The following is a 124085-nucleotide window of genomic DNA, read 5'->3' as shown; positions in this document are numbered from 1 at the left end:
CTCTTTCTCTCTCTCTCTCTCTCTCTCTCTCTCTCAAAAATTAAACATTAAAAAAAATTTTTTTTTTTTAAGAAAATAGCTGATTTGCACCTGCACACGATACTGGGGTGAATCTCACAAACAAAATGTTGAACAAAGGGACTAGGCACAGAGGCTGCCTGTTACACGGTGCTGTTTCCCTGAAGTACAAAAACCGGCCCAATTAATCTTTGCCGTTTGAAGTCAGGGCAGTGATTACCCTCGGTTTTGGGGGCGGGTTTGCATCTGGAAGGGAGCCTGAGGGAACTCTGTAGGCGCTTGTAATGTTCTGTTTCTCGGCTCTGGGTCATGGTTACATGGATTTGTTTGGTTTGTGGCGTTTTATCAAGCCCTTCCCTGGGACACACACCTTTCCGTGAGCACCTTATGCTTCCAGAAAAGTTTCTAAGATGATGGTGTAAACTCACAAGGAAGCCCCTGGCAGACACACGAACGTTTAGTTTTCCTTTTAAAAGCAGGTCACAACACAGTGTGCTGTACCTTATGGCCCCATACAGCATATTTTGTAGGAAAGAAATGCATGCATTTGCAACATTAATGGTGGACAATGCTGGGTGGGGTTGAATCACTTGAAAGTTTTTGCTTACCTCTAAGTAACCTGCAAGGGACACGCATTAATTCGTACACTTGGGCCAAAAGGAAATGGGATTGTGGATTTAATTTTAAAACCTGTGCCCTTCCCTTGGAGAAACTCCACAGGCCTGGGACTGGGGAGTGGCAGTGTATGGTCAGTGTTGTCGGAAGATTGAAAGCCCCTAGGGGACCAGCCGTCCCAAAGCCTATCACAACAGCTCGATAACACTTATCACGCTTAAGTGCTCTGTTTCAGTCTTGCCATGATTGGGTTCTTTAGATTTCGTTCCATTGCTTGATTTGATACGTTCGCGGAACATTTGTGAACACCTGTGCCCTTGGCAGGGGCTGCCCCGCGTTGGTGATGGATTTCCCGGTGGCCCTCAAAGCCAAGTGCCAGGCCGGGCTAATGGCAAAGTAAACAGCATTGTCTAATCTTTCTGCCAGGCCAATCTGGCACGCTGAGATTACCCAACATCTCCCCTGGCAGCCACGGAGGGGCCCTGGCAGATGATCAGACCTCATGGAGAACACAAGGTTCTGGAGTCGGGGGGGGGTCCACTTTCCCTCCAGGGAGTTCCCGTCGGGACTGGGCAGAGTGGCTTTTCTGAGTACCCCGGGGATTGGAGGCTGCGGCCATCACAGAATGTCCACCTTACGCTCTAACCAATGGGCAGGAACCACGTGTGTGTGTGTGTGTGTGTGTGTGTGTGTGTGCACAGAGCGCAACCCAGAGCAACGGTCTCCCAAGACAAGAGCCTTCTGTGACTCAGGTCCCAGGCTCTAAATAGTGTCACTATTTGGTTATATGAACCTGTGTTGACCACTTAAACCTTCAGAACTGTGTCAGTAGGGACAATGCAAGGGAGGATAATAATTTTTAAAAGCTCGTGTATCTCAAAGAATGAGAAAAGCATGGAGAACCTTGGAAACACAGGCCTTATTGCATGGATGGAGGTTCGTAGGTAGTCAACTTCCTCCGGTTCAGGGTCTCTCACAAAGCCGCAGCCAGGGTGTCAGCCAGGGACGTGGTCTCATCTGAGTTTCGACAGGAGAAGGGTCCGCTTCCCAGCTCACATGGTTGTTGGCAGGATTCAGTTCCTTGTGGGTTTGGGTGTCAGACTGGGGGGGGGGGGCGGGGGGGCTCTGTTCCTTGCTGGCTAATGACTGGAGACCACCCCCTGTTCTTCAATGTTTGGGCTTCTCTGCAGGGCAGCTCGCCTCATCAGAGTGAGCAAGGGAGAAAGTCTATACAAACAATCTACTGGAAAGACAGAATGATGATCTCACCTAATGTCATCATACAAGTGACATCCCATCGGCTTTGCCGTATCCTGGCTTCTCCCCACCACCCCTGGCAGCCACAGAGTGGCCCTGGCTGATGATCAGACTAGAATCAAGTCACAGGTCCTGCACACATTCAAGGGAGGGGTTTACGAGGGGCACAGATACCAGAGGGCAAGGATAACTGGGGGTCATCATAGACTCTGCCATGAACTGGGAATTGGTGCCATCCATTTCAGCCCCCCCCCCCGGGGTGTTAAAATCTATAATATAGGAAGACTCAAGGGCACCTGGGTGGCTCAGTCGGTTAAGCGTCCGACTTCAGCTCAGGTCATGATCTCAAGGTTTGTGAGTTCGAGCCCCGCGTCGGGCTCTGTGCTGACAGCTTGGAGCCCAGAGCCTCCTTCAGATTCTGTGTCTCCCTCTCTCTCTCTGCCTCTCCCCTGCTCATGCTCTGTGTTTCTTTCTCTCAAAAATAAACATTTTTTAAAAAGAAAGAAAGAAAGACTCCATTATCTTCCCCAATCCACGAGCTTCCCATTAGTGCAATCCAAAGACCTATCCAGGTGGGAAACGGAGAGCAGCCCTCCTGGACCCCTGGCCTCTCTTGACTTGACCACAAACCCGTTGAAGGCTTGGCATGTTTCCATTTGGGGCACAGATGTACCCCCAGCCGCTGGAACATGCCAACCCAGCATGTAGCAGGTGCATAATAAAAATGAGCTGAATGAATACGTAAATGGCTCCTGCAGGTTCCCTCCTAAAAAGCCTTCCTTCTGCTTCGCAAACACATTTCTCCTCTGTCTGAAGTTCCCATGGGGGGGCCCCCAGTCCAGCTGTGCCCCCCAAATTGTTGCCCATCCTCAGACTCTAAACCCTACAACCCTCTCATATGCCCACGGGCGGAGAGCCTGAACACTGTCTACCCCTCCTAGATGGACCCTGGCCACCCCACCCTCACCCCCAGGATGGCGTGAAAGAGCCTGCCAGCCAGGGGCTCTGGAGGAGTGTTTGTGGGTCCTCACTCGGCGCTCCTCAAAGCTTTGCCACAGCGGCCCAGCTTTGTCACTGCCACCATTCGATGTGGAGGAGAAAAGCAAATTGTGACAGATTTTACTCACGGTGCCAAAGGACCAAACTGAAATTAGGGATGAGGAAGGGGTCATTCTTCTCTTTTGCATTTCCTTTAGTAGTATTACGATATCTTTTTTTTTTTTTAAATAGAATCTATTTTGTTTTTAAATTTGTTTAATCTTTATTTATTCTTGAGAGAGAGAGGGAGACCCAGCATCCGAAGCAGGCTCCAGGCTCCGAGCTGTCAGCGCAGAGGCCGACGCGGGGCTTGAACTCGGGAACCGCGAGATCGTGACTGGAGCCGAAGTTGGACGCTTCACCGACTGAGCCACCCAGGCGCCCCTTACAACATCTTATTTGAAATGAATGCCATGTGTCGCCCCCCTCCAGGGCCCACGTGGGCAGAACCTAGGCACCCAATTTCCCTTCACCCCCCTCCCTCGTGTGGCTGTCACTGGCTGCACACGCCACCTGCTGTAAGGTCAGGTGCATTACGTCTGTGGCCGTGGAGAGAAACGTACCTTTTCAAGTGTACCATCTAGAGAGAGGGTATTTCCATCTCCCCCAAGTCAACCTCTTCCCTGGCCTCTGCCCTGTTTCCTATTCCCATTATTTTGCCTTTTCCAGAACGTCGTATACATAGAATCGCACGGATGTGGGCTTTTGAGTCTGGCCTCCTTCACTCGGCCTAATGCTCGTAAGATTTGTCCGGCAGCTCGTTTGTTTCTCTTGCTGAACGCTCTCCCGTCGTGTGGCTACACCACCGTTTGCGCATCCAGCGCCCAGCTGAGGGACTTCTGGGTCGTTGCCAGTTTTCGACAGTTACGAAAAAAAGCTGTTATAAACATCTGTGTGCAGGTCTTTGTGAGGACACATGGTTCTCATTTCTTTTCAGTAAATACCCAGGAGGGGGATTGCTGGGTCAAATGGTAAGTGCGTGTTTACTCTGTACGGAACTGCTAAGCCATTTTCCAAAGGGGCCACACATTTTGCGTAGCCACCTGCAAGGGGGGCCAAGCACTGGGGGTTGACCGTGGCTTTGGCCTTAGCCCCTGGAAGGGTGTGGCTGGTTAGCACCCTGCATTCAGTCGTCACTACAGTCCCCTGGAAGTGGCAGTACCATTATCCCCATTTTACAGATGAGGAAACTGAGTCTCAGAGAGACCCAATCACTAGCCCCGGGTCTCACAGACGTTCAGAGGCAGGGCTGGGATTCAAACCCGGACTCTGGACCCAGGAGTCTTCGGAAGATTCCTCCATGGCCTGCAGTAAACCCCAGTCAGGCGATGGGGGCAGAAGGCAGAGGGAACAAGAAGGAGAGGCCTGGGTTCAAACCCCTGCTCTCTCACTGTGTCCCTCAGGCAAGCGGCACAACTCCTCTGAGCCTCGGTTTCCTCATCCATAAAATGTGGGTAATAATATTACTTAACAGAGTGAGCTAAGGGTAAGAGGCCGATAGACCTAAGCTCCCGTCTCCTCTAACGGCCAAGGGAGAGAAACACTTGGGATGATCCCACTCCGGGCAAGTCACCAGAATGAACAGGCAAAAACGGCTAATTATGGAATCGTGCCCCTGCTCTGAGCCGCATCCCCGAGCTGCTCTTAACCAAGCCCAGCTTGCTTGGGGTCAGTCAGGACGCCGTCTTGAACACTTCTGTGCACCATATAATTCATTGAGAAAAGTGAAAGATGAATAAAACACACATCATGATCTTTATGGTCCGCTCCCCACATCTCAATCCCGAGGGTTCCCTGACTCTCCCCGCTACGACCCACCCACCCACATTTCCAACTTGAAAAGTAGGCACAAATGATTCGGTTCTTTAAAAAAAAGAAAAAAAAAAGACTCGGTCCTTGTTTCTTTCTTTTTAATTTTTGAATGTTTATTTATTTTTGAGAGAGAGAGAGAAAGACACAGAGCATGAGCGGGGAAGGGGCAGAGAGAGAGGGAGACCCAGAATCCACAGCAGGCTCCAGGCTCCGAGCAGTCAGCACAGAGCCCGACGCAGGGCTCGAACTCACAAGCCGTGAGATTGTGACCTGAGCCGAAGTCGGACGCTCAACCCACTGAGCCACCCAGGCGCCCCTTGTTTCCTTCTTTTTTCAGAAACTATTTATGAACGGTTTCAGATACACATAACATATACATAAAGTAGAAAGAATAATGATGAGCACCCCCACCCCTGCACACTCCCCCTCCCACCCTCCCCCCTGCCCAATGGCAGCTTTGAGCCAGGGGTTCTGGTGCTCCCAGAACTTAGACAACCATCCGGAGGACCATCAGCTGCCCCGTAGATGTGCTGAGATCATCCCAAAGGTGAGAGTGAGAAAAGCTGGAGGGGAATTAAAGAGAGAGGAGAGGACGCAGGTACCAAAAGATGGGACCGTGGAAAACACCGGGCAACGATCCACGTTTGGGCCACCAAGATGTCTTCACGGGTCTTCGCGGGTTAAGTGTGAAACGCAAGTGTGCTTTGTATTTAACCACCACCGGTCCCAACCTTGATCCACACCGCCCACCCCTCCACAGTCACCCAGAGGCACTGGGGGGGAACTTGGAGCTTTCCTAGAATCTGTGTCTCCTGATGCTGGAAAAACCAAGGGTGGCCCAGGGGATCTGATTTCAAAACAAGACCCACAGATAGGGCTGGCAACCTCTCTCTCACTTATATCCCTCCCCGACAATTTCTGAATCAAAGTTTTCACTCCACTGTGGCCCCTGAACACCCCCTACAAGGTAGAGAATCTGGTGGGCTGGTAATCCTGTTCTTTCTTTCTTTCTTTTTTAATTTTTTTTTTTTTTTACTTTAGAGAGAGGGAGTGAGAGTGGGGAGGGGCTGAGGGAGAGAAAGAGACAGACAGACGGACAGACAGAATCTTAAGCAGGCTACACACTCAGCCCGGAGCCCAATGTGAGGCTTGATCCCACGACCCTGGGATCATGACCTGAGCCAAAATCAAGAGCCGGTCGCTTAACCAACTGAGCCACCCAGGCGTCCCAGTAGGCATCTTCTAAGAAGAGAATTCTCTTTGAAGCCATTCACATGCTAGTATGAATTTTCCCCGATAGCCTTGCTCTACTGTAGCTGATCTGGCCACGTTTTACGCATGAAGCACCTGGGAGCAGCAGGCCCCGGTGGGATCTCCAAGGCGGAGGCTTCCAGCAACCTGAGAAGGTCAGAGAGGAGCAGTAGGGAGAGAAGGAATGCAGAAAGCGAAGGGCACAGACTCCCGTGACAAACCCAGCCTGTTTCAAGTTTGCTTCCTCCAGGAAAGACAGGCCTTGTTCTTCCACGTGCTCCACCCCTCCTCTTCCTCTCTGCTGCATGAAAAACAAGAACGTAAGAGGGCCTGGAGGCTAGTTCGAAGCCCGATAAACCCTTATGAGGACATTTCTGGGCAGAAATGTGTCCTGAGGGGCGCCCGGCTGGCTCAGTCAGTTAAGCGTCTGACTTCCGCTCAGGTCATGATCTCACGGCTTGTGGGTTCGAGCCCTGCGTCGGGCTGGGCTGACAGCTCGGAGCCTGGAGCCTGCTTCAGATTCTGGGTCTCCCTCTCTCTCTCTGCCCCTCCCCACTCACGCTCTGTCTCTGTCTCTCTCTCTCTCTCTCTCTCTGTCTCTCTCTCTCTCAAAAACTAAATAAACATTAAAAAAATAAAATAAAAAGAAAGAAATGTGTCCTGAGTCCCAAGCCACCAACCTAGGAATGTGTTTTGGGCTAGCAGCTACAGGAACGTGGCCCATCGCCGGGTGGGGAACCGTCCCCTGAGAACCCCAGCCCCCTGTGCCACGGGGGCAAAGCAGGGGGCGACGAGCTTCCTCCGCATCCGTTCCAGGTTAAGTGCACTTTAGACCCATTCTGTCAAAATATTCAAGTTGTCACATTTTAATGGATTCCATGTAAGAAATAGGCCACCCCTCCATAGCTTGCCGCTCCCCCCGCCCCCCAGGTCCATCCCAACTGCGGGCTCTGGTTACAATGGAAATCTACTTCATTGGAAACTTCTCAGAACAGAGCTTGGGGGCGGGGACCGTCTTATCGGGAACTTTTCTGTTTGGGGTTATGATAAGGGGTGACATTGGGAGGCCGATAAGGCTGATCCCCAAGGACCTGGGCTGTATATAAGCAGCAGCTCCCGTGGACTGCGGTACACTTTCCACCCATCTACCCTTCTCCGGAGATCGGGACCGACGCGAACCATGAAGTGGCTGCTGCTGCTCAGCTTGGTGGCACTCTCTGAGTGTACCATCATCAAGTGAGTCCGGGGCCACGCTGCCCGAGGAGCAGCCGTCTCCTCCTGCTGTCTTCCTCCCCGTCTCACGATTTCCTTCCTCCCCTCTCCCCCCATCCGATTCCACTCTGTTCCACTGGCTCCAGTCTCCCTTCTTGTCTCTCTCTCTCTCTCTCTCTCTCTCTGCCTTCTTGGGGACGCAGCCCCGCCGACGTGGGGCTCCAGCCTGGCCACAGCTGGGTGCCCGGCGACTTGGGGCAACCGCTTAACCTCTTTGCCTTAGCGTGCCAAAAAGAAAAGCGTCTCTCACCCCCCCGCCTCGGCCTCCCTTCTTCGTCCTCTCCCGGGCTGGCCTTCTGAGGCTTCCGCGGCACCGCACGGGCTGACTCCTCGCCCGATTCCTCGCCCGATTCCTCTTCCTCCTGCCAACCACCCCCCCCTTTGCCACTGCTCTGCCACAGGGTTCCCCTCACCAAGAAGAAGACCTTGAGGGAGAACCTGATCGAGCACGGCCTCCTGGATGACTTCCTGAAGAAGTACAGCTTCAACCCAGCCAACAAGTACTTCCACGATGAGTCCGCCACCTTGATAGCCGCCCAGCCCCTGGAAAACTACATGGATGTGAGTGCACGGGCCGGCAACCGGGCAGCTCGGAGTATGGGCCAGCGCTCTGGACCCCCAGGCAGTGACCGCGGGGTCTGCGTCCGGGATCCCAGAGGCCCAGGGAGGGCAGGAAGTCACCGTCAGAGCTGTTGCCATTCGTTCACTCTTTCCTCCGGTGTTTATGCATACGGAGCACCTCTTTACGTGTCAGGGACCGTGCTGGGCCCAGGGGCACAGCCCCTGCGCTCAAGGAGCTCACAGTCTTAGGAGGGACACACAGACGGTCCCCAGTGAGCCTCACAACCCCGGCTCAGTGACGGTCTCACACTGTGAGGGTGTGGCCGGGGCAAGCAGGGAAGGAACAACGGGGGGTTTCCAGGGGACAGGAGAGCGTCCCAGAGGGCTGACGGCGTGTGCCAGATCTTGGGACAGCGGGGGACAGAGCGCATGCGAGGAAAGGAGGCCGGTGTTCAGGGAGAGCAGAGAGCTAGAGAGAGAGGCATGATGGAGGACTGAGGGGTCGGTGAGCGTAGCCAAATCAGAGTCTGTCTTCTCAACCGCCACTCAGTTGTCTTCACCGGGAGGGTTGACACGATCGGACTGGAGTTTCAGGAAGATCACTCTGACTCTTCCATCTGGGACCCAATGGCAACACCCTGCCCCTTAGGAGATGTCGTGTCCCCAGTGTACATGGCACTGGGCCACGGCTATGAAGCAAGCTTGCCGGTCGTTAAGAGCGTAGCCTGTGAAATCTGCCAGACCTGGTGAAAGTTAGGCCGTAGGGCTGAGGGGCCGTGTGACCTTGGGCGAGTCATTTAAATTCTGAGTGAGCCTCAACTGTCCTTGTCTGTAACACAGAACCACTAATATCTACCTTCAGGGGGTTGCTGTAAGTAATTAATGCAATAATGTTCTTTGGTTTTGTCTGCTTTTGGGGGGGGACGGGAGTTTGTTTTTGTTTTTGTTTTTTGTTTCTCGTGGGGTTTTGGAGTGCTTGGCACAGGGCCTGGCCTTTGGCAAGAGCTTGGTAAAATTAGCCCACCTATTCACGTAACAAATATTTATGAAGCACCTACTATGTGCCAGAGGCTCGGCGCAAGGAGCTAAGGAAACAATGGTGGATAAACAAAGAGCGTAGGTTCTAGAGGGAAAGGCAAGTAAGAGACAAGTATCTAAGATAATTTCAGGTAATGACTGGGGTCACAAAGAAGAACTAATCAGAGTAAGGGGAAGGAGAACCATGAGGGAAGGGCAAATTTAGATAAAGCGGTTAGGGAGGGCCTCCTGGCAGAGGTGACAGTCGACTGGAGCACCGAATGAGTGGTGAGAGGGAGCCAGTCGAGGAAAGATCTAGAATAAACATTTGCCCGGCATAAGAAATAGCAAGTGCAAAGGCCCTGGGAGGGGAATGAGCTTGACATCATCATCAAAGAACGGCAAGCCTCACGGGGCTGGAACAGAGCTGGGAAGGGAGAAGGCGCTGCCATTGAGAATAACAATCCTGACTCTGTGCTTTCTTGAACCTGCTACACACACCGAGATTTAGGAATCAGACGCCTTGAGGGGTGCCCCACCGTGAGGGGATTTATATACCTCCCCGTCGGCAGTTTAATGACAAAGCAGTTGAGCCTAGACTCTGATGGGTGCTGTAAGTTTCTACCCCCTGTCCAAGAACGTGCGAACGTTCTCTAGGACTACGAGACTAAGATATACCAGACAAGAGCTGAATGAAGCGGGGACAGCCGATAATCATCAGGTGTTCATGGTGCTTAGAAGAGAACAGTCAGAGGGTAACAGAGAAGCAATCAGGGAAGACTTCCAGGTGGAGGGGGAGGCCAGGCTGGGCCTTGAAGGATGGATGCATTGGACAGGGAGAGAAAGGCCGGGAGAACGGTGAAGGGAAAGGTGGGAGGTGGGCTGAAGAGCCCACCCCGACATAGTCCCCGGGGAGGCCAGGCTGGGGAGCGGTCACTGAGCTGTGCTGTCCCACCCTGGCAGATGGAGTACTTCGGCACCATCGGCATCGGCACCCCCCCTCAGCAGTTCACCGTCATCTTCGACACCGGCTCCTCCAACCTGTGGGTGCCTTCTGTCTACTGCAAGAGTCCTGCCTGCAGTGAGTGCCTGGCCCTGCCCTGCCCGGGTTCTCGGGGACCAACCGACCTGGAGCCCTGAACACCCAGGGGCTTCCACTAGGGTTGAAGCCTGGGGGGAGTCACTCAGGGATTCACTCGGCAGGCATTTCCTGAGCAGCTACTAGGTGCCAAGCCCTGGACTCGGGGGCCCAGGGAGAACGGCGTGAATCACACGCGGTCCCTGCCCTCACGGAGCCCGTTCCACCGGCAGAAAGGATTTGAAAGGGCTCGGCACCACGGACAGCCATGAGCCTGCTCTGTTCAGTGTTAGCCTGGGCGACCTTGGGAGGACCGTTAGGTCTGCTGGGGACCTGCCCTCAGTGACAGGGTCCCTACTGGCCCAACCAGACACAAGTGGAACCTGGGTATGCTTAGGCTCCGAAACCTGGGGTGAGGGTTACATTTCTCCTGCAAAGCCCCACCCAGAACCAAGGCACCCCCTGCCCCCAAGGAACACGCTCTCAGCCCGTGACTCTCGCTCAGCTTTTCGAACTTGACATTGTGACTTCTTGCCCCGGCAGCCAACCACAAGCGCTTCAACCCTCAGGAGTCCTCCACCTACCAGGCCACCAACAACCCAGTCTCCATCGCCTATGGCACCGGCAGCATGACAGGCATCCTGGGATACGACACCGTCCAGGTGAGCACCTGCCAGCCGGCCGCCTCACCCTGCCCAGCCCTGGAGCCATCTTCCGAGGACCCTGGGGACCACGGTGCACCCCCTCCCCCAGAGCCAGCTTATTCAAGCGACGGGGGGGCTCAGTGATCACAAAAGTAACCTGAGATGGGATGCAGGGGGGGGAAGTGGCAGAGATGTCACAGACATTTCTGGGGGGGTGGTAGTAGCGGGTAAGGGAGTGGATTCCCAGAGCCACAGGCCAACCTCAAGCACCCCCAAGTTGAATGGCGGGTAGGGCCAAGAGCGGAAGGCACAAAGGCTCAGTTCTCTTTCAGCACCTCCTTCCCCTCCTCACCCCCCACTTGCAGCCCCCCTGAGTCACGAGAGCTTCACAAGCACCCCACCCCACCCCAGCCCCTGCAGGTGCAGCAGGGGTCAGGGGCTGTGACTTGTCTGGGGTCTCCTTTGCATCCAATCATCAGAAGCTAGAGCGTGCACGCGTGCGTGTGCACACACACACACACACACACACACACGGTGGCCATCTGCTCTGCAGCAAATTCTCACTCCACAGACTGTGGCCATCTGGAGATCAGTCGCAATGGTTACTTCCACAGGAATAACAAGCCTTCCCGGGGACAGCCCTCCTCCCTTCCTTCCCGCCTGCCACCCCGGAAACCAAGTCCTACTCTAAATGAACCAGGGACCCTCTGGGCCCAGGGCTGGTGCCCACAGTGCCCAGCCAACCCGCGCTGACCGCAAACATCGTGGTTTCCCCCGATCCAGGTCGGAGGCGTCTCAGACACCAACCAGATCTTCGGCCTGAGTGAGACTGAGCCCGGCTCCTTCCTGTACTACGCTCCCTTCGATGGCATCCTGGGCCTGGCCTACCCCCAGATCTCCGCCTCCGGGGCCACACCCGTCTTTGACAACATGTGGAATGAGGGGCTTGTTTCTCAGGATCTCTTCTCAGTCTACCTGAGTGGGTAAGTTGGGCAGGGGCGGGGGGGGCCCTGCAGGGGCACAGCCCCACAGGGGGCTGTCCAAGGCTGGAAAATAGGGCTTGTGTCTTCAATAAGGGAACTTTTAAATGATGAAAGCAAGTTTCCTCTGTTAGTTAAGCAAATCTAGGTTCCGGTGTGGCTATGAGTTAATTCCAAGAATGAATACAGAATACGCCAAGGGTTGGTTCGATTGAGCAGAGGTTTATGCAAGAATATCAGAGAGTGTCATCAATTTTCCTGAGACACTCGGCTTTCTTGTGACACATCCTTCTCTCTCGAAGCGATTGGTCGTGGTCGATGTTTTTCTTGAGCTGTTAACTGTCCCCCTATAACCTCCCTGAGTTGCATTGCACGGTCAGAGGTTTGCAGGGAGCTGGGGTGGGGTCAGGTGAGTGGGGACCATTATATCTGGGGCCAGTTCTTTCGTGGTTAATTTCTTGCAGTCACCCACCTTCTCTTCCCTATCTAACCCAAAACTGCAGAGATTTAGAAAGAGAATGTCCCGGTCACAAGGACCCCTGCAATTTACAACAGGAGGAACCGTTCATCTGTTTTTCCTCTGGGACCCTTAATATTCAAGTCAGCTCTTAAACACAGCCTGCCTTTATGTGTGCTACCCATAAGAGAGGTCAGGGTTTCTCAATCACAGCACTATGGACATTTTAGACCGGATAACTCCTTCTGTTGGGGCTCTCCTGGGCATTGTAAGATGTTTAGTGGCTTCCCTGGCCTCTCTCTACTAGCTCTCAGTGGCACACCCTTACGGCCACTGGATCATGACAATCAAAGCATCCCAGACAGGAGCAAATTAGAAACTGCCCCTGTCTGATAACCTGTGAACTACACTGTCAAATCCTTACGAGCAGACACGCATCTGCTTCTTTTCTTTCTTTCTTTTTTTTTTAATTTTTTAAGCTTATTTATTTATTTTGGGAGCAAGACAGCGCGAGTGGCCGAGAGAGAGAGGGAGAGACAGACCCCCAAGCAGGCCCCGCACTGCCGGCACAGAGCCCAATGCGGGGCTCGATCTCACAGACCGTGAGGTCATGACCTGAGCCGAAAAACCGAGAGTCTGGACGCTTAACCGACTGAGCCGCCCAGGCGCCCCTGCATGCACGGCAGTGAGGGCGAATATGCGGCAGAAACCACACGCGTTGGAACCAGAAAGACCTGGGCTCCGATCTTGGTCTCGGTTCGGGCACTCGCTGGCTGTGTGGCCTCGGGCAAGTTGCCTCACTTCTTTGAGCCTCGGTTTCCTCGCTGTGAAGTGGAAGTAACAGTAGTGACCACTCAGGGGCCTTGGTGTAAGGATCCCAGCTCCTGGGACTGGCAAGAGCTCAGTCGCGGGGGTGGCTCTTAGGACACACACAGCAGATGTTCAGGTCAATGAATGAATGGATGAATCGCTATCTCGCCCCCCCCCCCCCCAGCAATGACCAGAGTGGCAGCGTGGTGATGTTCGGTGGCATTGATTCTTCTTACTACACTGGACATCTGAACTGGATCCCTGTTTCTGTCGAGGGTTATTGGCAGATCTCCGTGGACAGGTGAGAACACTGGATGGCGCAACATCCTGGCAGGGGCCCTGGATCTCCATTGCATACAGATTCCTAGTTAACGGAGCCTTCTAGAATCCCCCTGGAACAGCCAAACAGCCAGCCCAGGGAGATGTACCCCAGCGGGAAAAAGCAGAAGCTGGCCAAACCAGAGAGATCCCAAGAAAGACACCTCACTGGAGGAGGCGAGCTATTGGGGACCCTCCCCACCCGCCTCAAGATGTTCTGCAAGGATGACACAGCCACTTTCCTTCCCGTCGAACAGACAGGACAATCTATCAGTATCCTTGTCCACACACCCCAGCACTGAGGAGACCCTGACCTGGCAGTCACTCCTCCCACCCTAGGGCGAGGGGGCTCATTCCAGGGCATTCATTCCCCCCCACCACTGCCCCCTTTGGAGCCTGCCCCTCCCCCAAGCAGCCTCATTCCCCAGCTGTTTGTCACCCCGCTGGCCTCTTAGGGTGACCACCTACACAGGTTTGCCCAAGAATGAGCAGTTCCCTGGGACGCCAGACTTGCAGTACTAAAACCGGGACTGTCCTGGGCAAACGGGCACGTAGGGTTACCTTGCACCTGCCGCAGCCATGGCTAAAAGTCCCTCACTTCCTCTACCTCCTGCCCCTGCTCCGTATCTCTGTCACTCCCTGCCTGTGATGTCCTCCTCCCGCTCTGTACCTCCCTAGCAACCGCTGGGTGTCCGCTTCCCTGAGAAGCCCTCCCTGATTGCTCGGCACCACCCCCTTTGCCCCCTGGATCATGCTTCTGTTCCCCTGCCACATGTCCTGCTCCTCCTCTACCGTGAGCTCCCCGCAGCCTGGAACCGTGTGGCTGTCTGGTTTTGCATCCCCCATGCCTAGCACAGAGCAGGCACTCGGTCAATATTTGTTGAGTAACTGAATGCACGATGGAGAAGCTGGAATTTTATGTGTTGGCCTGTGGAGGGAAGGAGGGGACCCTCTGGGGCCACCTGGCTCCTCCTTGGGGAGATCTACCCCCTGGGGACTCAGGGGACCCTTCCTTGTATCTCATCCATGTGTAGCATCACCATGAACGGACAGTCCATCGCTTGTAACGGGGGCTGCCAGGCCATCGTGGACACAGGCACCTCTCTGCTGACCGGCCCAAGCAACGCCATTGCCAACATCCAGAGCGACATTGGAGCCAGCCAGAACTCATACGGCCAGGTGAGCCCGGCCCTGACTGCCCTGTTCTGGACCCAAGTGGTGGGTCTGTCCGCCACGCAGAAGAAACCCAAGTCCTCCTAACCCTCAACTCTTTCCAGATGGGGATCAGCTGCTCAGCCATCAGCAACCTGCCCGACATCGTCTTCACCATCAACGGCAATGAGTACCCACTGCCTCCCAGTGCCTACATCCTGCAGGTAAGGGGGCTCTGGGCCAGCCGCCTAGGTGTGCCTGCAGGGAATGCGGCCACATACCACACCACACCCCACACCCCGCCCCCGGCTTTTGCACAAGGGAAAGGGCGCTTCCACAAGAGGAAGCTGAAGGCTGCTCTGGACAGCCTCCAGAGAAAATAGGATACATTGTAAACAGCTGCCTGCATGAAACTGTGGGTGCAGCGCCGCTCCCCCAACAGGGCAAAAGTGAGGCAAAGGCCAGTGGCAGGAAGAGAGGGTTTCTAGCCGCACACCTGAGTCCAAGCTGGGTGCCAATTACTGGCTCGCGGAGTCTGAGCAAGCGGCAGCCACTCCCAGCCTCGGTTTCCTGGTCTGAAAACTAGAGACGCCAGCTGCCCCCATCCTCCGAGGGTGGTGAGGGTGATCAGGTCAGAGCGACCACATCAAAGGCGCGAAAAGGGTTGAGCAAATGGAAATCGCACCTTCCGCAGGGCGGGGGCTTGTGAAGTAACAAATCTTTACTTGGTAGATTACGAGCCACGGGGGGGGGGGGGTAGTTTTGCCCAGTGACTTGAGGCTATTCTGCAAGAAGTGCTGAGGTCCGGGGGGGCGGTCCCCCAGGCATGCTGATTCATTAGTAGGGGGCGGGGCCTAAACAGTGGGGTTTTCCTAAGCCCCCCAGGTGATTCTAGCGCGCAGCCAAGGTTGTGGCCCGGTGCCCCAGTACATGAAAAGGACTAACAGCCGATCCCCTTTGCCACTGGAGGGGGTCAGAATAATGAGAGAAGGCTGTGTCACCCCAGCTTCCAAAATCCTTCACGGCGGCTGAGTTTTCCCCAAACCCCTCAGCCCCGATGCTGATGTCAGGGTCTGTACAGCTGCCAGAAACACTGGATAATGTCTAGTAATCCCTGGAAACCACTAGTAGAATGAGCAGTTTATACAGGCCGACCCCCGGCCGAGAAGAGCCACGTCCCCGGACGCCAGCCAGGACGCCGCTCCTTGCGCGTGCCTTGCGGCGGCCCGCGCTGCCTGCGGCTTAGTCCCCAGTGCCTTGTCACTGCCGAGCCTGTGTCCCATCTCCAGCTTCCTTCTCCTCTTCTCCAGAGCCAGCAGGGCTGTATCAGCGGCCTCCAGGGCATGAACCTCCCCACCGCCTCCGGAGAGCTCTGGATCCTGGGTGACGTCTTCATCCGCCAGTACTTTGCCGTCTTCGACAGGGCAAACAACCAGGTCGGCCTGGCCCCCGTGGCCTAAGCCTGCGTCTTTCCCGCCACGTCCCCAGGAAGATCCCGCCTTAGTTGTCCACTCTAGATGTATATAATTCTCCTGATTGTTCTTCCTATGGGATCGTGGAGGCGGAATCTTGGCCCTGTTCCCTATCATACCAATAACGTAGAATAAAAACCCAACCTCCTGAAACACGCTCCGTGCAGTCTCTTCTCTTCGTATTTCTCGCCGCACCATCGGGGTTAGAACGCCAGGCCAGGGGGATAAGATGACCACATCCGCTTGGACCGCACCAAGCAGTGACAGTGGTTCACACCCCATAATCGAGTCAGGAAGATGAACAGCCCTCCGCGGGTTTGGCTGGGAGCGTCGTGTAAAGACAGGCACCAGAAATGCCAGGCCTGTTGCCTCCTGGTGGAACAGGGCACCAAGGTTCTTGGTGAGGGAGTCAACTTCTTTCTCCCAAAGGCAGTAAGAGATAGTGAGAAAAAGAAAGAGATCGAGGGCAGGTAGCTTTCCACCGACATTCCTAAGCAGGCCAAGCCAGGCAAGGGTCGGAGGGGTGACCAAAGCTGACACCCCCAAATCTACTGGGCTGCTCTCTGTTGGTCAGCTGCTTGATCCAGACCAACGCCTGAAAACCCCTCGAGCCTCTCACTCTGGGTACAGATCACTGAACGGGTCCATTTTCCCATCAATGAGTTAAACTTATTTTTTATTTATTTTTTTAATGCTTATTTATTTTTGAAAGACGGAGAGGCAGAGCGTGAGTAGGGGAGGGGCAGAGTGACAGAGAGAGGGAGACGCAGAATCCGAAGGAGACTCCAGGCTCCGAGCTGTCAGCACAGAGCCCGATGCGGGGCTCAAACTCACGGACCGTGGGATCATGACCTGAACCGAACGAAGCCGGACGCTTAACCGACTGAGTCACCCAGGCGCCCCGCCCTGTCAGTCATTTAAAGAGGACGGTGTTGGGGCGCCTGGGTGGTGCAGTCGGTTGAGCGTCCGACTTCAGCCAGGTCACGATCTCGCGGTCCGTGAGTTCGAGCCCCGCGTCAGGCTCTGGGCTGATGGCTCGGAGCCTGGAGCCTGTTTCCGATTCTGTGTCTCCCTCTCTCTCTGCCCCTCCCCCGTTCATGCTCTGTCTCTCTCTGTCCCAAAAATAAATAAACGTTGAAAAAAAAAATTAAAAATAATAAATAAAGAGGACGGTGTTCCAGGCCCCTGAGCAGAGGGTGTGAGAAGGAAGTGAGCAGGCTCATTAGCAGATATCGCCCTAGCCATGAAAACAGGAAATCCTTAGAGCATTTCTGCCCATGGGTTTGGAAGCACAATGTCCAATGAGGAACAAAGTTACAAAAGAAGGAGGCAACACCTAGCTTTCTAGGTCGTGCTTCCCGGAGGTGCCCAAGACATGTTTCCCAAAGGCTTGGCGAAGTGCTCCCGCAAAGTGATCTCTTTCACCTTGACTCAGCTCAGCGTGATGCCGCTTCCTCCCGGGTTCCTCTCTCGCTGGGGAACCCACTGCAGACCCCAGCTTCTCAGCCGCACCGTGGGGAAAAACCCCCACAGCCGGGGGGGCCGCTGGATTCCAGGCTGAGGGCCGGCACTAGGCCTCCCTGCAGAGAGGGAGTGACTTTGGGGTGCGCAGGACAGCATGGCTTTGGAAACTCTCTTGTTGCCATCCTCCCCCGATTTGTCATTTGTCACCCATGCAAATCTAAGATGTGGGGCTCTAGGATGTCCCGGTCTCCCTACTGTCACTAATCCCCTCCCTACCCCATCTTCCACAGCCGAAAGATCTTTTTGAAACATAAATCTGATCACATCACTCCCTTGCTTAAAGCCTTCTTTTTTTTTTTTTTTTTTTTAATGTTTATTTTTGAGAGACAGAGAGAGAGCACGCTTGCCAGCGGGGTAGGGGCAGAGAGAGAGGGACAGAGGATCCGAGGCACATTCCACGCTGACAGCAGCGAGCCCAAAATGTGGGGCTCGAACTCACGAACCTCGAGATCACGACCTGAGCCAAATCGGACGCTCTGTCAACTGAGCCCCCCAGGCACCCCCATGAAGACCTTTAATTAATGCCTTGGAATTGCACAGTTGAATAAGACAATAAGCCCTCCAACCGTTGCATGCTCTGGTCCCCAGCTACCTTCCCTGCCTCACTTTGACCCCTCTCACCCTGAGCTCCTGCCACCCTGGCCCTTTGCCACCTCCACAGATGCCCAAACTTCTTCCCTACCTCCGGACCTCTGCACACCCCGTCCCTTTTACCTGGCTTGCTGCTCCTTTTCTCCTGACCTGCTAACACCAAGCGTCCTGCAGACCTCAGCTTAAACAGCGCTTCCCTGCGAAGCCCTCCCTGACTACCGTCGCTCGGCTCGGAGCCTGGCTCTCCCATCCGTGAGGGCATTCAGCACAACCCGCCATCGTGCATTTATGGGACAGCTTGTTTTCGATCCACTGGGGCAGGGACGGCTGAAGCCTCAGCGTCAGGAGCAGGGCCCGGCACACTGTAGGTGCTCAATAAATATGTGTTGACTGAGCAATGAATTCAAGATGACTTTTTGGAAGGAAACAACAAGGAAGTGGATCTGACTTCACCGAGGGCACGCGTAAGACCCAGATGGGTCCGCTCCCACCCCCACCAGCATTCTGTTCCAGTCGTTCGCGGTCCCGAGGCAAACAGGTGGACTTCTTGGGTTTCTGGGGAGGAATTTCACACTGTCCTGTCTCCTCTGCTGTGTTTCCGTTTCTGGCATTTCCAGAGCACCTCCCACGAGCCAGGCGGTGTGCTCGGCTCTGGGGATGCAGGCCCGGCTTCCTGGACCCTTCCCACTCTGCTCCCGGGCCCCGGCAGCTGCAGCCCAGCCCCTCCCTCCCAGCCCCTCTTCCGTTTCCTCACCCTGGGATTCCTGGATCCCGACAGAATCTAAAAAGGCTCCCCTTTAAACAGACCATTTGGACTGAGAAACCCTGAGCTGACGTATCTGATCTGTCTCTTCCCATTTCGCCCCACGAGATAAGACGGATTCACATTCCTTTTGTACAGTCTCGGGCTTCTTCGTCTTTCCTCCCCACTCCCCGCAGGCCTTGGGGGTCTGAGCGCAGCTCCCCCTTCACGCTTGTCCAGGGCTGTATTTTCATCTCCTAGGTCTCTGCTCCACTGGTGTGTGGAACCCACAGCGTCGCCGGACGCACTCTGCTGGTAAGGACGGAAACTGGTACAGCCCCCAAGGAATGCCATTTGGCAATATCTATCCAAGTTAGAAATGCGTGTACCTTCTGGCCCAGTAACGTCACTTCTGGGAATTTCTCTTAAAGATACACTTGCACACGTGCAAAATGATGTAAGTACAAGGTTATTCTTCGTAGCATCTTTTGTAAGAGCAAGATTTGAAACGACCCAAATGTCCACCCGGTGGGGGGCTGGTTTTAAACAACTCGGTGTGCGGGCCGCCAAGGTTTACAATGAGCATGCTCTCCTAGGTGCTGGGAAAGATCTTGAGAAGAGATGGTTAGGTGAAAACACACATGCAAAGGTGACAACAGGCCTGTGTTATGCTGCCTTTGGATTACAAAGGAAGAAACTAAGATTTCCTTGCATTTACATACCTACCGGACCTGAGAAAGGACACCCAGAATCAGAAACCAGAAAAGGAAGAAGAGGGGGAGCCGGGTAGAAGAGGGATGGGGGAGATGTCTCACTGAATACAGTTTTACGTGTTTGTATTTCTAATGATGTGAACGCACTGCACACTAAAATTCAGGGAAGGTACTCTTAAATGTGAGTTTATCCTAATTCGAAGCCTACTGTGGTTTGTTCTCAAGCCTGTTCATCTAAAAACCTCCAAACCCACAGGGCACCTGGGTGGCTCAGTCAGTGAAGCATCCGACTTCGGCTCAGGTCATGATCTCAGGGTTCGTGGGTTCGAGCCCCGTGTCAGGCTCTGTGCTGACAGCTCGGAGCCTGGAGCCTGCTTTGGATTCTCTCCCTCTCAAAAATAAATAAACTAAAGCAAAACAGAACCTCCAAACCCAGGTCTTTTGAACAGGGTCTCCTAATGTGGCCCTTTGGGAACTTCCCAGGTCCAGGGAAACTGACACCGCAGACCAGGCTTCCAGCATCCTCTACTGCTCCTCAGACCCCTCCTAAGGACGGAGTCCCAGGTACAGGACACTGCAGGGCTCTTGGGGAGACACCCAAGAACAACCCCCCACCCCCGCCCCTGCATGTTGGAGTCAGAGAATTCAGACCAGCTGCTGAGAATTCAGACAGGCTCATCCCATTCATTAAAAGCAGCTCTCACCCATCTGGGGTCCTGAAGGCAGCCATCCAGTCTGCTGGAGCCAGCCAGCCCTGGACAGGGGCCCATGCATCCTGGGGCTTATTTCGGGCAGAGCACGGTCTTACCAAGTTGGATTCCACTGGGGCCTCCCAACATGTCACATCAGCACTGCTTGAAGGAGGACAGCCCTGGGCCCCCCAGGGGTCCTGGGAAGGGACGGTGCTGACCACAGTGTGAGGTAATGGCAGTCCCGGCCAGCCGGGAGGCCCTCTGCAGACAGTCCCCTACCTCTTCTCCAAGCGCCTGCTTGTGCCCGGGAGACCGTATAAAGGAGGCAGGCTCCATCCTTGGCCCTGGCCAGTCGGACATGCTGGAGAGCCAACAGCCTGGGAGCAAGAGGGGGACAAGAGAGGCACGAGGATGCCTTTGTCCACAGGAGGACAGTTCAGAGGCCTGTGCCACACGGTCTCCCAGAGGGCTTGCGGAAGGGCTAGGTACCAGATGCCCATAGCCGCGACCCACTCTGTAATGCACCGCGATTGGTTTCCTTCCCGTGTCTGTCTCACCGCCCCCTTCCCTTGCCGTGCTCCCCGGGATCACTCCCCAGGTCAGTGACTCTCCCCCAGATATTTATCTCTAAGTCTGCTCTTGGGGGAACCCAAACCAAAACAGGGTAATCACAGCGCCCTACCATATACTGTCTCTAAAACTACAATGGAAGAATCCAACCAAGTGTGATGTGAAGGGACAAAACCCAGACTGGGAGTCAGAGAAACGGGGCTCTCCTCCCAGCTCAGACCTCATACTCTTGCGGAACCTTAGGACACTTCTCCGGGCCTCTGTGGTCCTAGCTGTGAATGGGGAGCGGGGGTCCAGATAAGCATCATTTATACTTGGACCACCTCGGGGAGGACGTTTACAGCTATCCTCCTGCCCTTTGCTTTTTTTTTTAAACATTCAAAATAAATACAATTTACTGGAGCTCTGTGGAGGGGGAAACTGGGACTAACACTCAAGTTGCATACTTTATTGAATAGCCATGAGAAACTTGGCACTGACTTCTAGCCATTACCGATAGCCGGGTTGTTCGAGAAGGGGCAGTTTGGAGGCAGCCAGCCTTAAACACTTTCCTCCTGAAATTAGATCATGGGGGGCGGGGGCGGGGGTGCTTCGTAAAGTGGGCGGGCCGCACCAAGTCACAAGTGCAAACCACAGAGGCCTGAGCCTGCCATTGTCACAGCTCCGAGCTGCGGGAGTGTTACGATTCCCCATTAGACAGACCCAGGAGCCGGACCTAAGGTCCCTGGGCTAGTCACAGCCGAGCAGGGCATCCCAGACCTCACTCCTCACCACACGCCTATGTCTTACTGGATGAAACAGTCTCTAAATCCTTTGCATCTCTGAGTCTCGGGTTTCCACGCTCCCAGCTAGAAATTCGCGATTCCTGCCACCACACTGGGATTAGGACCTCACTGATACACTCATGTCTAGGTGGGTACCCCAGACGGACGCTCCCCCCCCCCCCGCCCCGCCCCAGGAAGTGTGCTGGGCAGCAGGTCAGAGGGCAGCTGGGGGTGGGGGTGAGGGCTGGGCAAATGTGATGGGGGCTGCAGAATAAACAGGTTTCAGTGGTGGCAAGCTGCTGACTGGGTCCTCTCCATCTGTCGCACACACTGGGCTGCACCCGCCCAAATCCTCCCCTTCGGGACTGAAGATTTATTCTCCCAGCTGCGGGCTGCCGGGAAGGTTGTTGGCTAATAGCTCTCGGCCATCAGCCCTCCCCGGGCTGAAGGGAGCTGCCTGGCCAAGGTCGCGCCCCTTTCCTGGGTCAACACGGGGGTCACAAAGCCCTGGCCCTGGGCCCCAATTCAGGACAACTCTGAAGGGCCATCCTAGCCTCAGAGGGGGTTGGCTGAGGCCTCGGGGCTTCCCCCTCCTGGCTGCCCTCCCTGCCTCCCACCCCTCAGGTGCCATTGCTGAGAGGGTGCCCTAGGGAAACCAACCCTGCTCCTGTTTAATTCCAGAGGCTCCCACCCAGGGAAACCAACCTACGAAGGCTCCTCCTCCGTCCGTCTTTTCCCTTTCCAGTATAGGAGCCCTCCCAGCATCGAAGTCAGCAGGTGCTTACACGAGACCCCCCCCTGCCCCAGTTCAGCTCAGGTGTTTTTTTTTTCCCCAGCCGGGGCGTGGGGTGGGGTGGAGGTGGGGTGTTACTTTCCCACCGGTGGGCTCGGAGTGACATTTCCCCACGTTTCCAAAGGCGAGAAGTGAAGGAGCAGGGCAGCCGGCGGCGGAGGGGGGAAGACGGAGACAGCCTTTAATCGGGAAATCTCGGGGAGGGACGAGGGACGGCTGGAGGCACAATCCCAGGGGACTCCCAGGCCCTCTGACTCTTCTCCAGAGCAGGGAGCTCAGCAGCCCCAGCCTTCCTTCCAAGACAGGCCGCCGTGGTGTCCGAGGAGGATGTGACCCTGGAGAATGCCGTTTGCCTCCTCTCACGGCACATTCCAAATGCTTCTTGGGGACAAGGCTGCATTGGACCCCGGGGACGTTCCATCCCCCCCAGGAGCCCCGCAGCAGTGAGCCTCTGGCGTCACCAGCCTCGGTTGCCCCAGAGCCTCCCTGCCAGTGCCCAGGGCCCCTGGCAGTTTTCTGTGTCCGAAGTCTCCCAGGCAGGGCCCTGAAAGCCGAGGCCGGCTTACCCGGTGGATTCCTCCCCCTCTGAGGTCCCCGTGCGCCGGGGGCTGGGGCTGGCCACGACTGCCAGGGCCGCAGACAGTCTGGAGGCAGCGGGAGAGAGTCTGCGAGGCCGGAGGTGGGTGGCGGGGGTCTCTGAGGGGCTGGGGGCCGTCGCGGAACGGGCTGACGGTTCAGTCAGGACGATGGCAGGCGGAGAGGGCTGTCTGGTTGCTGTCTGGGCTCCAGATGAGGATTCAGGCTCTGGGGTTACAGGAGGAGGCCCAGGAGCCCTGGGAGCAGCTAGAGGTAGAGTGGAGGCTCTTGGAAGGATCAAAGGCCCCGGGGAGGGCTGGGAGGCCCCCGGCTCCCCTGGGAATGTGCCCCCGGACCCCGGATGGGGTGAGGGTGAGGCCTGGTCTCCTGAGGGGCTCGTGGGTAGAGTCTGCGTGGTGGTCACGTTCGTTCTGAAGAGGAGCTGGAGAACATGGGGCACTGGCCTCTCAGGCAACGCTGCTGGGGGGCCCGGGCACGAGCTACAGTTCACCGGGGCCTCAGTGTCCCCACGGGGGCTCCGAGCTGCCTTGCCAGACTCCACGGCTCTTCTTTCCAGGGAATCTAGAGAGAAGAGGAGGAATCAAGATGCATATTGGTTCTCCGGACGGCCGAGGCGGCTCTGGGATGAGTTGCCCTGGGGACGGAGGCCGCTCACACCTGGTAAGGAGCAGCTGGCCCCTGCCTCCAGGGAGAGACCAAAAGGGAACCTTGAATAGAGGGGGGCAATCCCCCAAAGTCACTCTGCCAGGCATTGGCTCTGTGACGTTGTATAAGGCACATAACTCCCTTGGGCCTCGGTGTCCTCATCTGTAAAATGGGCATCATCACGACGTACAGAGACACTCTGAGGACTGAATGAACGGTGCATGGGAAATCTCAGCCTAAACCCGGATGTTAAGGACGGACGGACGTTGGGTGATAACCATGTGTCCGTGGAGGTTCGTGGATTGTGGCAAACGGACCATCTGGTACAGGATGTTCGTGACAGGGGAGGCTGTACCGTCTGCTCATTTTTCTGTGAACCTAAAACTGCTCTAAAAAAAAGTCTATTGAAAAAAAAAAAAAAACCAAAACTTTTTGGAGTCTCAGCCTGGAGCCCGTCACGTCATAAGGGCTTGACTCACGGGCAGATAACAAGCAAAAGAAGAGGCTTAGGCCGAGAGAGCGAGGAGTGAAGACGCATAAGAAGGGAGAGTATTGGAGAAAGGTATGATCAGAAGGAGACAGATGCTGTCAAATCCATAAAACCTGGAATGATTACATTTTACTTTTTAGAACTTTTGTAATGTTTTTTATTTATTTTTGAGGCGGGGGGCAGAATGCAAGCAGGGGTGGGACAGAGAGAGAGGGAGACACAGAATCCGAAGCAGGCTCCAGGCTCCGATCTGTCAGCACAGAGCCCCACGCTGGGCTCGAACTCACGAGCCGTGAGATCGTGACCTGAGCGAAAGTCGGACATTTAACCGACTTCATTCCAGGTGCCCCTGGAATGATTTTAAGAATCATCTGAAAGATGGACACACAACTCTGAATATACCCGAAGGCACGGAACTATATGCTTTGAGTGTGCGAATTAAGTGGTGCGTGAATTACATCTCAAGAAAACTGTTATGTTTATTAAGTAGCAAAAGGAAACAACTCATATTCTATTTCAACAAAAAGTGGCTTCTCCCTAAAAGGAGCTATTGTTAGGAAGAGGCGCATGGCGAATGGAGCCAAAGGTGGAGTGTTCCTGGGAGAAGCGGCCAGGCTGTGCACCTTACCTCCTTGGGCCTCTGTTTCCCCTTGTGAAGGCAAGACAGCACGGGGCAAGGAATCGGAGAGACCCCGGCTTGAGCCCAACACCAGCAGCTAGAGCTTGAGTGGTGATCTTGAGGTTTGTGGGTTCGAGCCCCATGCGCCCCAAGCGCGGAGCCTGCTTGGGATTCTCTCCCTCTCTCTGCCCCTCCCTCAGTAGCGTGCGCGCTCTCTCTCTCTCTCAAAATAAATAAACATTAAAAAAAAAAACATACAATAGCCACACGTAAGGTACTTTACGGGAGTGTTAAATTGGAAAAATTAAATTCAAGGCACATGGTGTAGAGCTGGAGGACGTGTGGGGAGCCGGCTACCCCACGGCAAGTTGCCGCTTGGTCGAGGGGCCCCGTCTGGTTACGCGCTGTCATGCTGCTGGGGTCCCCGCGCCACACCTGCACCCCCCCGCCCCCGCCAGTGCCCCATGGCCCAGGATTCCACCTGCTAACCACAGGGCCCCGACACAACTCACAAAGTGTGAAAAGAACAGAGTTGTCGGACCCGAGATTTTTCACAGCAGGTCCATTATGAATAGACAGAAAAAGAAGAAGCAAGAAACTGTCCAAACGTCAGCTTAAAAGTCAGAGGGTGAGCAAACCGGAGTATCTGGGGGCTTTTTACAACGACCAGCTCTGGGCCACGTCGGTACTTTAAAGCCATGTGTTACAGCACTTTGTCTGGGTCCTATCTGTACCTCTGCAGAAAGAGCCACACGGGTGGACCCTCATGATGGAGTGGACAAAAAAATGAAAATCGTGTTCAGCAGTCAGGACAACGCAGGAGCTAAAAAGCATCAACTCTGGGCTCAAATCCCGGCTCTCCTGCCCGTCAGTTACGTGACCTTGAGCGTGCCCCTCCACCCTTCTGCGCCTCTGTTTCCTCACCAGGAAACTGGAGATGGTAACACCTAGTATTCAGGACATACTGTGGTTACTCTCCTGCCAAGTTGATTCAGTTCCTAAATTGTGGGGTGTTTTTTTTGTTGTTGTTGTTGTTGGAAAAGGGAGAAAGAGGAGAAAAGGAGATTAAGGGAGGAGGTAATGAAGGAAAAGAGACACAGGTGTCACAGATGTGGCACAAGCGACGCTGGATGAGGATGAGCGAGCCCAGGCCTGTCCTCGCCGCGTGCTGGCGGTGTGGCCTCGAGCCAGACGCGTTCCCTCGCTGAGCCTGGGTGTCTCACACCCAGCCCTTTACAAGTTCTCCGTTTCTGGCAAGAGCAAAGTGCAGGAAGACAGTGGAGAAGCCCCAGGGCCCAGAGGCCCGCTCACCTGGACAGGAGGGACAGCAGTCCCCAGGGGGCGCGGAGGGGTCCGAGCAGGCCGGCTGGCAGGGCACCTTCTCACAGCTCACCTCTCCCAGCTGGGGAAGCACAGGGACACACGTGAGGAAGCCCCATCCCGTCCCAGGACAGCACCCCACGCGCCTCTTACACCCACAGAAAGCTCCTGGGACAGAGGCTGAACAGCAGGGCCGCGTTAAGGAGACCACAAAGAGGGAGGACGCCATCAAATCTGGAGGCATGCTGGCCGGCAATTAAAGCTGGGAAGGCAGGAGGAAGGTGGGCTTATGTTGGCTGGGGGGACTTACAGTTTTGCAAAGGGACAACAGGCCAGACGCAGTCCCTGGCCGGGCAGCCCCTGCGTCCCCAGGCCCAGCTTACCTGGCACGTGCACTGGGTACAAGGCTCATCGTCCAAGGTGAACACCTGGCCATTCACCACCTTCCTTCCCTCGTAGTTGCAATCTGCGGGGGCAGAGGGGACAGGCCCATGAGGGCCAAGGCCCAGCTGGGAGCCTCGGACATAGGGGTGCTGGTCCCACTCACCTCTGCAGACCGGGCAGCATTCCCCGTCGGGGTGGAAAGGGTAGGTGCAGGTGATGGGGCAGTCCACCGGGGAGCAGGCCACCGAGCCCAGCTGCGGGACACAGAAAACACACAAGGCCTTTTGCTCCGAGCAGCTGATGGGACACTCGGGAAGGACAGCCGCATAACCACGGAGCGATCATCGGAGCCACCACGGTTGGGGGACAGGTTCATTCACTCAGTCTGTCTTCTCGACAGAACGCAAGCCCCACAGAGCCAAGGGCCTGGCCTTGACCGTGCCGCTCATCTTTCAACAGGTCCCTGCCGATCAAATCCACAAAATACCCAGGAAAGGTGAGCACCAGAAACCGAGGAGACAGAAGGACCCAGAAGCCTGAAGCTCCCGGAAGCACGTGAACAAACAGGGCCACTCAGAGGCCCGAGACGTTCACCCTGAGTTTCTCTGTTTCTGTAGACCTTGTCCCTTTCCACTCGGTGTGCTCACTCGACTGGCCTCGGACGTTTCCAGCGTGACAAGGAATAGGACTTTTTCCCCCATTTTCCAAACACTAAATGATGTTAACTATCTCGCATGCTTTTTCAGACCGAGAGGCAGCCTGGCTTAGGGGCAAAGGTTCACCTCCTGGAGCGCAGACTCAGAATACTAGGATTCGATTCTTGGCACTTGAGTGGACCAGCGTGAGAATCTTGAGGGAAGGACTTCGTCTCTCCGTGCCTCACTTTCCTCACCTAGCAGATGGACATGACCCTGGCACCTACCTCAGAGGATTCCCCCGAAGATTAACTGAGCTCATGCAGAGAGAGGGCCGAGAGCTGGAGCGGCACACAGCAAGAAGTCGATGATGGGAGTATATCACAGATTCCAGCTCAGAGTCCTGGGCTTGAGGCCTTCACCTTGCACCCTCAGCGAGCACGCACGTGTTTACTACTGGGAGCCCCCAAGACTCCCCCTGATCACCCAGAAGCGGAGGGCTTTTGCTGGGCAGGCTTAAAAAATATTTCTCCGGCCCCGAGTAAAGATTCACCCTCGGTAGGGCTGGAGGGAGCCAACTTTCACCGTGACCCAGGATGACTTTTCTCTTGGAAGGTTCTGGATTGTGCCTCCAAGGTTCATGAGCAGGGGTCAGTGTCTGTGGAGTGTCCACAGACGGGGGTCAGGTCTGGGTGGTCCTTACCAGGCAGATGCAGCTCAGACACGGGTCCAGCACGGATGGGAAGGTCTGGTTGTTGTAGAAGATTCTGCCTGTGTAGGTGCAGCCTGCCAGAGAAAGCAGGGGGTGAGCGCCAGCCAGGAAGGTGGCTGGTGACCAGGTGCCTGCCAAGGATGAAGGTCCCAAGAGTTTTCTGGGGAGCAAAGGTCAGGCCAGCCCCAGGCAGTCAGCGCGGGGTTTGGAGAAGAGACAAAACACAGGTCTGGACTGGGCGCGGACTTTTTTTTTTTTTTTTGGCACTGGATTTAGCAGAGGGGTCAGAGTGGCTCTTCTTCCAGGGAGGGAAGTGTTTCCTCCCCTGCCCCTCACCGGGCAAGATCAAGCCAGGGGGACTGGGAGACACAACCTGAGAGCCTGGCACCACAGCCATCCTCTCTGCTCCCCCGTCGACCCCCCACCTTCCAGAACATTCCCCCACACCGCCTCCCTCCACTTCCCCAAGCCCGCAGAGGCCAGATCTGAGGGTTGCCACCTCGATGCCATTTATCCCATTCTAGTAAGTATAAAAGGAGGTGACAGGACAACAGGAAACTCTTTTATCATGTATATATGTTAGATACATTATTTGTTACTTATAGATACATGTTATAGATACGTTATATATAGATAAAGATACTTATGTCTTGAAAAGAGATGAAAAAAACAAAACCATGAGGCTAAAAGTGATAAGGGGCCTTTTAAATTGTTTTTATTTTTGCTCTCTGTATGTTCTTCAATACTTTTGAAATAATAGAACAGGTGAAAATTAATATAAAAAAAATAAGTATCTGGGAGCCTGGCTGGCTCAGTTGCAAGAGCGTGTGACTGTTGAACTTGGGGTTATAAGTTCATGTCCCACGTTGGGTGTAGACATTATGTAAAAATAAATTTTTTTTTTAAATAAAATTTTAAAAAATGGAAAAAAGTATCATTTTTTTAAGTTTACTTATTTTGAGAGAGAGAGAGAGAGAGACCACTCATGCAAACAGGCAGAGAGAGACAGAGAATCCCAAGCAGGCTCCACACTGTCAGCGCAGAGCCTGATGAGGGGCTCAATCCCACAAACTGTGAGATCATGACTTGAAATCAAGAGTCGGACACTCAAGTGACTGAGCCACCCAGGCACCCCCCAAAAGTATCATTTTTATATTCTCTCACTGTTCCCTGTTTCACAGGTGTGAACCTTTGTCACCCCACCTAGGCTACAAACTCAGCATATCTTTCTCTCTGCTTCTAGACCCAGACTGGGCCTGCCTTGGGCAAACTGCTTTCCGAACCACCCCCCTCACTTTCCTCATCTGTAAAATGGGTTTCTCCCATGGGGCTGTTGTGAGGATGACCGGAGATAAAGCCTGTGTGGTCCTGTCTGGAGGAACCTGGGGCAGGGTGAGCCCAGATGTGGGGGGGAAGGGGCGCTGTGTAGCCCCACAAGCAGGAAATTACCTGCTGAACAGTCCGGACAGCACTGTCCAGGGATCCGAATTGGGTGAGGGCAGGAGTCCACGCAGTCTGTCCTCTTGCAGCTCACTGAGCCATCTGCCTGAAGGAAGGAAGAACTTCACCCAGACCCCACCTGACACAACCGGGCCCGGCCTCCTTGCCCGACCCCACCCTCCCTCCCACCAGAGAGGGCAATGCCTCAGACTGGCCAAGGCTTGCCTGGAGGGCGCCATGATGCAGCTAGGACGTGGCAGGTACCCCCACACAGAGGACCGGCTCCTTGGGAAAGGGGGTGTGAGCCTTCCGGGAAGGCTTCCCTATCTAAGGAGAAGGAAGGTCAGAGCGGGGTTTTGGTCTCCTCGGCTTCCTGTCCTTCTCTGGCAACAGCCAAAGCTCACCACCACCCCATCCAAATTCTCTCAGCTTTTCCCTGGAACCCTGGCTCACCCCAAACCTATAGAGTACAATAAAATCCTATTTTTATAGAAAACTATTCCACCGGAAATGTCTATTTCAGAAGACAAAAGCACCACATATGGTTTCTTTTCTTCCCTCCGAGAATCTGAACGTTGACAAAGCTTTCTTAGACTACGAGTGCCCTGGGTCGGTCACAAAGGGGAAAGGCAGCGGAGGTACCCTCCTCCCGACTGTAATCCCAAGGAAACATTCCCAAGTTCTGCAAGGGTCTAAGGCTTTTTAACAAATGGCGCATCCAAGGTACTTGGGGGCTGTGCCTCTCGCACGCCAGTGTGCACATGGGTCACCGGGGACTAAAATGCAGATTCTGAGCCCGGAGGTCTGAGCAGCCTAGAGATTGTGCGTGTCCAACAGGCTCCAGGTGATGCCGAGGACACCGCTGGTGCAGGGACCTCATTTTGAGAAATAAAGCTCTAAGCTCCGAGGCATGAATCAAGAACTCAAAACAAAAGCCGACGTGCATACTCAATGAGCCGAAACAATAGTGTTTCTTGGTAAGTGGCTATGCTGGCATATCGGGGTCAACCGGACTCTAAAGCTCAAGCACCCCCTCCTTATCCATTTCTGATGAACTGAGGTCACAGATTCACGTTCCCGAAGGAAACACTGCAGCTTCGCAGGAAAGGCCTGCACTACTGAGCCGCGGGCTGTTAGGCCCCTTCAGTTACCTGTGCCCAGGGAAACCTGCGCTTGGGACCCGAGTCCTCGCAAGCAGCGTGTGGCACCCCATTTAGGCAGGCTGCCAAGCTCCGCTGTTCCAAAAGAGCTACCAAGGACAGAAGAAACTGGGTCCCAGCCCCTCCTGTAAACATGGAACCTGCCAGCATGGGAGGGAGACGAGGGGCGGGCTGAGGCGGCCCGGCTTCTGGAGCAGGGGGTGCCCGGCCCGGAGGGCCCGCGCAGGGCAGAAGGGCTTGCTCGGGGCGAGGCAGGGACCGCCGGGGGAAGCAGCTGAAGGCGTGCACGCTGTCATTCACCTGGCAGATGCACAACTCACAGGGGTCACCGGGAGACCAGATCTGTCCAATAGGAAACTCAACCCCGTTGTCGTCGAGAGAGCAGCCTGGCCGGGGGACAGTGAGGGAGAAAGCTCGGGTGGGCGCGAGCGCCAAGGAGGTGCTGAGCGCCCGCCGGACCTACAGCAACACCCCACCAAGGACAGCCGCCTCTGCTCACTCACCTGCTGGGTGAGCTGTCCCACCACCTGCTGGACCCAGGGGCTGCCCGCAGCTGTCTGTGGGCTCCCTCAGTTAGTGACTCTTCCCTCCAAACGTGTGCCCAGTTCACACAGGCACCTCGCACAGACATACCGTTAACCTACAAACCCATAAACACACACATTCACACACACACGGGCACACTCGCACAATTACTGCAAACACATACACACACACACACACACACACTCATAGAGACATACACGCTTACAGAAACACACACCCTAAGTCTTTGCACGCAAAGCTCAGCCTCCCTCCTGGAGGGCATCGCCCTGGGGTGCAGGGCTGGGGGCCCTCACCTGTCATGGGTGTGGGCTCCCGGCAGGTGAAGCAGCACTGTCCAGGGCCCAGCCACCACTCCTCTCGGGGACAATCCAGTTCCGGACATGGTGTGAAGGAACATTCCACCTCCCCGTTCTGGAAGAGAACCAGGCACACGGGCCAGTGAGGGCAGCTCCCCGGCCCTGGGCCATCTGAAAGCTGAAGAGGAGGCTGCCAGGCTGCTGCTGTCATTCTCCTAAAAGTGACAAAGAATCTCCAGGGATGGGGGTGGGGGTGGCTGGGGGGAGGCCAGGAGCACGTTCTGGGACGTCCCAGCTGTTGGGCTGGGGGTCTCCGCCTGCCCGGGCCATAGCCCCAGCACCCCTTCCCTTCACTTGTGCAACAGCCTTCTGCTCTCACCCCAGTGCACCCTCACTCTGCAGCCACAGAACGTTCTCGTGCACCAATGTGATCGCACGGCTCCACCAGTTAAAACCGGTCATCAGCTCTGCCAAGTCCAGAGACCTCAGCCTGGCCAGAAAAGCCCTTCCTGAGTCTGTGGGAGAGGCTGTGAGGCCCCCTCCTCCCCGCGACCCCTTCCTCTAAGGACTGCCTTTGGTTGACAGCCGCCGAGTCCTTCAGGTGCCTGGATGGTTCCTTCACCCCCACTTCCCGGAGAGCAGAGGGAGTGCATACAACTAACTGATGCGAGCTCCCTGATCTCTGCGCACACCCGTCTCTGCCGTGCAACTCCCTCCAGAGCTCCCTGTGGAGTCAGCCTGAGACCCCGTCTTCACCTGGCTCCTTCCTCTGCCCTTGGCTGCCATTCCGAAGATGACTTACACGAGAATCCTGCCCCAGGCCCTGCTTCTCAGACCCCAACTCAAGGACCCTCCCTACGCACAGCTTCCTCTCTGGCCTAGTCTCTTGCACTCTGTGCCCCAGGCAGCAGGGACACGTTCAGGCCTTAGAACGGGCTGTGCGTTCTCGCTTCTGCCGGGCACACCTGCCTCAGGCTCCTCTCCCTCACCCCTCAGGTGTCAACTTAACATCCCTCCTCCAAGAAGCCTTCCCTTCCGGTGAGGAGCCCCGGTCACCAGCCCACAGCCCACCTAGGCTGTGGGCTCCCTGAAAGAGGGGACTGGGGCTGTCTCGTGCTTAGCTGTGTCCCCAGCATTTGGCATTGCTCTGGGTACACAGTAGGTGCTCTATAAATAGCTCTGCTGAAGGGTGAACTCCAAGGAGACTGTGGGCAGGCCTTGGTGAACGCGGGTCCTCTTAATGCCCCTGCTGCCTCAGTTTCCCTTCTGCCGTGTGGCAGCTCCTAGTCTCCTGGTCGAGGCATGCTGGGAAAGTCCTGCGCCCTGCTCCCCTCCCCCACACCCACCTACCTGGCAGACACAGGTGGTACACTCATCACCTCCCACACTGAACACAGCCCCGTCCGCGTACCACCGGCCGTGGAAATAGCATCTCACTGCAGAGGAGAAAGGGAGAGGCAGCTAAAGAGAAAGGGGAACAGTGGGGAGGGGGGGCCCTCGGGAAGCTAACACTGCCACCATGCCCCAGCATACCCCACACTCAGGGAGCCAACCGCTCCCCTCCAAACCCTTGACAAAAAAAATAAAGCTGTTGCTTAAAAACTGATGGAGAGTGAGTCACGTGCAAACTAAGGTCCTTAACCAAAAAGGGAGGGAATCCCGGAATAACTAAAGAGTAAGAAAAAAAAAAAAAGAAGAAATGAAAAGAGACTGGCCCAGACACCCAAGACAAGGTCCGGGACAAATGACATCCCCTGGAGGTAGGGAGGAGTCAGTGAGAGCCTCTCCTCTGAAGACTGCCCCCCTACAGATAAAAACAGCCTAGGGGCACCTGGGTGGTTCAGTCGGTTGAGCCTCCCCTCTGACTTTGACTCAGGTCATGATCTCGTGGTTTGTGAGTTCAAGCCCCGCGTCGGGCTCTGTGCTGACAGCTCAGAGCCTGGAGCCTGCTTTGAATTCTGTGTCTCCTTCTCTCTCTGCCCCTCCCATGCTCATGCTCTGTCTCTCTCTGTCTCTCAATAATAAATAAACGTTAAAAAAAAATTTTTTTTTTTAATAAAACAGCCTAAAAATTGGCCCAGGTCCCCCTGGCTTAGTCAGACCGCCTTCGGTTCAAATCCCAGCTACGCAACCCACTAGGGAGGGATTCGAGGGGACATACTTAATTTGTCTAAGCCACAATCTTTTCATCTGTAGAATGGGGTTGATAAGAACTGATAAAAGCTCCTACTTCATAGGCAGTATATTACCTATTCAGAAATGTCTTAGCTAAAACTAATACTTAAAAGTTAAGAAAATAATTTTTTAGGGGACGTGGGTGGCTCAGTTGGTTAGGCATCCGACTTCGGCTCAGGTCATGATTTCACGGTTCGTGGGTGTGAGCCCCACATCTGGCTCTGTGCTGTCAGCACAGAGCCTGGAGCCTGCTTGGGATTCTGTCTCTCTCTCTCTCTCTCTCTCTCTCTCTCTCTGCCCCTCCCCCACTCGCACTCAGTCTTTCTCTCTCTCAAATAAATAAATATTTTTTAAAACGTTAAACAAATTTAAAAATTAAAAAAAAAAAGAATTTTTTTAAAGAACACCAGCTTTGAAATCAGGCAGCCTTGATTTCCAGTTCTGTTCTGATATTAACTGGTCATTATGTCTCTGGGCAGCAATGACTTCCGTGAGCCTCAGTTTCATCATCTATGAAATGGGCCTCTGAATCGTACTCCCTCAAGGCTGTGCCACATGGATTCAATGAGATCAAGGGCTGGCAGGCAGCAGCACAGAGCCGTCGGGGAACATTTGTGATGATGATGAGGTCATCCCAGGAAAAGAGAACCACATTTTCAACAAAGGACCAACTCATTAGTGGGGAAGGGGAGACGCCCTTCCAGTCTCAAGACAGAGCCATGCCAAGGATAGACTCACACCCCTTCCTGGCCGTGCTGAAGGCGCCTCCTAGAGCAGGGGCAGACTGGGCTGTGAGCCCAATCTAGCATCTAAAGCACCATGCACATAGTAGGCGCTCAGTTAAGCTGGCACTTCGAAATGCTTCACTTGCTTGGAGTTTCTGAAGCAAAACTCAATCTCCTTCCCCTGCTCTGTTCACCCTGCTCCCAAAAACACACACAAAAGCCAAGTCCCCCACCCGGAACCCCAAAGACTCACTTACCTGGAATACAAGTACAACAATCTGACTTCAGGGGAGTCTGACAGGGGCCGGGAGGACACTCAGGGGACATGCAGGACACATTTCCGGCCTGAGGAGGGGAGAGATGGTGGTGGGTGGGGGCAGAGGGGAGGAGGGGAACCAGGCCCCAAGGCCCCTCAAGCTCATTCCCTATCTCACACCACCCCTCAAGCTTCCTGTCCAAGACCAAAGCCTCCAAAAGGAAGCCATCCCAAACCTTTTGAATGCCACCATGGTGACAACAAGGACAGTGTGCAGGGACTTAGTTCCTGGCATTTGCTATGGTGTGGTGAGAACATCCTCCCACGGCACATAGAAGCTTCTGGAAGGATGCCGGGAAGAGGCAAACAGAGGTTCCTCCATCAAAGACACCTTCCTGTACATCTGAGTTTTGAACCATGTGACTCTATTGGCTATTCAAAGAATTAAATTTAAAACTTACTTTTTTATTAAAAAATATTTTTAACATTTATTTATTTTGAGAGAGAGAGAGACAGAGAGAGTGTGTGTGTTTGTGTGTGAGCAGGGAAGGATGAGAGCGAGAGGGAGGGTGAGAGAGAATCCCAAGCAGGCTCTGCACTGTCAGCACAGAGCCCGACGTGGGGCTCGAACCCACGAACCGTGAGATCATGACCTGAACCAAGAGTCAGACGCTTAACGGACTGAGCCACTGGGGTGCCCGTTAAAACTTAATTTTAAATTTGAAGTTAAGGCAAAAAATAAAAAATAAAAATCCCCCGCCTCAAAAAAATAAAAAAATAAAAAATACCCCTCCCCCCCCCACCTCTGGAGCAGCAAGAGATGAGTTGCAGTGTTTGCTCCTCCACGAACGAGTCGTGCGACTCTGGACAATGTCCATCACCTCACTTAGCCTCAGTCTCCCTATCCGTGAGATGGGGTGGAAGAGGTGCCTCCATCGGGGATCACTGAGGATACATACAATGACATGATCCACGAAAGTGCTTGGCCACTGCGTGTGTGTGGCACACAGGAAGAGCCCAGGAAAGCGTGGAGGTGGCTGTCTACCTGCCTCACCCCCCCATCTCACACTGCAGCCTCTGCGGTCACTGCCAGGCCAGTGATGGTCAGAGGCTGGTAGTGAGGGTTGGCGATCAGAGCCCGGGCCTTGGATACAGACAGACCTCTTGCCACCTCCCGGTCTCGGTCTTTTCATCTGTGGAACAGGGACAGTAAAGCCGACCCAGATGAGCTGCCAGGAGCCTCGGGTAAGGCAACAGATGAAAGGCCCCAAGCCCCGTGCCTGGTGCACACTGCGTGCTCATAATCAAATCTGTGTGACGGCACCTGGCGTCACAGTAGGAACACAGTAGGTGCTTCATAACTATTCTTACAGAAGTGAATTTGCCTAAAGCGAAATAATACTCTTAACAAGCGGCGTCTGGTAATAAGCCTCTTCCCTCCCAGATGTGGATACCTTTATTGTGCTGGCAAATATTTTGCCTGGAGAGAAAAACAGCCTCCCTGGTGGGAAGTTTCCGAGGGAGTTTCATCCCCTCCCCTTCCTAGACAGATGGACCCTGTTTGCCTGTTGGCTCTTTCCTGCTCAGCAGAAGCCTCCCTGACTCCACAGACCCCCACGCCTTTAAATTCGACAGATTCCAACCAAAATCCACAACCTGGGAACTCTCCTTCCATTTGACAAGCTCACTTTTAACACCCGATCTTTCCCTCTTCCTCTAAAACCCCCAAAGGTTAGGAAAACACCCGCGAGGCTTCAGGGCTCTTGTGAGGCTCACCATGCAGACGCAGACGGTGCAGTTCTCATTGGCAGGTGAAAACACGTCCCCTTCGGCTCGGATGACGCCACTGTGAAAACAGCCTTTGAAAGACAAACAAGAGTGGAGGCATCAGACCTCTTCAAAGTGGTGGAAGCTTGAGATCTCATTAGTTTTCCAGGTATAATGTACCTGGAACATTCTCTCACTAGCCAGGATGTCCTGGGAGTGGCAGATCCAGGCACCCAGAACTGTGCAGTCCTAGGACCACCCCCCCCCCCGAGGGGTAAGCAAGAGACACCCACATCAGATGGCCCAGGAGGGCTCCATTCGTGTCTGTAAACCTAGAACTATATGCAGGACCTGGCATATTTTCCCCATAAGGCAGGAAAGGCAGCCAGACAGCCCTGGGTTCAAAACCTGGCCTGTCCATTCAGGAACCCGGGTGACCTTGGACATGTCACTTAGCCTCTCTGGACTCAGTTGTCTTTATCGTAAAATGGGAACACCACCGTGGGCAGGGACTTGGACGGATCCACAGCCATTCGCAATCAGGGCTCAGTATAGAGCAGGAACGTGGTAAGAGGCCACGAACATCCTGAAGACACCACTAAGTCTATGCTCATTCTAACCCTTAGGAAGATGTCTTCACTGCTGTTCCACTCGCAGTGGCCTCAGCATCTTATCACCGGAGCTTCAGAGAACGCAGCAGTTCTGGCCCCCCCACCCTCCCAGGTCTACTGAAGGAGAAGCTGCATTGTAACGAGATCCCAGGGATTCGTGTGCAGAGTGAGTTTTGCCAAGCTCTGTTTGAAGGACTCGTTAAGATTCAGGGTCGTTATCCTTGCAGGAACGGGAAGCCGATGAAAAACTGTAAACAGATCATGGGAGGGAATTGGAAAGAGGACAGGATTGATGAAGGATCCCTCCTCTGGCTGTGGGAGGGGAGTTGGGACAGGGAAGGGGACATCTGGAGAAGGGAGATGTGGAGGAACTCACTGAATGAATGAATGAATGAATGAATGAGGCTCAAAAAGGATCCCCAAAAGATGGCAAGTTCCCCTTGAGGGATACCACAGCGTGGACCAGTGGGTCTCAAAGTGTGGTCCTTGGACCAGCAACTTCAGCATCACCTGGGAACTTGCTGGAAACGCAAATCCACAGGCCCTACCCCATGCCTAATAAATCAGAAGCTCTGGGGGTGAGGCCCCCAGATTCTAATGATTCAGGTGATTCTAACGTACCCCAAAGTTAGAGAACAGCCTTTCAGCTGCAGAAGGGCTGGGGAAGAAGAGAAGCAGGATCATGAGGGGGACTCTTAGCCTCCCCCAGACCAGCTCCCACCTGTGCACGACGGGCAGCAGCCTCCATCTTCGGAGGGAATCGGGTGGGAACAAGCAGCTTCACACATCACCTTTTCACAGCTCACCTCCCCGTTCTGGAAGCAGAAGCAGGACTTCCAGCCATCACGAGGCCCCAGACACTGGACCAGGGTAGCCCTCGGGATCCCTCCCACCTACCTGGCACCGGCACTGGGAACACCCAGCCTCTGTCCAGCGGCTTCCGGACTCATACGTGGCTCCCAGGTGCCAACAGGCAGAGGACCCTGGTGCCAACCACGTGGCCTCTGGGCCCCTGGGCAAGTAAGGAGTCACCTCCTGTAGTTGCGAGGGAGGTCCCAGGGTTCCCAGGAGGGAGGCACTAGGCACAGGAGTGGCCACCAGGGTGGCTGGCGGCCAAGTGTGTGGTGCAGGGGTGGGAGACGGCAGGCTGGTGGTCCTGACGCCAGCTGGGGGCCCCGGGGCTCCGGAAGGAGGGCTGTGTCCAGGGGAGAGGGCAGGCCGGCCCGCCTCCGGGAGCAGCAGTAGCATTTTGGGCGGGTGCTGCAGGGGCTGCAGGATGGCAGAGGGGGCCAGCACGGCTTTGGGGAAAGCTGAAACGGAAGCACGGGGGTCTCTTGAGGGAGGCAGCAGCAGTGGCAGGAGGCGAGACTGCAGCCCACCGCCAGTCACTGAATGTCCGTGGACCAGTTTTTATTCATCAGCATAAGAGTCTAATACCCCCAGTTCACCCTAGACCAAGGGGGCTACAGTGACCATCACACAAGGCTGAGGGGAAAGCACTACAGGAGCAGGCCCAATGACAAGTTGGGAGTGGGTCCCCTGCTGCCCCGCCCAGACGTGGCTTCCCAAGAGGGGATGCTGAGGCTCGGGATGAAGGAACAGCCCGGGGAAAGCTTGCCATGGGCTAGAAAGAGCATCTTCGGCATTTAGATGATCGGAAACGCATGTTTATAGGCACACTGTCAAAGTATGGCAGAGCGAACTGACGCCACATCGTCCAAAGTGTCCCTGGGAGCCCAGGTTACTGCGACTCCTGTCACAAGCTCCTCTCCCCGCTCCCCCGCCCCCCCCAACCTTTTACCATTTGGGGGAAAACAAAAGGGTTAGGGAAACAGTAAAATGACAAGGGAGGACGAATGGGTAAAGAAGTAGAAGGAAGAAGTGAGAAAGAAAGTGAAGAGTTGGAAATAACAAAACGAATTGAAAAAGAATGGGTAGAAAAGGAAAAAGGCCCAGCGCTGGGAGGGCAGGGCCAGGGCAGGGGGCGTGGCTTGGGTGGGACGGGGGCGTGGCCTGGGGAAACAGGCCTAAGGATGGAGCTGGAGGGCGGGGCCTGGGGGGACGGGCCTAATGTTGGGGCGGCGCCTTGGAGCTGTAGGGCGGGGCCTGGAGAAAGGCTGGGGCTGGAGGGCGTGGCCTGGGCTGGGAGGGGGCGGAGCCTGCGGGCTGGAGGGAGGGGGGGCTGGGTGGGACGGAGGGGGGGCTGGGTGGGACGGAGGGGGGGCTGGGTGGGACGGGGGCGGGGCCTGGTAAAACCCGGCCCAAGGTTGGGACGGAGCTGGGGCCTAGGAGGGCAGGTATGAACAGTCGCTCACCTTCACAGGACACGCGGTCAGCTCGGAGCCTGAAACCAGGTCGGCATGTGCACAGGAAGCTGCCCACGGTGTTATGGCAGGAATGGTGACAGACTCGCCTCTCCATAGGCCTCCGACACTCGTTTACATCTGCAGGAGAGCCTCGCTGCCAACAGCCACCTTGTTGAGGCTACTTCTTCCTCCATCCCTGAGCCCAGAAGAGGCTGGGAGACTCTCCCAGCCATGTTCTGATTGGGTCCATCCCTACCTCAGAGTGTGGGAGGTGACTCAGATGTCTAGGAGTGGGGCCACAATCTACTGCTAGTCCCTTTGGAAGGTTCATACATCCAGTTGGCGTTTAACGGATGCACCGGTGACTCGTCCCCCAGCACCACGCAGCAGTGGTTACACGCTGGCTGGTGGGGATGAGCCCTGCTGGGAATGTCATCTCCAAACCTTCCACCATCCCACGGGCCAGGTTTGAGATGGTGCAGCCCCTTCTGAAAAGAGTCTCGAAAATCACGGCACTGCTTCAAGGTAGGCTTCACGACAAATACCAAACTCCGTCAGAACAAGGTCTGTTTTCAGGCCCACGGGACCCCACCTTCAACCCATGAGCCAAGCTTGAGCCAAACATGCCAATCCCTTTCTGGAAATATCTGCTAATGGGCTGAGAAAACAGGGGTCTCCTTCTAAACCAGAGGAACCAAGACTAACATGCTTTATTTACCAAGGGGAGCAAAGGCAGCCAAGAAAATGGGTGAGCAGGGAGGAATCCTTGGGGTGTATCTGGGAGAGGGGTGGAAGAGGAACATAACAGGATGAAAGTTGCATGTGGCCAGGAAAAGTCCAAGACAGGGTCTTCCGTGAGGAGCCACGCCAACCCCAGGAAAAGGCAGGCTCTGAGCAGACGCTCAAGTGCTTACGGGCTCCAGGCAGCCAGGAGGTCCAGACTGCTGGCCCGTCCCCGTCCCTGGGCTCGCCCTGTCCAGGTGACCGGTGGCTGGCAGCCTAACCATGAAGACAACAGGGTCCCCCCACCTTACCTACACAGGAGTGCCGGTTGCCATGGAGATGGAAACCCGGTCTACAGGAACACCTGTAGCTGCCGATGCTGTTTCTACACCTCTGCTGACAGGGGGTCCCGAGGCATTCGTCAGTGTCTGGAAGGGACCAGGGCAAGCCTGAAGGTCATTTCCCGCCCCCCCCCCCACGGAGTATCGGAATGGTGCGCTCCCCCGTCTTCCTCTCCTGTTTTCCATCCTCAGGGCCGTGAAGGACCATCTTAAACCCTCTCTTTCTCACCACCCACATTCAGCCTATCAGTGACATTCTCCCTGGACCAGCCCTCTTCTCTCCATCCTCACTGCCCTACCATAGCCTGGGCTGCCTTTGCGTCTAGTCTGGAGAAGAGTAATGGCCTCACGCAGCTCCCCTGTGCCCCTCCTAAGCCATCTGCTACCTGGCCTCCAGGCTGTTCTGTGCAAAGGGCACCTCTGATCAGGCCACTCTCTGCTCCCACAGGCACCACTGTGGTACCAATGCTCCACCATAGCTCTCGACCCCCCGGGCGGCCTTTCCTACCTCCTTCCCTGCCCCTCACCTTTGTTCTGCCATCGTCTAAATGCACCATGTTCTTGGGGGCCTCCCTCTTGGCCCATGTTCTTTTGTCTGCCCGGCATGCCTGTGCATCTTGACTGGGGGCAAACTCCTACTCATACCTCAAAACTCAGCTTCTATAGCACCTCCTCTGTCAAAGCTTCCCCAGACCATCGTTTGAAATCATGAAAAGCTGGAAATAATCCACATGTTCATCAATAAAAGAAGAGTTGGTAAACTAGGGGGTGTTTGCGCTGCAGAGCAGCAGGAAGCAGTTAAAAAGAACAAGGCAGTGGGGCTCCTGGGTGGCTCAGTCGGTTGAGCATCTGACTTCAGCTCAGGTCATGATCTCACAGTTCGTGGTCTTGAGCCCCGCGTCGGGCTCTGTGCTGACAGCTCAGAGCCTGGAGCCTGCTTCAGATTCTATGTCTCCCTCTCTCTCTGCTCCTCCCCCGCTCATGTTCTGTCTCTCTCTCCTTCAAAAATAAATAAAAACATTAAAAAAAAAAAAAAAAGGAACAAGGCAGGTTTGTTTGCCCGGATGTGGAGACACCTTCGCGACAGGTTGCTGAGAGGAGAAAAAGCAGGGAGAGGAACAACTGGGTTCAAATCCCAGCCCTAACATGATCTTGGGCAAGTTACTTAATTTCTTCAATTTCTCAGTGGTCCTATCAGGAAAACGGAAGTAAACAGTATCAACCTCACAGGATCAGTTTGAAATGGGAATGAAATGCCAAAAGGCACGCAAAGTGTGAGCACGGTGCCAGAATCCAGTTCTGCAACCGTCTGCTGCTCGTCTCTTGTCCTTAATTAGGTTTAGATGAGGTCTTGAGGCGGCTGGGGGGTGGGGGGGACCCTCGTGATGGGATCGTGCCCTTAGAGCTTGCTATCTCTACTTGTAAGAACCAGCAAGAAGTGACTGGCTACAAGCCAGGAAGGGCCTTCACCCGAAAGTGAATGGGCTGGCACCTTGACCTCGGACTTCCCGGCCTCCAGACCCGTGAGAACAAATTTCTGTTGTTAAAGCGGCCCACGCGGTGGGATTTTGTTACAGCAACCGGAGAGGGCTAAGACACCAGGGTTATTCCCCAGGCAGAGTAGAGAGAAGGAGGGGCAGAGAAGGTCTGGAACTAGCAACTTTTAAAACTTATTTTCCCATTTATGACCATTTCAAACAATAGAAAATAATAGCGCAGGTTCATGGGCCAGCTTTCCCCTCATCTGCCTCGTTTAAGAGAGAATGCTTCCTTCTGTAAGTCATCTTAAAGGAAAGGGTGACTATGTTCAAAGATCTCCCTCATCCTACCCACTCAGGAGCAAAGACTCCTTCCTCTCCCCAGGGCTCCCCCAGCACTGACCCCTCACCCCAACCTTGTTCTGCCTCTCCCCACCAGACTGGGGGCAGGTGGAGCTAATGAATGCAGGGGGTGAATGACTGCAGCAGGCACAGTGTCGCATGTCCCACGTCCCACGAAGCCCTCCCTCACCTCGGTGGCCTCCTCCGCCCAGCCCCTAGGCCTCTCCAGCCCCCTCCCTCCACCCTGTTGTGCCGGGTCAGAGCAAGGGCCCTAGAGTCGACATGCCAGGATTCAAGCTGACTCCAGTGTTTACTGACAGAACGGCCTTGGGTGAGCCTCAGTTTTCCCATCAGCAAAATGGGGGCGATACAGTGTCTCCCTCAGGGGACCATGGGGAAGGTAAGACGCAGTAATGCACGGACAAAGTGCACATGTTGGGCTGGGTAGGGCCGCGCCTTCAACTCGGAGCCCAGCAGTGGGGGTCACCTGTCCCCGGGCCACTCACCTCGGCAGCTGTGGCGGTCGGCAGACAGCTGCATGCCGGGCCCACACTCACACACAAATCCGCCTTCTGTGTTCACGCACTGGCCCTCGCAGGAGGAGCTTAAGCATTCGTCAATGTCTGGGAAGAGAGAAAACATCTTTGCACGGACCACTCTGAACGTGGCTGCGTGCAGGGAAAAACTCTACCCCACAGGGACCCTGTCTGCGCAAGAAGCCCGCCTTCAGCCGGGTGGAACCCCCACCCGAGACAGAAAGACCAGGCTCCAGGAAGGTCATCGGCCATGAGGGAACCTCCAGGAAGCAGAGGCCGAGAGGCCAGGCTCCTGCTCTGTGACCCACGCAGACCAGATGACAGAGAGCATGGCTGAGACAGAACGATTTTCAATGGCCCCACCGCAGGGCGACCCTAACAGGGCAGAGGAGACTGAACGGGGAGGCTGACTAAAGTCCACTAAGTGTTTATTGAGCACCACCTGTACACAGCCGATCTGGAGGGGGGGCCATTGAGGACACAAATGTGACCAAGACATGGCGCAGACTCTCCGGCTGGTTACGGTCTGATAACATTTAAGAGCCACGACACATGCCTGTGAGGCAAGCGCACGGCCGGGTGATACGTGCCCCCCCCCCCCCCGGGGGGGGCCCCCCCCCCCCCCCGCCGGGGGGGGGGGGGGGGGGGGGGGGAGTTCACGCCTGCAGGGTGAGAGGCACCAGGGCACAGAACTCCCCACCCCCGCTTCATGGCATCCCTTCCTCCTCTAAGAACTGTGGTCCATGGTGGCTCTCAAGGACCCACAGCATCTGCAACCGCCCACTGCAGTCTGCATCCGAGTCTCCCACCCCCTGGCCCCGTGCCTGCAGGACACCTGCATTCTCTCTACTTGCTCTCCCCACAGCGGGCCCCTCGGGACCACAACCACCGCCTCTAGGAAGCCCACCTTGACTAACCCCATCCCACCGGGATCCCTCGTGGTGGCGGCCAGTGCTGCCCTGCTCGGTGCTAGCTCTGACACTCTTCTCTGGCTTTTTCTTGACCCAGTCCCCTGGGCAACAAGAAGTGTAGGCAGGAAGTACTCCCCATGAAAAACATGCAGGGGAGGATGAACTGCTTCAGCCCGCCTGAAGAGGATGTTGCAATGGGCCCCGAGCACCAAAACTCCTTAGTGAGACCCTTGGCCCGATGGTAAAAATTCTGTTGTAAGGACTGTTCCCCACTCACCATATAAAGTGAGCAAAATAAGGAGCAAAAACTATGGATAAAGCATGACTGATGCCAATTTATAAAACACACAGATATGCAGCACGTGCGCACGCACGCACACGCGCGCACACACACACACACACACACACACACACACGTCCAGGGAAAAGGGAAGAAAAAACAAGTTCATTTTAGGAACAAATATCCGGGGACATCGGGGACATGTTTGTTTTCATCTTCTACCCTCCTCTTACTTTCCAAATGTTCCAAAATAAGTTGTTTTTCACTTTTATATTTGGAGAAGAGACCTTATTTTTACAAAGTCCAAATTCAAAAAAAGGCTTTCTTTCAACTCTCTGGAAAGATATGCAAGAAACTGGTCCCAGAGGCTGCCTCTGAGGAAGGCAACAGACTTGGTCTGTAAGAACTTTTTTTAAAATCATAGGGGCGCGTGGGGGGCTCAGTCGGGTAAGCTTGGGACTTTGGCTCAGGTCAGGATCTGGTGGTTCATGAGTTCGAGCCCCGCCTCAGGCTCTGTGCTGGCAGCTCGGAGCCTGGAGCCTGCTTCGGATTCTGTGTCTCCCTCTCTCTCTCTCTGCCCCTTCCCCACTTACTCTCTTGTTTCTGTCTCTCAAAAATGAATAAACATTAACAAAAACTTTTTTCATTAAAAAAAAAAAAAAAGAACTTTTTGAAATCACAAACGAATCACACTTTTACACAGTAATTATTGAGGTTTGCTTCCCTCAGTGACTCAAACATCACGTTCCCAAGGGAGCCTTCCGTGGTCAACCCTGACTTCGGTCCTGGTTATCTGTCCCCCTGTGGGTCGGCCTCCAGGCACTTCACCACTTAGGGTCCTGTCACACGGACAGGGCTGCGGTTATCCTTACTTGTCTCCCCTCCTCTGATTGCGAAGCGGGGGCCAACCCACGACTCGTCACCGCAGGCCCTCGCTCAAGTTCCTGGCCCCGAGCTGCCCAAATATCTGTCAGATGGATATTTGGGCATCTGGAGGGCCGGCACCTCCCTGCCCACTCTCAAACCAGAGCTCTCCCTGGCTCAGCCTTGCCCTGCATCTCTCTGCAGACTGTTCTGGAAGGACAGCAGAGACAGAATCCCCTCCCGCCCCGTCCCCGCCAGCTCCCAGGTCTCTCACCCGTACACCTGATGCCGACAGCCGTCTCTGTCATGGTGAAGCCCACGGGGCACACCCGGGCCACCTCCTGACAGCCGCCATGGTTACAGGCAAGGTCACAGCCATACTCTCCACAGGGTCCATGGGCTTCTGAAACAGGCAGCCCACGGGTGAGCACACACCATGCCCCACTCCCGGCCGTCCCCACCTCAATTCTGCTGGGAAGGGGCTGGGGAGGCAGAAAGGCCCGATCGTAAATCCAGCACTGCCACTTACTAGCCATGAAACCCTGGGCGAGCCACTAACTTCCGTGCCTCAGTTTCCTCATCTATAAAACGGGGATGAGAACGCCCACCTAGGTGGTTGTCGGAAGATGATACTCTAAGACCAAACCCTGTGCCTGGCACGTAGTCTCAGCCATGCCCCCCCCCCCCCCCCCCACGCCACCCCGTTACCTGGGCAGGTGGCCCCTTGCTCTCCGTCCTGGCAGGAGCAGACGTTGGGAGCAATGCAGATACCCCTCCCGCAGCCAAAGGAGCAGAGGGCTGAGAGGAGAAATGCAGGTGAGGTAGTGGGGGCTGGGGCCCCCAATCTGCCCTATTTAGGCCAGCCCAGGGAGTGAGCGCCCTGCTGTGGAGGATGTTTGGGGCACAGGGACCGGCACTTACGAAGGGTGCAGTGCCCACTGCCCATGGATGGTGCCCAGCCAGGGCAGCAGCCACTCCCGAAGCCTGAGAGGCAGACGTGGGGGCCCAGCCGGCGTCTAGAAGAGAGGAGAGAATGCTTTTCCACATTTCCGCACCGGGCAAGGGACTGGTCTACCAGGCCGTGAAAGTCTCCCGGCCAGTCAACAAATAGTTCTCGAAACCTGCCAGAGGGGCAGTGGGAAGTCCCCAAAGAAAAACGACCCCGACAGTCTCTCCCGGAGGCAGGACAAAGAAAAAGGGGTGGGAGAACAGACATCAGCCTCCTACAGATGCCTGCCACATGAACAGAGGCAGAGTGGCCGGGAGAGAGGGGCCTCAGCACTGACGGGGAAAGATGGCAATGGCTGAAGAGCCCCAGGCGTGGCTGCCGCAGGACCTTTGCACCTGCAGCTCTCTCCGTCAGGAAGGTTCTTCCTCAGAAATGCACCCAACTCTCTTCTGCCTTTACCCAGGTCTCTCGGCTCATGTACCTTCTCAGAGAGATCCTTCTTGCCCACTCTTATCTTGTTTTATTCTTCTTCATAACACGTACTTTCTGGGGCATTCGGTTACTTATCAATTTGTTGATTCGTTCATTGTCTGTCTCCCCTCTCATTCTCTGAGGACCAGGGCTTCATCTTTTTTGTTCACCTCAGTGTCAAAAGCGATGCCCGCCCGGCACATAGTATGTGCTCAATAAATGGCAGTTGAGGGAAAGGTTGAGAAAGGAAACCAGCAGAAGAGACAAAGGAGGAGGCCAGTCCCAGAGAAGCCAGAGAGAGGTCATTCCCCAGGTGACATCAATGTGGTGGTGGGGGGGGGGGGCGGTGCCAGCAAGCTGCCCAAAACAGCAAAGGGAAGCGTGTGCCTGACCCTGGGCGAGGCATAGCAGTACAGCCAGGAACAAGTCACTTTCCCCACCTTCAAGGGGCTCTGGGCAGACAAACAACCAGGCGGAAACGAAATAGTGTGACAAGTGCCACAATGGGACAGGCTTTGGAGTCCCAAGGAGGGTCAGGGGAGGCTTCCTGGAAGGACAGAATCTATCTAGGCTGAGGCAGGAAAAAGTAGAGTAGGGGCAGGCTGTGAGAGCGGAGGGGGGTGGGGGTGCTCCAGGCAGAGGGAACAGCAGGTGCACAGTCCGGGAGGGGGATGGAGGTGGTGAGGGGAACTGGTCCTGTGGTGGCTAGGCGCCGAGATGAAGCCCAGCCTACTTAGAACTGGGAATCCCGGCACCGCAGGAGAGGGACAAGAAAACCCTGCCCTACGGAGGCTGCTGGGAATAAATATGCTGCCACTCAGGCAGTCTGCGGAGCACCCAGAACACGCGCCACGTGCCAGGTGCCGCAGCAGGCACTGGCCACGTGGGAAAGGCAGACTCACTCCACGCCTGAGAGTATCTGTCAAAAGCGACAAGTGCTCCGGAAAGGGGAACTTTCGGCACACGGCGGTCCAGAAACATCTGCAGCAGACGGTCCCTGGAGCCTCAAAGACTCTCCCCTCTCTGAAGTTATCACAGAAGAAGCAAAGAAGCGCGGGGCTGGGGGGCTGGGGGGCTGGGGGTGGGAGGTGCTGGCAGTGATGTCCCACCCGCTACCCCTTGCTAGAGCGATTTTGTCGGCAGCCTGGGAAAGAGGAGCCAGCGGCTCCGGCTCCTCAGACGGGGCTCTGAAAGGGGCTGGGGTGCCACCAGAGCGGCGGACGGAAGGATGCTCGCGAGGCTGGTGGAGCCGCGCCCTCAGGTGGGCGGCGGCCGAGCGCCCCAAGGAGCCTCCTAGGGCTGGCGGCGACGGGGAAGACAGGTGGCTGGAAGGCTGTGAAACGCCGCGGGGGCCCGGCCCATCTGGGCAGGAACTGGCGGTGGCTGCGGAGCACACGTGCGAGCTGCGAGCCTGGCGGGGCCGCCCCCCTGCGCGCCCCCCGAGGCGGTGGCCGCGGGCCAGGCCGCCCGCTGACACCGTGTTCCCTCGCTCGGAGCATCACGCACACGCGGCGGCCCGGCCTCCGCCGGGAGGGGACTCGAGGGGAGGGTGGCATCAACCGGGAAAGAGCAAAGGGGCAAACACCCCACCCCCGCCCGCGCGCGCGCACAGGCGGAAACCGAAACGTGACCCAGGGAGAGCCCGGCGGTTCCAAGGTCCAGGGGCGTGCGTGCAGCCTGGACGCAGAGGAAGCCCCCAGCCCCGGCGCGGCCGGCGCGGCCGGGAGGCCCGTTCGCCAGCGACGACCAGCCGCTCCGGAGACCAGGTGGCACGTCCCGGGCTGCCCTCGCCAGGGGTCCGCGCGCCAGGGCAGACTCAGAGGGGCTCACTCAGCGCCTGGATCTCCATCCCCCCCCCCCAGGTTCTTGTCAGGACAGCCCCTCCAGGGGCGCAGAACGGGTTCCCGCCCGGAGCACAGGCTGCTGTCTCTTTGTCCGGACCCCCCCCCCCTCCCCGGGCTGCGCCCGCGCACGGACAGCGCCCGGGAGGGGAGCCCCGAGGCGCGGCTGCCGGCGGCTCCGGGGCGCCCTTCTGCCCCACGCCGGGAGCGCCCCTGCCGCGGGGCAGGGGAGGGGCTCGAGGCGCTTACCTCTCGGCCGCGAAATGCCCGGGCGGCTTCCTCCCGGTGTAGCCGCGGGCCGGGGCCCCCGGCAGCAGGAGCGCGACGCAGGCGGCCCGGAGGAGCAGTCCGGCCCACATGACCGGCGGCGGCGGCGGGTCCCCCCGGCTCGGCTGGGCTCCGGCGCCGCGCGCGGGGGAGGGGGCTGCCGGCCCTCGCCCCTCCTCCTGGCGCCGCGGGGAGCGAACCAGCGAGCCCCGAGCTGGCACGCAGAGCCGAGCAGGGGGGCTGGGGACTCCGAGAGGAGGGGCCGGGGGCCGCGAGGGGACGCGGCGGACGGCTGGGGGGGGGGGGGGGGGGGTGGGGGTGGGGGGTCTCTGGCACCTCGGAGCGAAACGCACAAAAGGCAGCGCCGCCGGCCGGCCGGTGGCCTCTAGGGGAGGCGCGGAGCCCGGGGCGGGGGCAAAGATCAGGGACCCCTGGGGGCGGGGTTTCGGCCTCGGCCCACACCCCCTGCCCGGGTTTGGGAGTCAGCTTCCTGAGAAGGGCTGTGGGCGTCAGACTGAGGCCCTGGGAGGAAAGAGACTCCCGGAGCAAGGCTGGCGCGGGAGGCTGTGCGCCGGGGCATTGCCGGTCTCCGTGGAGCGGGAGTTGCCTGTGTTGTCACGAGAAGGTGGGACGCTGGGTCACTGCGCTGCTGGGCAGTTCTAGGCCGGCTCCCAGCCTGCCAGCAGATCAGCACGCGAACCCTGAGTGCGCGGGGTCAGTGGATCCACCTGCGCCCCGGCCAGGGGGCACTAGCGGGTCTTGAACCCACAGGCTGCTCTTTGCCCATTTCTGCAGCTGCCCCAGGCCAACAATCGGAGACTGGTAGGCAGGGGGGTGGATGAAAATCGGGATCGTCCAGCTGGGAGGAAGCTGGAAGGATGACCAGATTGTGTGCCCTCTGCCCTGTGCAGGAATCTTCCCTAGCGGCCCAGTTCCGGTGAGTCAAGCTTTTGCTCAAACACTTCCAGGGATAAGGAACTCCCTGTCAATAGGCAGCCCAATTCAGTTTTGATGAACTACACTGGTTAGGAAGTGTAAAGAATCCCAGCTCCTTTGGTTCTGCCTCTACAGCTGCCCTCCTACAGGCCACCTTTAGGCTGTCACTGAGACCCATAATAACACCCACGACCACAGACGAACATGGTGTGCCACCAACGGTCTGGACTCTTGTCTCCTTCCAGACACCATCCTTTTGTCAACACAGCCCAATAGGACTTGGCTTTCCCGGCATCCACATGAACCTAAGTTTCCAGTAGAGGTGTTCTTGGCTGTCATGTTTCTATGTTGTTACCGTTGTTCATTGAACGCAAGTTACTAAGCCAATCTCCCTCCCTGAACCTGCGAGGTCGACTTTTCGAAGATCTTCAAAGATAGGCCTGTTGTCTCACCTTGTCACGCTTGATCCATCTTCCAATCTAAGCAACAAATTCTCAGCGAGTAGGTCACCAAAATTCTGTATCGTAAGAGGAGTGTGACTTTCCTATTTCTACCCATTCTGAGTCCCAAGGAACCTCAGGATCCTGTGGCATCTTTCCTTTTTGCCTCAGAACATCCACAGGTGCACCTTCTCCCTGTGCCTCATACTGCATTCCTGTTACTTTTAAAAAAGTGTTCCGGTGTCCACATAGTCGAGAACCCAGCCCTGAATTACTCAAGAGTAAGAATAAACCAAAACCCTTCCTTCACTTGAGCACCCCCCCAAATCTAGCACACCACTGCCCTTCATCATTCCTGTTTGGCCACCACTCACACAGGTGCTCCTTTTGCCTGGCCTCAGGAGCTACCCACAGGTTCTCAACACATTTACACGAGACAAAAATTCCCTTGCACACACCTGTCCCACCTCGTGCCAGCCTCTCCCACGCTCCAGCGCGACTCAGCTGCCTCCTCCCTACACTCTGCTACGCTCTGTCCCCTCCGCCACCGGCTCACCCCGGAACTGCAGCAGGGTTTGCTCCATATTGGTCACTGAGCAGCTGGACAGTTGACCTGCAGCTTCGTGCTTGAAGCAAACCCTCATTTTCCCCTCAAGAGGAGCCCAGGATGTTTAAGGCATGGTGAATTCCAAAATTTACTCATTCCTCGGTGCTTTCTCAACAGCCCCGGGCGTTTCTTTCCTTTCCCCCAGTTCCTTTTGGACCTTAGGGCATTCACCTTGCTCCTCTTCTCATCGGTTCGCTTCTTTCCTTTGGTGTTTTGCTACTTTCTTTTGTCTTTTGGTTCGTTCGATCTCGAGGCTTCTCAGAGTTTGGACTCTGAGAGCCTCGAATTTAATATTGTTCGTCTCCAAGGACTAGTTTAGGCATACCCCTTCGTCACAGCTCCTCCGTGTTTCCTCCCCACTTCTGTGGCCTGTGGCTTCTCCGTAACAAAAGGGACCCTCCACTGAGGGCGGAGGATCCAAGTTGTTGTTGGCTGCAGAAAGGCGGCCTCTGGCTTGTGACCCTTCCAAATGGTCATGTGATGAGTCAGTGTTTCTATTATTCTCCCAAAGGTCCCTTCGTGCAGAGGCCTGGGGTGAGTAGCTCATCAGCGCCTACATGGAAAGGAGCCACTCCAGCTGGCTGTAGCAAAGCTCCAAGGGCAACCTTTCACCCCTCGAGAGGTGATTAATCGTTTTTAAGAGGGGTTGTGGGAGTGTGGCGGGAGAACGTCAGTTTCCAAAGGATTGCTGGAATTCAATCCAGAGTGAATATACCCAAGATTATAGCAAACAAAACAAAACTGCAAGGACTCCACAGCTCCCAAAGTCAAGACTGAAGCCACTGACACGGAAGAACCTCCTTACTCAAGGTAGCAGGTCTCCGCGGCTGCAGGTCAGACCACGAAAAAGGACCGGATAATCCTCCCACCACAGTCTCTTTCTCACCTCCGCACCTTAGAGTCAATCCTCCATCTAGGATTAAATTTTTAAAATAATCACAATCTGGAGACCGTTGCTTGCCTGCCTCATTAAAGCTGGTCTCTGGCATGGGGGCAGGCCTTTTCAATTCAAACCATGACTTGAAGAATTCAAATCACAGTGTTGAGTTTCAAGTTCAAACTGTGGTTTTTTTTTGAGAGATGCTGATTATTTTTTCCCTTAAGACCCTTACTCCCCACCCTCAGAAATCCCAGAAGAGGAAGGGGAATAGAACAGTAAAGAAACACCCGGAATGCCTCCTAGGAAATGAGACTTACTCCCGAAGACCCCCAAAGTGGAGATGCTTCCTTGCCCTTTCTCTTTTAAGCTAGAATCTCCCGAAACCACAGTTTGAACTTGAAACCACAATTTTCCTGACACTGTATCAAAGGCTGGTCTTAAAGGAGCCTGCCAATATGCCCAGGATCAACCCTCCTCTCCACTGTTGGGACAGAGCAGCCTTTATTCCCACTGGGTCACTGGTGGAAATGTGGGCCCAAACACTGTGACCCACTGAGCCAAAAGAAGACGGGCTCTGTTTGCTGCACAGAAGGGTGAACCCCAAACGTGTCCTACTCCTGTATTCTCAAACCCAAGGCGCCAAAGGTTTACCTGATTAAACCAGAGGAAATAAAATCAGACTCCAAAGGGCATGTGGCAACAGGAAGCTGGGAGGTGCATGAGGAGCTCCTCGCCCGGGCCAAGGAGTAGCGCCTGGGGGCTGCTTGGCCGGACGCTGTACACGTGTCTGAAATGACACCAGGAAAGGGAGCCCAAGCAACCCCCAGGCCCAGCAGGTTACTAACAGAGGCGACTGGGAATCAAATGGTGACTACAGGGTCAAGAGCACTCAAGGCCACTGAGTTTTGAAGCCCTGACTCCCGTTATCCTTGGGATCCCACCAAAAACGATCACGTGGCAAAGAAGACACAGCTGTCATTTCTCTCCTTGGGAACCGCTGTTGCAGCAGCAAAGTCAAGTGACTACAGTGGCTGCCGTAAAGGAGGGAAAGGACCTTACACTGAACCGCTGCAGTGTGACCGGGTTGATGCTGGGGAGCTGGGCAGCAGGAAGGAAAGCGGAAGCAAATGGATCTTTCTTCTTAGATTCTACTTTATTTGGTAAAACTCGGAAACTAACAACCAATTCACGGCCCCCGACCTTCTTCCCTCTGAAGAAGGCCGTTCCCCAGAGACAAAAAAAGGCTGTGGCTTGGGTAACACCCACCATCTCCAGGTTTCAGACTCAGAGCAGCTCATGGCCTGGTGGTCAGGCCTCCAGACCCAAAGCTCTCAGGCAATAGAGAAAGCAAAAGGAAGCTCTCACTTCAGAGACAATGACCCGTCCCACCCCCTTCCCCCCTACCCACAGCCTCCCCACACCCCAACCTAAATAAAAAGATAGCAGAGGACAATGCATGAGTGTGATACACACACACACATACACACACACATACACACACACACACACGCACACAGAGCTTCTTTTCAGCCCAAGAGCTGCAAACTCCCTCCCTGGAAGGACAACCGGCAACACCAATCAAGGCTTGGTGGTCCAAAGCGATGGCTGGAATCATCTGAGACTGGTAAACATCCAGGGAGAAAATACTTCACCTTCACCCCGTTCCCAGGTCTCCAGTGAACTGGTTTTAGTTCAAAGAAATCCCCATTTCCACACAGGTAGACTGTGGCCTCTGGGACAGCTGGCTTAGGGGAAGGTTTCCCCTGGCCGAGAAGACAGTGGCGGGGGAGGGGAGCAGGGCAGGAGAGCAAAGCCTTCAGGGAGGGTCTGGGAAAGGGGACCCCAGCCCTTGGCTAATGGATCCGCGTCAGCTCCTCCACAACCTTGATCAGGTCGTCGGCGGTGGCCTCTCGCTTCATTCCGCTGCCATCATCATACTGCAATGAGGAAAGGGGAGGACTGTGAGGGCCACTGGGGTGCTCTCTCACCCCAGGGAGGGGCGAAAGGACAGTCACAGCGAGAAGCACCTGTCGGCAGTATTGCCGTGGCAGGGAAGGAGGTCTCATCGGAAACCCACACCTTTCCTTAAAGGTACAAGTCAGCAAGGTCTCCTGACAGCAAAGCTGGTTCGAAGGCCACCACCTGGCATACATCTCTCTCCCTTCCAGAATGTCCCCCAGAGGCACCATCTCCAGTGAACAATACCCCAAAACTCTGCACTGTGGCAAGGTCTCTTCCCTATAGGATCCTGACCCTGCCTCCCATCTGTGGGTTGCCAGAGATCTGTACATGCCCGAATATGCCCTCACTCCTGGAGGTCACACAGGTGAAGTTCCTAGTACAGTGCCGTGACGCTCAGCCACATCCCCTTGCCCTCGGACTCCACCTTCCCACGTGGGTAGGAAACTACTTAGAAAGGGCCGCTGGTACTTGGGGGTGGAGGCAGGAGACACCGGCACTCTGGTGTCTCCAGCACTCCTGGCCCTGCCATGGACTTGGGTCACAGTCCAAACACCGCACAGCTCACCTGTAGGTTTGCCACGACCTCCTGCATCTTGGGCCGGCTGATGTCTAGGAAACTCTCAATCAAGTCTCCATCAATGAAGCCTGTGGCCGGTTCTGTCTTTCGCTCAGTATGAAAGGATCTCCAGGTGGACAGGTGAGTTAAGGAACATGCAATTATCTGCAAACAGCCTTACTCTCTCTGTCATCCCCGCCTCTGCCCAACACCACAATCTAAAGCGATCACCAAAATGAGAACAAGAAATGTTTGCTCTTTAGACAGTTTTGGAACTGAAAGGCCTTAGGTAAAATTATCACCTGATCCAAATATTCTCTAGTAGAGTGATCTTCAAAATGTTTTTAAAACATATCAGGGGCACCTGGGTGGCTCAGTCAGTTAAGCATCCAACTCTTGATTTCAGCTTAGGTCATGTTCTCACAGTTCATGAGATCGAGCCCTGTGTCGGGCTCCGTGCTGACAGTGCGGACCCTGCTTGGGATTCTGTCTCTCATTCTGTCTGTCTCTCTCTCTCTCAAAATAAATGAACATTAAAAAAATACTTTAAGAAAACTACAGATCAGACCGTCTCCTTAGCACAGAGCCTGGCCACATACGGATGTTTTCCACAAGCACTCCAGGTAGTCTGACGTGCACACCCGGGAAGAACCACGCTTCTAAGTGTAACCTTGATCTACACAGATGAATAAACTGAGGCTTAGTGGGAGAAGAAGCATGCCAAAAGCCCTGGTGGGTAGCAAAAGCTGACACACCAGCCCATTGCCTCTATCGCAGGCAAGAGCTGGGCCGTCCTGCCTTGGAATGGGCCCAGAGCCCTCCCGCCCTCCTGCCTGGGGAGGACTCTTTCTATCTCCAGGAATAAGCAAATGTCCAGCAGTACTTGGATCCTGGGTGTCACAGGGGCCTGATCCCTGGGCTTCTGGAGCTTTCGGCTTCTTCACTTTTCCCTTCTTCTCCCACCAGCCTCTCTCAAGAGTTCTCAGACCCTGCTGTCCCCAACAAGATCTCTGAAAGCACATTCCTACGTGGTCATCTAAATTTCCTGTTTGACATGTAAGGTCAGAAAGACCAGAGGCATATTTCAAGGACACAAATAATACATTTCTAAAATGAACCAGGTAAGCTGGGTGATAAGTACATGGGGAGTCACTATACTATTCTCTCTGCTACCGTGTGTTTGAATTTTTCCAGAAGTATATTAAGCACACACACACACACACACACTGGGGTGCCTGGGTGGCTCAGTCTGCTAAGCATCTGACTCGATTTTGGCTCAGGTCATACTCTCACGAACATCTGAGATCAAGCCCCGCATCAGGCTCTGTGCTGACAGTGGGGAGCCTGCACAGCTCTCTCTCTGCCCCCTCCCCATGCTTGCTCGCTCAAAACAAACAGACATTCAAAACAAAACAAAACAAAACAAAACAAAACAAAACAAAACAAAACAAAACAAAACAAAACAAAACCCACAAAAGTCCATTCCCCATGGGAAGCTAGTCAAGACAGTCCTAAACAGCAGCAGTTTCCAGAAGCAGCCTAGGGTAATGCAGCTGTCTACCTGTGCTGGGACACGCCCCTGGAAAGGATATAAAGAGTGCTCGATCTTGCCCACACTTTTGATGACTTTATTGAGTCGATTCTGCATGTCCAACAGCAGGTTGTACCAGCTCTCGGACAGCGAGGTCACCAGCCCTGGAGAAGCAAAGGGAGCCGTGAGCCGCAGAGCCCGCGGCACGCTTCCTCCTCCGAGGGCAGCCCCGGAAAGCCACGCGAGGAGAGCCGAGCTCGAGGCAGCCTCTGCTAGCGGACGCCTTGGCAGCGGCCCACCGCCGTCCGCGTCCCTCCGAACGGGGGTCTATGCCGCAGCGCGCCCTGCAGGCGCCCGCCTTACCAATCATGCCATTGACTGTGCCGAAGAGCACCGAGCCCTGTGTGGGCGTGGAAGTCTCGCCCAGGTTCTGCATGACCAGAGAGCCGTGGCAGAAGACGTTGACGAACTCGCCCAGGTGGAAGAGACCGACCTCCTGGAGGTGCTGGCGCTCCTCATCGGTAGTGGCAGCGCTGAAAGGCAGTGTGAGAAACTCGCTCCCTGCACCTCCCATCCCCGCCACGGGCCACACGCACGGGACACCATGTGCTCCACGTCCCTGGTGAGCCCACGCACGCCCCAGCGGAGGAGGCGGCCTGGAGACGACGACTGCTGTGGCTCTGACTCCCTCGTGGAAGAACTCTACCTCAGTGAGGAGGCGCGCTGACACCGAGAAAGGACCCGACGTCCTCATCCACCACTCAGGGGCCCTGCCCCCCGCCCCGCCGTCCCCAAAGCTGGTCACTCACCTATCCTTCTGACACACGAACAAGTTAAAAGCATTTTCAGCCCCCAGGAAATTGTCGTCATCCAAGATTTCGACAGCACTCATCCAGTTAGGATTGAAGTCTCGAGCAATCTTCAAATAGGTAAGGTACAACAAGAAAATATAATCAGCAGTGTGTAACGGAAGCGAGTTCTCCGACTGGTCTTTTGGCCAGAGGCCAAGAGCCCGCCCCGCGGAAGAGACGGCCCTGTGTTTAACGACTGCCGCTCTACAGAGACGCTACCCCCCATCTCCGGCCAGTGCATCCCAGCTGGTTACAGCTGAATGGTGAGATTCAAGTGCCGGGGAGGGTCCTCCGAAAACACCTAACCAAAGCAGAAAGGATGCTCCGGGAAAAACCTGCCCCCGCTGGGCTTGATTACCCCTCCCCACCGCAGAAACACTCGCGGAGGCCACATCGTGAGAAGTCTGCCCCCACCCCAACTACCTCTTCAAAGTTCCCCTCCATGGGCTTGTAGGCAAGCAGCAGCACTGAGCGCATCAGGTCGCCCACCAGGATGAAGTCGCCCTTGGTCTTCAGGTAGAGGGCCATGATGTTGTTGTAGTGATTGCACTCGGTGCGAAGCTCCTTCTCTGTTGTCCACTCATAAAGCCGCACCTGGGAAGGACATCCCGTTTCTCTCAACCCGAGGGGCCCCAAACCTCTCAGAACGGCCCCCCGTCCCCCTCTTCAAGCCTCCATGTGCAGCACCATTTACCGGAGTGCAGTATGGGAGGTGAGCCGGCTTGCTGCGGAACTTGCGTGAATATTTTATTTTGGTATCACACACTTACGAGATACGAAAATAGAGTGAGCACGTCAAACTGGTAATAAAAAGTTTTCCTTTACATAAAAAAAATGAGTCCAGTGTCAAGAAAGATACCAAGTAAACAGTAACGCAAGCAATACTAAAGACACAACAAAAGATAGTCTTCTCGTGACTGACAGTTGAGAACTGACCTACAGAAGTATTTCTGGAAAAAGAAGATCCATCTTGATCAGGAAGGAACAACATCACCTCCCAAAGAACCGTCTTTTCTGAACCCTTCTCAGAACATATGTTCTTAGAACATTCTGACGTGAACCCAATGAGCAGAGAAAATGTAATAGAAAGTCCAACAGAAACATGGTCAAATAACTCAAGGACTCTTTCAAATAACTGAAGGCTCAGGTCTTTATCCCAGGGTCGTGGGATCAAGCCCCGCATTGGCCTCTACACTGAGCGTGGAGCCTGCTTAAGATTCTCTCTCCCTCTCTCCGCCCTCTTCCACTTGCATGAGTGTGTGCGCTCAAGAAAGAAAGAGAGAAAGAAGAGAGAGGAAGGAAGGAAGGGCCCAAAGAACTAGATCTGTGGCCACCCCTCCACCCAAAGAGTTTTCCCCCCTTTTTTCTTCTCCACTGCTATGTTTCTTCAGTTACAACCACACCTCCAAACTAATGAAGATGCTTTACAGTCCAGCAGACAAACAGATACATATTCGGCACAACCCAGTCAGAGGACTCCACTCCCTGGCAGACCCCCAGGATCCAGGTGGTCCCGCCCAAGGCTTCAGCACATACAGGAACTGCTGGACAGAATATACCAGGCCATGATTTCTCAGGGTACGTGTAAAGAAACCGGACTCCAAAGAGGTGCCTGCCCTCCAAGAGTCACACATGACAATTACAATGGCTACCACACCTCCATCGGCAGGGTCACGGGTACCCAGAGCCCCCTATCTTTGGGTAAGCCCACTCCAAGAGTGGAGTAAAAATGGGGCCAAACACAACATGCTCCCGGCAACACCCCCCACCCCCTTCACTCTCCATTCACAGTCTGTCTGCTGTGGAGACAGTCAAAACCAAGGTCAGACACCACCAAAAATCCAGGATGTCCACTCTTTAACCCAGCAGGTTCTGTCTAATATGGCAGCCACTAGCCACAGGTAGCTACAAAACACCTCAAATGTGGCTAGCCCAAACTGAGATGTGCTTTAAGAGTAAAAACACGAAGCAGGTTTTGAAGTCTCTGTATGAATAACTCACAAAATATCTCCCTAATAATTTTTGCATTGACTACGTGTTGAAATGATAGTTTGTACCTATTGGGTTAAATAAAATACATTCCTCAAGTCAATTTCATCTACCCTTCACTTTTACTCACATGACAACAAGAAAGTCTAAAATGACACCTGTGACTCCTATGGGAGCTCCGTTAGACAGCAATGGTCTAGCCACCTCCTCCTTAACCTCGCATCCCCCCCCCGCCCACGTCCCACGCACAGGCTCTGCACCCACTTGCTGGAGCACAGTCCCTGGGCAGCCTCCTCTCTGGCCAATCCCCTTTCTCTCAGACGTGGCTCTTTTCACAAGGACTCCAAGCTCTCTCAACTTCTCCCTGCCCCTGTCCCCTGTACTGCTGAGGCTGGAGGAAAGACAGGCTTCCGAGCACTCCCAGCCGGCCCTTTCTCACCTCCATCCTGCCTCCTCCCTGACGTGCCATCCAGAAGCCCACCCCCTCAGACTCTGCCAGCCCCAGAGCAGCCATGCACACCCCCACCCCACCACACTCCCCCACACAGCCTTCCTGGGATCCTTGGTGACTTTCACATTCATAGAAAAGGCCCAATACCGACTCCTTTCCTCTCGTCACCCCCCTCTCCTCACGTATCTTGTCCATCCAACAGTCACCCTCAGAACCTGCCACTACACAATTCCAGAATCTTGTGTCCTTGGTTTCACCGCCTCTCAGACCACTCACAGACAGCAAGCTCCTTCTACTTCCCAGTAACCGGATACTCTCCTGGTCCGCGGCCCTCCAGGTCCTGAGGCTACGAGCCATACCTCCTGAACCCTCTACTCCCTCCATTTCCACCCTTTCTCTCAGCTCCTTCGAAGGGTAGACACAACCAAGCGGACCGGTGCTTCCAACATCCGGGGCCCCCATGGGTACTGCGTCCCACCTCCCACCGGTCTACTCAAAAACACAGCTCCAGCACCTCGTGTCTCATGGACCGTTCTCGTCCACACAGAAGCGTGCAGCTGTGTTTCCAAGCTTGAAAAGCTAACAACTCTCTTGTCCTGCCACACCTGCAGTCACCCCATTACTCTTTTCTCCCTTCAACACCAACTCCCTGAAAGCGGTTCTAACGCCAGCAGCCCTCTCCTCCCAGTCCTGGTCGAACGCTCCTCTCCCAGCTTTCCACCCCACTGCCCACCCAGAGTTGCTCTGGCCGAGGGCAGCAATACCTTCCACGGTGGCAAAACCAGAGGCCAACTCGTAACCCTTACGTTACCTAACTTCTGACAGCACCTGTAATTTATCAATTCGCCCCCACCCGAAATTCTTTCTGTGGTTTCCAGAAGAGTTTTCTCTCTTGGTTCCTCTCCTACTTCATTCCTCACCCCTTCTGCGTTTGGCTCGTTCTTCCCCATCACCCCAACTTATGGGCCGGAGGATCCCAGGGCTCGGCCTTCTGGTCCCTCCTCCACCCACTCTCAGCATGTGGACGATCTTGGGTGACCTCATCCACACTGCTGGCTTATTTATTTATTTTAGTGTTCATTTATTTTTAAGACCGAGAGAGACAGAGCATGAGCGGGGGAGGGGCAGAGAGAGCGAGACACAGAATCCAAAGCAGGCTCCAGGCTCTGAGCTGTCAGCACAGAGCCCGACACAGGGCTCGAACCCACAAACCACAAGATCATGACCTGAGCGAAGTTGGACCTTAAGCGACTGAGCCACCCACGCACCCAACACGCTGCCGGCTTTAAGTGCCGTGTCATAACCGCTGCCCTGCCATCTCTAGCCCATCTGGCAACCATCGTGACATCTTCACTAACGTGACTACTGAGACCCAGGAGGTCCAAAACCAGGAAACCTCTGGTTTCCTCACTGGGACATAGAAAAATACCTTTGGTCTCTGCCCCCGGTTCCTGACCTAGCGTGCTCCTAAAACCCTTGTAACTTCCTAAATGAGAGCAGCATTTTACACTGAGCTCCTAAATCCCCCAGAATTTCCCGGGTGACAAGAGTCCTTGGTTCTAATGAGGTGCCTCTTGGTGGTTCCTGGATAGTTCAGGATGTGGGCCGGTGCCCATGATTAGAAGCCTGGACCTGTTGGCCCCCTCCCCCATCCTCTGGGGAAGGGAGAGACTGGAGATTCAGTTAATGATCGATCATGCCTGTGTGCCGGAGCCCTCTCTACCTTCTCCAGCGCCCCTGCTCCCAGAAACCAGCCACTGCTGTCTGCATCAGCACTACAGCCTGACAGATCTCACCGCTGCGGCCCTTGGGCTCCTCCGGCCTTTCCTAAGATGTGAAGTGATCTTTCCAAGACAAGTCCAACCATATCCAAGCATTTGCTCAAACCCTCTAGAAGTCTCCATCATCTCACGGTAAAACCCCAAAGTCCTTAAACAGCCTATCAGGCCCCTGGCTGCCCCTCTGACCCCCCTGCCTGCCCCAGCTCGCTCCCACGCAGACAGCAGGACCGCTCCTACCTCCTACTCCTCGCACTTGGCTTCTCCGAGACATAGGCATGGCTTCTCCGTCCCTCAGGAACCTGCCCGGATGTCAGTTTCTCAGCAAGAACCGCCCCCCACCCCCAACCACGTGATGAAATAGCAGTCCCCACCCCACGCTCCTTCTGGCACTTCCTCAGTCCCTGCCCCACTTTTATCTCTCATCGTCTCAAGAACAGATATGTGTACTAGCTGCTCGTAGGTCCCAGAACCAGCTCTTTGTCCACTGCTACATCTCACACCTACAATGGACTGTTTCACGGAACCAGTACTTCCGGGACGTACCAAGGATAATAACACGGCTTGGCTCACCTTGTTCCGTACAGGTGGAATAGTCCCCCGCCATGGCCCACTCGCAAGCACAGGGACTGCAGCCCGCACCCTGTTCTCAATACCCACAGCGCTCAGGATCTGATAGGCACGGGGGGCTCCCGTAACCAAGGCCAAGAGCTGGGCCAACCCGAGCTCCCCAGATGCCCAGCTGCGCCCTCCATCCCCCCCACCCTGTCATCCTTAGCATCTGACACATAGGCAGCCTCGGGGAACGTGAGAGAGACATGCTCTGTAGACGATGGGGTGCAACCCAGGGCGTGACACCAAGCGGCCTCACCGTGCTATTGATGCTGGCTAACAGCTTCCCGTTGAATTCCACCATGGAGTACACGGCCCCTTTCACTTCCTTCTCAGCCACAGTCTGTAGTTTTCCTGAGGGGAGAGAGAAGAGACTCTGAGTCTCCTTTAGGAGCCCACACTTTAACTCATCAAAAGAATCCTGATTCCCCCTCTGGCTCTAATTCCTGCTCCCAAACCACGCATCTGAATGCAGGAAGCAGAGTCAGTGTCTCCTGGGGTTAACCACCACCACAGCTATGAGCCCCAACAGAATGTGCAGCGACTCCACGCTGTGTCCAAGATCTGCCGCCCCCAAAATTGCAGCTCCGACTCCCAAGATGGAGACCACATTCCATCTCAGCCATCTGAGCTGAGATTTTGGGGTTGATAGTGAGTCCTGAGAACCCTCTTGGGTAGGGGAGATGAGAAGAGACAGATGTGCACACGAAGCACTAAAGCTGCAACAGGACCCACACGGCTGAGCAACCAAGTGCAAAGCAAACCTAGGATTCCTCTCCTTCTGGCCGCTCGATTCTCTTACCCGTACTTCACCTCCCCCGCCCCCACCCCCACCCGGCTTCCCTTCAAAGAGTAGAAAAGGAAGAAACGCAAGCTAGATTTTACTTGTGGGTCTGCCGCCCCCCTCTGTGAAAACTGATTCAGATCAGCAGCAGCTTGAGTGGCAGAACACAAAGTCTCGTGGCACAGCAATCGATTCAGGCTCTTCCACTGCTTCACCAAGGCCCTGAACCCAAACGGTCTCACTTTCCCGGGATGTCAGATCTCTCAAAGGCTGGTGACAGTGCCCACTTACCGTCCGAATACTGAAAGACCACGATCCGACCCTGCTTGGGCTCCGCCTCTTCGGGATACACCATGGCCGTGCCCACGATGAAGTACGTGTTGGGGTCTTTGCCCAGCTTGCAGGAGACCAGGCTGAGGGCATACTCGTTCTGCAGAAACTGGTGGGCATGAAGCACTGGAAGGAGACCGGGAGGCGTGACTGGCTGCTGAGCCCCACACACAGGTACCCCTGTGCTCCAGGGAGGCCCCCAGCCGGGCTCCAAGCACGGTGCGGGTGGTGCCGGGACGCCGCCTCCAGCTGCTCCTGTCCCCTCAGCCTGTCTCCGCCCCTCACCAGCCTGTGCTGACGGGAGGCGGCCCGGCACCCTGGACTCCTGGCCAACCCAGAGGTCCCACCCCTCCTTGCTTCTCCTCCTCCTCGGATGGTCTGCCACGAGGTTTACCCAACTTCGGAACCTATGAGAGCCCAGAATCGGCTAGCTGAGGGAGGAGGACGTGGGCAGCAAATGACAGAAAGAGCTCATCTGCACCTTCGAAGGTGTGCTGGTCGATGATGAGGAGGTTGTGCACCTCCACCTCTTCTCCAAAGGACGTCTCGTGAGGCGCTGTGCTGCTGGAGAACAGCTTGCTGGAGCTGACGCTGCTGGACAGGGCCTGAGAACACAGAACGCACACGCCCTCTCAAAGGGAGAACGGGAGGGGGCCGGCCAGGACCAGGGGACAGAAGTGGATCTGAATGAGGAAATCTCAAGGTTGGCAGCTCGAGGGGAGCCAGAAGAACAGAGAGCTTCGGAGAGGACACGGGGACTGAGGATAAGGAGCCAAATCCCGTATAAAATTGCCACAGCAGTCCAACACAGAAGAGCCTGAGGGTCGCTAACGGCCATTAAGACAGTGATGTCAAGTCACTCGAACAAAGCGAATGAAGAACTAAGGCAACCTAGCGAGGCAGGAGACTCCAGCTCTGTCGATGGGAAGCGCAGGAAGCAGGTGAAATGAAGACAGGTGTAAAGACCTTATGCTCTGGGTTAAGGAGAGATGGTTCCAGCACAGATGTCTGGGAGCAAGAAAAGCAGAGAACACGCGGAACAAAAGTGTCAGCTAACACCGCCACTGAGTCTATCACGTGGGGCCGCAGACTGGCACCCGTATTTCACAGATGAGAAATCTGCACTTTAGGCTTGCCCAAGGTCACACAGCTAGCAGTAAACCCTGAAGGCAGTTCTGCCAGACTCCAGACCCCACCTCTTACCTGTTATGCTAACGCTGCCCCCCGTTACTCATACCTACAAAGCCCTCAAATTGATGAACCAAGAGAATTACTCATCCGGCAAGGCTACGGACTAGCAAAATCACGGACTTCCACACTTATCCCAAATTCTTCTCAACCCTCTGATGAGGGTGCCAAATCCAGCTCGCTGCCTGTTTTCATAACACGGTGTTCCTGGAACCCAGCTATCCTACTTGTGTCGACGGCTGCTTCCGTAACGGCCGACTGGAGGAGTCGTTCCCACAGGGCCGACAAAGCCGCACCCACTATGTGACCTTTTACTGAAGAGTTTGCCAGCCCTGCTGTGATGCCATCTTTCTGTGTCCATGCTCTCACCTGGGTGCTGGCACTGGGCCTCAGAGCCGTGGTGCCCCCACTCGTGTCCTGGACTTCAATCCGGCTAGAAAGGACCCCGAAGCACTGGGACACTTCCTGATAGCAGATCTTCCTGGAGAACAGGTGTGGACAGTGCCTCTCAGAACAGGTCTGAAGTGCCCACACCAACGCCCAGATGGCTGAGCTCCGCGGCCCTCCTCCCCTGGCCCTCACCTGGGGGACTCGTAGAGGGGGACCGTGCGAATGTGCAGCTTCTGGATCTCGTCGATGGTGCCAATGGTGAGGGTGCTATTGTTGGCCAGTGCCAGGCTGGAAAGAAGGGTCTGGGTTTAGATTGAGTAGACCCAAGGAAGGAAAGGATTCTACGAGGCAACTCCGTAAGGGGAAGAAAAACAAGGCAGAATTACACTAGCTTACTCGTTAGTGGTTCTCAACTTTGACTCTATGCTAAAAATCATGAGGGGGTGGAGAAGGGGGCGATCTTGAAACATTCAGATCCCTGGTCTCACTGCCACCCCCCATCTCACTAATAAGTCTGGTTGGGCCTAGGCTGAGATTTTTTTTAACGTTTATTTGCTTTTGAGAGACGAGTGCAAGCAAGGGAGGGGCAGAGAGAGAGGAAGACAGAGGATCTAAAGTGGGATCAGTGCTGACAGCAGAGAGCCTGATGAAACTCACAAAACTGTGAGATCAGGACCTGAGCCACTCAACCGACTGACCCACCCACGGTTGAGATTTTTAACTGCTTTCCATTTAATGCTAAAAATGTAGCTACAGAATCTACAACTAGGATCCTCAAAATCTCATTTGCATCAGAATGAGCGAGAGTGCTGGGCCCCACCCCCAGGGTTTCTGATTCGGTGGAGTTTACTGGAGCTGCTGGGGGGGGGGGGGGGGGGGGGCGTGGGGAGGATCATACTATGAGAAACCCAGCTCTAGAAGAATACACAATCATTTCTAAATCAGGGGTTCAGAAACCAACTAACCATCTGAATCACTAGGGAGGTTTCCTGAAAATATAGATACTAGGGCTGAACCCCAGATCTACTGAATCAGAATCCGAAAAGGAGTCAAAAGATATCTGTACTTTTTATAAAGCATCCCAGGGATTTCTAATGGGCAGCCAGAGCTGAGAACCTCTGTTCTACATTTCTCATCTTAGCTATTTACACAGATTCAACTTTGGGAAAAGGCTAGAGGACAAGGGTTTGAGGAAAACATCATGACGCCCCCCATCAATGGCATCTGTTGAAGAAAGAAAAAGAGGCTCACCTGTCAGGATAGCCATCAGAGTTGAGGGGACACATGTAGTTGACTTCCTTGAGGTTGACATTGGAGAAGACCAATTTGTGGTTGCTGCTGTAGATGACAGTGGGGCGGTCAGAGCAAGCAAAGACGTTGGTGGTAGAGAGAGAACGGAAAGTCCTCAATACCGTGGGCTGGGTGCCCAGAGTCACCTTCTTCCGATCGCTCAACAGGCCTACAGAAAGAACGGCATCAGGAGAGAGAAGGACAGGACACGGGACAAACAGCTGGGCTGTGGAGGTTCAAGAGCAGTGGGCCGAGGCTAAGGCCACTAACTGCTCACTCCTGATTTCTCAAAGACTCCCCGTCCAAAGTGTTCTGCTCACCCGTCTCAATGTTGAGCCCGAAGTAGAAAAGTGCCCCGTCTCCCAAGGCACAAAGGAGGTAGTGGCTGCTCTCAAAAGTGGTCATCAGGATGGAACGAGGAATGATCTCTGTGGGAGAGGGGCACGTCAAGATCTTGCTCCACATTCTGACTTGGATCCCAACCCCTAAAGGGTCCTCAGGAGACACCTACCTCCACCCAGCATCTCTTTGTGCAGTAGCTCAAAAGAGGGCAGCTTCAAGATACGTGCAGAGATGTCTGTCCACAGGCCAATGGCACAAAGAGGGGACAGCCCGTTGCTGTCCCCCAGTGGGGTGATGTCCAAGCAGGCCACTTCGTGTTCCATCTCTGTGTGGCTGAACAAAGAGGAAGATGGCAGAGGAAGGACTCCGAAGATGAACGAAGACCCAGAGAACAGGAGGGGAAAGGCAGAGCAGACCGACCAGCACACACCTGATCTGCCGGAGCTCCTGAGGGTGGATCTGCAGGTAGTAGAGGGCCCTTCCCACGGCCACCACCACCTGGCTGCTGTTGCAGGAGGCCACGCTGATGTTCTTGCCCTGAGGCTCCTTCCACTCACTGACCAGAGCTTTGGGTTCTTGAGAGACCAACCTCACAGATGCTGAGGTGATCTAGGAAAAAAAAGAGCAGTGTCTCCAAGCACCTGCCGGGATCCATCCACAAGGGGGAAGGTGGTAAAGGCTGCCCTAGTGGAGCCCTAAAAGTAAACTAGGGAAGTCCTCTCTGCCATGTATTTTTCTTCCCCAAACACCTAAAACGATTAGTTCCGGTAGATGCCATCTGTCGCTGAAGCCCTGAAGAAGGCTGGCTTAAAACCACTTCCGGTTAGGGCGCCTGGGTGGCGCAGTCGGTTAAGCGTCCGACTTCAGCCAGGTCACGATCTCGCGGTCCGTGAGTTCGAGCCCCGCGTCAGGCTCTGGGCTGATGGCTCAGAGCCTGGAGCCTGTTTCCGATTCTGTGTCTCCCTCTCTCTCTGCCCCTCCCCTGTTCATGCTCTGTCTCTCTCTGTCCCAAAAATAAATAAACGTTGGAAAAAAAAAAAAATTAAAAAAAAAAAACAAAACAAAACACTTCCAGCTGACATACCGGGAAAAAAAGGTAACCTGATTCATTCTGATGAAGTCTTGGGAAAACTATCAACAGAGGAAGACCCTGTGACTACCGGCCTAGCAGTTTTTCTCAAACCAAAAATCAGTCTTCTAAAATAGTCAAGTTCTTTACTATACACGAACCATTAAAATGCTTTAAAATTTGGAGGCTCCGGGCTGGCTCGGTCGGTGGAAGAGTGGGACTCTTGATCTCAGGGTCATGCGTTCAAGCCCCATATTGGGTGTGGAGATTACTTAAAACTAAGATCTTAAGGGGAGGGGTGCCTGGGTGGCTCAGTCGGTTGAGCATTTGACTTCGACTCAGGTCATTAACTACTGGTTCGTGAGTTCGTGCCCCACATCAGGCTCTGTGTGGACAAGCTCAGAGCCTGGAGTTTGCTTCGGATTCTGTGTCTCCCTTTCTCTGTTCCTCCCCCACTTGCTCTCTCTCTCTCTCTCTCTCTCTCTCAAAAATAAACATTAAAAAAATAAAAATAAAAAAAAAAAAGTCTTAAGGGGAGCCTGGATGGCTCAGTTGGTTAAGCATCTGACTCTTGGTTTCGGCTCTGGTCACGATCTCACGGTTCGTGAGACTGAGCCCCACGTTGGGATCCGTGCTGACAGAACAGAGCCTGCTGACAGAACAGAGCCTGCTTAGGATTCTCTCTCTCCACCCCTCCTCCATTCTCTCAAAATTAATAAACGTTAAAAAAATAAAACCCTTTACAAAAGGCTACGAAATTATGTTAAAATAAGTTTAATGAATCTATTTTATCACCGAAATAAAATAAAAAGCAAGTTGATGACAGTGTAATGTCATTGATTCATCTCACCTATCAAAACTGAGTTCCTATTTAAAGAGTAAAGCCCTTTAATAACAGACACACGAGCTGGTGCCAGTCTTCGGGCCACTAGTTAGAAAACACTTATAAAGCAATGAATCAGTATCTGGGCATCTCCCACACTTGGTCCAGAAACCAACAGAACCTTCTCTCTGGCTTTTACCAAATCCACCACTGCCGGCTGACTAACAGGAAGACCAAGTGGATAAAAAGATGGAGACAAGTTCATTAAATCTCGGGCACACAAATGCCATGCCCGACACTGACAAACACTGACAGTTAAGGAAAGTGCAAAAGGTTGAGAGGGATGTGCAAAAAGTGAAGAGAGCCAGGGGTCACTCCAAACTGAAAACAACGAAAGCGTGGGAAGGCGCTCAGAAATCAGGCTCCCGGGGCCAACAAGCGCAAAAAGGACACCTGACCCCCGTGTCACATATATGTTTAAAACAAAATCAGAATACAGTAAGTTCTGGTTCTAACAACGTGGAGAGTGTTGCTGACAATCATATATGGACGGGAGCATTAGGACTAAATAGGTGTGTATTACTATTAGAACAAGGGAAAAAATACGTCTCATAAAATAAGCATAATTAGCGGTTTGCCCAAATATGGCACCCCAAACCATAAAAATGTTACGATCCCAGTCTATAAAAGAGAATGTGAATAAATACAATATACATACATTTTAGAAAAAAACAAAGTTAAAAGGAACAACTCCAAAATTAACCCACCACTGGGTGGTAGGTCATCGAGTAATTTTAATTTTCTTTCCCTAGGGTTCCTGTTACTTTTAGAGTCATAACAATGGACTGTCTTAAAATCCTGTGGTGCTCTAGACTGCACTGTAGGTCAAATTCAAGTAAACAGTGCCTGCCCCTTTCTCAGTTACCTGGATAAGTTGCTGATGAGCCACGTTGCCACAGAAGAAAGTCTGCTGATCATCCACGAAACCCATCAGTTCGGTTTCCTCCACCTCCTCTCCGTTCAACATGAGAACTCTGCGGCAGAAGGGAAGGCCCAGGTCAGCCGGCCTGGCTTCCCCACCTTGCACCCTTCACAGGAGCACCTGGAGCTGGCATCAGACTCACCCTTACCTTGTCTGGCCCACAAAAGAGAGCACCAGAGTGTCATCAGTCTCCCGGTTAGGATCAGACCGCAGCGGCCACAGACCTGGAACAAAGATCAAGGAGTAAGACTCAGAGCACAGCCCAACACTCGGCTCCCCACATCTAAGGAAGGGCAGCCTGGCCCCAAGGAGCGGGAACTTTGTGGAGTCCGTCCTAAAGCTGAAATACCCACTCTGTTCTTTCCTGGCTTTAAGACCCTGAAGAAGTTATTTTTAAAACTGTTTTGAGCCTAATTATTTTTAAGTTTTTCCTTTAATTTGGAAGAGGAGAATACATTTCCATGACTCAAAATCAAAATCTGTTCTTAAAATGTGTACACAGAGGTTCCATTCCTATACCTCTCCCTGAAACCTATCTGCCAAATAAGTCATCAATAGTCTCTTGTTTATTCTTCAAAAAGAAAAAGAATTTATAAGGAAATTGGCAGTATTTTACAAGCAAATACAAATACAAGAGATGTCTGGCTGTCTCAGTCCGTGGAGCATGCAGCTTCTTGATCTCAGGGTTGTGGGTTCGAGCCCCATATTGGGTGTTGAGATTACTTAAAAATAAAACCTTAAGAAATATGTACGTACATACGTATGTACATACATACACACATACGTATACACACATAAATATACATACATATACACACACATATATACACATATACACACACACATACACGTATACACATACACACACACACACACACACACACACACACACACAAAACAGCCTATCGTACACTGTTTGGCACCATACTTTTCCGCTTTGTATTAAGCCCTTATCAAAACTGAACAGTACTTTGTCTTTAACAGATGCACAGCATTATACAGACACACCAGTTTATTATTAAGTCTTATCTGATGGACACTTTTTCAGTATTTTGCACATAATGCCACAACAAATAATCTTGTATTTATGTCATTCTGTACATACGAAGGTCTATGGGGTAGATTCCTAGAAAGAAGATTGTCTATAAATCATTAAATGCATGTGTAGTTTTGGCAATATTACCAATAAGCATGCTAATTTCCTCACAGCCTCACCAACAGTGTTGTCAAACTTTTGGATTCTGGTCACCTGGTGAAGAATGGTATTGCTACTCAGTTCGGATTTGCACTTCCCTTATTACAAGTAAGATCCATTACCCGTCTATGTGTGTTCTCCTACAATTTGGGGACAGGAATTTTTGGTGATCCCCTTTACAGAAATGTTTGGATAAATTAGGGAGGTTAGGCCTTTGTCTATAAGGTGAAGTACAAACATTTTTATCTGGTGTGCCATTTCTCATGACTTAACCTTACAGAGTTTGGTTTCTGCCATGCAGAAGTGTTTTACTTTTATGTGGCTGAATTAACCAATCAATCCCTTTGCTTCTGTACTGGAGTCATATTTTAAAAGACCTTCCCCACTAAATTATAAAGGGGGGGTACCTAGGTGGCTCAGTCGGTTAAGGGTCTGACCCTTGACTTCGGCTCAGGTCACGATTTCACGGTTCCTGAATTCAAGCCCCACATCAGCTCTGCACTGACAGAGGGGAGCCTGTTTGGGATTTTGTCTCCCGCTTGCTACCTCTCTTTCAAAACAAATAAAAATTAAAAAAATAATAATAAAACAAATAAAATTATAAAAGAATTCAACTTTTTCTTTTAACTTTTCTATACCAGTTTTTAAAAATTTTTTTTTCAACGTTTATTTATTTTTGGGACAGAGAGAGACAGAGTATGAACGGGGGAGGGGCAGAGAGAGAGGGAGACACAGAATCGGAAACAGGCTCCAGGCTCTGAGCCATCAGCCCAGAGCCTGACGCGGGGCTCGAACTCCCGGACCGCGAGATCATGACCTGGCTGAAGTCGGACGCTTAACCAACTGCATCACCCAGGCGCCCCTCTATAGCCGTTTTTTAAAAAAGAAATTTTTATGTTTATTTATTTTTGTACAGTCTCCTTTTTACGTGAAGTCTGATCCATGTGGATTCTAGTAAGGGATACAAAGTATAGCACAGATCCAAACTCATCTTTCCCCAGTTGATGACTGGGAACACCATTTATTAAAAACCATTCATAAAAGAATCATCTTGGGGCATCTGGGTGGCTCAGTGGGTTGAGTGTCCGACTTGGACTCCGATCATGATCTCACAGCTCGTGGGGCTCACTGCTGTCAGCACACGGCCCACTTAGGATCCCCCGTCCTCCTCTCTCTCTGCCCCTCCCCTGCCAGTGCTATCTCCAACATAAATAAACATAAGAAATCATCTTTGGGGCCCGTGGGTGCCTCAGCTGGTTGAGTGTCCGACTCTTGATTTCGGCTCAGGTCATGGTCTTACAGGTTGTGAGATTGAGCCCCTGGTCAGGCTCTGTGCCGACAGCACAGCACCTGCTTGGGATTGTCTCCCTCTCTCTTTGTCCCTCCCCAACGCATGTGTGATCTCTCTCTCTCTCTCTCAAATAAACTTAAAAAAAAATCATCTCTAGCTCACTGAACTGAGACACCACCATTGTATACTTAATTCCCGCATGTAACTGTGTCTATTTCTGGACTTTTTTTAAATTTTTGGATGTTTGAGTTTTTTTAATTTCGGGAGTTTTGCTCAAGGAACCCTGCCTGTTAGTGCACCAAAACCACACTTTTATTCCCTGAGGTTTAATGGCACATTTTAGTATCTGGTAGGGCTAGTCCCATCTCCTGGCTTTTCTTGCTTCTCCCTTTTTCCATTTGGACCTTGGATTATCTAGGTCAAGGAAAAAAACAAAAACAAAAACAAAAACCCCTGATATTTTTATTGAGATACATGAAATATAAAAATAGGTCAAGGACTACTTTACAATTTCATTTATAGCACATTGGCATGTCTTTTTTTCATCTGACCAAGCTATCCTTTGAACCTTTAAGGAGTATTTTAATGTTTTCCCTGTAGAAGTTTCGCACACTTTTTATAAAGTTTATTCCTTGGTATTTTGCCTTTTTACTGCTATTGTAAATTGGCTCCTTCCCTCCACTATACCTTCGAATGGACTGTGTTTTCACATGAAAGCTATTAACTTTAGTACATTAATTTTATATCCTACTACCTTAACGAATTGTTGTGTAGTTTTCCAGTCAATTCTCCGGGTTTTGTAGTTTTATGATCTCTTCCTTTCTAACTCATAAACCTCTATTTCTTTATTTATCCATTTCCATCCTCTTATTTAACAGTCTAAATAACTTTTTTTCTGATGTGTCTCTCTCTCTCTGTATATATCTTTGGTTTTGCTTTATGATTCAATCCGATCGTCTTTCTCCTTTAATAGGTGAGTTTTAACCAATTCACATTTACTTAACATGACATATCAGATTTTTCAGACACCCATGCAGATGTATAGCTGTTCTGTCACATTACCCTGGGTCACTATAGGTCATCTACTACCTATATATCATAAAAGCCTTTCACTATATAGTCTTTCTTTGATCTTATTATAGTTCTCCCAGAATTTAGGTTTTTACTTTTGTTCTAGAAGTTCCCTTTACACTATATACACTTGTATGTGATATTCTCAGTCTCCTCTTTTTTCAGGGATTCTGTTAGTTCCCTTATAGAAACGTTCAATTTAACTTAGAAACTTTTCCATTTCTCTACTCCATTATCCAATTTTGGTCAATAATATATATTTTCAAGTTTACTTTGGCACTTATAAATTCTACCACTGATTTGTCTTTTCCATTTTTTTTTTTAATTCTTCATCTGACCCGCTTTCCTCTAGCTCCCACCCAAGTGCCTTCACAACTCATAATGAGACCATAGATCAAGGTCACTCAAGTAAGATATGCACCCTACATCCACCAAAAGGTTACCTTTGATGCCTGGTAAGTCAATGCTGGCATGCTCGTGGATTCCAATTCCATTTCGGATGATCCGCAAGGAACCTTCCTTGAAAGCCCCAGAGCAAGTAACCAGCTGCAAATAGAGAAAGTGTTTCTAAATACCTCCTCACAAGCCTGGGGCCATCATACTGATGCCCGGAAAGTAAACCCAATGACCCTTCCAGTGGAGCTAAGTTTGAGGATGCAGACTTGGCAGAGGCTGATGTCCAAGTCCCTCAAATTTTCCAAGCACACAGGACATTCTAGTCCAAGAAGCAAAAAGCAACTACCACTGCTCCTAGCAAGGTGGCTTCCATCATTGGAACCTAGAGTGTACTAGAAAGAACACAGGATCTAGACTCAGACACACCTGCCATTTGGGGGTTATGGGACCTTGGACAAGTTCCTTGATCTTTCTCAGTCCCAAGTCTCCTCACTTCTGAAACAGCCAAGAATTCCTATCTAATAGGGTGTCGTGTGATCACAGATAATGTAGATCTGTATCACCGACCTAGCGATGCAGTCAATAAATGGTAGTTATCCTTGCGTCGTTGTTAGTGAGCAAGGCTCTTAAAACTTATCTTCAGTGCGCACACCCCACTCGGGATAGGCAAGTCTAGAAGAGCACAGTTTGAGCGAACATATCAACCATCCATTTCTAGGATGACCCTCTTACCTGTCCCTGCCCCTGTCTCTCCAGGTCCACCACGCACATGTCCACAATGGGTCCCAAATTAGTAAAGGTTTCCATGGCCACTACATAGGAGCCTTGTTCGTTGCTGTCAACATTGAGCTAACAAGAAAAAACAAGGTTAGTCCTGGAATGCCGCTAAGAGATCCACCGTAAAGAGACGGTTATCATCCAAGAGAAACTCTGAATCCTACAAGATCTGCCCTTCTTGTACTCCACTGGATGCTTCTAGAAGGGGATTATTGACTAAGGAACATGGTTAGCTTCTAGAAGACCCACGAACCAGTGAGGGATTTCTAATCTGTGAGTCCCATGGATGGATTTCAAAGAAGCAGTTTGGAAATTAATGTAAACGTTTGCATGTATTTCTCTGCAGAGAAATCCAAAGTTTTCACACTCCAGAGGTGATCTGGCACAATACACTATGACCTCTTTGAAGGTAGGAGCTGGGTCTTGTTTCATCATTGCATCCACTCTGCCCAGCACCTTGCCTGGCACATCTGTTGAATGAACCTTTAAGACAAAGAGCTAGTCAGGGTAGGAAGGGAAATCGACCGAGGAGACAGCTGCATAGTATGGAAACAGATGAAATGAAGAAATTCAGAGGTTCCAAACACAGGAGAAACGTGACAAAGAAGCAGCGAAGATGGCGAAAAAGCCAGAAAGAAGAAAGTATCTTCTCACCTTCACAAGCTGGGAGTCACCGAGGCGAGACCCAACGAACACAACACCATTATCGAGGTATGTCAAGCATTCGGCGATAGAGGTCTAGAAGAAAGTCAGTGGCATATAAGGCATCAGAATGGACACTCCCTGGGAGCCCGACACTGTCCTACCACTGTCCTCTCACCTCTCAGAGGTCTGCTAAGAAAACAAACAGCTGCAGCCACGAGTCCCGAAACAATTCTCCATTTCAAATCCCCAGACCGCACTAAACAAATGTTCTTAAGTCTCTGAAGTTTTTGACTCCGTGTATCATATCCTCACAGTCAGAAAAACCTATTCTTTCTCTTGCAGGTGCCTCCTCCGAATGATCATCTTAATACCAATGGCTCCAGTCTGCTCCTTAACTTTTTTGGGACCCTCCCCCTGGAATGGAGTATTAGCGTTAGGTTAATCTTCCATTCTGAATGGTATCCTTTCCACTTCTCTCCCTTTGTGTGCTTGACGTAGAGCACGGCTGCCTACGAGATTCTCCAACATCTAACTCATTTGAAAACCAACTTCCGCAGCAGGACTGACCACGTGTCGCTAGGTGGTACGTAAAACAGTTCCCAGTCACAGTGTGAGACCACACATCTGGGGTCACTAGGGTGCTAGCAGAAGACAGCAGAGCAGGGACCAGCCCGACCTCTCCAAGGAGCTCCACGCGGAGATCTTTGAGGGTGACGGTGCCGTCCATCTGCTCCTCCTTCTCCAAGAGCAGCATAAAGAGCCGTCCTTCCATGTCTCCCAGCAGATAGCGGGAACCATTGGGGTCCACACGATTGTGACACACGATCGTGCTTTGCTGCCAAGAGGGAAGACGTGGTCGTTAGAGATTAAGTGTCTCCCATAACCAGAGAGCAAACCCTCGTGAACCACTCCCTTTCCCAAGCCCAGCCATTTCACAGGCAAGGAATCCACTTAGCAAACGCTACGTGTGTGATTAAAAATGGGGACATTTTTATTCTGAAGACGATTTTCTGAGGAACTCAATATACCTGTAATGTTTTTTCACAGATTATCCTATTGGGAAATAGAAATACACAGAAAATAGGAAGCAGCTGTAAGTGTTCACTGGACTATGAACACTACCACAGATTTTGTTACTTACCGTCACAACTACGAATTCCTCCCACTGCTAACGCTACCATAGACTATGTCATTTGCCCTTTAACTTAAGATTCTAATTCTTATGACTTGAAACACTGAGATTTGAAACTTTTGTGACCAATTTTTTTAAGTCTGTACAACTGATCACTCTATGACCCTCACATGACTTGAGCTCTGAGAACATTTAATCAAATCTGCAAAATCCTTCCCTTCGTAAAGTCGCCCCAGTAGACGGGAAGAGTAAGCCTCCTTCGATTACTACTTCTTTCTCTCGGCTAGTGGGCAAGCTCTCCGTAAGCAAAACCAGGCCAGTCTCTCTTTGTATTCCCAATGCCCCACACAGTATCTTACGCACATAGTAAACGCTAGGACAGACATCTAGAAATTTCTCTTTACAAATGGGGAGAAACAAAGGAGCAGGGTAAGAACAAGGGCAAAAAAAAAAAAAAAAAAAAAAACAGAGAAGGAAGGAAAAGTAAAAGAGTGCTGCTCACCTTGATGATAGGAGGGGCAATCGCCAGGTATTTGTCACCGTTGTGATAGGTGATCGACTCCTGTCCAATGATGATGGCCCCTCCAAAGGGCTCTGGGACTGCAGGGGAAAGGACAGCGTTAGAACGCTCAGTACTCCAGACCTGCCAAGCCCTGTAGCGTCAAGGGCACTGATCCGGCCACCTCTGGGGCAAACCTTCAGGAAATCATTATTTTTAAAAAGACAACCAAGTCCAAGGAACGTGGCGGCCTTTAACTGACGCTGCCGTCTGGGGAATGTCAGGCTGGCATCACCTAACCCTGTATTTTTATCGTCACTCTTCCGGTGTTTCCGAGCCCCTACGGGTGGGGCGTCTTCTCCGTGCTCTTCCACCTGCACCCTCCCCCTTTCTCTCCTCAACTTTGATCTCTCGAACTCAAAACGGTTATTCTTTTTCCCGTTCCTTAGCTTACTTTCCCCCGTTATCAGGGCCACCATTTAGAAAAGCCAATTCTCACTTGAGAGTTCTAAAATTTCTCTCCTAAGCGAGACACATAACATGATGTTGAGGGCAGGATATGGGACAAGGAGCACAGAGGCCTGGAGTCAGGCCGAGGCTTTGTCAGCGAGGCACAGGCACGGGCAAGCCCCGTGGCCCAGGCATCCCCATCTGTGAAAGACTCAGATTAGATAAGCTCCACAGGCCACCCCGCCTCGGTTTTTCAACGTTATGCCCAGCAATGAAATAATGAGAGTAATTTCTACATGCCACTCTGCAAATCAATCTCAGTACTTAACCCCGCCACCCCAAATAAAGGAAAGCTGTACTTTCTGGGAGGAGTAAAAAACAGACAATCCCAAAAACAAAAATGGGAAAAGCAAAGAAAAGCACATTTAGAAAACAGGAGACGTCAGGGCTGCTGAGTAATGCACGTGTATAATAGCATCTGAGCCTGGAAATGAAGGTGCAGAGAAGGTGAGGAAGGAGCAAGAGTAGGGAACAGACCCAGACCCGGGGGGCAGGGGGCACATTTCCAAAACCCCAACCAACCTGCAATCACCATGGAAGCCTCAGCTTCTACGTTTTCCTGTTTCCAAGGGCCCTTATTGAACTCCTTCTCTCGGAGAGACACCTCATAGGTTTTCACATGCCGCCCCTGAGGGTCCTAGGTGGGGGAAAGGTGGAGTGGTTAGCCCCAACGAAGGGTGAACCCTGGACTGGACAGGAGTCCTGAAAGGGACAGGCCATACCCACCCAGCATCTGACCATCCTATCACGTTGGCCTTACTACCCTGACCCATCCATATGCTGACAGCCACCAACTAAGCCTGTGACTGGGTAGGCTGAGACCCAGACCTGTTTCTAACAACTCAACCAACCAAGACAGGCTTCAGAATTAGAAAAATCAATGTGGCACGCTATACCGATCACCGTAAGAAATACAACATACACGTGTATATTCACGGGTGTGTCTAAAACATACGTTATGTCCTAGAGTCCTTGGTCTCAAGGAACTTACTATATTGAGAAGCTAAATACGTCTAAGAGATTAAAAAATTTATCTGAGGGGCGCCTGGCTGGCTCGGTCCGTGGAGCATGCAATTCTTGACATCGGGGTCGTGAGTTCGAGCCCCAAACTGGGTGTAGAGATCACTTAAAAAAAAAAAAAAAGATACAATTCTTAAGCACATTCTGCAGGGGTGATGGGAGTGAGAACAGAACACAACACTACTCTACAAGGAGGTTTTAGCTAAGACCTCCAGTCCTGCCTTTGTCAACACCTTCCCCTGCTTCTCCTGAATCCTGACTCACATCAGTCCTAGGGCCATCAAAGTCACCTTTGAGACTAGAAGAGCAGGGACAGGGAGGCTACAATCGGCCAGTGGGAGATGGCATCAACAAAGGCCAGATGGAAGTCTAAGAAGTTATGGAAAGAATTCCACAATGTGTTTCGGGGCAGGGGCCACATCTTAATCGCTGCTAATAGCTCCTGACACACTTATAATGACTACCTTTCAACGGGCAAGTCCCTAAATGTTTCCCAAGTTGAATTTCTGGCACAAAACAGGAGATAGTAGTTTTTAGTTGAGGAAAGCTCTTCCCATCAATGACAGGGGTAAGACTGAACTTCATGAAAAGTTCAAGCTGGGGTTTGCATTTGGACCCCTGAGACACATACAGAAACGAAGATCTTTCACAACTGGCAGCCCTGAGGCTAGGAACAGACAGAATCAGCCTTGAATAACCAACATCAATGTTTTAATGACCTGGTAATTTACAAAACTGTACACGAGAGAGAAATTCTTAAGTTTTTATTTCAGCTTCAGTAGGGAACTGTGAGCAAGATCAAACAAAATCTCCTAAAGTCGTTTCAACCTCATTCAACTGAACTTCATTCCGACCAGCCTCTGAACTCTAGCACTTAGGGGGACACTAAAGAATACGCAAAAACAATCAGTGTTTCCGAAGCTTAACACAGCTATCGAACGTGCCCACGCGTCTCACTCGGGACTCAGACTAGGTTTCCCTCCACCATTGATTCACCCACATGCAAGCGAAATGACCTCATGCTATCTGGCTCTTTGTTAAAAGGCGGAGATTTTTCTAAGATACAGGCAAGTGAGCCTGGTGTTCTGCCACCCCGCCCCCACTTAACAAATCTGGCTCAGAGAACAGCTGCCCAGGATCAGCGCGGCTAAAGTTTGAGGCACAGACCAAAATAGAAGTCAACAGCCAACAAGTCACCAGAAAGTGAGGGCTGGACAAAATGCAAACCTCTTCTTAGAAGACGTAGATAAGACATCGCCAAGATGATTTTTCTTTTGCTTATAGGGGCAATTTCTAGATCACTGCTCTACAGCTAAGTTTTAATAATCCCCTAGCATGCCGGTAAGAGACTCAGGCAAAGTATAAACTGGGTCACCCTATAAAATCTCCAAGGTCCACAAGAATGTAATCTCAGGATTAAAACCTGCTACCAGCCCCAGAGAGCTTCCTGCCTCATTAAGTACTGCTGCGCTCAAGACGCAATCAAATTCTGACCCATATTAATCATACCATTCAAAACATTTAAGGACAAATACGTTCAACTCTCTGCCTGCCCTACTGCCAAATCCAGACATTCCAATTAGCGGAAAGCAACTGCCACTGTGCAAAACCACACCGCTTCCCCCTCTCTCCTCCAGCTCCAGTACCTGGTAGACAAAGCAGATGGTAGGTGCTTGGCAACCATATAAGAACTTGACGTCGATGACATGCAACTCCTCGAGGCGAATGTTAAAGGCCTTGAGCTCTTTATTGTCCCGGTCTAGCGGAATAACCTTGAAAAGGCCATCATAGAGTCGCAGGCCGATCATGCGGCACTCGGGGTCAATAATGCCAATGATGCCAGTCTCTGAGGGGCGGCCAATACGGTCCTAAGAAGTAAAACTGGGGTTAGGAGGGGCGCCTGGGTGGCTGAGTCGGTTAAGCCTCTGACTTCAGCTCAGGTCACGATCTCACAGTTCGTGGGTTCGAGCCCCGTGTCGGGCTCTGTGCTGACAGCTCAGAGCCTGGAGCCTGCTTCAGATCCTGCGTCTCCCTCTCTCTCTGCCCCTCCCCTGCTCACGCTCTGTCTCTCTCTCAAAAAAATAAAATTAAAAAAAACTGAGGTTAGGGAAGAACTTCAACACTCAGGGTAACAGAGGATACCAGGCACCTCCTCCCCAAGGTGACTTTAGGGGTAGCAGTAAAACCAGCGGCGTCTACTGGCCATGCCAGCGAGCCCACGTCAGTGCGTGCCTTTTCGCAGAACACTGAACCTCAATGAATTAGTACCCTGTCCCTTGGACTCTTCCTTTCTTCATAAAAGCTCAAACCCTTAGGATGTTCTCGTTGTTTCTCTGATCACAGTGAGAGCTGCCCCCAGCAGCTCAATTTTCTCCATCAAATCATGACAGCTCTACCCAAAAAACTCTCATCAGCCTAAAGCAGCCACCTCACCTGGACGTTGCCATGGGCTCGTGTTATGATATCAATGCTCTCGCCGCTCTGCTTGTACTCCAGGATGCAGGCATTGTACTTAGCTGTCAGGATAAACAGGAGGTCCTTGCTCTCCCCCTGGAAACCAACATGATACCATTAAAAGAGGTTCTTTAAAAAAAAATTTATTTTTAATTTTTTTTAGTTTATTTCTGACAGAAAGAGAGAGAGAGAGAGAGAGCAAGCGAGAGAGTGTGCGAGAGTGAGCATGAGCAGGAAAGGGGCAGAGAGAGACGGAGACGCAGAATCTGAAGCAGACTCCAGGCTCTCAGCTGTCAGCACAGAGCCCAAACGTGGGGCTCAAACTCATGAACCACAAGATCATAACCTGAGCCAAAGTCGGCCACTTAACCGACTGAGCCACCCAGGCGCCCCTAAAAGAGGTTCCTGTTAAAACAAAAATAGCTGTCCAGCCTTTAAGCCTCTGTCTTCAAGCATGCTAAGTTCTAGAAGAACTTTCTTTTCTCCCTGAAGAGAAAAATCCCAGTGAATAGGTAACACACATCAGGTACACACACCCTAAGGGTGTGTGCAACAGGCCAGAACTAAAGCAGGTAAACATCTGGGCTTCACTTTGATGACTGTACTTGTCTCTGCCCTACCCACAGTAATGTCTTGTCTATTTCCATCTCAAGCTAATCTCTCATTCCATTCAAATTCTCCAAGATGAATGCAATGCCTCCTCTAATCCTCTCCCAACTATTCGAAGAGGGAAAAACATGTGAATAACGATGAGAGCTAAAATGGATCTACAAAGTCTTACTTACTTATTAACAGAGACCCCAAAAGACTGAATATTTTGTTCCAAGGATTACAGTTGAAATTTTGAACCCACTGCTTTCTTGTCAGAGTCAGGATACAATGAAGCAACACAGATGGAAGCATTTGAGTTACAATGATGACGATAATACTATGATAATTGTTAGTGTAACAGTAAATGCTTGCCATGTAATAGCTCCTATTATTATAACATTTCCTCTCACAGTAACCCAGGAGATTTCATGTCGTTATCCCCACTCTGCACACAAGCCAATAAGGCTCTGAGGCTCTGAAAGGTTAGGTGACATCCAAAGTTAGAATCAATAAGGAATAAAACCAGGATGGCCCTCATCAAGAGCCTACTCTCTGAATCAGTATGGTGACCCACATTTCAAACCACTGTAGTCTCCCCTTCTAGAGAAGTCAACCTGACTTTTTTCCTAGTGACCCTGTTCTATATCTAGGAAGCTTGTTCAATAATATAAATTGAAACGTGCCATCCAAAAAAAAAAAAAAAAAGAGAGAGAGAGAGAGAGAAAGAGAGAGACAGAGAGACTTCTCTCCTAAACCCCATTCCACCCATCCCAAGCCAAAGTGAAACCATCCACACGACAGTTCTTGTTGCTGGGCCCAACCCAGAGCACTTACCTTGGGCCTGAAAAGCTCCATGACAGCAATCTTCCCATACATGCCCACCTCTTTGACGGGCCGAAGCCCCTCAGCAGTGACCACATAGATCTCTAATCTCGTGTTTTTGGCAATCAACAGGTTCAGGTCTTCGGCTGATGTAAAGTGTCCTGAAAGGAACAGATCCTCTAACTTTTGACGCCAGAGCAGTATCTAAATAATCCTATCACTTGTCCTTAAGTACCCCCAGAATTCACATTTATTTCAGAGTTCTCTGACTCCCTCCATTCACTTCCTTCTTGCCAAATCCAGCACCTCAGGGAGTCTCACTTCATACATTCAAGAGAGCTACTTCCCTAATCAGACTAAGAAAACTGGCCTGGGCCTAAGAGCAGCATGTCCTTCAACTGACAATGACTGTGAAAACCTTTCAGATGGCTCTGTGCCCTCAAATTTTACTTTTCCTACTGCAGTGGCAGACTTATCTTCTCGGTAAGGGATGCTGGAGAAAGCGTTCACCTGCATTCAGTCCTTACCTACATTCTCACAAAATCTTGACCAAACAGACCAGATGGAATGCAAATTCTCAGAGCTTTATATCAAGACACTGTTTTGTCCACACCTCTTGCCTTCCCAGCAGTCGACCAAATAACCCCCCGTCCACACTCCCTCACAGCTTCCAACTCTCCAAACAACAAGAGTTTTGTTTTGGAATCGTGATTAGGATGTACACAAACATACAACTTTGAGGCCTTCATATTCTGCTGTGAACGTGGTTCAAGACGATTACTCCCGGGGTTCTGGACATCTGTGTCCTTTGTGATCCTTGTCTAGTCAACAAGGCAAACCCAACACAGGGCCGGCCATCCGAACCCTCGGCTCTAGCAGCTCCCTCGAGTAAACAACAGCCCCAGGCAGAGAAGACTCCTCTCCTTCGGGTGAGAGCGTACATTCCTCACATCCCTCCACCTCCTGCACCTTCCAGGCTCTCCCACTGGAAAATTCTGACCCTAAGAAAGTCGCCATCGCCACCGCCCCTTCCCCTGACCACACGAGGCCAATCTCGGCCCCCCCCCCCCCGGCAACACCGTACAATCCACTCACACTTCGCTCTCTGTCCCGGTGGGGCCCGTCCCTGTCCCCGAGGCCAAGTGACCTCCCAGGACGAAAAGGGGACCCCCAAGCGCAGCTTTTACTCCCCAAAAGGCGCGTGCTTCTTTTAAGGACACCTTCTTTAAAGCCGTGGGCTGGCGGAGCTCCGTCGGCCGCCAGCACCTTCCATTCCCGGGACTCGGTCCCACCCGGCCGCCCCAGGGGCCGCGGGCCTCCCTAGGCCTCGGTGCCCCCCCCCAGCTCCCTCCCTCGCGGGGTCCCCTGCCCCGGCAGCCTCACCGGTCACGCAGCCGTTCACGGCGGTGGGCTTCTGTGCCGTTACCACGTAGTTGTACGACATGTCGAGGTCTGGGGCGGCCCGTCGGCACTCGAGCGCAACGATAGAGAAATGGACACAGGCGAAGAGACAGGGGCCCCCACCCGCGCGCGGCGAACTCCAATGCCGCTGCCTCCGCCCCAGAGACACGTTGCAGGCCAGAGCGGCCGGGGCGCAGGGCATCACGGGACGGCCTCACCTGGCCTCTTGGAGGACTCACGGCTTCCTAGGCGGCCAACCAAAAGAGGCCCCGCCCCTAGAGGCCCCGCCCCGTCTCTTACCGCCCGAGTCCCGAGTACCCGGATGAGGGCGAGCTGTTGGGGGTCCTTAGGAAGCGGCTGCGGTTTTGGAGGTGGCTGTTGCGGGCGTGAGCGGGTGGGGGCCCCTTCCTCCGCCCTCGGAACCGACCCGCTGCCCTCAGCCCCCGTCCGCGTCTTTCGCCCAACCGAAGACCCCCGTCCTCTCTCTCTTCCATTGCTCGGAGAGTTCTCGGGGCTGATCTCCCTTTTGGAACCGGAAGTACTGCAGAGGTCTAAGAGGGTCAGGGAGGGGGCAGCGATTTGTGCACCTCCCAGACTGGAACCAAGGTCCGGACCTCTCTCTCCTTAGCATCCCCAGTTCCTCCAAACTCAGTCGGTACCCTCACCTGGCCCTAGGATGATCGATCACTCTGCCTTACCCCGAGGACACCAGGAGCCTCACTTTTCCTCTTTTAAACTGTGTTTTATTTTTCAGATATGGGAGGGCCCGCTAGGCCACTTGCCCTCATTATTAGTGCCCCCGTTGCTTTAGAAATTCTGACCTCAAACACAAAACCGGAATTTCCCCGGGTGAGACCCATAATGGCCCAGGAAAGCAGTCCTGCAATTTCCAGGCCACTCCACCTCAGAGAGGCTTTGCAAGGAAGGAGTAGGAGGAGGACCACGTGGCTTTGAGCACCTACAGCATGCCACAGAGAAGGCAACCCCCATTTTACAGATGAAGAAGCTGAGGCTCAGGGGAATTGGTTTACCTGAGATCTCCCCAGTAAGTCAGGCAGAGCTAGGTGGGGACCCTGGGTGCAGATTCTTTCTATTGCAGATGCAGAGTGAGCACGAGACCTTGGATGACCCCAAGATACCTCTGAACAAGGCTGCACTGAGAGAAGCTAAAAAGTCATTGCTGTTTACCTACGTAAACAAGGACTCTGCCTGACTTAGGAAGCACTGAATAGCCAGTAAAAACAACACAGGCTTTGTAGAAAAACTAGGCCTGAGTTTGAGTCCTGACTCTTACCAGTATGACCTTGGACAAGTCATTAGAGCTCTCTGCCTCTTTCCCAGAAGTAAAATGGGGTCACAGACTCAGCTGCTCCCTTCCTGGTGTGGTGCCAAGACCAACTGCATGAAGATCTTTATAAATGAATTCACTGCATGCGATGCCCATATAGGAGTTGAAGTTACTCCGTGGGTAAACGCCCCTTAGTGATGAGGTGGGTGCTGTTCTTGGGCATAAAAGCAGCCCTGTGCCCAGCATGGATCAGTCTGTCTTCTGGCAGCCAAGTGCAGGTGTGAACCTTGGTCAGCCCCATGCTCTTCTCCATTCGCAGCCCACGTACTAGAGTTTGGACTTGGATCAAAGTCTGGGGTAGCTCCCTCATTACTAGGGCCCTGGGTGCGTGATTGTGCCAGCAGGGTGCCAGTAGGCTGCCAGTGCCTCCAGCGGCTCATACTGTAATCCTCTCCTACAGGTGCTCCTACGACCTTTGCTGTGCTCAGACCCAGGTAGTACCCACGGGATCGCCCAGCCTCTGGCAGCTCAACGTGAAGGCGTGAACTCAGCTTGCTTCAGAGCCTCCCCACCATGGTGAGTCCCATGGGGGCCAGGGCAGAGGAAGGATACCGTGGCCTTAGAGCAGTGGGGGTGCCAGCCCTAGGCATGCTGGAGTTCCTTACACCCTGACAAAAAGACGCTGCTGCCTCCTGAGGTTCACAGAGGTTATGAGAGGAGAGGGGGTCATCCTCCCTCTCAGGGCCGGATCTCTGCTTCCCTCCATTTCCCAGCTGGTCCCAGCCGGGCCCGGGGCTGCAGCCTCTCAGTCCCTCCAAGGCCCATCTGCCCCTGGTCTCGGTCATACATTTAGATTAAAACATTCCCAGGTGCCTATTCTGTAATAGACACTGTAGCAGTCACAGGAGGAGTCACGAAGGATCTGGTGCCTGTTCCTGAACCTGAGGCAAGTGTGGGCTGGTCCCAGAGGTGTTCCTTACACCCTGTGGGTGGTACACCTCTGGTACACTGTGGGTGGCCCAGCATGCCCCTGGGCCTTACTCCAGGTCCACTCTAGAACTAGATCTGAACCAAAGCAGGCCTTGGAGAGATGTGCGTTCACATTTCAGCCTGTCACCAACCAGCTGTGTGACCTTCTTATAAAAGACTTGATCTCTCTGAGGCTGTTTTTTGTTTTCCTCACCTGCCGTGCGAGGCATATTAGGGCCCACCTCCAAGTGGCCGTGAGGTGTTAATCAGACCCGAATCTGGGAGTCCTCACTCAGTGCCTAATCAACTTCCTTTACTTTTACTTTTCTAACCTCTCGGGCCACTGGGAACCAGGGTTGGCACGGTTGCCCAAGCCCCCACTTCTGCTTCTGGTTGCAAATCCCAGGCAAGACTGACTGTCAGGAATGGCAAGGGGACACCTTCTTGGAGGCTGGTGGCTCTGGAGGCTGGGCTTGAAGTTGAGACCAACTCAGAATTTCTTTGCGTATTCCAGTCCCCAGAGGGCTCTGCGAGCCACAAGCCCATGCCCTTACTAGGGCAAGACTTCTGTCACTCTCCGCCTCCCTTCAGCCCCTCGGGAAAGCAGCATGATAAGGCTAAAATGGGACTATCTTTGGAGCCAAGCAGACCTGGACACTCACTGGCTGTGTGACCCTGGGCAAAGTCACTAAACTATGCCTCGGTTTCCTCTTCCAGGCTAATCTTTCCTGCATAGTGTGGTTGAGAATATTAAATGAAACATGCCCAGAAGCACTTAGACCCAGACCTCGCTCTCAGTCACTACTTGGGAACAGAGCCAGTCTTATTATTCTGCTCGCTTCCTGCTGACCTGGGCTGCTCTCCTAATCCCAGAGCAGGTGGCTCGGCTTTGGCCCCTGCCAGAGTTTGCACAAAGGAACCGGATGCCCGTAGGTTTAGGGAAGGAGCCTCAGGGAGATGCGCCTTGACAGGACCTGGCTCAAAGCCGCCCTGGACCACCAGGCGGCGCTGGGATCCTGCCCTCTGGGTCCGTATTAGGCTCTAGTGTCTCTTTGGGACAAAGGCAGAACCCGCACCCTAGTCTGCAAGCCTTGTTCAGCTAGCGAGGTAGAAAAAGGGAGTAGCTGCCTTTTATTCAGTTCTGACCCTACAGCAGGTATACACTCTAGTTTATTAAGTCCCCAATTTGCCAAGGAAGACAGAGGTCAGAACGGTGAGGTGTCTTCCCTGAGCCTTCACAGCCGATGAGAGGCAGACGTGGGCTTTGAGCCCAAGCGCTCGTGACTGCAGAACCCAAATTCTCTTCTACTCCAGTCCCCGCGCTGGCCGCCTCTGCCTGCACCCTGTGTCAGCTCGGCTCTCCCCTCAGGCAAGCTGCCCCACACCCTCCCAAGCGAGGTGTCCCATGGCCAGGTCCCACCTTCTACTTGTGAGGACCTGCCCACCTCTTCCTGACGGTCACTGGTTGCTCAGGTCATTCTAACTTGCTTCCTGGCCCGGCCACCATATGCTTTCACACCTCCAGACCCTGGCGTGGACTCTCCCCCCCGCGACCTGGAATATCCTTATCCTTTTTCCCTACCCCGGGCCTCTCGTGCCCTTTCCCTTCCTACCTCCTACCTGTCCTCACAAAGATTCTCGGGATCCACCGAGGACACAGTGCATTCCTCTCGTGCTGTACTTCCCACAGCACGTGAAATGATCTCTCTGCACTTCCATCAAGGGCAGGACCAGCGTTCTGTTAACTCTTTGCACACAGTGCCTAGCACTGGGCACACCAAGAAGCTCAGGAAATGTTTGTCCTGCACCAGAGGCCCGGCGGGAACAGGGTGCCTCCTCCAGGCACAGGAGCCTCGGCCTAGGGCTTCTCTTCCTTAGAAGAAGACTGTTGGGCCCTAATGTTACTGCTTTCGGTAATACTCAGGATTCTAGGTCCCCTCTTTTATTTCTGCTGAAGCCATTCTCCCAGCCAAATTTCACCCATAGTCCAAAGCGCTTCATAAATTTTGCCCTGAATAAATGATCCCAAATTAAGAGAACTCCCAGAAGCAGCCACCTAAGAAAGGCATGCCCAGTTCAAGGAACTGCTGGGCCTTTGGGGTCTCCCTACGGTTAAGGGGTCCTAGCCGCAGCAGCGTGTCCCTGCCAACCACACCTGGAGCCTCCTCCCTGCTCTTCTCTCGCAGACATCCAAGAAGCTGGTGAACACGGTGGCAGGCTGTGCCGATGATGCCCTTGCTGGCCTGGTGGCCTGCAACCCCAACCTGCATCTCTTGCAGGGCCACCGCGTGGCCCTCCGTTCTGACCTGGACAGCCTCAAGGGCCGCGTGGCACTGCTGTCGGGTGGGGGCTCCGGCCATGAGCCTGCCCATGCCGGTGAGTAGTCTGGGCAGAGTGCACGGGCTCCTGGGAGATCCTCGGGGCTCCTGGGTGTGGAGGACAAAGCCCCGGTCGGGTCCCGGTTCCTCCTCTCCCAGTCCCTCAGGCTGAGATCCGGGGCCAGTCGTGGCCTTTCTCTGGGCCTCGGTCTCTGTGTCTCTGAGGCACAAGGTTGGACCAGATGACCTCTGAGGCCCTTCCAGCTCTGCGAGTCAGTGATTCTGTGAATCCTGGCCTTCCAGGCCCACGTGACCCTTCCCCTCCTCCATGAAGCCTTCCTGACTTTTCCAGCCTAGAACCGTATACTTTTTCTGAATTCCCACCCTGCATTTTCGCATATAATGTGGACAGTCCTAGGTTGTTTCCTGTTCAGTGCCAGACATGGGAGTTTTCATTGAGCAATCCTGGGGGGCAGGGACCGGGCTTTGTATCGTCTGTACCTTTCCTGTCTCCCTCGGCAAAGCCATCCATCCACTGAGCACCATTCACGAGAACCTGTTGTTGCCTGGCACTGCTTTGGGCGCTAGGCATGCACCAGTGAGTCAGAAAGATAAGGTACCTGCCCTCACAGAGCTTCTGTTCTCCTTTGGAGATGCGGTAACCAGGTAAACACACAGTGAAAGAGCATTCCAGGGGCATCTGGGTGGCTCGGTCAGTTAAGCATCCGACTTTGGCTCAGGTCGTGATCTCACCGTTCGTGGGTTCGAACCCTACATTGGGCTCTGTGCTGTCAGTACAAACCCGCTTCAGATCCTCTGCCCACCCCCCTCTACTGCCTGTCTGCTGCTGGTTCTCTCTCCCTCTCCAAATAAGTAAACTTTTTTTTCTTTTTAAAGAAGAGTGTTCCAGAGCGTGCAAGTCAAGTAGCAGAGACAGGAGAGCAGGGTAAAGGAACAGGGAGTCACTGGGGATGAGGCAGGGACTTGCCTCCGGGAGGTCAGGGAAGGCCCTCCGAGGAGACAGCCCCTGAGGAAAGGTCTGTGGAGGGTGACCCAGGTGTTCTTTCAGCACTGAGCACACAGTAGGCCTTGCCAAACCGTGAAGCCCAGGAGCACGGGAAACCCTGGGGACTGCAGGCCCAGGTCCCCAGCGAGCACCCGCTCTGTCTCCAGGTTTCGTAGGGAAGGGGATGCTGACAGGGGTCATCGCAGGAGCCGTGTTCACCTCCCCGGCGGTGGGCAGCATCCTGGCAGCCATCAGGGCAGTGGCCCAGGCAGGCACAGGTAAGCCTGGCATGCAGGAGGGGCTGCTGCGGGGAGGCCAAGCACTGAGGGGGCCCTGCCGGCTGCCTCTGCAGTGGGGACCCTCCTCATCGTGAAGAACTACACTGGGGATCGGCTCAACTTCGGCCTGGCCCGGGAGCAGGCCCGGGCTGAGGGCATCCCCGTGGAGATGGTGGTCATCGGGGATGACAGCGCCTTCACCGTCCTGAAGAAGGCAGGCAGGCGGGGACTCTGTGGCACAGTGCTCATACACAAGGTGAGATTTCCCACCCGGGACACTGGCTGGCCGGCACCCCCCACCCCCAGCCTGCTCTTTCCAGCCAGCCCACCTCCCAAGAAGCCACTCCTTCCCCAGTGCGCCCTGATCCAGGAAGCCCCTTCAACTACCTAAGCAGAGAATAGAAGCATTCTCCCGGACCTTTCCCTCTCCTTTCCCCACACCCACCCAGTTGCCCTGTCCTAGTGATCCGACTCCCAAATGCCCCTATGACGCACGTGCCCCAGAGCCCTGCCCTTCCTGTCCCACCCTTGGTTCAGGCGCCCATGTGCTCGTGCCCGGGTGGTGGTCGCTGCTCCTCCCTGGGTTCCCTGCCAGCTTCCTGCCTACCCCTCCAGTATGTTCCCCACCCTGCCCCAGAGGTTTTGAAAATGTGTATCTGACCAGCTTGTTCACCTGCTGAAAGCCCCCCAGGCTTCTGAGAGTCAACCAGGGTTCCTTGGCCAGGCGTCCACTGACTAGCTGTGTGACACTGGACCAGTCACCTCCCTTCTTTGGGTCCATTTCTCTGTTTGCAAAGTCTCTTCTGGCTCCCAACACATTGGGGTTCTTGAAGATTCCTGGCAAGTGCACTATGAACGCAAGAGGGTGCATTCTTCTGCCCTAAATGTGGTGGGCCGGGTTGAGGTGATGGTACTGAGATGCCCTCTTCCCAACTAGAAACTCAGCCCCAGCCGGTCGTCTACCCCTAAGTGGTATGGTGACCCCTTCCCCTCATTCTGTGCGGGTGCAGGTGGCAGGTGCCCTGGCTGAGGCAGGTGTAGGGCTGGAGGAAATCACAAATCGGGTGAGCGTGGTTGCCAAGGCCATGGGTGAGTGCTGGCCCAGGGATTTGGGAGGGGCCGGTGGGAGGTTGAGGCCGACCTTGGGACTGACTAGGAGCAGGTTCCCTGCAGCTGCATAGGAGGGCTTTCCAGGCTACTCCCCAGGGGCTGAGGGAATGTCTCCTGGGGGAGCTCCAGGGGACAGGTAGCTTGGGTCCCCAAGCTGGGTTTTTCTTCCACCACCGAGGTGAAGAGTCTGGTGGCCTGTGTCAGCCAAGAGGCTGCCGTGGGCAGAGCTCCCGAGGTGTCTCTGCTGCCTGGCCCGATGCCCAGTGCCAAGAGCAGGATCTTTCTCACGCCTTGTCCTCATTCCCGCAGGAACCCTGGGAGTGAGCTTGTCCTCCTGCAGCGTCCCTGGCTCCAGACCCACCTTTGAGCTCTCACCAGATGAGGTGGAGCTAGGCCTGGGTGAGTTTGGGGCCACCCCTGTCCTGGCCGTGCCTGCGCCTGGGTCTTGCCCACGTCTTATGCCCTGGGAGCTTTCCTCCCTGCTCACCTGGAGCAGGCGCCAAAGTAGTCTTTGTTGTTGGGGTTTTTTTTAAGTTTATTTAAGTAATCTCTACACCCAACATGGGGCTTGAACTCACAACCCCAAGATCGAGACTTGCATGCTCTTCCGACAGAGCCAGCTGGGCACCCGGGTCTTACTATTTTTATGTGGGCACTTGAGGCCCTTCTGGCCTGGCCTGCCTGGTCTCTTTACCTGCTTTACTGTCCACGCCCAGGGCTCTGGCCATGGGGGCTCTGTGCACCACCCACCTCCTTGTCTTTGTTCACACCACTTCTGGGCCCCTCTACCTCTGCCAGAAATCAGCCCTTCTTTCAAAGGGGGTCAGAGGCCACCCAGCTCCCGTCTTCCTCCCCCCACGCTTCCGAAGTGATAGGCAGAGGCCTCAGGTGGCCTCGCCGTGATTGCCTCTAGTTAAAGCTACTTAACTGGTTAAAAGTTAAGTAGTTAGGTTCTAGCTGTCTCCACTACCCAGCCATAAGCTCCCAGAGAGCAGACTGTGTAGCTTTCATTATTCTGTCCATTGCCCCCGACACTCCTCACATACACGGTGCCTAGCCTCGTGCTGAGTACTTAGTAAATCCTTGAGCAAAACATGAGGAGCAAATCCGCAGGCCCCGAGTGGGTCCACGGTGACCAAGTCTATCCACAGGGATCCACGGGGAAGCTGGCGTGCGCCGGATAAAGGTGAGAGGACTCCGTGGCCCAGGCTGGTGTAAGACCAAGGCCTCCCAACGCAGCTCACCCCTGACTCATCCTTCTGACAGATGGCATCCGCCGACGAGATCGTGACACTCATGCTCGACCACATGACGAACTCCTCCAACGTGTCCCATGTGCCCGTGCAGTCTGGTGAGGGGCTGTCACGCTGCCTCCCAGCCTTTCCTCCCACTCTGGGCAGGGGGCCTGGAGAGTCTCACCTAGGTGTCATGTCTGCCCACAGGCTCCTCAGTGGTGCTGATGGTCAACAACCTGGGTGGCTTGTCATTCCTGGAACTGGGCATCATGGCCGACGCGGCTGTCCGCTCTCTGGGTGAGCCCTGCATCGGAAGGGGACCTCCCCGACCCCTGGAGCCCTTTGAAGCCAGACATGAGAAAAGCAGCCAAGATGGGGTCTTGAGATGGCCCAGAGCAGGGGCGTACAGGCAGACGAGCCCAAGTCAGGCCATCACTCTGCCAGCTGATGACTGGATGCCTTGAGCCTGTCTCCTTGTCAGCTAGGAAGTGGCAACAGTAGTACCTGCTTTATAGGGTCGTTACGAGAATCCCATGAGATTAAACAAACATAACGCACTTAGTATACGGCTTGGCACCTGCTGAGAACTCAGTAAAGGAGACTTGTAATTACCTCTCTTCCTTATAGAGGGGGCACCTCCAGGGAATGTGGTAATTCGGGGCATCCCTGAGGGAATCTGGCCCTCTCCCTACTAACCTCAGGACCCTAGCTTCCAAAGTCCTTGTTTCTCTCCGTTTCTTTCTCTGACGCTCTGAGGACAAGTGCCCACCTTCCTCTCCTTCCCTCATGGACCTCCACACTCTGGTATTGCAGAGGGCCGCGGGGTGAAGATCGCCCGTGCCCTAGTGGGCACCTTCATGTCCGCCCTGGAGATGCCTGGCATTTCTCTCACCCTTCTGCTGGTGGATGAGCCTCTCCTGAAACTGATCGGTGAGACCTGGAAGCTGGGGTCATCCCAGCCTGGCCTCCTTGTGGCCAGGAGGAGCCATGGGGACTTGGAGACACCCCCTCAGGGACCATGACCTCTGTGGAGAGGCCCTTTGTGGCTTCTCCAGCCTTCAGCTCTCACTTGAGGCATTGGTAGTAGGATCCTCCCCAGGGACCCTTCACACTTCCCTTGTACACAGCAGGCACTCAGTACTTGCTTGTTGAGATGGAGGGAACCAGGCACAGGTGGGGAGTCCATGTCCCACTTAATCCCTGACCGGCTGACCTGTGTCTACAAGAGTCATCCTGCTGTTCCTAGATGCTGAAACCACCGCATCAGCCTGGCCCAACGTGGCCAAGGTCTCCGTGACCGGGCGGAAGCGGAGCCGGGCAGCCCCTGCCGAGCCTCTGGAGGTCCCCGATTCCACTGCCACAGGAGGTACTGAGCTGTGCTGTTAGGGAAGTGGCCCAGGGATTTGGCCTGAGCCCCGAGGGGTGTGGGGTAGACAAGGGATCTCCTACCCATGCCTCCCCACACGGGTCAAGTTCATCCTCTTCCCCGCTGGCCTCCCTCTCCAGGCTTAGCCTCGAGGCAGACGGTGCTTGTGCTGGAACGGGTGTGCGCCACCCTCCTGGGCCTGGAGGAACATCTGAATGCCCTGGATCGAGCTGCCGGCGACGGGGATTGTGGCACCACCCATAGCCGTGCTGCCAGAGGTTGGTGCCAGGGTCCCTCTAGGGTTAAGAGAGGAGCTGATGTAGAACATTGGTTCTGAGATTTTGGCATTTCACGAACCAGAACAATTTTTTTTTTTTTTTTTGGCGTTTATTTATTTTTGAGACAGAGAGAGACAGAGCATGAATGGGGGAGGGTCAGAGAGAGAGGGAGACACAGAATCTGAAACAGGCTCCAGGCTCTGAGCGGTCAGCACAGAGCCCAATGTGGGGCTGAAACTCACAGATCGTGAGATCGTGACCTGAGCTGAAGTCGGACGCTTAACCGACTGAGCCACCCAGGCGCCCCGAACCAGAACAATTTCAAAAGCACTGGGAGTGTTCACATGGGATGGACAGCTTTTATTTTTCCCTGAGGTCATTCATAGGACCTGGCATCCCTTTCACCTGTTTTCATAAGAAAAGGTTCTTCTAGGGGCACCTGGATGGTTCAGTCAGTTGAGCATCTGACTTCAGCTCAGGTCATGATCTCACAGTTCGTGAGTTCAAGCCCCGTGTTGGGCTCTGTGCTGACAGCTCAGAACCTGGAGCCTGCTTTAGATTCTGTGTCTCCTTCTCTCTCTGCCCTTCCCTGCCATGCTCTTTCTCTCTCTTAAAAATAAACATTAAAAAATTTTTTTAAGGAGCACCTGGGTGGCTCAGTCGGTTGAGCGTCCAACTTCGGCTCAGGTCATGATCTCACAGCTCGTGAGTTCGAGCCCCGCGTTGGGCTCTGGTGCTGACAGCTCGGAGCCTGGAGCCTGCTTCGGATTCTGTGTCTCCCTCTCTCTGCCCCTAACCCACTCGCGTTCCGTCTCTGTCTCTCTCAAAAATAAACATTAAAAAATATTTTTTTTAGAAGTTTCTTCTAACACTATAAATGTAGAAATGTTGTTATTGCAGAATAAAATATTTTGATAAAATTACGTATGTACATATGTATGTATATACGTAAGCTCTAGGCCCAACATGGGGCTTGAACTCACAGCCCCAAGATCAAGAGTCGCATGTTCTACTGAGCCAGCCCGGTGCCCCAGTGTGTAATCTTTTATAGTGAATAATAACTTTCAGATTCAAGGAAAACTCATATAATTGTCCTTATGTTTCTCAGCTTACCCAGACTAACGAAAGGCTCTTAATTATCCAGCCACCATGGGCTGGATTCCATCAAGAATTAGGCCCACCCCGGGCCTGGCACTGCTCTGCGGCTCTGAATACAATAGTGAGCCAAGCAGATAAAACTCCCTGCCCTCGTGGCATGGGTGGGGGAGGCAAACAGCCGACGAGGAGTATCCAGGAAGGAGGACGCAGGGCAAAGGGCTGAGAAGTGAAGCAGGGGCTTGAGGCAGGGAACGCCAGGCCGAGGGTGTCCGGGGCATGCCTCAGCTTCTGGGTGACAGGTGCCAAGGTCCCTGTCAGTCCCGGTTTCCCACCGCTCTGCAGACTGCCCAGAGGGTGTAGAAAAGGAGCTTTGGGGGGGGGCGCCTGGGTGGCTTAGTCGGTTAAGCCGCTGACTTCGGCTCAGGTCATGATCTCACGGTCCGTGAGTTCGAGCCCCGCGTCGGGCTCTGTGCTGACAGCTCAGAGCCTGGAGCCTGTTTCAGATTCTGTGTCTCCCTCTCTCTGACCCTCCCCCGTTCATGCTCTGTCTCTCTCTGTCTCAAAAATAAACAAACATTAAGGAAAAAAAAAAAAAGAAAAGGACCTTGGGAATCTCCCGAGGTTGGATTCCTCAGCCTCTTCCTGTGGCCATTACTTCAGCCTGGCAGCGAGGCCTGGGTGCTTGGTTGGGGTCCAGACAGATGGGAGAGTCTGAATTCTTCGATGATTTTCTGTCTGCAGCAATCCAAGGGTGGCTGAAGGAGGGTCCACCCCCTGCCAGCCCTGCCCAGCTACTCTCCAAACTGTCTCTCCTGCTGCTGGAGAAGATGGGAGGCTCCTCTGGGGCGGTGAGTGCCGGCAGCCCCTGGGACCGGAGGGCTGACAGAGGGATCCCCCCGGTTGGCTAAGGCCCAGGCCAGCCCCGTGTGCTCAGCATTTTGGTCCTTCCCAGCTCTATGGCCTGTTCCTGACTGCGGCGGCCCAGCCACTCAAGGTCAAGGCAGACCTGCCAGCCTGGTCTGCTGCCATGGATGCCGGCGTGGAGGCCATGCAAAAGTGAGCCAGAGCCCCGGGCCTGAGACCAAGGGTGGGCTGGGGGCAGTGGATGATGTCACCCACTCCCAGCCAGGCCCCATCCCCACTCCTAAAGTGACTCCCTGCAGGGAGTCCCACACATTGTCTTTCCCTGCCAGGTACGGGAAGGCTGCTCCAGGGGACAGGACTATGGTGTGTATTCAGCCCAGCCCTTCCCTCTTTTGAGTATAGAGGCCCTGAAGGCCCCCCTCTGTGGCAGGGCCTCTCCTCAGTCCCCTTTCCCTCCACCTTGTCCAGCTGGATTCCCTGTGGGCAGCAGGACAGGAGCTCCAAGCCTGGAAGAGCCCAGGGGCCAATCTGTTCCATGTTTTGACGAAAGCAGTTCAGGTGAGTGAGGCTGGGACCCAGCCACCCAGGAAGACAGGCTTGGAGCCACTAGGTTCCCATCTCTATGTGACCCTGAACAAGTTAATATCCTTCCTGTACCTGTTTCCTCCTCTGAACAGCGAGAGGAGTACCTATCTCAGGGGTACTGTGAGGCTAAGAGAGATGTGCAGCCCCAGCACAGTGTCTAGGACATAGCAAGCCCTCAGGAGATGGTAATTCTTGCCCTGCCAGACGTATGTGAGAGGTGACCTCTCCACCCTGGTGACAGTACTCAGGGCGTTGATAGGGCTGGGGCAGAGGGGTGCAGGGTCCATGGGAGGAAGGAGGCCTGGTGGCTTGTCTTTGAGCCTGCTCCCATGTTCCCACTCAGAGTGCGGAGGCTGCAGCCGAGGCCACCAAGACTATGGAAGCGGGAGCCGGGAGAGCCAGTTACATCAGCTCTGCGCGGCTGGATCAGCCGGACCCTGGGGCAGTGGCCACGGCCGCCATTCTCCGGGCCATCCTGGAGGCCCTGCAGCACGAGCGTGTGTGAGCGCCTCCTGGGCCTCTGTGCCCCTCTCATCGCGGCTCAGCGGTGGCCACTGGCAGTTCCTCCTGTCTTCCAGCTGTGACCCTCCCTGTCCCCTTGCCCCCAGGGCCTGTCCTGAGTTTGGCAGGGAACCCTCTACCAACCTCCAGAATTCCTACAGAAACTGCAGGCCCAGAGTGGGTCATGTACCACCTTAGCGCTGCCCTTTCCCTCTTCAGGGAGGTCGAATTCTGGGGTCATGCTGCTCTGCCCCAGCCACCTCTAGGCCTCAGTGATAGGCATTTTCCTTGGGTGGCAACATGGCCTTTAACTGGCCATGCTAATTTGGTTTTAAGGCTTCCTGTGAAAGGCCTTCCGACCTTGACCCTGAGCCAATGTGAAAAACAAGCAAATAAACCACATGGAAGCAAGAGCTCCGGCTTCTGCTGAGGGAGATTTTTCCTACCAATACACCAGGCACTAAGGCCTCAGCCTCTGGTTGAAATGATCATGACCCGGGGTGCCTGGGTGGCTCAGTGGGTTAAGCATCCCAAGTTTGGCTCAGGTCACGATCTCAGAGTTCGTGAGTTCGAGCCCTGCGTTGGGCTCTGTGCTCACAGCTCTGAGCCTGGAGCCTACTTCAGAGTGTCTCCTCTCTCTGCCCCTCCTGTGCTCACATTCTGTCTCTTTCTCTCAAAAATAAATAAACATTAAAAAAAAAAAAAGAGAGAGAGATGATCACGACCCATACCCTACTACCTGACACCCAAAGGTAGGGTCTATGCAGCTAGGCTGGCTCCACTGGGATCCCATTCCTGTTCTCCCTCCAGTACACACACCACACCTCCTAGGTGTGCTTTTCTCAGCACTACGATAACCTTCAGGAATCCAGTGGGCAAACAGGACACCAGAAGAAGTCACCGTATTTTATACATAATTTTTTTTGAAATCACCATATTCTAAAGCTCAGTGGTAGGACAGAAGCTGCAGCCAAGCCAAACCCCAGGTCCCTAGGGCAATCGCTGACAGCACCTGGGCAAGCAGGAGGGGCTGCTGAGTCCGGTGCACGGTACAGATGATACACACACCTGGCCCGTGCTCGGTGCAGGGGAGCAGTTAAAGGCACTGGTGTGCACTCAGACACAACTAAATCCCGATTTGGCTTCAAACCGGCTACATAAACTCAGGCCCACTATTTAGCCTCTTGGAATCTGTAAAATCAGAACAGTACCCGTCTCACAGGGACAAGGACAGGGACTGACATGAGCTGAAGGCAAAGCCCCCAGCACAGCCCAGGTGCTCACTCGCTGAGTTCCTGTTATCACTAGTGTCTGCACCCGACTCCTGCCGGGTCATCTGATCCACCAGCAGTCATCTGTATCTACAGCTGATCACAGAGGGAAGGGGGCCCTCCGTCACTTACTTTACCCAAAGTTGGCCGCAGGCTCCCCCAGTCCCTGGGCTTCTCTGTTCAGGGTCCCCTGTCCATCATGAGTCTGCACCTCGGGTCCCTCGTCACTAGGTATGGTTTTCAGTGCATAGGTGCGCACACTCAGCAGCTGGGAAGGAGACTGGCATAAACACCTGGCCTGTGGATCCCAACTCTACCACTTCCTGGCTCAGTGATCTCCGCTACCAGTGACCAAGTCACTACCCAGTTTCTGAGTTCCAGTTGTAAAAACAGGAAACCTTTCCTTCCTTGTGAGATAACCAAGTACTCAGAAGCTTTTCGTTATTAAGGACGTCCAGACATACCATGAGTCACATACCATTCCAGGAGGGCAGCCTGGAGATCTCTGGAGCCTTTTGGTGTGTTTCTCCCCACTCTGAAGGTCCCAGCTGTCCTGAGGCTTTCACAAGTTTCCCGGAGCTCAATTAACCACAATGTGATCACAGTAGAGAAGGCTTTGATTCTTTAAAACACGATTAAAGGAAACCAAGCTGCGTGAACAAGTTACAGCTCCACCCATACGGAAAGAGGGGGCGCGGGGCACGTGACTGAGGTGCCTGGAAGTCATCCCAGTGGCTTCAAAGGCTCCATCCCCTCAGGAAGTCCAGTCACAGTCCTGCCGACATCGGGCCACATGGAGTTGGGGTGGACGGTCCGCCTCCTCACCACCTGCCAGGGGTAAGTGCACTGGTGCTGCTGGTCACTGAGCACGGCAGTATGGAGCTGGGTCCCAGCAGGGCTCATTTGGAGAGGGCGGGAAAAGCCATGGCCCCATCACTTCAGAGAGGAGCAGATTCCCCCGTCCCCGCCCCCGCTGCTCCCCCCGCCCGGCGGGGGGGGGCCGCGGCTAGCCCTCAGGCATAACACGAGACTGGGTTTGGTCAAGCAAGTAGCCACTGAGGGGGCAAATGAGGCACTCTGGTACTCAGCAGGGAGCACCTTGGAAAGCCGCCCACCGGGCACAATGCACCACAACTTTGGCTTGTTGTATGGGGAGCTAGAGTGCGCAAATCAGCTGGGCAGGGGCTCTGCCAAGAGAGCGAGGCTGAGCCTGCCCGGGGCCAGGTGGGGAGGCCCTGATCCGGGCAGGGGCAGGAACGGAAGTCCGAGGCGTCCCTGGGGCTCATCCCTTGTGGGGCAGCCGGGGTCACACGGTTCTTGGGAGAGTAGGTCATCAGGGTTCCTCGGGCTGCCCGACATTGACGGGCACGTAAGTCACAGGGAAAGGCCAGGATCTAGGCCAGGGCTGTGGCAGCAGCGAGAGGTGGAGGCACGTGGTCACAGTGCAGGTGGACGAGGAATGCAGCGACACGAAACAGAACAGCAAAGAGCAGTCAGCTCCTCAGCTTCTCTGCGGAAGCCCCTCTGCTGCCCTTCTTCTCCTTCCATCACCTTCCATCACCTTCCACCTTCTCCATTCCAGCCTCACGTCTGGGCGGGCTGGATAGAGGGCACGGCAGATGCTGGCCGCCCAACGGTCAGGGCGGCCCAAATATAACGCACGCCTTCCGGGGAAAGCTGCCGGACACCGTTAACCTCCCTCACTTTCCACGTACAGGTTGCACTTGCGTCCTGGCTTATCTGAGCTGGAGAGAGTCTCTACCAGATCCTTAGGGGCCGAGAGGGGATATCAGCTTGACTTCACACAGGGAGCAGGGAGCACACAGCGTGAGCAGCTGGGGCGGCGTGTGTGGAGAACCCGAGAAGTCGATGCCAGGAAGGGGTAGAGAAGCCACCAAGCAGAGCAGGTGGGCAGGAGATTGGTGGGGAGAGCAGGCCCCACGCGGAGGCCAGAAGAGGTTCGGGCCCAGAGCGCAAAGCTGGTCTGTTGCCGAAACCAGAGAGGAGGCCCTGGCAGAGAAGAGCTTCTGGGGGGAAACACCTCCACCTGCTCGTGGGTGCCCTTCCCGCTTCACTCCCCATCACGCAACAGGGGCTGGAAAGACAGGCAGAGGCACAGGCGTTAATGGCAGGACACCACAACTGCCCCTGACTGGCAGGAGTCGCACCTGGCCTGAGCTGTTCAGACAGACCCCCGACCCGCAGGGCGGTCCCCGCCCAAGCCACCACATCTCTCAGGGAAGCCCCAAAGTCCCTCAGTCCTATGCACCCCCCCGTCTCACCACATCCCTCAGGGGGAAACCTACCCACACACCGAACCCACACCAAACCTGTCAGCCAGCACCTGCTGGATAAGCTCCGCCCCCAAGACCAGCCCCCAAGCTGGGAGAATGCTCTCGTCATGCTCAAGCCCTTCCTTGGAGGACAGAAGGCCACACTTTCCCCTCATGAAGCCACAGGAATTTGGAGAAGGGCGTAACCATCACTCTCCCAAGGGACAGGCCCCGGGAGCCTCTGAGCAGCTCCATTTGCCCCCATGGCTGGGATGAGCCGCTTTGACACAGTGCCCCCCCATCAGCCAACCTAACCCCACCATCAGTCGACCCGGTTTCCCACCATGTTACTGAGCGGGCTTCCCGGCAAGGCCCGAACCCTTCCTGGGTGACCCTTCTCTAGGCCTGGCCCTATCCCAACCTGGAATGAAAGACCCAAGACCCCGTACCTGTCCTTCGCTCAGGATCCCTGGCTCTGGGCGTTTCCAAGACGAAACCAGGAGGATATAGAGCACCAGTAGCCCAAAGACCACGACCAGCATCCCAGTGCTGTTGGCAAAGACAGCTTCACTGGGCAGACTGGAGTATGGCTGGGTGTTGTTGTTCCTGAAGATGACAAAACACCGTGGGCCCTCGAGAGATTTTTGCCACCTGTTTTTGCCCAGTGATAGACCCAACACCCTTAACAGATGGTGAGAAAAGCTTCCAAGGACCATCTGTGACCTGGAATGTTAACATAGTTTCTGGTCCCTGCCACCACCACAAGTATCTGCAGGATGCTTTTCACCCGTGAGGAAACTAAAGCTCAAAAATATGAGCTTGCCCACAGTCGTACAACTAGTAAATGGCATAGCCCAGACTTAAACCCAAGTCTGACCTCCTATCTTCCTTGCTTTTCACTACCCACCCCCCATGCCTTAAAATAATGGGGGATGGTAGTGGTTAGGCATGAGGTGGTCATCTTAACCCCCAGCTCTGCCACTTTCGGGCCGTGTGCCCTTAGGGAAGTTACTTAACTTCTCTGTGCCCCAGCTCCCTTATTTGTAAGTGGCAATGACAACAGTATCCATGTTGTAAAATGATCAGAGGATTAAATTTAAGGTGCTTAGAATAGCTTCTGACACACAGTAGGTACTAAGTCAATCTGATGGTAGATAAATTTTTTGCTGACCAATTTACCAATCCCAACCTAAAGATTCCATGACCTTCCAGATCAAGAACAAGCCCATCTCCAAAGGCTCCCCACCCCTGGAGAGGCCCTGTGACCACAGGGTGCATCTTTGGAAGACGCTATGCCTTCCCCTCGACATTAGAGCTGGGGGCCCCATCCCACTCACAAACTGAAGAAGAGCTTCTCATTAATGCCGGAAATGACAGACGCAATGGACAGAAAGAGGATGACAGCTCCAAAGAAGACGTGGATGGGTTTAAGGAGGCTGCGCAGCCACACGGACACCCACGGCAGCAGGAAGACGACAAAGCCCAGGAACCACTGTGAACACAGGGAGGTGCCTGACTGCACCGTGCTGTTCCCGAAGGTGTAGCAGGCCGTCCCGCCCACCTGGGCCCCCGACCCCGCAGTGGCCTCTCGCCCTTCTTTCCCAGCTCAAACCTCCCACCAGCTCCCGCACTATGGTCGATTTCTTAGCCGAACCAGAATGTTCCACGAAATGCTCAGCTACAAGCCCAGTCTCCCGAAAGCCCAGCCACCCTTGTAATGTCTCTGCTGCCTTCCAGTCCCGGCCCATAAAACTCGCCTGTGCAGGGCTGACGTCAGTGTGCAGAAACCACTTCCAGAATTGCTTCTGGTTCACAGAAAGGTGGGGACGGGGAAGGTGGAAAAGATCACAGACCGCATCAGCGTGGTATGTGCTATGATAAAGCTAGGACAACGGAGGGGCAGGGGGACGGGCGTGGGAACTACCAGTCTCCTGCGGCCACTTAAGCTGCCGATTCTATGGGATGCACCCTGCAGGGCCATCTCTGGGCAATAACCGGAGGGAGTATTTGGTGCGGATGCCAGCGAAGTCCCAACCGGAGCCCACGGCCGCCGTCTGGGAGCGGGAACCCGAAGGAGAGGACCCACCTGGCAGGCAAAAAGGAAGACGGTGACGATGCCCAGCCAGCTGTGCAGGGAGTAGAGGCTGACGGTGTTTTCGTGGTTGTGAAACTGAAAGACGACGACCAGCCCCAGCACGGTCAGGATGAAGGCCAGCAGGTGCAGGACTGCGTGGCCAATCTTCCATGGCAGCTTGGGCCCCACCCACGACTGCGGCAGGCGGTACACCAGCGATGCTGCGGGAGAGAACGTCCCAGGGCCCGGCCTCTTCCCCTCGGCTCCCCCAGCACATTAGGGGGAATTAACCTGACGCAGTCCCACACCGCCTCCCAACCAGAGAGGAAGGAAATGCCAGCACGTGGCCACCCACTCCCCGGCATCTCCTCTCCTCACATCGTTTCAGCCGTGAAGGGGGCAGAGGGAGACAAAACAGTGACAAAAAGGGAGAAGCGGGTTTCTTGGACCCACCGGTCTGTCATTACATAATGATGTGTACATATGTCATTACATAACAAATGCACTCAAGCACAGTTCTGCGGGTGAGAAAGCAAAGTCGCTTTCATTATTTCTTCCACCTTCTTACAAGCGCAGTTAGCTGTCACAAACCCGGGCTCTTAATCGGGTTACACAGACCGAGGTCCACAGCCCGGCTCTGCCTCTCAGCTCTGTGGCCTCTTGTTTCTAAATCTCAGTTTCCCCATCTGTAAAATGGGGAGAGCGGCAGAGCCCATCTCACAGGCTTCTCGTAGGAACAAAATGGGCTGAGGTATCTGAAGTGCACAGGTTAAGCAGCTACGACCAGTGTCATCACCGTTCCCATTTTACAGGTGGGGAAAGTGAGGCTCACTTGGGCCCAAGGCCCAGCTCTGGATGCACGGGGCAAACACGGGCCTGGCACGGGTAAGCAGCTTCCTCATGGAAGGACCCGTGTCATGAGACGCTTCAATCTCCTGCTCCCTAAAGCAGAAGTTGGCAAACTACAGCCCATGGGCCAAGTCCAGCCTGCCATGCATTTTTGTGAGTAGTTTTACTGGAACACAGTCACGGGCGTGTTTTCATGTCATCTATGGCTGCTCACGATACAAGAATAAGGATGGGTAGTTGCAACACAGATCGTAGAGCCTGCAAAGCCTGGAACGTTTACTATCTGGCCCTTTACAGAAAAAGCGTGCCAACCCCCCGCCCCAGAGTGTCCGTGAAGCTCTGCTTCTCAGATGGCCCCCCTCCTCACTACTACCTTCCTGTAAATGACACCCGGGGCCACAGACAGCCCAGCCTCCCCCCACTCTCGTAGTCGCAAACCCAGCAGTGACAAAAGCCGGCTGTGGGAGGGAGAGCTCTGCCCCGGCCGGGTCTGGGTCACAGCACGTCTCCCAGGGCCTCGTACTCACCAGCACTGTAGACCACCACTGAGCCAGCGACCATGAACACGGGGTGATAGTTGAACATGAGGCGGCTGGTGCCATCCCAGGCAAAGCCACCATGCCACAGCTGCATCCAGTAGATGGTAAGGATGACGCACATCAGGCCCAGCAGCGACAGTGCATAGAAGGACAAGTAGAACCACCCGACAGCCATTCTGACCAGGCGCCCCTGGAAGCAGCAGAGGTCACACGTCCCCGCCGGCTCTGCTGGCTGGAGCGCACCCCACACGCCAGCTAAAGGAGGGAACACTGAGCTCGCTCTTGCCCAAGGGGTGGGTGCTTTTCACTTCAGATCTCCTGCCACCAGCCCTGGCACTGCCCCATGAGGCCTGATCTCTGGTTATGGACAGTGAGGCTGGCCCCACCCCAGCATCCAACGGTACACAGTTCGGCCAGCTTGGGCCTGTGGCCGGCTCTGGAGAGGGCCCTCCTCTGCCGGGGCCGGACGTCAAGGCTCTGGGCCCAAAGCCCTGCGATTAGTCTCCCTTCACAGGGCCAAAAGGTAAAGAATCCACCCCACCCTCTCCCCACGGAAAATTAGGGATAGGAATCAAAATCCAGGCTACAGTCATAGAAACGCCTCAGCCCTCAGTTCTAACAGAAGGAGGCAAAACCATAATCTGCAATGAGCAACACACCATCATTAGGAAGAAGGAAGAGAGGAAGTCCTATGATCTCCCACTTCTACAAAAAAGTTCTTCCCCAGACGGTGAACTCCATGGGGCTAAACCTCCCACTGAGGAAGTAAGATCAGGCTGTTGCTCTAGAACCTCCCACACTCCACACTTGCAATTGGACAACAGCCCTCAGGTGTCCCCAGGCCTGACACTTCTGCTTTCTCTTCCTCCGTGGAAAGTTCAGAGGAGAAAGGAGGAAGCAAGAACTCATAGTCTAGAAAGCAAGAGTTCATTTTTAGCTTTCCCCGTGTACCTGATAAACTCAGAAACCAACTCTGGTTTCAGACAAATGCCTCGGGCCCTAAGCAGTTGCACTTTAACACCAGGCAGGTGGGCGTGAGGTTTGGCTGGCAAATGCACAAAGCCACAGGGCCGTCCCGGCTTTTCCGCTAACTACACCTGCAGGCAGCACAGGCCCAGCTCTCAAGGTGGTCACCCTGTCCCGCAGACTCACACCGAGAAGGGGACACCGCGGCAGGCTGTAGTCCGGATCCCTTAATCTGAGGCCGCTAACAGAGAGGAAAGGAAGTCCCTGAAACCAGCCAGAACTCCCAAGGAGGTAACACACGATTCCCTCACCTTTAGAATTAGTGGTAGGCTGACAGAGTGCGGGCCTAGGCTCCGATCCTTATGAAACGAGGCATCTGGAGGAAATCACTTAGCATGCGTAGGACTCAGTCTTCTCATCTGAAAAAAGGCATCATAACAGGAATAGAACTTACTGAGTAGAACCTGTGAACACAGGATCCCATGTGCTCCCCTTGACAACCCTGTGAGAGGTCCTCAGCCCCACTTTACAGAGGAGGAAACCAAGGGTCAGAAAGATTTGGGGCACCTGAGTGGTTCGGTCGGTTAGGCATCTGACTCGATTTCGGCTCAGGTCATGATCTCACGGTTTTGTGAGTTCAGGCCCCATGTGGGGCCCTGTGCCAACAGTGTGGAGCCTGCTTGGGATTCACCCAGTCTCTCTGCCCCTCCCCTGCTTATGCTGTCTTAGTCTCTCTCAAAATAAATAAATAAAACTTAAAAAAAAAAAAAAAGAAAAGAAAGATTAAATACCAGCATTAGGACCCAGTAAAGGGGTAGGAAGTTTCAAATCCTTGTCCGTTTGGCTTCAAGTCCCCTGTTTTTTTACCTTGACCATAGGTTGTCAGAAGGTCAAGTGAGGGGCGCCTGGGTGGCTCAGTTGGTTAAGCGTCCAACTTCGGCTCAGGTCATGATCTCACAGTTTGTGAGTTCGAGCCCTGCATCAGGCTCTGTGCTGACAGCACGGAGCCTGGAGCCTGTTTCAGATTCTGGGTCTCCCTCTCTCTCTGCCCCTCCCCTGCTTGTGCCTTCTCTCTCAAAAATAAATAAACATTAAAAAAAAGTTTTTTTTTAAAAAAAAAAGGTCAAGTGAGAAAATGTCCGTTAAGGACGCTGTGAGTGCTAAATATTCTGCTTTTCTCGATGTTGTCACAGCAGTTCATCCAAGCTACCAGCTAAAGCCTGAAGCTCGTGGTCCCCGTGGCTGCCCAGGCCTCTCAGTGGCCCCAACAGCATGTCACGCCAGTTCTCTCCATGACAGGTGTCCACCTAATCAGAAAGACACTGAGCTCTCACAATGTGATCCAAGTTAGCAGTCACCACACTGAGAAAGTTACATCCAAGGGCTGGGGGAAAACCAAGCTTCCATAAGGCTAGAAGGAGAAAAGAATGTCTTCCTAGAAGCTTCCTGACTCAACTCCTGAGCTCAGAGATTTGCTGCCCAGCCTCAGAGGCGTCCCCTTAGTCCCAATAAGAGCAGAGGAAGTTTCGGGTCACCAGATGTTCAGTCACCCCCCAGTGAAGTCAGCATGAAGCACTTGGTCAGCAGGCTCCATCCATCAGACAATATCTCTCATGACTTTCTTTTCCTTTGGAGGAGAAAAAAACAAAAGTAAATATAACCCAAAAGAGACTGTCTCCACCCTCCTGGATTACTGCTCTGGGACAGACTTAGAATATTCAACGGGGACACTTTCCTGAACGAGGGCTGCAATATTACACTGCTCACAGTACACAGAAGAGCCCTTCCTCTGCCCGAGTGTGCAAAAACAGAGAAAAAAAGAATACAGTGAAAACTGCAACCCAAACGCCGAGAACAGTCTTTCATTTATTCCAAGAAAGTAGGTTTGTGCTATGATTTCAGGGTGTGCTCACCATTGTTTGGTCTCTGATTCTGCCCATTCCAAAGCAGAAATCCCCATACGCTTCTACAAAGGCCCAGAATGGTAAATACCTTAGGCTTTGTAGGCCGGACAGTCTCTGTCACAACTATGCCATCGACTCTTCTGATGTAGTGCAAAAGCAGGCACAGACAACACCTTCACAAATCAACACGGCTACGTTCCCCTAAAAACTTTATTTGCGGGCAAATTTCAGGTTCATGTTGTCTTTACATATCACAAATATTATCCTTTTCGTTTCTGTTAGTTATCTAAAAATGGAAAAACCTTGGAGCGCCGGAGTGGCTCAGTTGGTTAAGCGTCCTGACTCTTGATTTCAGCTCAGGTCATGATCTCACAGTTGCGTGAGCTCGGGCTCCACGTCCAGCTCTGCGCTGACAGCACAGAGTCTGCTTGGGACTCTCTCTCTCTCTCAAAATAAATAAACATTTTTTTTTAATCAAAAAAAAAAAAAAAAAATGCAAGTGTGCCAGATTTGGCCTGGAAGTTACAAGTTTTGTCAACTGTGATCTAAGAAACATACTCCCCAACCTAATACTTTCCTCGGTCCCTTGACAAAAAGGATTCTCCCTGGCTGCATCAGGCCCTGGAGTAGGAAATGGGTAAGTTTCCATTCAGCTCTTAATCTTAGGAAAAGGCTCTATTCCAAGCTCTTATATTACTTTTATAATTTAGAACTACAAGCAGATGAAGGGATAGAAAGTCAATTTGTTGTTCCTGCTTCCGGATGAATGGTGGGGGATTTAGGAATCCTGAGAATCAGACTTCAGGTTCAAGTCCTAAACGCTTCTCTGACAGATCAAAATCACCGGGACCCAAAGAAAGAAAGTGACTTGGCCACGGTGAGTGGCAGAGCTGGTACAGGAACCCAGGTTCACTTCCCCTCAGCTCCAAGAACGCCTCACTTCCAAACGTAGCTTCTGTAAAATCAGGGCTCAGGAGTGAGGACCCCTGAACTCCAGCCAGGAGGTAGGTAAGCAAGGTGCTCCTTAGCACCACAGTGATTACAGACCCGCCCTTCCGGACTGCTCCCGTTTGGCTCCGGTGTCGGGAGAACCGCTCCAGGAATCCGGAGCCCGATCCCTGACTCTTCTGCGGGGATGAACGGCGGCTGTCGGTCCTAGCTAACCTTCGGTGAAAACTACGGCGAGGAGCTCCGCCTGCTGACTGCGACTTCCGAAGAGCTTTCGTGCCTGTGCAACCACACCTGTAGAAGGAAGGGCACGGACAGCGGTGTCCATTTCCTACAAAAGAAAGCTGAGCCCGAGCGAGAGGTAGAGACAGCACGAGGGGAAATAGCAGCGGAGCCAGCACTCGAACCCAGGTCCGTGAACTCCCCACCCGAGCTCTTTCTCACCCCCGAACCACAGAGGGTCGCAGAGGTCTCTCGCCACCCGGCGCCGCGGCTACTAGGACTCCGGGAAATTGGAATCGGGGACTTTCGGAGACAGACCCACCCGCCGGGCACCGCCACCCAGTGCCAAAAGAGCCGGGCCGCCGCCCTCTCTTATAGGCTCATAGCACTTCCGGCCGCGCGCGCGGCCGCCTGGGAAATGAAGTCTGGAGTTGTGGACTCCAACATCAGTCCTTCCGCTGGTGTTTCTTCCCTAGGGAGTACCGCCCCGGCTCCGCCCTGCCTCTCACCCCGTCCCCCATCTCGCGTTCGGGCGGACGCGAAGCCTCTCGCCTGGGGCTGGGTCTCAGCAAGACCGCGGGACAGCGACTGGGAGGGACAGGAGCTGGACGTGGCGACGCCGGGAAGGCACCAGAGGACCGAGCCCAGGGAAGCGGGGGCCCAAACATGGCGGCCGGGCTGGCCACAGAGCGCGGAGGGAAAGCCGAGGACCCGCGGACAGCCCGGCACGGACGGCGCCCGCGTCCGCCATCTACTTCCGGGATTTAAAACCTCTTCCCGGAAGCCAGGCCGGCGTCCCCATGACAACCGACGTTGGGTCTCCGAGGTGAGCGTGCTTGAGGAGTGGGGAAAAGGGACCAGGGTCGGAGTTTTCGTTGTCGCTGTTTGGGTTTGGGTGTTTCGCCAAGACAGCCCCGTGTTGAGGTGAATTGGGAAGGGTGAGGAAAACTGCCCTGGGGACAGAGGGAACGCGGCACCGAGCGGTGGGACGGACTGAAGACGGCTTCGTTCTGTCGCGCATCACTGCTGCCCTAAAGCGGAGGTCATCCTTCCCGTAGATTTGGCGGTGGGCGCTTCTGGGTCACGGTTCCTCACGACAGCTCTCCGTGGTGGCCCGTGAAGTCCTAGCTTAGAGCGCGGGCTTTGGTGTCACCCCCCGTTGTGAACCCTGGCTCTGCTCACCAGCTACCTGGAGGAATGACTTGAACCCTGACCCTGTATTCTTGTCTTTAGAACGGGGGATCATTCTTAACTACCTTGCAGAGCAGTTGCGAGGATTAAAGGAAGTTATACCTGGTTGAGGTTAACGTGGTGCTGGTAGGGGGTGATAGCTATCAGTATTATTTGACGAATGAGTGAAATTGCCATCATGCAGCCACTCAAGGCGGGGCGCGGGGGGGGGGGGTGCTTCTTCACCAGGTGAGGTGGATGCGGTTCGCTAACCTCTCAGAGCCACTGTATAATATGGGGATTATATTCGTAATAACTGTCTCCTTCTCAAGATGGGTGTAGGAGTAAATAATGTAATGAATATAAAGAGTTTGTAAATTGTAAAACATTTTATAGATGTTAATTAAAACTTTTTTTTTTAATTTTTTTTCAACGTTTATTTATTTTTGGGACAAAGAGAGACAGAGCATGAACGGGGGAGGGGCAGAGAGAGAGGGAGACACAGAATTGGAAACAGGCTCCAGGCTCTGAGCCATCAGCCCAGACCCTGACGTGGGGCTCGAACTCACGGACCGCGAGATCGTGACCCGGCTGAAGTCCGACACTTAACCGACTGCGCCACCCAGGCGCCCCTAATTAAAACTTTTTAAATATATATTTATTTTTGAGAGCGAGAAAGAGAGAGAGGGAAACAGAGAATCTGAAGCAGACTCCAGGCTCCCAAGATGTCAGCACAGAGCCCCCACGGGGGTGGGGCTCGAACCCAGAACTCTGAGATCATGACCCGAGCTGAAGTCGGACACTCGACCGACTGAGCCATCCATGTGCCCCGATTTACAGATGTTAATTTAATTTCACTCTCTTACACTTCACAGGATTTTGAAATTTGTTTGTAGATTTCACCCGGCTGGAGGGGTCACAGGACACCTTGGGCCTTGGAATGTACCTTCCCCGGTGCCACTATGTGGCTGCCACCTTAAACATAAAAGTTTTGCAGGAGACCACGATTTCCTCTCAGCCTTTTCTGCCTGCACCTCTTCCCACTTCTCCTGTGCCAACGTCTTTCCCACCTAGTGACATATCAGCCTGTTACATAAGAGGCAGCTTTGGGCAGTAGTTAAGAGCACAGACTCTGGACCCAGGCTGCCTGATTCTGAATCCCAGCTCTGCCACTGCTACTGGCAATGTGATCTTGGACAAATAATTTTTCCTCTCTGCGCCTCCAGTGTCCTGTCTGTAAAATGGGTAGCGTAATGATAGTGTGTCTTCTGCTTCATGGGGTTATTATGAAATTTAAATAATGTTAGTGCTGAGGATAGTCCCTGGCAGGGATGCCTGGCTGGCCCAGTTGGTGGAGCAGGTGACTCTTGATATTGGGGTCATGAGTTTGAGCCCCCCCCCCCCCAAAAAGTCCCTGGCAGGGCACCTGGGTGGCTCAGTCGGTTAGGCGTCCAACTTCGGCTCAGGTCATGATCTCACCGTCCGTGAGTTCAAGCCCCGCATCGGGCTCTGTGCTGACAGCTCGGAGCCTGGAGCCTGTTTCGGATTCTGTGTCTCCCTCTCTCTCTGACCCTCCCCCGTTCATGCGCGGTCTCTCTCTGTCTCAAAAATAAATAAATGTTAAAAAAAAATTTTTTTTTTAAAAAGTCCCTGGCATATTGTGATATATAAAGGTTTGCCGCTTCTATTAGTATTAGAATCAATATTACTACATGGCAAGACAGTCACTCTTTGTAGTACTCCTGGATTCCTTTGAACCCAAAAGTAGTTAGAAAGAGTTCTGCGTTGGGGCGCCTGGCTGGCTCAGTCAGAGGAGCATGTGACTCTTGGTTTCGGAGCTGTGAATTCAAGCCCCGTGTTGGGTGTAGAGATTACTTACAGCAATCAAGTAAATTAAAATGAAGAAAGGAAAGGAAGGAAGGACAAAATGAGCTCTGCACTTAGAAGCTTCCAGGAATGGAGAAAGTTGGAGGGTGAGAGTCCCTGGAAGGAGTGACTAGTGGATTTTTTGGTGGCGGTAGTGGCTTGGTCATTGGTGTGTCCCAAGCACATAGAATGCTGCCTGGGACGTAGTAGGTCCTCAGTGAATGTTGTATTAATGACTTTCTAACGACCTTTTTGTTTTGTTTTGTTTTGTTTTGTCCTCAACAGGCCCTTGTCTTAGAGCAAGGGGAACAGCTCTGACTCTGAGGAACTAGTGCTTCTCCCTCAGTGCTGGGGAGAAAGCCAGGAGCAGTTTTCTGGGTAACTGTGGAATGTGCCCCGCTGGGCCCATCAAAGCAGCAGCAGGATGCTCCAGACCAGTAACTACAGCCTGGTGTTGTCCCTGCAGTTCCTGCTGCTGTCCTATGACCTCTTCGTCAATTCCTTCTCGGAGCTACTCCGAATGGCTCCCGTCGTCCAGTTGGTGCTCTTCATGTGAGTTCAGGGGGTGGGACTGGACAGCTGGACACAGGCAGTTAGAAGGCCCCGACGATTATGATTCAGCGTTTTAAAGTAGCTGATGGAAAAACCTCAGGGAAAATCAAATTTCACCCATGTTGGGTACTCCACGGTACGGAGACATGTCAGAGGTCCTGTGTTTCTATACTTCTAGCAGGGGCCTGGGATACAGGGAGCAGTCAGAGGGTCAGACTGCTCACCGTGTCATTTTCTTCCTCTGTGAGTAGAAATCTTGGCTTACTCTGCCATGAAAGGGGGTTGCAAAATGGCAGGTTAAAAGGGTACTCGTATCAGTTCTCTATATGGTATGGAAGCGGTTGGCATTTTTCCTGCACAAAGATTCAGAGACTCCATGAGGCAAGTTCTCGACAGAAGACTAGTTCTCGGCACCGTCTTCCTTCCTTCGGCACTGTCGCATGAATACATGTGACGGGTATTCATTGGCCTGCCGGACCGTGTTCTAGTTGCAGTGGCAAACCTGATAATTTCCTGCTCTCACATGGCTTCCATTCTAGAAGCCCCCATTGACCCCTCCCATTGAGAGGGACAATGAACCCATTTTTTTCAAGATAATTTTATAGAGTAATAAATGTTTACAGTGGATGTGAAGTAGGTGGGGGTGGGGAGGGGAGGGCTACCCTAGGCGTAGGGTTAAAGAAGAGTCTTTCTGAAGAGGGGACACTTGAACTGAGACCTGAATGGCACTAAGGCACCGTCTGTGCAAAGATGGGGGAAAGGTGTTGCCGTCTTGCTAGATGAAAATGTCTGACGGGACCAGGTTATGCGACAGGCAGGGCCGGCTTTGGACAGAAGAAACCGTCTTCTCACCAGTGTCTAGAAGTTAAGAGTGTCAGAGCAGGAAAGCCTTGTCTGTGGACTGCGGCTCAAGTGATGGGGCCAGCCCGTAGTTTTAGTCTCGTGTTATTTGGGACCCAAAGCCCATGCTATCTCTGGGGAGTTTCCGGAGGTCTAGATCACAGGGAAGGCCAGACTTCATAGTGTCCCTTAGGACCCAGGGCCAGCTCTTGGGTCGTCCCACAGACCTCCATTTGGCTGTGCTTTGTTTTATGTTTGCAGCATCCAGGATATCGCCATCCTTTTCAACATCATCATCATTTTCCTCATGTTCTTCAACACCTTCGTCTTCCAGGCTGGCTTGGTCAACCTCCTATTCCATAAGTTCAAAGGGACCATCATCCTCACAGCTGTGTACTTCGCCCTCAGCATCTCCTTTCATGTCTGGGTCATGGTAAGAGCGGAGCTCTGAATTCCTGAACCCTTAAGGGACTAGGAGTAGCTTTTTCTCGAGGAAGCCACGAGGAAGCCAGCATCATTCTTTTACATCTCAAAGAATCCTTGATGGGAAACCGGTGAAATGAGTGTGGTCCCGCCTGGGGTTGGGCATGTGAGAGCTCCATGAGGCACCTCTGCCCAACCTTTTGTGTTAAAGAACTGCCTTATCCAAGAGTCAGGGGCCATTTCTGGAATATTCAGCTCACCTTTGCCCCCAACAGTCCAGCCAGAGCTAAAACAGGAAGTCGAATCCGTTTTATCATTAGCTATTTGGGCAGGTGGGTGTTGAGACAGGGAATTCTTAGGCATCCGTGTCCCATGGGAAATGGCCAGGCCAAGAGTGCCCCTTGCCCTTTAGTGCTTCGTGCCCTCTGCTCTGTCCCCGTCACTTATACTGGAAGAACCCTTCTCCAGTGTGCCTCAGAGCAAATGCCAGGTTTCGTGGTTCCAGATTTCTCCTGCTTCACGAATGGTTCTGTCTGTTTGGGTATGGCCTGTGTTTCTCGCGTACTCATTTTGATGGAACACAGTAAAACCTCAGGGTTCTCTAGTCGTTCCTATACTAACGCCACCTTAGACTGAGCCGTCTGTTAAGTTGCCCTTGTTATTCCACGGAGGGAAGTAGAGCTCACAGGAAAGAAAGAGCAGTGCCAACGTCTCTAGGTGCTTCCTGAAGAAGATTGTCTCTGCTCTCCCTCCTGGGGCCAAAATAGGTCCTGGCTTTGTACTGTAAAGCTGTTAATCTGATTAAACCTTGAGGGCACTAAGCCTTTATCTGACAGGAACCGAGCCTGAGATCTTCAAGGCAAGACAGTGACCACACCGAACTCCTTCCTGAGATCATGTATAGCACTTCTCCTTGGAAAAGGCTGTGGAATGGAAGGAAATAAATAGCTTAGTTCAAACTTCCTCCTTCAGGGTTAAAAGGATATTTCCTTTGCAGCAGAAAAGGGAGTTTGAAGCTCCTTTGAGAAACACTACTTGGGGTTGTGGGAAGAAAGGAGGGGGAGATTAGCCTGATTTAAAACCACGTGGCATGTCTGCAGCTAACCAAGGTGGAGATGCTAGGGCCTCATCTGGTGGCTAAGCTTTCCCTGTCTCCTCATGTCTCCTGCAGAACTTACGCTGGAAAAATTCCAGCCGCTTTGTCTGGACAGACGGACTTCAAACGCTGTTTGTATTCCAGAGATTAGGTAAGGACCAGAGCAACCTCAGGCCTCACTTCGGTGCCACCATTGGCTTGGGCTACTAAGGCCCTTGATCCTGCCTTCCCCGTCCATCACAGCCAGCATGGGATGAGTGGATCAGCCGTGGCAAGAACAGGAGAGATTATGGCCCACTGCCCTTGCTGGGAGTCACTGGGAGATCCTGAGGCAGGGCGCCCCTCCACCTTGGTAGGTGTGGTTCTTAGCCTGAAACGAATACTCAGGAGCGTCCCTGAAGCTTCTTCTCTACTTATCCACAGCGGCAGTGTTATACTGTTACTTCTACAAACGGACAGCCGTGAGACTGGGCGATCCTCGCTTCTACCAGGACTCGTTATGGCTGCGCAGGGAGTTCACACAAGTCCGGAGGTGACCGCTTCTCGTCACACTGATGGAGGCCTTTCCTTCCTGACAGATGCTACGCTTGTGGTCCTGTGGGGTGGGGGCTGGCCCTGTGCACAGGAAGCAGCTTGACTTTCCTAGGACAGGCTCAGGCCACTTGTGTTCTGCAGTCAAGAAGGAAGATCTTCCCTCTTGCAAGTTAAAGTGTTTCCCAATACAGATTTCAGTACACAACGCTCCCCGGCCTCCTACCTCAGGTCCCTTTTCCTTTTCTGCCCTCTACTCCTCTTCCTCACGGAAGGCAGTGAGGCTTTATCCTTGGCGAGCTATCACTTAGCCTGGTCCAGGAGGGGCTCCTGGCACCTACCTTCTTTGCACCAAACACTAATTAATGACTGAAGGATGCAAAGAGTGTCATTTCTGAGCTCCTGACTGATGACACCGTAGACATGTAGATTTTATACCCAAGGCGCTTTTTTTACATTTTATAAATAGGAAATAAATTGAATTCTTTTTCCAGAAATGGTGGAGTCTGTCTGTCTAGCTACATCTCTTCTCAGATAAGAGGCGTGTCAAGTCCTAACCTAGCGTCTTCTTGAGCCACAGAACAAATACAGATATTTATTGAGTGCCATCATGAGTATAAGCTATTTTTATAGGAATTGGGGATATAATCTGACGCCCCACCCCGACCCTTGGAGTTCCAAACTTCGGTGCTTTATCCAGACTCTCCCTGCCATTAGGACCCTAAACTGCCCTCAGAAGAATAAAAATGTTCCTTAGCCTGCTTTGGCAAAAGAAAATTTTAAAGTGCGTGTGCCCGTAGTATCCGTTTTCTGTTGTCAGAATAGTGTGTAACACTATCACGGAACTTCACTGGTGCGTAACAACGAACAGTTACATGGCTCTGGAGTCTCGGGGTTCAGCTGGTCGGGCTGGTTCAGGTGATATCTGCCGGGCTTGCTCATGTGTCTGTGGTCAGCTGTGGGTCAGCCAGGCGGCTGTGATGATCTTGGGATTTGGGCTCTTGGCAAACCTGGGCCAGCCTCAGCTGGAATGACTGGGCTGTTCTGGTTCTCATGACTCATCCTTCAGAAGACTAGCCTGGGTCTCTTCACATGACAGCGGCCGAGGAGCAGAAGAATGAGCCCCATTGTGTAATCTTCCTTCAGCCCTCTGCTTTTATCATGTCCCTTAGACCCCCATTGGTCAAAGCAAGTCATATGACTGAGCCTGGGGTCCAAGTGGGAAAGCACTACAAAGCTTCCTGGGAAAAGGCACGGATCCAGGGAGGGCCACTGATTCAGTCTACCCCACCGGAAAGTTGCTCTATGGAACTCATTGTTCAGAGGTACTTTAGCACGGAGGTTGGCAACCTTTTTCTGTGAGGCACCAGATAGTAATTATTTTAGATTTCAAGGGCCACATATATGGTCTTTGTTGCAACCATAAGCACACCTTCCTTTACTGTACTTCACGGGTGCTGTGGTGTTTCGTATAAATACAAGGTTGGTGGCAACCCCGTGTCGAGCCAGTCTGTTGGCGCCATTTTTTCCAACAGCATTTGCTCACTTCATGTCTCTGGGTCAATTTTGGTCATTCTCAAAATATTCCAAGCTCTTGCGTTGTTAATGTATTTGCTGTGGTGCTGTGTGCTCAGTGATGTTGTTACTATTGTAATCGTTGGGGGCGCCGCGGACCGCGCCCATGGTAGACAGCAAATATAGGCCATAAGTGTGCGGCATGTCGTGACCACTCCACCGACTGGCTGTCCCCATCTCTCTCCCTCTCCTCAGGCCTCCCTATCCCCTGAGACACAACATTATTGGAGTTAGGCCACCGAATAAGCCTAAATGGCTTCTGAGTGTTCGAGTGAAAGGAAGAGGTGCACATCTGTCACTGAAAGTCCAAAGCCAGCGTGACTGAGCTCAGTGAGGAAGGTGGGCTTCAAAAGCCAAGATGGGCCGAAAGCAAGGCCTCTTCGGCCGAGCGGTGAGCCAAGTTGTGAATGCAAAGGGAAGTTCCTAGAGGAAATGAAAAGTGCCACTCTGGCGTTCATACACACGAAGCAAAGCCACCTAGTTGTTGGTTCCCAGAGAGTCCGAGCGGTCTGGAGAGAAGACCAAACCAGCCTCAACAGTCCTATAAGCCGGCGCCTAACCTGGAGCAAGGCCTGAACGCTCCTTAATTCTGTGAGGGCTGAGAGAGGTGAGGAGGCTTCGGAAGGAAAGTCCGAAACTAGTGGAGGTGGGTTCAGGAGGCTTAAGGAAAGAAGGCATCTCCAGAACATCAGAGTGCGGGGGGAGCAGCTGCGGGTACACAGGCAGGACCCTCCCTCCAGCAAAACGATTACAACTCACTGGAAGCTCGAGTGACGGTTCGCAATTTTTAGCAATTATTTTGTAATTAAGGTATATGCGTAGTTTTTTTAGACATGATGCTAGTTAACACTGGCTTGACCGCAGTGTAGTGTGAGCACAACTTAGATATACACCAGGAAACCAGAGCATTCACTGGACTCGCTCTATTGCGATGTTTTTCTTGTGGCGGTCTGGAACATTCTGAGGGCTGCCTGTGTGCAACCTTAGCGTCGTAGCGTGAGAGCAGCATGGTGATAGGTCAGCGAGTGCCTGTGGCTGTGTCCCCATAAAACTATGGACACTGAAATCTGAATTTCATATCATGTTCTTGTATCACAAAGTATTTTTCTTTAGACTTTTTTTTAGCCACGTAAAAAATGTAAAGCTACTCTTAGCTCAAGGGCTGTGCAAAAACAGGCTAGATTTGCCCCGGGCCAAAGTATGTTGAGCCCTGGTTTAGAAGCCTAGAATCAAGTTCTGGGGAAAGAGAGACTATAGGTAATCTGCTGTGCTGTCGAGACTTTAACAGATATCAGGGGCGCCTGGGGGGCTCAGTCGGTTAAGTGTCCGACTCTTGATTTCAGCTCAGGTCATGATCTCACGGGTTCGTGGGTTTGAGCCCTGCGTTGGGCTCTGTGCTGACACCACAGTCTGCTTGGGATTCTCTTTCTCTCTCTCAAAAAAAAATTTTTTTTTAACAGTTATTGAAAAAGTACAATGTTCAAATAAACCGTGTAAGGGGTGTGTGTGTGTGGGTGTGTGGGTGTGGGTGTGCGCGCGCGCGCACGCACTTAATATGTTCATGTGGTACAGGGGCGCCTGGGTGGCGCAGTCGGTTAAGCGTCCGACTTCAGCCAGGTCACGATCTCGCGGTCCGTGAGTTCGAGCCCCGCGTGGGGCTCTGGGCTGATGGCTCGGAGCCTGGAGCCTGTTTCCCATTCTGTGTCTCCCTCTCTCTCTGCCCCTCCCCCGTTCATGCTCTGTCTCTCTCTGTCCCAAAAATAAATAAACGTTGAAAAAAAAAATTAAAAAAAAATATGTTCATGTGGTACAAAATTCAAGTTCTAAAAAGGTCTATGCAATTAATCTTTCCATTGCTGTATCTCAGCCACTGAGTTCCTTCCTCCCCACCCCCCCGCCCCTCCCTGACAATCTACATTTACTTATATACTTCTTATAAACACTGTAACATGTCAGAAACATTTTTACAAAAAAAATATACAAAAGACAAGAACAAAACAGTTGTCATCATCCTATCCCAGCCATTTATTTCAAATCTTGGATGATATGTGTATATATTTTCAATGCAGGTGTGATTATGGGGAATATGCCATAAACCAGTTTACTCCCCACCTTCCCCCACCCCCCCACCCCCAACTCAGCAGTAGGAATGTGTTTTTTAAATGTGATGTTAAGGGGCGCCTGGGTGGCGCAGTCGGTTGAGCGTCCGACTTCAGCCAGGTCACGATCTCGCGGTCCGTGAGTTCGAGCCCCGCGTCGGGCTCTGGGCTGGTGGCTCAGAGCCTGGAGCCTGTTTCCGATTCTGTGTTTCCCTCTCTCTCTGCCCCTCCCCCGTTCATGCTCTGTCTCTCTCTGTCCAAAAAATAAATAAATGTTGAAAAAAAAATTAAAAAAAAAAAATAAATGTGATGTTAAATTAACTCCCTGGGGACAGTCAGCTTTCAAAGTTCAGAGGAAAGAAAAGAATTTTACAAGTGCTTAAAGACTTAATAGCATGCAGTTTCTGCTGGCTGACCAGTGCTCCAGCCAGTAACTAGAAAAAACCCCCAAAAAGATAAACTATAAAAAATCGTCTCTTAAAAGGGCTTCAGAGAATTACTGAAGGAAAGAGGATTGGGGGACCTAAAATTCTACAGCAGGGAGATTCACAGAGAAGCGAGCTGACAGTTTGCGGCAGATTTTTCCCAGGGGGCATTTGCTGATTCTGGGTTTGAGCAAGAAGCTAGGAATCCAAGCATTTCCCAGATGCGGGTTACATAGCCAGGAAACCAAGAGGCCAGCCGAGCTTAGTGGTCTTATCACACTGGAGGAGCAAAATCGAGGGCTAGAGGAGCCTTAAAAACAAAACATTATCTCCTCAAGATATTTACCTAATCTTCGGGCCAGAGGCTATCAAAAGCTAAGCCTCAAAGCTCTGAGAAGCAGAACAGAATTTTTGGCAGATTTATGGAGCTGATAATTAGAATCCAGGAGGGAACGGGTAAGCAGATAAAAAGCTCTGGAGGACCCCTTACCAGGAACACGATGAAACAGGTAGACTGGTACCTATCAAAACTGGAGTGCAGCCTCAAACCATGTAGTTCCTGAGTGAGTTATCTGCCTTGCAGAGAAAAGAGTGGAGGAAAAAACATCTAGAGACACTATTACTTATTTATTTGAGAGAGCAAGCACCCATGTGCAAGTCAGGGAGGAGCAGAGCGGGAGAGAACGAATGCCACGCAGGCCCCTCACTGACAGTGCAGAGCCCGACGCAGGGCTTGAACTCACAAACCATGAGATCACGACCTGAGCTGAAATCAAGTGTTGGATGCTTAACCGACTGAGCCCAAACAGCTCCTTGAAGATACTGGAGATTGAAGGGAAAGGTCGAGGGGCAGTCCACACTCAAAAGAGGGGAACTATGCGAGAAAATTCCCTATTTGTGCTGCTCGTAGCTTGATAGTAGACAAAGTGGCACGTACAATACGCTGGCGGAAAATCCCAGAACCATAGCCCCGAGCCCGGGGAAACCGGAGCCGCTGGCAAGAAAGGTGAGAATCTCAGAAGGGGAGGCGCCAGAGAGGCAGGAATCCCCAGATTCTGTCTGTCCACATTTCTGCCCAGGCTCTGGACCACGCGTGTGCAAGCCAGACTCAAGGCCGCTCGGCCAAAGACAGATGGAGACTGGGATTGGAGTCGTCACCCAGTAAGTGTGGTCTGCGGTGTGTATCCAGCCAGGCTGATTACCTGATGCAACCAAAGGAACATTGCTCTTTGCAGACACAAGTAACGGAAACCGGAGTGTCCACACCTCAGCATTCGGAACTGACACGGACACCGAGACGAACCAGATCCTGGAATTAACAGACAAGGGTATTAAAGCAGCAATGGAAATCCGTTCTCAGCAGAATGATAGGTGACCTCAGCACAGAAACCAATTATTTTTGAAAAACAGAAATCCCGGATTTCTGAAATAAAGACATTTGCAAATAAAAGACATTTGCAGATAAAGAGAATTAGTTGCCAAGAAATGCTGAAGGAGTTCTTTGGCTCGAGGGAAACGACAACAGATGGAAACTCAGATCCTCAGAAAGGAACAGAGCACATCAGAAACCGTGTCTAGTTAAATCTTTTCTTTTTTCCTGTTAATTTCTTTACAAGACATATGAGTGCAGTATGCACATTGTTTTCAAGTACGCAGGATATTGGCCAGTATACGTTGGGCCATAAAACAATTCTCAATGCATTTAAGAAACAATAAATGTAAAAGGATAGAGAGTGGGGCGCCTGGGTGGCTCAGTCGGTTAAGCGTCCGACTTCGGCTCAGGTCACGATCTCGCGGTCCGTGAGTTCGAGCCCCGCGTCGGGCTCTGTGCTGACGGCTCAGAGCCTGGAGCCTGTTTCAGATTCTGTGTCTCCCTCTCTCTCTGCCCCTCCCCCGTTCATGCTCTGTCTCTCTCTGTCTCAAAAATAAACGTTAAAAAAAAAATAAAAAAAAAAAGGATAGAGAGTAAGTTCTTTGATAATAACGGGACTGAGCTAGAAATCAGTAACAATAAGACAGCCAGGTGGTCAGTCGAGGTCCAATCAGGAGATAGAAACCACATGGTCATTTAAACACGACAAGTTGACTGTAAAGAATCATTAACGACAAAAGATGTAGAGAGAATTCTAAAAGGGTACCTGAGGGCTGAAGGAGAGTACCCAAGGGAGGACAAGCTTGGCAGAGTCCCCAGCCCCCAAGGCCGGGGGTCAGACCTCACCACATCCCACCGGGTGTAGACAAGTTCACTGGTTTGCCCAGGCCAGAGCTGCTTCGCAGTTGTTAGGCAAGAAACAAGCCTGCCAGGACACAGGGAAGCTGAGGCTGGTGAGCAGGTGCACGGGGGGTAAGGACACCACCTGCAGGCACCAGGCCCAGAGCACACAGTGTCCGCAGGTGGGTCAAAGCTGTTGGGAAGGTGACCAAAGGAGTTAAGAGTGTCCTATGTGTGCGAGGCCCAAAGCGCATGACCTCCACATGGCGGGGGGGATGGGAATCAGTGGGGAGAAGAGCCAAGGTTGGTGAGCAAATGTACAGAGGGAGTTGGGGCACTGCTGTGGGTACACAGCGTCCATGCCTGGAAGGCTTTGGGGAAAATCATCCCAGGCGTAGATAAGAGGCTGAGGGGCGCAGATGCATAGAATTAGGGAGGTGCCCCAGGGCAAGCCCTGGAGCATGCAGTATCCTTGACAGGAGGGCCGCAGCAAAGTAGTCACTGGGCCTGGACCAGGTCTGCAAGGTTGCTGAGGGAGTGCCTGCTTCACCTGATGCCCCCCTGTGCACCTGCAGTGCTGACAGGCCAGGGCAGGAGCAAGGAAAAGCAAACCAGAGCTCACTGGAGCCTAGAAAGACCCGTCCTTTCCTTCCTTCAGTGTCCCTCCGGCGCCCTCTACTGACAAAGCTAGCATCATGCTCATGCTCGCTGTAAAGGAAGCACCACTGCCAGTCCACTAACATACTGAAGGGTGAATGTGGAGCTAAGAGGCAAAAAGCAGATAATAGAATCCGTCTTTCTGGCTACTCAGATTGCATATGCACCCTTCTGCACCTGTTTGAACTTCCCCATCAGTTCTGTTCCTACCAACAAGATCGATCTATCCTTCCAAGTGATGTTCTCCCCCTTCCCCCCAAATGAGAAGACACAGTCCCAACGGTCACTGTATCCAGAGCTGGCTATACTAATCACCCTACGGTAATATTCTCTTACCTAAAGATTAGATCACAAAGCTGACCTACAGGTTGTACATAAAATGGGAAGTGAAAGGGGGAAAATGGTCAGTAGATGCAAATGAACACACACAAGAACGAAAGAAACCCACGCGAAACCACTACGGTCCTCGTTTTTGTAATTGGTCTCTTTGTAACTGGTCACGAGGTCGGAGCTGATATCCACGGCAGCCTTCTTCAGCTACCCCCTCCATGTTTCCCTTTTCCTCGGCTGAGAGTCGGCCGCTCGGGGCTCTTTAACCCAGTAGAGTGAGACAAACGCTCATTCTGAGTGATGCTCGTCTTTAACTGCCCCGCTTTGCGTGGAGCATGGATGTATCGGGAGGCGCCCCAGAGGCTCCTCTAGGCTCCGGACATAGTCTTCATCGCCTCCATTGTGTAGCAGCGGTGGAATTTCCCCTTGAGAACCAGGATCAGTTACTCCGGCCAGTAGACTGGACCCCTTCCCTTTTCCTTGCCCATTGGTTTAGTGGCACAAGGAGCCCAGAATGGCCACGTGGCAGTCCCATCTTCCAATTCAGTGGTTCCATTCTCGTGTCCCCTGTGGACCATTCCTCACTTGGGAACTAACGTCTCCAAATCAGCAGGCTCTAACTTTTCAGGATAAGAGGCAAAAACTCTACGGGTGGGGAAGGTATAATAGAAGAGTCATTCCTACTCCCGTCCCATTGTTCCTGGCCCCATGTTTGCTGGCCAGGGGGCTGACGGCACCATCAAATGGCCTCTGATTCAAAGACCTACTTCATTCTGTAAATCAACCCTCATCCTTTCATGGTGTTGTCTCCCAACTGGTGCCGTAACTGGGTCTTCAGTAAGCTGTTCCACTTTGCAGTTAAGCCCCCTGGTTCCAGGTAGTGATGCACGTGCGGGAAGACTTGTTAATTCCAAGGGCAGAAGTCCCTGGCCACACTTCCTCTGCTGCGAAATGGGTATCTTGATCAGACGCAGTGCTGTACGGAGTACATGGTGTATGTACATGACATCTCTGTCGGGAGGGTCCTGGGAAACAAGGCTCCAGGGTGTGGGTGAGCCAAGGCTGGTGGGCGGGTGTGCAGAGCAGTCGCGGCACTCCTGCACGGGGCTGGTCTAGAGCCTGTGGTGTCCGTATCGGGAAAGTTCTGGGAAACTCCCTCTGGGGTGCAGCAAGCTGAGGCTGGTGGGCAGGAGTACAGAGGGATCCGGCTGGTGTGAGGCTGCGGCAAGGGGATCCCAAGCCTGGGGTGGAGGCTAAAAGACGGCTGCGGGCCCCTCCCCTCTTAGCACACAGCTGTCCCCCCCCCCCATACACACGTCTGGCGTGACAGACTGTGCAGCGAGAGCAAGAACAATAAAAACGCAGCACACTGGAACCAGGACGAAAGCCCCCTTCTTCCTGCAATGTCCCTCTAGCGTCCTTTTATCATCATGCTCACTGTAAGGGCGAAATGCTTAGAGTCCAGTCCACTGTCACAGAACAGGTACTGACAGGTGAATCTGGGGCTGAGGGGCAATATAGTGATAACTGCCACACTGAAAAACCACTACATATTTAGAAAGTAAATAATAGCACTTGTAAACAATCCACAGATCAAAGAAGACATCAGAAGGGAAGTTAGAAAGTCCTTTGAATGGAATACTAATGAAACGTAAACATTTTTAAATGCCTGTGACGCAGCTTTTATAGAAAAAAAGATCTGGGGGCCCCTGGGTGGCTCATTCAGTTGGGCATCCGGCTCTTGATTTCAGCTCAGGTCATGATCTCACGGTTCGTGGGGTCGAGCCCCCCCATCGAGCCCTTCGATGACCGTAGGTTGGAGCCTGCTTGGGATTCTCTGTCTGTCTCCCTCTCCCTCTGCCCCTCCCCACCCCTTCTCAAAAAATAAATAAATAAATATTGTTAAAAAAAAAAATAAAGATTTTTCTCTCTCTCCCTCTTCCCCCACTCATGCTGTCTCTCTAAAAATAGAAAAAAAGATCTACAATCCATGGTCTAAGTTTTTATCTTAAACCAGAAAAAAGAGCAAAGTACAAAGAGGAATAAAACACCAGAACTAAAGAGAACATGGGCAAAGAATAAAAATATATATAAAGTCAAAGTTAATTCTTTGAAAAGTTAATTGATAAATCTTTACCCAGACGGATCGAGAAAAAGAGAAGACGCATATTAAAAATGAAAGACGGAATGTTCCTATAGATACTATGCATATTAAAAGGATCATAAGGTTGTTGTGTATAGACAATTTTATGCCAATACATTTGACAAGTGTTATGAAGTGAACGAATTCATTAAAAGACACAAATCACCAAAACTGGCCGAAGAAAAAAGAGAAATTAAATTCATAATGAAAAGTTTTCCCACAAAGAAAACTTCAGGTATGGACGACTTCACTGATGAATTCTATCAAACATTTAAAGAAGAAACAATATTAATCCTACACAAGCTCTTTCAGAAAACAGAAAAGGAGAGGGGCACGTGGGTGGCTCAGTCAGTTAAGTGTCTGACTCCTGATATGGGCTCAGGTCATGATCTCAGTTTCATGAGTTGGAGCCCCGGGTCGTGCTCTGTGCTGACAGCATGGAGCCTGCTTGGGACTCTCTCTCTCCTTCTCTCTGCACTACCCCCTCCCCCCTTGCTCATGTTCTCTCTTTCTCAAAAATAAATAAACTTAAAAAAGAAAATAGAAGGGGAGAAACATTTCCCAATTCAAATGATTCTATGATACCCTGATACCAAGATTGACGAATACTTCACATGGAAATAAAACTAAAGATCAATATCCTTCAAGAACATAGATGCATGGGGCACCTGGGAGGCTTAGTCAGTTGAGAGTCCAACTTTGGCTCAGGTCATCTCACAGTTCATGAGTTCCAGCCCCACATCAGGCTCACTGCTGTCAGCCTGTCAGTGCAGAGCCCGCTTCAGATCCTCTGTCTCCCTCTCTCTGCCCCTCCCCTGCTTGTGCTCTCTCAAAACTAAATATTAAAAAAAATAAAAAAGAACATAGATGCAAACATTTTTTTTAATTTTAGCAAACTGAACCTGGCAATATAAAAAGAATAACAACACACCATTGTACTAGATGGCCCAGCCTGAGCAGTAGGAGAAAGGAAAATAAATAAAAGGCATGTATATTTTTTTAAAGTATGCTCTAGACGCAACACGGGGCTCGACCTCATGACCCTGAGATCAAGAGTCACACACTCCACTGACTGAACCACCCAGGCACCCCAAAAGCCCTACGTATTGAAAAGAAAGAAGCAAAACTGTCCTTATTTGAAAATGATCACAGTGAACATAAAAATTCCTAAAGTGTAAGCAAAAAGGCATGACAACTAGTAAGTTAGTTTGATTTAGCAGGGCACAGGATTCAAAGATGCAGCCAAATTAGCATGTAGAGGGGAATTTATAGCCTTAAAACAAACAGAGAAGAAAGACTGAAAAGGTAAGCTTGAAGTTTCCATCTCAAAAAGAACACCGAGTCCTATAAGGAAGGAAATGAGGAAGAGCAGAAATCTATAAAATAGAAAACAAATATAAAGGGAAGAAGACCAAACCCAGAAGTTGGTTCTTTGGAAAGATTAATAACATTGATAAACACCTATCAAAAATAAGAAATAAAGTTATCAGGAAGAAAAAAGACATCATTACAGATCCCATAGGCATTACAAAATACGAGGCTGATGGAGTTCCTGACTGGTTTGGTTGGTAGAGATGTGACTCTTAATCTCAGGGTCGTGAGTTCAAGCCCCATGTTGGGTGTAAAACTTACTTTAAAAAAATGTATGTATAGGGGCGCCTGGGTGGCTCAGTCAGTTGACTGTCCGACTTCAGCCAGGTCACGATCTCGCGGTCCGTGAGTTCGAGCCCCGCGTCAGGCTCTGGGCTGACGGCTCAGAGCCTGGAGCCTGCTTCTGATTCTGTGTCTCCCTCTCTCTCTGCCCCTCCCCCGTTCATGCTCTGTCTCTCTCCGTCTCAAAAATAAATAAAACGTTAAAAAAAAATTAAAAAAAATGTATGTATATATACACATACACACACACACATATATATGGATGTTATGAAAAACTTCACACCAACATATTTGAAAATTTATAAAAAATGGGAACATCTTTGAAAAACACAAATTTACCCAAACATTACTCAAAAAGTAGAAAATATAAATGATCCTATACATATTAGAGAAATTTCATTATTATAAAATTTCTGACAAAAACAGTTCCAGGTTTAGATGGCTTCATCAGTGAATTATTCTTCTAAAGAAATAAACCTCCGTTACACAATCTCTTTCAGGTAACAGAAAAAGAAGGAACACTTCTCATTTCATTTTATGTGGCCAACTCAACCTTAATACCTAGGTCCTTACAAGAGAGTAAAATCACAGATCAATCTCTCATAACATATGTAAAAACTTGAGCAAAATATTAGCAAATGAAGTCCAATGATGTATAAAAAGGGTAACATATCTACCAAGCATCCCCAAGACCACCCCCCAGATTCAATGATTTGCTGGGAGGACTCACAGGACTCAGCATACAGTCCTGTCCATGGCTTTGATTTATTACAATGAAATGATACAAAGCACAGTCACAAAAAGAAAACGTGAAGTCTAGAGGAAACCAGGAGCAAGCTTCCAAGAATCCTCTCCCAGTGGAATCACATAAGATGTGCTTAATTCCTCCAGCAAGTTCTGACGACACGTAGGAAGTGTTGTCTACCAGGGAGGCTCATTAAAGACTTGGGTGTCCAAGGGGGCACCTGGGTGGCTCAGTCGGTTAAGCAACTGACTTCGGTTCAGGTCGTGATCTCATGGTTTGTGGTTCAAGCCCCGCATTGGGATCCGTGCTGACAGCTCAGAGCCTGGAGCCTGCTTCAGATTTTGTGTCTCCCTCTCTCTCTCTCTGCCCCTCCCCTGCTCATTCACCATCTCTCTCTGTCTCT

General features: G+C 53.0%; 6 protein-coding genes and 1 long non-coding RNA gene across 29 annotated transcripts; 4 read left to right on the top strand and 3 right to left on the bottom strand.

The window, feature by feature from the left end:
• The first annotated feature begins 7143 nt into the window (after positions 1 to 7143).
• LOC121043337 (pepsin A) lies at positions 7144 to 15908 on the top strand. Its single transcript, XM_040494985.1, has 9 exons — positions 7144 to 7227; positions 7665 to 7824; positions 9805 to 9922; positions 10463 to 10581; positions 11347 to 11546; positions 12995 to 13111; positions 14163 to 14307; positions 14406 to 14504; positions 15591 to 15908. Exons 1-9 carry the CDS (start codon positions 7172 to 7174, stop codon positions 15738 to 15740), a joined length of 1164 nt encoding a protein of 387 aa, XP_040350919.1. The 5' UTR covers positions 7144 to 7171; the 3' UTR covers positions 15741 to 15908.
• A 2530-nt stretch (positions 15909 to 18438) lies between these two features.
• Positions 18439 to 19515, top strand: LOC121043754 (uncharacterized). The gene is made up of 2 exons (XR_005797014.1): positions 18439 to 19066; positions 19206 to 19515. It is a non-coding gene; the product is annotated as an uncharacterized LOC121043754 (long non-coding RNA).
• A 2779-nt stretch (positions 19516 to 22294) lies between these two features.
• Positions 22295 to 48273, bottom strand: VWCE (von Willebrand factor C and EGF domains). Of its 3 annotated transcripts, XM_040494984.1 has the most exons (20): positions 47811 to 48271; positions 45222 to 45316; positions 45009 to 45098; positions 44575 to 44703; positions 42216 to 42332; positions 39860 to 39976; positions 38835 to 38963; positions 37417 to 37829; positions 37241 to 37334; positions 35918 to 36000; positions 34143 to 34230; positions 32336 to 32421; positions 30983 to 31100; positions 30444 to 30529; positions 28993 to 29089; positions 27535 to 27617; positions 26360 to 26450; positions 26196 to 26278; positions 25804 to 25894; positions 22295 to 23299 (listed from the first exon to the last, which is right to left on the bottom strand). In XM_040494984.1, the coding sequence occupies exons 1-20, from the start codon at positions 47918 to 47920 to the stop codon at positions 22704 to 22706; spliced, it is 2796 nt and encodes a 931-aa protein (XP_040350918.1). In that variant the 5' UTR covers positions 47921 to 48271; the 3' UTR covers positions 22295 to 22703. The 3 variants fall into 3 exon arrangements, with proteins under 3 accessions (XP_040350918.1, XP_040350917.1, XP_040350916.1); XM_040494983.1 differs by having other exon boundaries at positions 26196 to 26450; positions 28993 to 29085; positions 30464 to 30529; positions 47811 to 48273; XM_040494982.1 differs by having other exon boundaries at positions 26196 to 26450; positions 47811 to 48272.
• A 3548-nt stretch (positions 48274 to 51821) lies between these two features.
• On the bottom strand, positions 51822 to 81615 carry DDB1 (damage specific DNA binding protein 1). Its single transcript, XM_040494957.1, has 27 exons — positions 81406 to 81615; positions 80035 to 80183; positions 78589 to 78705; positions 77802 to 78023; positions 75658 to 75772; positions 74629 to 74726; positions 73671 to 73829; positions 73004 to 73087; positions 72305 to 72421; positions 71620 to 71722; positions 67768 to 67843; positions 67563 to 67671; positions 65176 to 65354; positions 64915 to 65078; positions 64724 to 64831; positions 64365 to 64572; positions 63306 to 63401; positions 63093 to 63204; positions 62017 to 62140; positions 61497 to 61661; positions 60681 to 60775; positions 56015 to 56185; positions 55550 to 55659; positions 55104 to 55273; positions 54802 to 54904; positions 53219 to 53342; positions 51822 to 52628 (listed from the first exon to the last, which is right to left on the bottom strand). Exons 1-27 carry the CDS (start codon positions 81464 to 81466, stop codon positions 52545 to 52547), a joined length of 3423 nt encoding a protein of 1140 aa, XP_040350891.1. The 5' UTR covers positions 81467 to 81615; the 3' UTR covers positions 51822 to 52544.
• Positions 81616 to 81689: 74 nt separating this feature from the next.
• Positions 81690 to 94732, top strand: TKFC (triokinase and FMN cyclase). Of its 5 annotated transcripts, none has more exons than XM_040494962.1 (18): positions 81690 to 81794; positions 83172 to 83287; positions 85867 to 86056; positions 87172 to 87282; positions 87357 to 87538; positions 88293 to 88371; positions 88702 to 88791; positions 89544 to 89578; positions 89659 to 89743; positions 89835 to 89924; positions 90441 to 90557; positions 90874 to 90993; positions 91134 to 91271; positions 93111 to 93217; positions 93322 to 93425; positions 93563 to 93596; positions 93702 to 93791; positions 94162 to 94732. In XM_040494962.1, the coding sequence occupies exons 2-18, from the start codon at positions 83285 to 83287 to the stop codon at positions 94321 to 94323; spliced, it is 1737 nt and encodes a 578-aa protein (XP_040350896.1). In that variant the 5' UTR covers positions 81690 to 81794; positions 83172 to 83284; the 3' UTR covers positions 94324 to 94732. The 5 variants fall into 5 exon arrangements, with proteins under 5 accessions (XP_040350896.1, XP_040350897.1, XP_040350894.1 ...); XM_040494960.1 differs by having other exon boundaries at positions 81722 to 81817; positions 94162 to 94323; XM_040494958.1 differs by lacking the exon at positions 81690 to 81794 and adding an exon at positions 81824 to 82029 and having other exon boundaries at positions 94162 to 94323.
• A 1862-nt stretch (positions 94733 to 96594) lies between these two features.
• CYB561A3 (cytochrome b561 family member A3) lies at positions 96595 to 105985 on the bottom strand. Of its 17 annotated transcripts, none has more exons than XM_040494966.1 (9): positions 105875 to 105985; positions 105243 to 105437; positions 103827 to 103918; positions 102603 to 102710; positions 101314 to 101515; positions 99950 to 100158; positions 99201 to 99355; positions 98313 to 98469; positions 96595 to 97685 (listed from the first exon to the last, which is right to left on the bottom strand). In XM_040494966.1, exons 5-9 carry the CDS (start codon positions 101498 to 101500, stop codon positions 97662 to 97664), a joined length of 732 nt encoding a protein of 243 aa, XP_040350900.1. In that variant the 5' UTR covers positions 101501 to 101515; positions 102603 to 102710; positions 103827 to 103918; positions 105243 to 105437; positions 105875 to 105985; the 3' UTR covers positions 96595 to 97661. The 17 variants fall into 17 exon arrangements, with proteins under 17 accessions (XP_040350900.1, XP_040350901.1, XP_040350899.1 ...); XM_040494967.1 differs by lacking the exon at positions 105875 to 105985 and adding an exon at positions 105684 to 105704; XM_040494965.1 differs by lacking the exon at positions 105875 to 105985 and adding an exon at positions 105588 to 105691 and having other exon boundaries at positions 103748 to 103918.
• Positions 105986 to 106078: 93 nt separating this feature from the next.
• On the top strand, positions 106079 to 112340 carry TMEM138 (transmembrane protein 138). The gene is made up of 5 exons (XM_040494981.1): positions 106079 to 106191; positions 108687 to 108953; positions 110055 to 110226; positions 111388 to 111463; positions 111736 to 112340. The coding sequence occupies exons 2-5, from the start codon at positions 108826 to 108828 to the stop codon at positions 111846 to 111848; spliced, it is 489 nt and encodes a 162-aa protein (XP_040350915.1). The 5' UTR covers positions 106079 to 106191; positions 108687 to 108825; the 3' UTR covers positions 111849 to 112340.
• Positions 112341 to 124085: the final 11745 nt, after the last annotated feature.

Source organism: Herpailurus yagouaroundi, unplaced genomic scaffold (genome assembly GCF_014898765.1).
Source record: "Herpailurus yagouaroundi ecotype Mexico unplaced genomic scaffold, PumYag 187, whole genome shotgun sequence".
Classification (NCBI taxonomy): domain Eukaryota; kingdom Metazoa; phylum Chordata; class Mammalia; order Carnivora; family Felidae; genus Herpailurus; species Herpailurus yagouaroundi.
This window is presented reverse-complemented; position numbering and strand designations above follow the sequence as displayed.

Coding starts and splice junctions, on each gene's coding strand:
- DDB1 (XM_040494957.1), bottom strand. CDS start 81,466: ATGTCGTACAACTACGTGGTAACGGCACAGAAGCCCACCGCCGTGAAC. Junction 73,830..74,628: donor TTGCCCCTCCTATCATCAAG/GTGAGCAGCACT, acceptor CCCTCTTGGCAG/CAAAGCACGATCGTGTGTCA. Junction 63,402..64,364: donor TCTGATGGCTATCCTGACAG/GTGAGCCTCTTT, acceptor CCTTCTTTCCAG/CCTGGCACTGGCCAACAATA.
- VWCE (XM_040494982.1), bottom strand. CDS start 47,920: ATGTGGGCCGGACTGCTCCTCCGGGCCGCCTGCGTCGCGCTCCTGCTG. Junction 39,977..42,215: donor CGACCGCCACAGCTGCCGAG/GTGAGTGGCCCG, acceptor GGTCCCTTCCAG/ACACTGACGAATGCCTCGGG. Junction 37,335..37,416: donor GTTCCCAGTGCCGGTGCCAG/GTAGGTGGGAGG, acceptor TTCTGCTTCCAG/AACGGGGAGGTGAGCTGTGA.
- TKFC (XM_040494962.1), top strand. Junction 87,539..88,292: donor GCACAGTGCTCATACACAAG/GTGAGATTTCCC, acceptor GTGCGGGTGCAG/GTGGCAGGTGCCCTGGCTGA. Junction 90,558..90,873: donor GCCTCTCCTGAAACTGATCG/GTGAGACCTGGA, acceptor TGCTGTTCCTAG/ATGCTGAAACCACCGCATCA.
- LOC121043337 (XM_040494985.1), top strand. CDS start 7,172: ATGAAGTGGCTGCTGCTGCTCAGCTTGGTGGCACTCTCTGAGTGTACC. Junction 7,228..7,664: donor TCTGAGTGTACCATCATCAA/GTGAGTCCGGGG, acceptor GCTCTGCCACAG/GGTTCCCCTCACCAAGAAGA. Junction 14,308..14,405: donor GCCAGAACTCATACGGCCAG/GTGAGCCCGGCC, acceptor AACTCTTTCCAG/ATGGGGATCAGCTGCTCAGC.
- TMEM138 (XM_040494981.1), top strand. CDS start 108,826: ATGCTCCAGACCAGTAACTACAGCCTGGTGTTGTCCCTGCAGTTCCTG. Junction 108,954..110,054: donor GTCCAGTTGGTGCTCTTCAT/GTGAGTTCAGGG, acceptor TTATGTTTGCAG/CATCCAGGATATCGCCATCC. Junction 111,464..111,735: donor GTTTGTATTCCAGAGATTAG/GTAAGGACCAGA, acceptor ACTTATCCACAG/CGGCAGTGTTATACTGTTAC.
- CYB561A3 (XM_040494966.1), bottom strand. CDS start 101,500: ATGGCTGTCGGGTGGTTCTACTTGTCCTTCTATGCACTGTCGCTGCTG. Junction 98,470..99,200: donor GAGAAGCTCTTCTTCAGTTT/GTGAGTGGGATG, acceptor TGTCATCTTCAG/GAACAACAACACCCAGCCAT. Junction 97,686..98,312: donor GGATCCTGAGCGAAGGACAG/GTACGGGGTCTT, acceptor CTGTCTTTCCAG/CCCCTGTTGCGTGATGGGGA.